Source organism: Schistocerca americana, chromosome 4, assembly GCF_021461395.2.
Source record: "Schistocerca americana isolate TAMUIC-IGC-003095 chromosome 4, iqSchAmer2.1, whole genome shotgun sequence".
Taxonomy (NCBI): domain Eukaryota; kingdom Metazoa; phylum Arthropoda; class Insecta; order Orthoptera; family Acrididae; genus Schistocerca; species Schistocerca americana.
The window spans coordinates 103,722,740-103,866,918 of NC_060122.1; the positions used below are offsets into that span (position 1 = coordinate 103,722,740).

A 144,179-nucleotide genomic window follows, 5' to 3' on the forward strand; every position below is an offset into this window, starting at 1 on the left:
CTTATATTATTAATTTGAAATGAGTGGAGATTGTTTCTCAGGAAGGCGTCAAGTGAATTTTTATCTGCTTTTTTCAATAGGTATATTTTTCGCTTATTTTTCGAGGATTCGGCGATTACAACATTGAATCTCGCTACGACAACCCTGTGTTCACTAATCCCTGAATCGGTTTCGATGCTCGTTATTAATTCAGGATTGTTTGTTGCTAAGAGGTCAAGTGTGTTTTCACAACCGTTTACTATTTGCGTGGGCTCATGAACTAACTGCTCGAAATAATTTTCAGAGAATGCGTTTAGCACAATTTCGGATGATATTTTATGCGTACCTCCAAAATTAAACATGTATTTCGCAAATATATCGAGGGTAAATTAAAGTCACTACCAACTATTATCATATGACTTGGTTACATGTTTGAAATCAAACTCAAGTTTTCTTTGAACCTTTCAGCAACTGTATCATCTGAATTGGGACGTCGGTAAAAGGATCCAGTTATTATTTTATTCCAGTCGCGAACAATGACCTCTGCCCATACTAACTCACAGTATCTACTTCAATTTCGCGACAAGTTAAACTACTTCTAACAACAAAAAACACGCCACCGCCAACCGTGTTTACCCTATCCTTTCGGACACCATTAAGTCCTTCGCAAAAATTTGGGCTGAGCTTATATCCGGCTTTAGCCAGCTTTCAGTGCCTATAATGATTTGAGCATCTGTGCTTTCTATTAGCACTTGGAACTCTGGTACTTTCCAAACACAGCTACGACAGTTTACAACTGTTATATCAATGGTTCGTGTATCTACGTTCTTCTTGTGTTCAGCCTGCACCCTTTGTGACTGAAGTCCTTCTTGTGTTTTCCTGAGACCCTCTAACGTAAAAAACCGCCCAGTCCACGCCACACAGCCCCTGCTACCCATGTAGGCGCCTCCTGCAAATAGTGGACACCTGACCTATTCAGTGGAACCCAAAACCCAATCACCCTTTGGTGCAAGTCGAGGAATCTGCAGCCTACACGGTCACAGAACCGTCTGAGCCTCTGATTCAAACCCTTCACTCGGCTCCATACCAGAGGTCTGCAATCGGTCCTGTCGACTTTGCTGCAAATGGTCAGCTGTGCTTTCATCTTGCAGGCAAGACTGGCAGCCTTTACCATATCTGTTAGCCGCTCGAAACCAGAAAGAATCTCTTCTGATCCAAGGTGACACACATCATTGGTACCGGCATCAGCAACCACCTGCAGTTGGCTGCACCCTGTCCTCTTCATGGCACACAGAGTGCACATTGATTTTCTTACCCTTCTTGTCAGCCAAGTCCTTAAGGGCCCCATACCGCGCCTAACGTTGGAGCTCCCAACTACCAATAATCCCATCCTCTGTGATTGCCCAGATCTTGCAGGCTGAGTGGTTTTCTCTGAAGGAGGACAGGCGACAGCATCTGGCTCAGTGACAGTGTCAGCCACAGACAGCACCTGGAACCTATTTGTCAGACAAACCATTGAGGCCTTATGTGCAGCCACCTGGGAAGCCTCTCACCGCCTGCTTCGCCCTGAGGCGACCTCCCACTCGACCGCAGGTGAGGGGTCAGCCTCAGTGCGAGCAGTAACTGGGCTGGCCACCGGTGAGGACCGATAGGAGGACTCTGACGTTCTTGAACGTCCATTGGATCCTCACGGCTGGCACGCAGCAGTGGTGCCCATCCACTGCAGCCTCAAGCTATGTACCCGAAGCCATCACAGTCTGAAGCTGGGAGCGAAGTGTCACCAACTTGGCTCGCATCCGCACACAACAATCGCAGTCCCTGTCCATACTCAAGACCATGGAAAAATAAACTATGCAGATAAACGGACTATCGACTCACGCTACAGAAATCCGCTGTAGACCCTGACGAAAACTGTGTCTAGTAATATGCAGATATTCAAAAACCTAACTACCGAAGCACTCAGGTGAAACTAAATAATTCGCCCCTGATTAGGAACTTGTAATATGTCACAAAATCTGTTTGCTTCCCGACGTAAACGAAAATGCGAGAACAGTGGCTATTAAATATTAAATTTACATGCAGAAATTCAAGAAACTAAACTATTAAAGCACACAGATGATATAATCAAATTCGCTCCTGGTTAGGAACTTGTAAATGTCAGGAAAGCGGTTACTTCCCCGTTGCTGCGTCTGTCTCGGTTGGCTACTACTGCCTGAATAGTTATTTCTATGACCTTTTGAGCTAGCTGAGAAAGCTAAATGAGGCTGCAAAACCATTCTCCTAGTGGGGTTTAAGGCTCATCCAGGCTTAGCCTGTGCTATAATGAAATTGTAGAACTTTGGAATGGCAGTGCATTGAGAATGTGAATCCTCTCATACAGCTGTGTTACACAGACCTTATGCACAGTAAGAACAGTTGTTTCTATCAAGAATTTCTTTATCACTGACTCCTATCATAAATAGATAATGGTACACATTAGTCTAATATCCAACATTCAGACCAACATATAACTAGTTCATATGCAAGGACCAGAATATCCATAGAGTGAGCATAGCCTAATGCACATGTTCTCCACATATAACCAGGCAAGTAACGTGATTTTGGGATGACACTGCTTGTCTACAATTTGCGGCATTAGCAAAACTTGGATATTACATGTATTCACCTTGTTTTATACACGTTTCGCATGTTTGAGTTTTAGTAACAGCTATGGTGCAGTACTGTTGTTGCTATTGATGTGGGGAAGAAGGGCCAGTTACTTTTCATGGGTATGTGCAAGAAATGTATAATCGTAAATGTCATATTTATAAGAGGCACTTAATGTGTTGGAAAAAATCAAGACATGGTATTATAAATCTTGTACTGTAGAGACAATTTCTGCGATCTTATGGCTATGTGTTTACGAGACAAGTGCTGGATAAATTTGCAAGTGTGTTTGAGTAAACTGCCAGTCAGTGCACACATATTGGTGCTATGTTCATACACCAATAAAATTTGTATATGATAGTCTGCATAATTTCTTCCTCAGGGGACACCGCCTTAATGTAGCACTGTCGATGCGGGCGAGGAGGTTTGCACCCTCTGGATCCAGAGGGCTATGCCGGCGGTAGCGTAGCTACCAGCAGGGCCACCCATGCCAGACAGACCAATGGGGAGGAGCCAGACTAAGTGTGTCCCACAACGACCTATCTCCTGTCTCCTGTCCGATCCTATCCTAAGCCTATCCCACTCCCTTATCATTCTTAACATCCTACACCATACGGCAGGGAGAGCTCTAGAGGCGTGGTGAAGCCAGTCTCCCTAAGGGAGTAAACCCAATACAAATCACCTGCTGCCTTGCAGTTGGTAGAGGGACCTACAAAGGCTAAGGATGCTCCCCAGAAGGTGGGGCCAGCTACCCTGCGAGCTGTAAGGGGCAACCCCCCAAATGGTTGGGCGGAAGATTAACAATCTCCCCCTGTAAAACATCAATTGTTGCGAATGCTAGCAAAGGAATAAGCCGGACAGTTATTTCGATGACGACTCCAGCAAGCCAAAAAAGAATAAGAGATTTGTTCACAGGAACATGGAATGTGCGGAGCCTATGCCAAGCTGGAGCCCTACGTCAGCTGCTAACACAAGTAAACAACTACAGTATAAAAATATTGGCTCTCCAAAAAATTAGGTGGAAGGGGAGTGACATAATGGATGCAGGAAATTTCACTATCTTCTATAGTAGTGGGAGGATGAATACCTTTGGAACAGGTTTTGTGGTCGCTAAAGAACTGAAACATGCGGTGATGTATTTCCAACCAATCAATGAACAGATGTCCATATTAAGATTAAGGGGAAAAATTTTCAACTTTACAATCATAAATGTACATGCACCCACAGAGGAGGCAGATAAACAACAAAAGGACGAGTTTTACAGAAAGGTAGAACAACTGTATGATCAGGCTCTCAAACGTGATGTCAAGATATTAATAGGAGAACTGAATGCAAAAATAGGAAAAGAAGCGGCCTTTCAGCCAACCATAGGAAGACATAGCTTCCATGAAATATCAAACGACAATGGACTTAGGGCTGTAGATTTTGCTATAAGCAAAAACATGACTGTCGGCAGTACATGTTTCCCACATAAAAATACACAAAGAAACATGGATTTCACCAGATGGACAAACCAGAAATCAGATAGACCATATATTGATTGATCAGAGACATGGGTCAGACATAATGGATGTTAGGAGCCAACATGGAGCTGACTGCAATTCAGACCACCATCTAGTGAGAATTAAATACAGACAGAGGATCTCACTATTGAGTAAACAAAAAGGCCACAAACAAAAGAAGTTTGACATTAAGAAACTCAAGTTAGAAGAAATATGGAGAGCATATCAGATGAAAATAGAAGAGAGGATTAAGAATGAGACCGACACATCAAATGAACATACAGAAGTAATGTGGAAACGATGTAAGACTGCAATCCTCAAGGCAGCTGGAGAGGTTTTAGGACATGAACGGGCTCAAACAAAGGAAGATTGGTTTGACGAAGAATGTATGAGAAGAATTGAGGAACGTAATATAGCACGAATGAAATTATTGAAGAGAACAACTCGAGCAAATCTGAATGAATATAATGAAAAGCGCCGTATAGCAAAGAGGGTCTGCAGTCAGAAGAAAAGAGCACTAGAAAAGAAAAAACTGAAAGAAATTGAACAGCTAGGAGAAGAGAAGCAAAGTTGTGAAATGTACCAAAAGATTAAAGAAGGAAAGACCCGGTTCCAAGCCAGAACAAATATGTGTAGGAACAAAGAAGGGGATTTGATACGGGAAAGTAATAAAATACTTGGCAGGTGGGCAGAATACTTCCAAGAGTTACTGAACCCAGAAGTGGAAGGGTTAGAACAAGAAGAACAGGTGGAACTAACTTACTATGGAGCAGAAAAAAAAGTTTTCTCCAAGATTCTAACCAGCAGGCTTACTTCATATGTGGAAGAGAGAGTTGGAGACTATCAGAGTGGCTTTAGAAGAAATAGGTCAACAACTGACCAGATATTCACATTGTGCATACTACTTGGAAAATGTTATGAACATAAAATTAACATACACCAGCTCTATATCGACTTTAAACAAGTCTATGATAGCATCTCAAGAGTGGCATTGAAGAATGTAATGGAAGAGACTGGAATACCTAAGAAGCTCATTAAACTTTCTATGATGACCCTCAGCGAAACCAACTGTAAAGTAAAAATACAGGGCGAAATCTCCAGAGAAGTGGAAGAAGGGACTTAGACAGGGTGACAATATCTCCTCTTTGCTATTCAACCTTTGCCTAGAAAAAGTCATAAGTCAGATAGAGTTAAATAAAGGAGGAATCTTCTTAAATCGTTCACTGCAGTACCTAGCCAAGCTGATGATGTGGCATTACTCGCACAAAACACTGCTGTGCTAGGCGACGCCTATCAACAACTGGAGAAAGGTGCAAGGAAACTTGGCCTCTCAGTAAACATCGAAAAGACCAAGTATATAACAATGACCAACCAACAAAACCTACCAAATCTTAGGATAGCCGACAGGGAGTTTGAAAGGGTGAGAAACTTCAAGTACCTTGGGTCGACTATCACTGAGACAAGTGACATTGGCAGTGAGGTGAAAGCCAGAATAGCAGCAGGTAACAGATGCTACTTTGCCGCATTACCCAAGCTTACGAGTTCGCTTCTGTCATGTAAATCCAAAATCCTCATTTAAAAAACAGTTATAAGACCAGTTGTTATGTATGGTGCCAAAACGTGGGCCATGACTGCAAATAAGGAAAGGATCCTTAGCATATGGGAGGTGCTATGTAAAATATATGGCCCAGTATACGAGCAACAACGTTGGCGCATCCGTACAAATGCAGAACTACTACACCTTTTTGAAGAACCTGACATTGTTACTACCATTAAAATAAGAAGACTGCGGTGGGCAGGGCACGTGGTCAGAATGGAAGAAGACAGAGCATGTAAGAGGATTTTTGATGGCAAGGCTGGAGGCAGACGAAGGAGAGGACGCCCCAGAAAGAGATGTGTGGATGGAGTTGAAGAAGACATGAAAAAGCTGGGTGTCAGAGGATGGAGACGGAAAGCCATGGATCGGATAGAATGGCAGGATATTGTGATGCCGGCCAAGGCCCTCCAAGGGCTGTAGAGCCGAGTAGTAGTAGTAGTAGTTGCGTAATTTCCTCCAATTTATGCAGGTTCTCAAACCGTTGTTTGCATCTAAGTATTTAGGCATAAGAGAGTTTCCTATACAGTGTCATTGTAACGTAAGTAATTAAAACAGATTCGGCTATATGACTCAGTGCAATAGACAATTTTTGAAAAATGTTTGTGTCACTTCTTCTATTACCCCAAAACTCGAGCACTAATCCTGTATTTTTAACTTGTTTGTTTCTTTTCTGATGTGACGGCGAAAAAACTGAAAATAATAATGGACAAGCTGGTGGTGCAAATCTCTTGCCTTAATTATTGTAACAATTTCACATTGTCATAAACGCTGTTTTATCATGACACCTCACCGCCCTCTACAGTGTCACTGTGGCATAAATTAATTAGAAGAGAGAGTCAATAATAAGGGAAATAGGAAACGTAAAAAAATATTGTTGGCTGTCACTTCTTATCAAGTTACCGAAAAGACGTCAATAAAGTGGAGTCTGAGCTATAGTACTATGGCAAAAATGTACAATACCACACATCTTTGAGCCAACTTCAGTTCCTGACATGAAATTGTAAGATGTCGGTAAAACCCGTATACAAAGTTTCACGGTACTTCTGAAGGCGATCTATTTGTATCAGCGAAGTAATAACATTCGAAATACGCTAAGCACTATACGGGCTAAAATGCGCTGTCTCAAAATCACGTGACCTGAGATGCAGAAGATGTTACGGTCAGAATACCGTTTCCGCTCATTCGAATGCTCACTGCATAGATATTTATACTCTATGGTGCGGAATGTGAAATCAAATCTAGTATCGGAGTTCCAACGATAGTCGAACATCCTTGTCGATTCTGTCCTCAGTGCGTGCTATGTTGCTATCGAAGATGGGGAGGAGGTATTCAAACAAATGCGTATTCGTGATATTGTTGATGGACGGAAATAAATAGTGACAGTCAGAAATACAACAATATTTTGCTGTTTTGAGATTATTTGATTTTTAATTTCTTTGATCTGAATACCGAAGATGATTTATTCAAGTTATATTGGCAGGAGTTTAATAACAAGTTGCAGCATAACTCGACATTGTATTCGTAGGTACGATTAATTCATATTGTAAGCATGATCAGCTAATGATATTGCGTAAATAAACGAGAGAAAACATCACATAGCATTGTGCCAGATGTAGGTGAGCATGTGTCACATTAATTTCTAACAATCAATGTTTTCGCAGATGCAGTCAGAAAACTACGACGTCACAGAAAGAAATTAATAAAATACGACGATATGCACTTTCGCGCTACATGCAATTTGTTCAAGGCTATGAGACGCTTTTGGAGAAGAAGTTCCCCGCGGCTCTACGTACGTACAGGATATTTACTGCCGGAATTAAGGATTTCTACAGAGACTTGAAGTCATTCTTTCAGATCTCAATGCAGATACATACCGCTCTGAGAGATCGCGCACTTTTAAGTCGAGGTGAACTTGAATTGTATCACAAGATGAAGAAAGACATAGTGAAAGTTGCTCCAATGCTCTTTCTATCCGTTTTGCCTTTTACAAATTATATAGTTTTGCCAATGGTGTAAGTATATCATGTCTCTTGCACTTGGTTGTCTGTCAGCATATTTTGTGTGAAGTCTTAACTCTGAACGGAAGTCCACATTAATTACTAGCTCTGAGTTATAATGAAGACTTTTGGAGTATTAATTTTGCTACAAATGAAATTTGAAGCCTCCATGTGAATCAATCATTGTGTGTGAAATTTTGATAGTGGACGTATGAATGTGGGTACTGTAGTTTGCTTGTTGCCATTAGTATAGGCCTAATATATCACATTTAGATACTTCCCTATGCACTTGATAGATACATTGTACATGCACAATCTGCAAATCACTAGAATTTTTGACAGGACATTTTCAAAGCTTATCTTGCGGGAAGTGTATTTATGTTTCACACATATATCAGAATCATCCAATACATGAAGATAGGGGAATGAAGTGTTCAGCTGGGTGGTAGTGCCATCTGGCTCAATATTTTAATACCAACATACCTTGCAATTCTTCTAAGCTGCATGTGATGTTTTTAGCTGTTCGTCCTTTTATATCTACCCTCTACTCCATTCCTTGGTCATCCAATTGCTCTGTTGGCTATGTTACATTAACCATCCACTCCATGTATCTGCTCCTGATAGTAAAGAGCAGTTCCCATAATACCTCAGTATATGAGGAGTACTTACTGAGTGCAGTGCAGTAAATTGCCAAAATATTCAGGCACTAACATGCCAGAGGGGACTCGAAATCAGTGCTGAAATAACATAGTAAGTTAACAGAGTGTAGATCTTTTTAATGGTATGCATTGTTTGGACATTTCTGCATACTTTGCAAACTGGATTTCTGTGACTTGCTTTTCAGTCCGGAAAGAATTTAGAGGTCTGCCGCAGGAGATTAAAATTAATGATGAATATTTTTCATTAATCAAAGCCACTTACCACCATCATTTCGTCTTTCACTTCAGATGTGCGGTACAGATTGACATGGTTACATAAGTACCTTCATGTTCATTTGTAACATCATTGTGTCCACTCTTTAGCTATCGGGTCACTGTGGTGGGCTTTAATTGGAGCCTCTGATAGCCCCAAAAAAATGTGCCCCCCCCCCAAAAAAAGGGGGGGTCATGAATGAGATGGTAAGTGTTACCAAAATTACCACTGGACCAGAAGCCATAAATTAGAAAAGGCGACTGATGTCCCACTTATGCTGTCAGATGAATATGAAGAGGAGTTACCTGCAACCAAATGGCATCTCCCCAAAGTTTGTTGGTTGGTTGATTTGGGAGAGGGGTCCAAATAGCGAGGTCATTGGTCCCATCAGATTAGGGAAGGAGATTAGCTGTGCCCTTTCAGGCATTTGCCTGAAGCAATTTATGAAAATCACCGGAAAACCTCTCCGTTAAGTCCTCAAGTATTTCACACATATATAATGTTGGCAGCAAGTTAAGGTGACAAGTAGAAAAAACTTGCTGCTAGATGATTTTCATATTCCAGCAGAATGTAATTTTGTTCAGGATTCATGTGGAGGACGTAGGTGAGGCCAGTGTGTTAGCATCCAGCAGAGTTTAGATCAGAGATGATTATTTTCATGGTGTCAGCACTTCTCAAAGCGTAACAGAAAAGGGGGGGGGGGGGGGTGCCAACAGCTGGTTGTAAATACGCAATAAGAATGCAGCAGTCAGACAGTATGTTTTGTGGCAGTAAGTTGTTTCAGTTGTGCCAGATATTGACTTGAACATATTTGGAAAAGCAGCAGTCGTAAGCCTAAAATTAATTGGAATGTTCTCCACAACTGTAAAAATTATTTTATGACATGTGATATACAGCTGAAATAAGTACTTTTTGAAGTATTCAGTAACTGTCATTGTTTTTCCTCATATGACAACACATGTTGATTTTGTCAGCTCACACAGTCTGTCACCTTCCCAACCTAACATAAACCATGAGTTGGACAGTTGATGTGTTTGTCACCAAAGCCTTCATTCCAAAAAGGCAGAGAAAATACCAAAGACGTAGTGATGGCAATTTTAAATCCACCCATTAAGAATATAAAGTAGTTCCATTTTTGGTGCTCAAAATATGTTGCCCCTTTTCTTATTGGTTATTTTAATCTGTATGAAAAGAATGCATTATTAATCTATGTATCTTATTGGAGGTGGAGTGCCCTGGCTAACATTGGTCCCGGTCCTGTAGCCATTAATATCTAAAGATGCTGGAATTCTTATACTCACTTCTAAGCACATTTAAAATTACTCTCCAATACTTATTGTTAGTAATAAAAGTAAGCTTCTGCTGAAATTTGATTTGTACTTTCACAGCGCAACACACTAATGTTTTTCATATTGACTTTTTTTTCCCAAAAATAAAGTTCAGAGTTGAATCATGCACTCTGGACCAATGTCATTCATCTAGCTCCTACCTTATGTAAAGCAATAAATTGGGAATTATTAAAAGGAAATTAAATGCGTGTCCCATTATATAGCCTACTCCTCCTACAAATTGTATGAATATCTTGATTCAAGAATTGAAAATTCATGTTATCCAGAAGGCAATGAACAGTAAAGCTGCATGCCAAGTGTTAGTCTCAGGTGAAGACATAAGGCCTCTGCTGTCAGAAATGTGGTAGCTATTTCCTCTGAATAATACTAGTGGCCAAGTAAACTTTTAAATACAATATGGGAAATTCTGGCAAAATGTAAAAATTTACACCAAATAGCAGAATTGCTGAGTTGCAACAGGCACACAAAGACGAATGAAGGCTTCACTAGCTTTTGGAAGAATCTTTTTCATGCCAAACTTCGTGGGTTGAGATGGTATTTGATATTATTTTATTATTTCAGTGGTTACAAAACTGAATCAGATTTACAAAGAACTTGAGCCCACTTATCAATGTGACGTTGCAACCCCTCTGGCCCGAATGCGTGCATCGGTTTGGTTGGCAAAGCTGTCATAAAGCCGTTGTATCCTATCTTAAAGTAAGCTGCCACACAGCTGCTCTAACTGGCCCTTGGTAATCTGGATACTGGCACTGGGACCAAATTGACATCTATGCTGGTCATACACATTCTGTCAGGGACGGATCTGGGGATTTTACAAGCCATGGGAATACCTCAGTATTGTGCAGACATCTCATACACACATTTGCTATGTGTGGATCAGAATTGTCACGTCATGTTGAAAACAATACTGTTGCATGAGAAGTAACTCGTGATGATTTATTATCTGATGGTGATTTGGATTCCCTGTCTAGCCTTAGTATTCACAGGGAAAACATACACTGTTTTACGGATGCAGAATAGGATAGAAAAGATGATGCAGGTTGTCTCTTATGTACCGTGTGCTGTCAGAGTTCCCTCAGTCATTACCAGCTATGATCTGAAGCCATACCCAATGGCTCCCCACATCATGATGCCAGAGTATCACTGCTGTGTCTCTCCAGTACGCTGGAAGAGTAGAACTTCTCCCAAGGCCATTGCCATACTCGTTGAGAATGGTCATCAGGGGTAATGCAGAACCACGATTCATCACTGAACAGAACGCGATGCCACTCATCAGCAGTACCACTCCAAACAGCCATTTGTGTTGTGGTGTTAATGGCAGCCTACACATGGGAACATAATTTACTAGTCCGTCTGCTGCTAGTGTCTGAGCTACGGTCCAGCACCCAGTGTTGTAGGAATCTATTACTTTTTCTCAGATGACAGGAACAAGTGTGAAGGGATTACAATGTGCTCAGTGTACAATATGGTGGTCCTCTTGTGATAGTCAGACAAGGTCGACCAGAACTGTGACAATGAATATGCCTGCCCATATGTTCCCATCTGGTCAGACATCAGGCCAATGATCCGAATGCCCCATAAATCTGGATATTGTACGATTCAACCAGCTGGCCAAGTAGAGATCCACAATGAGGTCTCTTCCAAACTTCATCAGGTGTTGATAACATCTACAAGCACGCAGTGTCTCCGTGTTCTTCACAGTGATCGCTCAACATATGACCCTGTTCATGCGCCTTGTATACCGTACTGGGCCTGGTAACAATACTAATGCTCTGTGGTAGCCATTGTACCTGTTAAAGAGAAGTGCAACTCTCATTTTCGTATCCACCCGTGACGTGTACATGTACAAAGTTATATTGCCATCTGACCATATCTTGTGGGTGCTTCAATTTTTTTGTCAGGCTTTTCATATCAAAACAAAAATTCACATGAGAAAACTGCAAAATTACGAGAGACAGAATGACTGGATAAACCAGATGGTTTGATGTTCCCTATTGGCTTTGACCAATGATGTCATATTATGCCCTAAGATGCTACACAAACATCAGTTCCATATGTCGAGCAATAATATAGCATGTAGCCATGGCATGAAAATATAAACATGAAATGCAGAATTGTACAAATTCATAAAATAAACATTGAAAATTAGGGAGAACAGCAGGAAATTGGGAGTTGGAGGGGGGGGGGGGGGAGACTACAATCAAATATCAACTACAAAAGTATTAATCCACAGTGGTTTTTTGGTATGAGTGCAAAATAGTGGATTTATTTGCATAATTGTGTGAGAGACAAGTGCAGTTGGCTTGTGGCTCATTGTCAATAACCTAGTGTCTGAATCTATTGTGGTTATTATTATTATTTTGTGTAATATAAGGATTCCAACATCCTCCATTTTCCTTTAACAATTGTACATTTTTCCTTCGCTTGGTCCAAGTAGTGAAGAATCTACTTCAAATTTCTGAAAGTCTGAAGTTGTATCTTTTTTTTCCGTTTGATCTCCTGTAGTTGTGCTCATCAACAGTTGGCAAACACGTGCCCTCCTATCCTACTTCTTAAAATTTATTAGTTTGATACGTGCTTTTTTAGTGTAAGTTATGTAATCTCAGATGTTAAATGAAACAACAATTTCACTGTTACCAGTCGCCGTCACGGTGACTGGTAACAGTGAAATTGTTGTTTCATTTAATGTCAGTAACAGTCACGGTAAAGCCTAACCTAAAAATGTTCGCATTTAAAGTTAATCTCAGATGTTTAGAATATCTAAGTGAAATATAAATTATTTCTGTCCACTTTTTTACACTTGGCTGATGGTAACTAGTGATATAAAATTCATTAAGCATTTTGATGACATTGTCATCAGCATTGTACATCCTGGGCTTTACGTACAATTTATTTCCAGTGTTAAAATGTTTACTGAATGTCTAGATACCTCTTCCCTCGACAACTGCTGTGCTCTCATTTCTGGACCATTCAGCAGCGTGTGGAATTTGATGTTCATAATCTTCGGTCACGTTTATACCACTGTCGACCAGTGTTCCGAGCTTTGCAGGCACAGTTGGACAATATAGAAGATGAATCCTTACACAAACCGTGGGCAAGGATTTTAAGTTTAATTGGAAGCGGTGTGCATCCAAAAACCGAGGATATTGTGAAGTGCATTGACTTATTTAAAGGACACCCATACCACGTCCTGTATCTCTATACTGGTCATGTTGTAAGTATGACAATTCATGGATTGTATCCTTATGTGGAATTAGGATAAGTTATGAAAGAAGTTGGTTAAAATTAGTAGCAGAACTACTGTTGGTATTGTTATTTGAGTTTATAAATTACACAATTTTACATTTAATGTAAACGGATAGATAAAAATTCTGCTCACTAAGCGGCAGCAGGGGAACACACCCACACAAAAGGATTTAGCTATTAAAAGCTTTTGGAGCCACTGGCTCATTCTTCTGGCAGAAGAGTTGAAGGGGAAGGAAGAGGGGTGAAGGAAAAGGACTGGAGGAGGGCTGTAGGAGAAGGGATACGGTTCAGAAAAGTCACCCAGAACCCCAGGTCAGGGGAGACTTACCAGATGGGATGAGAAGGAAAGACCGATTGTTGGAGACTGCACCGTATGAGGTTTGAAACCTGAGAGCTTAAAGGTGGGAAACAGGGTAATGTGCAAGACAGAGATTACTTCTAAAACATTGTGCAAGAGTTGATAAGACTGTAAAGCTAAGTACATTGTATATAAGAGAGGTGGGAGGGGGGACGGCAAAGAATAGACGAGTCAGAAAATGAAAGATGTAGGAAACTAAAATGGAGTGAAGAAAGGCGTAGTTACTATGAATAAATGCTGAGACTGAAGGAATTAACATAAATTAATGGCAGACGGGTGGCGAGAACCAAGGACATGTGCTGGTTCTCACATGCAGAGTTCTGAGAAACTGGTGCCTGGGGGAAGAATCCAGATGGCGCGTGCAGTGAGACAGGCACCATTGTAATGGCTGTCATGTACAGCATGCTCTGCAACATGATATTGTGTGTTGCCTTTATATACCCTCTGCTTATGTCCATTCATCCTGACTGATAACTGGGTGGTAGTCCTGCCAATGTAAATGGCCAAACAGTGCTTACTTAACAGCTGTTATGTAATGTGTCATTTCAAAGGTGGCTCTATGGGAGGGAACATGTTGATTTCATCCTCACTGTAGCCAGCTACACACTTTCATCCACATCAAGCCCTGAAATGAGATGCATTCTGTCTGAGATTTTGCCCACCACGTCTGGAATAGCTTTTCGTTGCTCTCCCAATCTCTGCAACATTCTTGTCAGACCCTATGTTTCTTCTGCACCCATCTCCCTACCCTATGGCTTTGTACCCCTCTGACCATCCCCACTGCAAGATTTGCCCTGTGCACCCCCCCCCCCCCCCCCCCTACCACCATCTATTCCAGCCCTGTAACTGCCATAACATATACTATGAAAGGGAGAGCCACCTGTGGAACAACACGTTACATACCAGCTGTTACGTAAACACTGTTCGGGCTTTTACATTGGCATGACTATCACCCAGTTGTCAGTCAGGATGAATGGGCGTATGCAGAAGGGGTATACAGCCAACACACAATATCTTGTTGCGGAGCATGCTGTACACAACAGCCATGACCACAGTGCTTGTTTCACCACACACGCCATCCGGATTCTTCCCCCAGACACCAGTTTCTCAGAACTCCGCATGTGGGAACTAGCACTACATGTCCTTGGTTCTCGCCACCTGCCTGGCCTTATTTTGCGTTAACTCCTTGCGTTTCAGCATTTATTCACAGTAACTACTTCTTTCTTCACTCCATTTTAGTTTCCTACATCTTTCATTTTCTGACTCGTCTATTTTCTGCCATACCCACTCTTATTAACTCATGCACGAAGTTTTAGTAGTATTCTGTTTGGCGTATTACCCTGTCTTCCACCTTTAAGCTCTCAGGTTTCAAATCCTATCCAGTGCAGTCCCCAACAATTGGTCTTTCCTTCTCATCCCGTCCAGTAAGTCTTCCCTGGTCTGAAGTTCAGACTTTTCTGAACTGTACCTCTGTCTATACAGCTCTCCAGTCCCTTTCCTTGATCCCTCTTCCTTCCCCTTTAACTCTTCTGCCAGAAGGAGGGCCCACTGGCAATGAAAGCTTGTAATAGTTAAATCCTGTTGTGTGTGTGTGTTCCCCTAACGCCACTTGGTGCGTAGATTTTTTATCTATATGTTTAAATTATATTATCAACAATTTTACATTTGTAAGATTAATTATGTTAAATTTCATGTTTGTGGGTACCGGTTAAGGATGCATTAGTAAAGCTTAAATGCAAGAAATTTTATGAGGGCCGCCCCCCCCCCCCCCCCCCCCCCCCCGCCTCCCAGCCTCCGATAGGCTATAAATAAAAGACAAGTTCATAGAAAACAATTATTTTTTTACCAAAAGTTTTGTACACTTACTGTTACTTTTCAAGCATAACCACCGAAAAGATTGTGACATTTATCATACCTGTGGACAAGCTTTGCAATACCCTCTTCAAAAATGGTGCCAGCAATGACTGCAAATGAGTATTGACGGTGTTTTGAAGATCTTCATTGGTTTGAAAGTGCTGCCTGCCCTCCCAGCCATGTCTTTAGTTCAGGGAAAAGGTGAAAGTCGCTGGGAGCCAGGTCAGGACTGTACGGCGGATGATCAATAATGTCCCATTGAAAGTGTTCAAGGAACCACTGGGTTGTGCCAGCAGTGTGTGGTCGAGCATTGTCATGGATCAACACAATTCCTGAAGTCAGCATTCCTCTTCATTTGTTTTGAATGGTTCTCCACAAACGTCGTAAAATTAAACAATAAGCAGCTGCATTGATAGTGGTTCCGGGCTGCATAAACTCTACAAGCAACACATCTTTTTGGTCCCGAAACATGTTAGCCGTAACCTTTCTGTTGTTGAATGTTTGTTTGAATTTTTTTGGTTTGTTTGGTGAATTTGGATGCATCCATTGTTGTGATTGTCGTTTTGTTTCCGGTGTGTCGTATTGGATCCAAGTTTCATCTCTCCAGTAACAGTTGATTTCAAAAAGTTCCCTCCTTCATCATGATAACAATCAAGGAAATTTAAAGCTGACACCACTCATTGACTTTTGTGGGCATCAGTCAGCATTTTTGGAACCCAATGGGCACAAAGTTTTTTGTACGCTAAATGTTCAGTAACAATAGTGTGTACAACAGGTCTTGAAACTTCCGGAATTTCCATAGACAAAGCAGTTATGGTGAACATAAAATTTTCTCTAACCATTCTGTCAACTCATTCAACAAGGTCAGCTGTAGCGACAGACTTGCGTCCTTGGCCCCCGTTCTCATGCACGTCATTTCGGCCATCTTTAAACTTTTGGCACCATTCACGCACACAACCATCAGTCATGAAGTTATCACTGTACACTTGGCTCATTCTCCGATGAATTTCTGCTGCACTGTTCCCTTCTGCATGCAGAAACTGAATTACACTTCGTAATTCACACTTGGCGGGAGCAAAAATGACGGCAGCCATGTTTATGTGGCTGTAGTGCAATGCAGACTGATGCCTTGATGTTGGCAATGGCGGAGAATGTAGTGCGAGAGTTGCGCAGTAGCCTACAGCACATGTCCACTTTCTGCCACTCATGTAGCTTCTATACTAAGCAGTTGGAGGTTGAAGGGGGGGGGGGGGGGGGACCTGCCCTAGTGTAATGCCATTTTTATATTTCACAGCTACTTTCTGATGTTTCAAATTGATTGCCATGTAGTCTGTTCGATTTGCTGTAATAGTTTCTAATCATCATCATTTAAAGATTTTGCGCGTACCAAAAAGTAAATTTGACTGGAGAACATTTCCAGGCTGTATTTTTTATGATGTTAAATTGTCACTAACTGTGAAGATTGGCTTAAAAATGTATTGACAAAAAACCTCATCTAATGCAACAATTTATAATTGGTAGTGTAATTCAAGTTGAACAACAGACATCCTAAGCCTTTTTTCAGGCAAGACTGGGCTTTGGCACAACATGAGTATAAAACATTTTATATCAACAGGTGTGAAAAAACTTTGTTGCCAATGGATTCCACATAATCTGACTCCTGAACAAAAACAACACATTGATTGGTACAGAAAAACTCTTGGTGTTTTGAGCAGAACCTAAGCCTACGAGAGTCTGATGAATTCACAGTGCGGATAAGAAGATTGTTGTTAGGTTTTTTTCTAAAATGGACCATATTGGTGTTGTAGCATTAGAGTATAAATTTCCATTACTGTCAAGTGGCACACAAACGTATATTTACTACAAATTTTTGATAAAGTTCACCCACAAGGCAAAAATTTCATGCCATGATGACAAATCGCTGCATGCAGCAAAACTAGAGACTTATTATCTGTATGCCCTAAAGGTCACCATACAAGCCGGACCTAGCAGCTTGTAGAAAAAATAATTTAAAATATTTGAAAAACTAATCTTGTTTGTTTTTGTAAAAAAACTCACCCTTGTAAACGAGTGTTTTTTTTTATTATTTTAACTGCAATACACTATTTCAAGCAGACCTTTCCAGCAAAATGGTGAAATACTTTGCTGTGTAAAGAATGGAGCAATGGCATATTGAAATGCCAGTTTGCAGCTTAACATTTTCATTTACACAGACTATAAGAACAAGACGCAAGGTTATAATTCGGGGGCCACGGCTAAATCCATATCTGCCGTTGTGATTTGAAATTTTATAGTGGTCTGATACATCAAGCATTGAAACACAACAGAAAATAGTATTCACACTAGCTTTTGAGCTCTTGCACTTTTTCTAATAAAAGTGTACACACAGGCCCAAACATACACTCCCATGCCATCAGTGATACTGATTATAGATTACTGAAGGACAAGGAAATGTATGTTCGGGTGTGTGAAAGTGCGGACTTTAGCTAATGTGAACACGTTTTCTGTTGTGTGTTTCGATACTTCACACATCAGTCCACTAGAGGTGAGTTGTTGCCTTTCCCTTATTTTACATCTTGTTCCATCCAGGAATTTCCATTATTGTTATCATTTGAAGTTTTCTTTTGCTCTCTGTCACCCAAGACAAGTGTCACTCTGGTCATAACTTAGTCAGTGCCCAGAACCTTTAAAGTGAGTCTGAGTATATATAATGTTTTACATTCTTCTCAATCACTTATGATGGAATGAAGAAGAGAGTCCATACGGTATACTAATTTGTCTTCTGTCTTACAGGTTTTGCTGATTTTTTTATTTGTCGCTGGGCTTTTGGAGAACTGAAATGGGACTTTTTAAAAACCTTGAAATTATCAAATTAGAATTCATGTTATAATGGTAGTAGAGGATGAGATAAGTTAAGTAAAAAATATAAACCAATGCAGTAAAAAATTACTAAATATAGTTGATATAAGTTTCTCTTGACCTTTACAGTCAGGCAGCTTAGATATGTTTGAAATTAGTATGGTAACTCCAGTGGTATACACAGAGAAGCCTACTGCCGAACTTAAGAGTATTATGAACGAAATGTTATTTTCTGTTGTGAAATGACGATGACAATAAAATCGGAGAAATTTAGCCCTAGACAGAGATTGTATGTTGAAGATATAAAGATGTTTTGTGTGTAACTTGGCGATGGAATCAGAGATTGATTGAATCATCTTATAGTAACAAGTCACTAAATACTTGACATTCTTTGGACATGGAGCAGCAGATTAATTTATTTGAGATTGGTTGGAAGCAACATCATCATTTCAGCACATTTTCATGACCGCGATGCAGTCATATCAGGATCGACATTAACGGACAAAAAGATTTATTGACTTTAAAAGAAATCAACACTACAAATTTGAAAATGATTGTTTCAGAAATGATAGGAAAAATTATGTTCCTCCTGCATCAATGCTGTGTTTGGTCCATCAGCGTGATCATAATTTCTAGAGATAAAATGATTAACATTCAAATAATGAGGAGATGGAGATACTTAAGGATTATTTGTGTAAATAAGCACACTTCATATATAACACATTTTTTAATGCTACATACCTTTTTATATTACAGTTACAATAGCTGGTGCATATTAACAAAAGCTTTGCACATCACAGGCAATACTTGAGATTAATGTCCTGTTGATGGTGCCTGCTTGTAATTAATTATATAAAAATATATGTTTTCTGATAGAGAAGACAATTGGCACATTTACAGACTATTTTGCACAAATTATCAAATACAGATTGTGGAATGCAGCAAGTCCGCGTCCCTTTCATGGAATAGATACAGTAACAGGTGAAGTGCTCAAGGCCTCGTTTGTCTTGAAATTCTTTTTATATCATTAATCGATATGTGTACATAGAGATTTACAGCCGCCATGCAGGAGTGGCAAAGGTAAAGAATGATAGATTCTGTTGCTGCTATGCAATGGTTCATTCCTTTTACATTACAATTGTTGATAACTTCAGGCCATCAGGCATTTACTATTGAGCATGTACTAATGTTTGTGAGGCGAAAATTACCTGTATTAAAAGATCTGCCAACAGTTGCTCATCTTGTGTACTATTTGCAAATGGAACTTGAGGAGGATGAAACAATAAGATACATAAAATATTCTGTCACTGTGTTGGGAGGTTTCAAGGAATTCTTTTCAATGGCAAGTATGGTGAGGGGAGAGATCAAAAGGAACGAAATGGTTGATGCTGTTTAATTGACCAGAAATCAGTACATTTTATTAACTATCTTTACGAATCTTCCACATAATGCACCTGTGTTTAAATATTAACAATGCCTTTGACTCATAAGACAATGCATCTAAGGCTTAAAATCAGCTTACAGTAAAAATACAGAGTACATGCTGTGTGACTGAACTCAGCAGCATTATTAGTAGTTATTTTTGTTTCTGTCGTATGCCATCTACTTGTCGGTCATGCTAGGTCCATCCATTGTTTTCCCTTGTGTAACGAGCCACCCTCACAATGTGGTTTTGGATCCAGACTGATGATCTCCCAAATATTGGTGGAATGTCCCCATCTTTTGATACTAGTATAGCCTTCCCAATTCCTTGTCTTAATATTAGCAGATGATTCGCGGATGGTTGAAACTGGTCCTCAGTTTCTTTCGCGAAAGTGGTTTTTATTTTCAGTTATAATATTTTGCATTCCTCCTGGAGCAGGGTCACGGTGGGTGTGGTTGGGGCCTCTCTCCGCGTTTTCAGTGTCTGTAACCCATGGCCACTTCCCCGGGCAAAGACCGCTCTTTTATCCCTTTGTTTTTCCAGTTTTTAGCACCTTCTGGTGCCAAAATTTGAGTAGCCATCCTATCCTCTGACAGTTTGCTCTTTTAAGAGTGTAATTGGTTATCACCACACCTAAAAAAATCTCAAAAATCAATTATCTTCACCGTGCCCAATGATGATCTGGTCTTTGCCTTTTTTGCAGTGATTAATTCGTGTCTTAAGTTTTTGTTTCGCTTCTTCATCTTGGAGTCATTGTGATACATCTAGCTCGCGTGCTTGGTGATTAGATAGCTAAAGAAGATTGGCCTGAGACAACTGAATTTCCACTGCTGCTTTGATTCAGTTGTCTGTTTTGAATCTGTGTGAACAGATTCTGGCAGGCTGTATTTAGAATGTTGTGCAAGATTTTGAAAACCAGTCCATGACAGTTTTTCCACTATCACTTCGATTGTGATACACCAGTCTTTGAGCACTGGGGTGTCCGCATCGTAACAATTCCCGGTTCTTCACAGAAATGTGGCCTGCTAGTTTGGTCTTTATCATTCAGAATTGTTCAATCTCACTGGATGCATCTGTGCCACCTGTCCACTGTGTCATAGTGATGCATTGTTGTTGTACACTTCCACTAATTCACCATGGATTATTTTAGCTTTGTTGCTCTTCAAATGAAGAAAACATTATCATGCGATACTGTACTTGATCGATGGGCTCTGCCATTATGTTTTGACTCGTCTAATGGTGTGCTGTGTTACTGTGGCCTGTGGATTTCACTGTGTACCCGGACTATGTACACACCTCTGAACAAACAAAGAAAATTATTTCATAGCTTTATTTTTTTGGTGTGATAATTAAAACTTTTGACTACCTGCCTTAATGGTCAGTATGTGCGGTGTTACCTCGCTCGATCAGGAACGTAGGATAGAGAATGGAATTAATGGAAGTTGCATACACAGGGAATTAGTGAAGCTTGGTGGCAGGAGCAGCAGGTGAGGCCAGGATTATCTATACTGAAGCAAATAGGAATAATACAGAAGTAAGTCTTAACAGTGAGTAAGAAAATAGGAATGCAAGTAAGTTACTATGAACAGCATAGTGAATGCATTCTCATAGCCAGGGTAGCTTTTTGTCTAATATCTGCCCAAGCAGTACAAGTTGATATTTCTATTTGCTCCACAAGTGATGGAACAAAATAAAAGAATGTATGATGAGATAAATTAGGCAGATGGACTGTTTACAGAAGCCCGCGCACATTCAGTTTCTAGGCACCAAGGCTATGATATGAAAGTATAGCAGTCATGTTAGGAGAAGTTTGTTTCTGTTGTTTTGGAACTATATATCTGAATCATACAATGAAGGCTTTCACGACCGGATGGTGCTGTTGTTGATAATTCTTCCGGCTTACATAGCCGTGGTCCATGGAATTCTTCTATTCCTAACGTTTTGTCCAATACTACGTTGGACATCTTCAGAGGTATGGCTGGTCCTGCTGACAGTCGGCAGGACTCAGCAGGACCAGCCATACCTCTGAAGATGTCCAACGTAGTATTGGACAAAACGTTAGGAATAGAAGAATTCCATGGACCATGGCCATATAACCCAGAAGTATATATCTGAATGATGCTTCATTGGTGTGTGTTTCAAACATAACAGTAATTACCTGCAATAACTCTATCAAATTTGTATGTTTTTTGTAGGAACAGGCTGTCTGTATGTTCCTAATTAAATGGAAAACCTGTGTGTAAAAGCAGGCCTTGACCCTTTGTGATTTGTTGTGTAGTCATGGAGATATGGGCAAACAATCTCCGTGCATATTAAAGCATCATGGTGCTCAAACCAACTATCCAGTAATTCTGTATGGGGCTACTTGAAGAGCAGCAACATGCAAGACGATTCCTGCAAACATTTGGGAGTACCAGGATTTTCCAGACTGGGAATATGCATCTTTATGTAGTCTTAGCTGATGGGTAGCAGCATCTATAAACATATACTTTGGAGTGCTGCCAGAGATCTGTTGAAATTGTGTGGTAGTATTTTAGAGATACATACCGGATTTAGAACATACTACAGTGAGTCCTCTTGTACCTTTAAATTAGTGTACTGGTTATTAATAACAAATCCTTTGATTACACATGCATGTGTACAGAACCCTCCATATTGAGTTCATATTCGTGAATGCATCATGCAGTTGACTGCCTGGCTGTTTCCTTATCTTCCTCCTTGCCGCTGAGATTATTCAGTTATCAATAGCAAAATGTGGTATAATTGCTACAGTTGAAGACCAATGGGTAGCTTCAAGAAATGAAATTAGTGAAGGTAGTGGAGGATAGGTTAAAAGACAAGGCCTTGTAGAAACCGTTGGATATCACAGGACATATTGAATTTAATCGATGACAGGAGGAAGAAGGTGAAAATAAATACAAACATTAAAAAAATGGCTAAGCATGAATGGCCATATGACATATGTAAGGAATTAGAAGCATGTATGACTTGAGAAAAGACCTATACTAGCTAGAGGAAAACTAAAGAAGAAAAGAGAAGCAGCTGCAAGAGCTCAGATGGAAAACTAGTACTAAACAATGAAGGGAGAGCTTAAAGATGGGAGTATTCAGAGCTTCTATACAAGGAGATGAACATGAGGCAGCACTATAGAAAAGCAAGAGGACATAGATGAGATGGTAGATACGATATGCAAGGACAATTTGATAGAGCAGTGAAAGACTTAAGTTAAGAAGCCTTATGGAGTAGATGACATTCTGATTACCTCGGGAGAGCCATCCATGGCAAAACTATTCCATCTGGTTTGCACGATGTATGAGCCAGGCAAAATATCCTCAGACTCCAAGAAGAATGTAAAAGAAAGCAGGTGTAGACAGGTGTGAATATTACCAGACCATCAGTTTCATAAGCCATGGTTGCAAAATACTAACACAAATTCTCTACAGAAAAATAGAAAAACTGGTAGAAGCTGGCCTCTGGGAAGATTGGTTTGGGTTCTGGGATAATGTCGGACCACACGAGGCAATACTGACCCTGTGATCTCTATAGAAGATAGGCTAAGGAAAGGCAAACCTTACACTTATAACATTTGTAGAATTAAGAGGAAGCTTTTGACGGTGTTGAGTGGAATACTCTTTCTGAAATTTTGAAGGCAGTAGGAGTAAAATGCAGGGAGTGAAAGGCTATTTACAACTTGCACAAAAACCAGATGGTAGTTAAAAGAGTCGAGGGACATGAAAAGGAAGCAGTGGTTGACAAGGGAGTGAGACAGGGTTGTAGCCAATCCCTCATGTTATTCAGTCTGCATTGAGCAAGCAGTAAAGGAAACCAAAGAAAAATATGGAGTAGGAATTAAAGTTTAGGTAGAGCAAATAAAAACTTTGAGGTTTTGTGAGGACATTGTAATTTTGTCAGGAACAGCAAAAGACTTGGAGAGTGTCTTGAAAGGAGGATATAAGATGAATATCAACAAAAGTAAAACAAAGATAATGGAATGTAGTAGAATTAAACCAGGTGATGCTGAGGGAATTAGATTAGGAAATGAAGCTCTTAAAGTAGCAGATGAGTTTTGTGACTTGGGCAACAAAGTAACACGACGGCTAAAGTAGAGAGGATATAAAATGTAGACTGGCAATGGCAAGAAAAGTATTTCTGAAGCAGAAAATTTTCTTAACGTCAAATATAGATTTGAGTGTTAGGAAGCCTTTCCTGAAGGAGTATAGCCTTATATGGAGGTGAAAAGTGGACAATAAACTGTTCAGACAAGAAGAGGATAGAAGCTTTTGAGATGTGGTGCTACAGAGGAATCCTGTAGATAGCTAGCCTGTAATTAATGAGAAAGTTCAATAAAATTGGAGAAAATTTTTTGGCACAACTTGACTAAAAGAAGGGATTTGTTGATAGGACACATTCTGAGATGTCAAGGGATCACTAATTTATTATTAGAGGAAAGTGGGAAGGGGGAGGGTGGTAAAAAATCTTTCAAGGGATACCAAGAGATGAAAACACAGTAAGCAGATTCAGAATAATGTAGGTTGCAATAGTTATTTGAAGATGAAGAGCCGTGTGCAGGATAGAACAGCATGGAGAGCTGCATCAAAATTATGTTCAGCCTGCAGACTAAAACAACAGTGTAACATTTAATATATTACAAATTTGCAATAATGTACTACCTCTACATGCTGGTCAGAAGATCTTTATTTATGGATTCATTCTCTAACAGTCTCCAATCCAACTACTACTCCACATCAGCTACACCTGTTTCTGAGTGGACTGAACCAGTGGGCAAACTAATTGCCTGTTGTTGGGTAACCTATAGTTAAATGTCAGACTCATGGTAAAAAGTTCTAAAAGTTGCCAAAAGTGAAAGTAGTAATTGTTAGGACTCACCAGGGACCCACTATAGCCTGACATTTTTTACCACACATTCCTTGAAAAGAGCAGCCAGTGCTGTTTTACAATTTTTTTTATTACACTCACTGAATCAAGCAGAAAATTAAGAAGAGGGTAGCTTCTAAACAGATTTCCATAATGTTCGAGACAAACTGATTCTTTACCACACACATCCGCTCGCGTTTTTGGGGGGAGGGTGCTTATCATAATTATTAGAATTGTTTCATTTGTTGAGTGTCTTTAAGAAAAAGGCAGAAGATAGATACAGTTCACTGTTTTGTTCCAGAGACATCTTCTTAAAATGCATGGCATGCATGTTGGATGGCGACGCAGGTACCGGTTATCTGATCGAGCTCGAATCATACACGAAATGGATATGGCAATTTTGAGGGAAGGTGGAGTGAAAGCAATGAGCCATGACCAGCTGAGATGGGTATGATACTTGTATTTAAAGGTGTAACATACTGTGTTTTGTATCAAGAATCTTACTGAGTTGACTTTCAACAGGCTTGTTTCCTCCGTGGATTAAATCCTGTTAATGTGAAAGAAGATGATCTGATAGAATGGATAAATAACTGGATTGTAGTCTCAAAGCACGTGGATGAAAACAGTTTGTCACTTTTGCTACATTGCCCTATTCTGCTGGCATACAATCAGCCCGGTAACTGGGCACTTATATATTGAGTCTCCATTTGAAATTTGGCTCTGTACCCTCTCTTAAATTTGGTATGTAAATTGACAGGCATTTCTTCAAATTTCCACCTTCTGATAAGTGAATGCTGAGACAGAGCCCAGGCAAGGTAGCTGATGCCATGTGGGATTTATTACGATCATTCTAACATTAATAATATTATGGAAAAGCTTGAACAATCTATGTTTATTTTTTCATCATACTGTATTATCGAAACTAATAAAGAATTTTGAAATTTCTACTCACTGAAATTTATTTTACTCTTCCAAAGTGGTACAAATTGCCACGATAAAATGAAAATGACATTATGAAAACAGTTAAAAAAAACTTGTTGGTATGAGATTTGAAATATATGTATACACAAACAGTGTGTATTCCATAGTCGTGGAAACCACAGCTTTAACCTTGTGAGCAGCATGTTATGTGACTTTCAAGCTTTGGTTTTGACAATATGCTGCACATAATAGTAACACATTTTTCATATTTTAATTAGGCATGTGTGTCGCTCAGTTCTATAATTTAAGTTTTTTGATGCACAGATACAGCCAGCTCTTCAAAACAGAATTACATTCAAAGAGGCAGTGTTCTTTTCTTAAAAAAGTTCTTAAGAGAAAAAAAAATGTACCCCTCTCCAAATAAAACTGTCTGAATTGCTGTATACTGATACAGTTTAATGAAAATGAAGTTTTTATTTTCCTTGTTCCTGCACTTGGCACCAAACAAAGTGATAATGTATAAAGTTATAACTACTTATAGAGTGTGTAAATGAGTTTGTCTGTATTGGAAGTATCATTAGAAGGTTGCATAGACTGGAGCTTCAAGTGACATTGTGGTCAATGAAGACTTATCACTGTCTCATGTTGAGTGCAGACAAAAAATTGACTGCAGCCTGGTTGAATGTACCATTCTGACTTTAACACTTTCGCTGCGGCATCGGTGCAGGTGCGCAAATAACACTCTGAAAAGGCAGGTACTGCCATGAAACAGATTTGAAAGCTTTGCTTCCACGCTATGATCACTCTGCAGTTCTTCTGCAACCTCTAAATGATAATCTCCGTGGTATGCCTCGTCCTCACTACACAGAAAATCACTGTCTAGTACACTAAGTAACTGTTCCTCTGTCAATTTAGCACTTTTCCTGCTTCTTTTCACATTGGAAGGTCCAGGTGTCTGTTCATTAGTCTCCATTACAAACAATATAAGTTCAATAACTGACCACACAAAGGTGTACACGGTTTTATGCTAGCTTAGACGCTGCAACTAGACTGCGTAATCTGACAGTGAGCGCGGGTGCTTATAAGTGTCAGCCGCACTGGCTCGTGGCTTCTTGTGTGCTTATAAGCGTTAGCCACAGCGAAAGTGTTAATCTGAAGTGATTTAGCACACCCTACCGCCTGCTTTCTAGTATAAGTGTAGTGCCTTAACAATCCACCAGCTTTGAAAACACACACAGTTGGGACTCAGTTGTTGCTATTGACAAGCTAATTGATTGCTGGTTTTAAAAAAAGATTTTCCGTTAAATGTAACAAAAGAAATACTGCCACATTAAATTTTGATTTCTGCTAAATAAAATGGTTATTTCTGTGACACTGTCAAACTGCAGAAAGTATTTCTTCTGATACCACAGAGTGATATTAGAAAAGATTTTCTACGGCTCCTGTTGTTGGGCAGATGTGCTGATCATCACTGCCTCCTGTCTGGTGCATATGAGACAATTTTCATTATTTTCAACCAGGTTGCTGTCATCCGGTCCCATTCAAATGTATGAATCACATTTGAATTGCTGGTACTAGATGTGCAAATATATATAATTCAGGTTAAAGATGAGAAAATAGCTAATATGGAATGTGGTGTCATTTTGAAATGGTGTTCCAGTATGGATTTAGTCTGCACATTTTGAAAATAAGGTTCAGAATTCCATAGTGTGGGTATTTCCATAAATTACAAAAGTTTACTTTACAACTTGACATTTCTTTAAGGCAGTTTCAATAACATGAAAATTTTCTCTGGAGGGGTCAGGTGCATTAAGCAGTTTTGTACTAGTTTTAAAATCAAGCTTGCCTAATATGCCCTGCTGTGTTCCTCTCGCCCTGCTATGTTCCTCTCGAGACTTCCTCTTCTCCAAATATCTTTCACATTTGTGAGTACAGCGTCTTCTCAACATCCAACAATAGTCAATTGTATACTTTCCTTGGTATATCTTTCTTGTTACTTATATCGTGATGGAAGTGCTCATTTCCTCCCATAAAATAACTGATTGTTAGAAAAATAATTTAGGTGAAGAAAGTAAACTTCTACATACATGTTGCATGAGGCAGTTTCAATAATTTCATTGAATTTTCACTCTGCAGCAGAGTGTGCACCTATTTTAAATTTCCTGGCATAATAAAACTGTGTGCCAGATCAGGAATAGACTAAGATCTTTACCTCTTGCAATCAAATGCTCCGTATGAGCCATCCAAGCATGACTTGGTAGATACCTGCCCAGGTAAGGCAAAGTCCAAGGTTCAAGCCCCATTTCAGAACCCAGTTTTGATATGCCAGGAAGTCTCATATCAGCATATATTGTTCCAGAGTGAGAACTCATTCTGGGAACAATCCTTTAGGCTGTGGCTAAGCCATTTCTCTATTATCCTTTCTTCTAGGAGTGCTAGTAAATTTGGAAGGTTGGGGAGATAAAAAGTGTGTAATTTGCAGCTAGTACATACCTAATTATTTTTTGTACCAAATTTCCTAGTTATCTTATTGTAATGCGGATTTACAGCCAAAAGCAGAAAATGACATTTAAAACATTTCATAGTTGACTCCATGCTCATAATTTCACCAGCTCGCAGTCTCTTTAAAATTATGTCCCTATTAATTATTCTATTTCTATAAAAATACCATCATTAATTCTTTTTCCAGATACATGGTCTATCCCTGCTGTATAGCTGTCACAAATTTCTTCATGAAGCCCAGTTTTATACATAGAAGTGGAACTTCTTTTGTCACTGCTTCCAAAAACACTTATCACTGTTCTAGTTTATATATGCAAGAAAGAAAATTTGATGCTACTTGCTTATTGGCTGAGTAATATTCCAGTCACCTTCATACTATACACAGGGTAAATGAGGCTTATACAATACACACAACAGAACATTGTTTTCATGTCTTATTGAAAGTCACAAAATGGATGGTTGTTACCTACAACAATTTAAACTGTATTTGGTACCTTTTCTGAAAAACCTCCACTGTCCTGAATTGGATTAATATATGTCACAACTGTCAGAATGTCCCAGTATACAGATATACCTCCAACAAAAGAAACTGATCTGTGCAGTTTCTATCTTTTGACACTTTGACATCCACTGTGCTTTCACAACTCTCTTTGTAAATTTGAACAGATTCATCAGACTGGACACAAAACGCTTCCTCAAAGTATGTGATACTATATTCTTATATTTTCTACTTTGTGTATGCACCAGGAGAAATTTGTATAAGACTACAGTACAGTCTTCTCATGAAATTTAAAGTATTCACTAGGCCTGCTATTTTTAGGCAAGTCAAAACCCCACATTTCTCTGAACAAAATTTAAACTTACAAAATATTTCTTTGGAGGTGTAATTCTCCAACCACCTGTTATCTGGAGTAGTTTTTAATTTTTCCAAATGAATGACTAGAGGTGTTTCACTTTCAGAATTCAAAGACTCCTCATTTCCTGTGATTAATTATGATTTATAAATCTATTTTCCGAAATATTGCTACCACTGACTTTTTGAATTGTTAATATTTTACCATGGTCAGTGTCAATAAAATCACTTGTATATTCAAGTAAATCATAAATCTTTGCCATTTTATTCACATAATTTTTCCCTGAAATGCCATTTTCAATGACTAATGTTTACAAAATTCGCACAAATTTATTTTAAACTTTATAGCCTAAAATACCTCTAACATCGACAAGAAACTTAACAAATTGAATAAATAAACTTCCCGGTGTATTTTAGTAACTTTAGTTATTTAATAGAAGGCACATTGATATTATAAACTCTGTTTTTCTAAAGGTTGATCATTTTGATGTTGGCAGTTGTAGGTAACTTAAAGAGTCATAAATGTAGATGCTTGGCAATTCTAGGGCTAATTCTTTGATATGTAAAACATTGAAAATCAAAAAATGTGTGTATTTCCAACAAGGAGGTTAAGTCCAGATCCATATTAAATTGATTTAACCATATAATTACTGCTTTTACCTATTTTTACCTGTTAACAGCTTTTTGAGCTATTTTGCTAATTAATCAAATTCCTACGAATTTATGGACTTTGGGAATATTACCGGCAATATTCCCTGGGAATATTTCTTCACTTTTAAATTACCGGGAATTTTACAACACTAGCATACTAAAAATTATCACTAAAAGTCCAATTATACATTGTTGAAGTCAAATTATCTGTTACAATTCAGAGTTTTAACAAGAATGCATTGGACCTAGTGTATCTCATAAAAGACATAATAAAGATCTTAATATCTCTTAGTAATTATCACTCTAGGCTCCTTAGGAAACTATTTTTAACCAGCTATGATAATATAGTTCAACAGGGGGATATCAGATACCACAATTTTCAAACCATACAGGAATAGTGCAACATTTGTTGTAGCTGCAATAATAAAACTACAGTATCTGACAATAGGTCCTATTTGGTATAGCAATCATCTGATTTCAGGTGTAGTGGATATTGCATTTTAGAAAAATCACTATTCCTATATTTTGTAGCAATATCTTCAATTCTGTAGTCTCATGACTGAACAGATTTCAAACTACCAAATTTACATGAAATTATCAAAAAAATATTTTTCTACATTTACATATGACCACTTACTAATCCTAGACCCATTCTCTATTTAAGCTAAGAAAAATATTCAGTGCTATCATTCATTTCCTCAACTATAAACTGAAATACATCATTTGTATTTAACAGCCTATAGAAAGCTAGGAGGATGATGACAAAAGTCCTAGGACAGCGATATGCACATATACAGTGTTGTGGATTGGCAAGACAGCCAACCCACTTGAGAGGAAGCCGAAAGGCACGCGTTTTAGCTCACGCAGGCTGGCGAGAGGTCTGGAACAGATCAAGGAAATGAGACTAACAAAAAAACGTACGTAGCTGCTGGAATACTTAACTTTAATCCATAATTGGTGAACATCGCTCTTGACGGTACATGTTTTACAGCATCAATAGTAACTGGTAATGGCGCCTTGCTAGGTCGTAGCAAATGACGTAGCTGAAGGCTATGCTAACTATCGTCTCGGCAAATGAGAGCGTAATTTGTCAGTGAACCATCGCTAGCAACGTCGGCCGTACAACTGGGGCGAGTGCTAGGAAGACTCTCTAGACCTGCTGTGTGGCGGCGCTCGGTCTGCAATCACTGATAGTGGCGACACGCGGGTCCGACGTATACTAACGGACCGCGGCCGATTTAAAGGCTACCACCTAGCAAGTGTGGTGTCTGGCGGTGACACCACATACAGATGATGGTAGTATCGCGTACACAAATTATAAAAGGATTGTGCATTGGCGGAGCTGTCTTTGGTACTCAGGTGATTCATGTGGAAAGGTTTCAGACGTGATTATGGAATTAACAGGCTTCTAACATGGAACGGTAGTTAGAGCTAGACACATAACATATTCCATTTTGGAAATTGTTTACTGCTCACCAAGCACAATACAGTGGCTGAGAGCCTTCACTTGACAATCAAGGGCAGCAGCATTTGCGTGGAGTTTGCTAAGAGATAAGCGACACTGCATGAAATCAATATGGGGCGTACGACAAATGTATCTGTTAGGATAATTTGGCGTTAATGGGCTATGGCAGCAGGCGACCAATACAAGTGACTTCGCTAACAAGCACGACATCGCCTGCAGTGCCTCTCGTGGCCTTGTGACCATATCGGTTGCATCCTAGGCAACTGGAAAACTGGCCTGGTCAGACAAGTCCCAATTTCAGTTGGGAAGAGTTGATGGCAGGTTTCAAGTGTGGTGCAGACCCCATGAAACCATGGACCCAAGTTGTCAAAAAGGCACTATGCAAGCTGATGGTAGCTCCATAGTGGTGTGGGCTGTGTTTACCTGGAATGGACTGGGTCCTCTGGTCCAACTGAACTGATCAGTGACTAAATGTTTCGTGTTCAGCTACTTGGAGAGAATTTGTAGTCATCCACAGGCTTCACGTTTCCAAACAACGATGGAATATTTATGGATGACAGTGTACCGTGTCAGATCATACTGGACAATTTGAGTGAATGATTACCGGTAGGTCACTCACGTCACCTGACATGAATCCCACTGGCAATTTATGGGATGTAATTGAGACGTCAATTCATGTACAAAATCAATTTTTCTGCAGGGGACTCACAACAATTTGTTGACTCCCTACTGTGTTGAGTTGGTGCACTATGTCATGTGAGAGGAGATCTCATGACTTTTGTAGGTAAATATTCTTGTTTTGTAAATATACTAGGTACTGCAAGTAACATGGTTAATGATACAAAATCTCACCTGACTATTAACTTCTGCAAGTGTAAATTCTTGTTACAATCAATTTCCTCACCAAAGCCTGTCTTCCAATCCTGCATTACAATGAAATATGTTTTACAAGTTGTGCTTTACACCACCACCACCACCAAAGTTTGTGCACTAGTCCTCCAATTAATGATTATGAGCGCAGAGATATAATCTTGCATGCTCAGTAATTGTCAGTAAATTATACCTGAGAAAATGCATATTTATAAGTGTATGCCACACTTGCTTGTTAGCCATTAAGCATCAGCAACAGCAAATGTGTTATTCATGATCACAAACCAAACCATTCAGTTCATGCTGTGAAAATGCACTGCAATTTCATACAACGTAGTATCAAGTTGGTACCTCTTGTTACAAAGCCCGCCAGCTGAATCTTTTGTCTGAGGGCCCGACATCTTGCAGTGATGGCACAGGAATGTGTTCATTATTTGAACATACGATGTTGCATTTAGCTGTTATCAGTAGGACCCCCAGATCTTCACCGGATATAATTGGTATCTGATGCAGTTGTGGTGGCCCACACCACACCAAGTTTACACCGAACCATTCCATATGCATGACATGCTTTGTGGGAAGCCCACTTATTGAACCTGATCTGCTGGTTTATTTTTGAAATATTGAAAATACGTATTTTCATTAACATCATTTTTTGCAATTTCTACCCCATATGTAACAATGTGTGCGTTGTGAAACCATTTGACTAATAAACTCTTCCTGCTCCATACATCACCATATGTGACCATTCATAGAAAGAAGGGGGTGGTGGGGAATGATGTCCACACCATATTGGTGCACCAAGGTAACTTTCACTTTTGTCAGCAGCTATGATGGGTGTTTATTCCTTGTGTTTATTTTGTCCCTCCAGAGAATATTTGCACAACAATATTGCCATATAGCAACAATTTGCAGCTAAAATCCACGTCAATTAAGAAACAAAACAGTTGCATATTGTTTTAATCCACTGTCAAAGTACACTTTAGTCTTTCTGGATAACCTTATGATCATATTTTTGACAACAGGCCATTAGGAAGACTATATTAGGATGGTAATTACAATCAAATTTAACAAGAAAGAAAAAATATAATATTCAGAAAATGTAATAAAATATTTATTGATTTATAGTAAAATATAGTAATAATACACACAGTTTTCACACAAATTTTTACGACAATCAACCATAATCATCACCGTCAAATCACTGATAGTTGATTCATGTCTGGAACCCAATGGTTCCGACAAGTCCATTCTTTGTAAGCGCTAATGGCTAAGAGCAATGAATGATGGCAGACGTCCTATTCTTGGCCTCTTCAATACTGGCTCGTCTTTGTCAGGTCCAGATCCTTTCAAATCACGGTGACTATCCTCTGCTTCTTTATGTGGACTTATCTCTGACTTTTTGAAATTTTCTTCTTCAGTTACAGATGAGTCTTTATTTTCAGTTTTTTCTTCTTGGTAATATCTCTTCCTGGCCGGGTCTCCAGGTGTGTGTTCAGCCTTCACCTGTTTAGCTTGGTTTGAAACAGTTTTCTTGTTTAACTTTGAACCGGTGTTGTGGGGGTAGGGGCAGTACTTACCTTTCTTACAGGTTCCATGCTTCTCATACTCGGGGCATACATAAGAATGCCTCTTCTTGCACTGCTTACGAAAATTGTGAAAGAAAAAAAACCCAATGGGTTATAAGAGAGAAATTTAAAGGAAAAACAATGCAAACATTCCATATCCATTACTTTACAAGAGGAACGAACTTTCAGCAGCACCTAAATAATATAATACTGCTGATGCTATTAGTACTATTACAATTCTGCAATTTACAAAAGAAATAATTGACCTCATTCCCGATAACACAACTATACACTTACAACAGGTATTGGCTGCAGTAAATTTGAAATGAATGTGCCTAAATATGACATTTATGTCAGCAACATTCCATCAGATTCTGTAATTTTACTTTCCTTTGGAAGAATATATTCAAATCAACGTAAATAATTTAGGAATAAATGGGATCACTCGTCAAACAGCAGACGCACTGAATCACCAACAAGCACGCGCACGCGCACACACCTGTCTGTCGGTTGGTTGGTTGGTTGTTTGGGGAAGGAGACCAGACAGCGTGGTCATCGGTCTCATCGGATTAGGGAAGAATGGGGAAGGAAGTCGGCCGTGCCCTTTCAGAGGAACCATCCCGGCATTTGCCTGGAGTGATTTAGGGAAATCACGGAAAACCTAAATCAGGATGGCCGGACCCGGGATTGAACCATCGTCCTCCCGAATGCGAGTCCAGTGTCTAACCACTGCGCTACCTCGCTCGGTCACACCTGTCTGTATGTTATGCTGTGTTGTGTTGTGCTGTGCTGGCTGGACACACACTTGTAAAAGGATTTTTTTTTCTGAAAGCTACCAAGTTTTCACTCTTGTATGTGCACCTGTCAATGACTCAGCACTTCTGCTATCCAGTGAGTGGTCTCCTTTGGTCCGAAATTATTTATATTCTGCCAGAACTTTCCTTACTGTATCTGTATTCAAACCAGTTACACAATTTTGAGCTGGGTGACTCACAGTGATTTCTCCACTTTGAAATTAAGCTTTGTGAGCCTTCCTGAGATTGACACCAACTCTGTTCACAGTTCTAACTTAGAACAGATGAGATGTATCAGACTGGCCAAAATACGTTCCATGTAAAGTACCTGACATTAGGATTCCTGTTATCTGCTTTGGCCTACAGTCACACTACAGTCTGATTAAAATTAATAGTGGACACTTCACGCACGAGTTGGTTTCCATCCATTGGAGCACTCAATGTCACACCCAAACCATTCCCTGTTGCCAAATTGCGACAACAATTGTTCATTTCACTACCAATTCCTTGTTCAGCTTTCTCTCTGTGTGGTTGGATCCCAAATCCTGGGTCTGGCCCTTTCATATTTCATCACACATAAGAGACAAACACACATGTATGACGTTGCATGAAGCTGAATTTTTTTAGGGCTACGACTCAACTCATCATAGCAACTCTGACACCACACCAAAATCATAAATACGGCAATCTAATACTGGGTAGTGGCGTAGTGGAGCGGTTGGCATATAAATCTGGTGTGTTGAAGGCCGTAGATTCAAATATTGTCAAATGCTGTGTAATTTTATTATTTATAAATATGATCAAAAGCCTACTTTTTATTCAATTCATTTGTTTCACTTTATTTTTTTTATTTCTAATACTTTGTCACATCTTTTTCATCGTTGTACTGACTTTTCTACTTGCTCTTATTTTTCTTCCTATTATTCTGGTTTTGTTTGGAATCTGCCTGTGTCACATATAATCTGCAGGACTACTCATCGGTTGGTAATGCAGCAGCACGTCACTAGTGTGAGGATAGTTTCAAGCAACTAGCAATAGTGAGAAATTACAATTCACTTCTAGTACTGAAACTGATTTTTTTTTTTTTGTCTCAAGAATGCTCTGGCAGGATAGCTTTAACCACAAAGTGATTGTGATTTTAGTTCTGCTGCTTATTGTTGACTGCCATTTTGTCAGATATATTGAACATCTCTGGATGTGTTACATTAGGACACACGTTTGAATTCAGGGCTACAAAACATGTAGTCAGAAGCACATCAATAATTAGCCTCTTAATATCAGCTGTCGATTGCATTTCTGTCATACCACACAGTGGCCACTTCCAACATTGCTCCATGTAACATGTTAACAGCATTTGTGAAGTGACTCACCACGTTATGTGTGTTGCTTATAAATTGAGCGGCAGCCAGCAGCTGATGTGGCAACACTAGCAGCAAATGACAGACGTCAGTCAATTTTAATCCGACTATAACATTGTCAAATGACTATCAACACAAATCATCAAAATCTCTTATCCCAGTACACTACGGTAGTGTAATTACACATTAACTTCTGTAAATGATTTTGACAACTGTGTGCTATGGGACAGCCCAATGGTACTCTAATGAAACCAGTAGCCATTTGACAAAATACTAGTCTGACTGTAGACTACAACCAAGTTTTTTCCTCATTTTTTTGCTGTTCCAATTGGACCTTAAGCAATTCCATTCGTTCAGGTGGCTGTGTAGTGGTACAGGAAAACTGGTGTCCCAACATTAAAGGGGTCATGATCCAAGTCTAAACTGTATTCTGAGGCCAATATGAAAGTGCACTATCAATTTATCTATAAATTTAATATTGTGAACCTATTCAGCAGAAAAATAATTTGTTGTGAATTAAATCATTCCAGTGAACAAGGGAGTGAGAGTTATTTCCTTTGCAGTTGCAGAACAGTTACGCAAAAGATTCTCTTATAGGTTACATGGATTAATTGTTAATGAGAATCCACAATTATTTTTAACTATTTATTGAAATGCTTTATGGAAAGTTTGAAATTGCTAACAATGTCCTATGATAATTTTACAATAATTTAAATTTTAACAAAATGACACCAAAACATTTTCTGAACTGAAGATGTTGTTTCTTGTGGCTTCAGAGTTGTTAGTTTTTGAAAGCTTGTATTAACAGCTACTACCAGAATTTCATAAAGTTAACAAGAAATGTTTTTCCAATCAGCTGAAATTAAACATTTTCGTGTATCTCCATTTTATAGTAGTTGATAAATTACTTCCAACACTGAAGATTGATTTATTTATTTTAACAGAAAATATTGCCCCAGTTTACCTCCCACGTTACTGCAAATATCAGTGATATAGATGCAGCATTGAGAAACTGCTAGTATCACTGTGACCCCTGTTAGACACTCTACAGAATCTGCAACGTAGTTCGCTCCCATTTTAAAGATACCATAAATCCAACTGTGCCCAGTGATTGAAACAAAGTACATGTCCCATCTTTCTATAAGGAAGATACCGGAAGTGATCCATAAAATACCATCCAATCTTAGTCACATCCATCAGTTGCAGAATCCTAGAACATACTCTGAGCTCAAACACAATGGAGTATCTTGAAGTAAATGACATTCATGGTAACCATTGTGGAGTCCAAAACACTGATCATGAGAAACCCAACTTGCACTCCGACATCCTGAAAGCCATGAATCAAAGATCAGGATAATGTAGAAGTCTTTGACTTGGCACCCCATCAACATTTATTAAAAAATGTACCATTATATAGGGTATCAAACAAGATTTGTGACTGGATTGCACATTACTTGGCACGGTGAGTGCAGCATGTTACCCTTTGGTGGAGTCCTGACTGAAGTAGATGCGACTTCAGATGTGCTATGGAGAAGTTTGCTAGGACCCTTCTGTTCATGTCGTATGCTAATTACCTGGCAGTCAATATTAATAGGAACTTCCAACTTCTCAGATATGTTTCAATATGTGAGGGACACAAGTATAAACCAGAATATCTTAACACAGTTTTACTTGCGATATATACCAATAATTACTGACTTATTTTCTCAACATAGTTTCCATAACAGAAATCCATATTCTGCCTCTGATAAGCAGCTTTCTCATCCTTTCACGTAGAAAACAAATTGGCTGTCCCAGTAGCCAATTGTGAGAGTTCCGTTTGACTGCATCATCATCATCATCATAAAAATGTTCTCTTCCTAGTGCCCTCTTCCGTGGACCAAACAGGGTGGTCACAAGGGAATGTGCGAACTATACGGTGCAATTTGATGAGGTTGCTAATGTAATTCTGTGAGTTTTTCACAAGCAACAACTGTTGCATAGGGCCATGCATTGCTGAGGAGGAGGATGATGATAATGTGAATTGGCTGCAGACTGTTGTGATAAGCAACCTTTCCATCATCCAGCAGTTTGCACTAGTGACTGCATTCATTATCCTTCACCCATGCAAATAGTCAAACAAAAATACATGTTTTCAGTCCCAAAACATGTTGCCTCAACTTTTCAGCTGACAGCATATGCCTTGATTGGTGTCCCCTCTCCATACTCTTCTTTTTGTTCTCTGGTGGTATAGTGATGGACCCATATTTTGTCACAGCATAGTCCAGAAATGCCTCTTTCTTCACAAAAGAAAAGTATTCTGACTACATAATTATCCAGTTATAGGACCAAGTACACCCCCCCCCCCCCCCCCCCACACACACACACAGAGACAGAGAGAGAGAGAGAGAGACACAGAGAGAGAGAGAGAGAGAGAGAGAGAGAGAGAGAGAGAGAGAGAGAGAGAGAGAGAGAGAGAGACGGACGTTGTATTTTTTATTATGTTGTTTGAGGTACTTCTTGGACAATGTACAGCAGTTGAAGTTGGTCAGCAGATGACTCAATGAGGAGTTTCCAACACTGCACGAACTACAGAAGGATTCCATATGAATAGGTAACATCAAGAATCGACATGGAAGACTATATATTCAAAAACGAATAGCTCAACTATAGCAACTGTGGCTATGGCAACTTTGGGGACCTGATACACATGCTTAAGCTCGCAGTCCGTAGTATCACACAATGTGATAGTCTGGCAGCTAGCACATGAAGTCAGAACTATAGAGTATAGCATCTGAGATGTTAATGTTTATGTGATAACACCAATAGGAACCTCTCCAGGGGACACCAGCTAGACAAAGCACTGTCCCTATGGGTGGAGAGTCTTGCATCTCTGCGTGAAGGTGAGAGCTATGCCGAAGGTAGAGGACCTACTGTCAGAACGGTCACAGCTGATGGATCAGACTAAGAGTTTCCCACAACGTCCCATCTTCCCTATCCAATCCTAGAGCCTTTACCCAATTCCCATTCCCAACCCAAAGGTGTGATGCAATCCGTGCCGAGGGCTGCGTGGCACATGGGAAGATGTGTCACAAATGGAGACTCAGGGATACCTGATGACCTCCCTGAGTAAGTAGCCTTACACCACTTGGGGTATTTGTGGTGTGGACCATGTAGATCCCCAAATCTCGTGGGACCAATATGGACACGACTAAAGAAAATAAATTAAAACAAACTGAGGGACTAACTGAGACCTCAGACACACAAACATCGGGGTCATGACTGAAGGCAGGCATTCCCACTACTGAATTAGGGTCTAGACCTGAGCCAGAGGTGGGAACAGTAACCAAGAAGTTGGATCAGATCAAGATTAAAGCCTTGTCCGGGGCCCAGAGGAGGAAACTACTCGGGCAAAAGAGAAAAAAGGAAGGGAAAGAATGGCTTCCTAAAGACAAGTGGAGTGAATTAAAGGGACTTGAACCTAAGACCCCAAGAAAAAACTGTCTCAGGTTGAAGGGGATACACAGACCCCCACAATGTCGAAGACAGGCAGCAAGAGGATAAGGGAGGAATCTAGGCTCCCTCCTCCGTGGATAAGTGAGCCCAGAAAAAACCAAGGCAAGAAATAGGGAAACAGACCAATAGTACTGCAGTCTCTGTTTTTAAGATGGCAGTTATCCAGGAAGGCTATCCACTGGTGGCCATCACCTCAGTTCTATCTAGAGTGTGGTGCCCTCATGTTTGTCTGTGAAGGACAAGGTGCCCGTGACATCCCCATGTGAAGATGCAAAGCTGCTGGTCAAGACGGCAGTGGAGCTTTTTAAGACCGCAAAGATATCAATATGGGTACCAGAGATCCTTAAGGAGGTCTCTCCTAAGACTGTTCGAGAAAATAGGTGCCCAGAACCCAAAAGTGTCGACTGAGGACTGGAGGGTGATCAACCAGAAGGTTTTATCAGAAGGACGAACCCTGGTAGTGAAGATTGGAGAGAAGTCCCTGAAGGCGATGCAAGAGCAAGAATTGAAATTGTTTTTACGGTTCTTGCAGGTGAGAGACTGGAGGTACTGCAGATTAATCTGCAGCACAGTAAAGGGGCCTCTGCTGCCCTGAGCTGCTGCCTGGAGAGGCAGGAAGTTGACGTGGCCCTGATACAAGAACCCTACTTATATAAAAAGGGCGTATTAGGCCTCGGTGGCACTGGAGGTCAGCTTAATTATACTAGAAATCTAAGAAACTCCAGAACATGCATCCATGTAAGAAATGGAATTTCTTTAATGCCAATGATCGATTTCTGTTCCAGGGACCTAGTGGCCATTAATGTGAGGATAGTATCACGAGGGAAATTTTATTGCCCTCAGCATACCTTCCTTACGAAGACAGCTCTCCTCCTCCTCCTCCTCCTCCTCCTCCTCCTCCTCCTCCGGAGGTGAGGAGACTGTTAGAGGCTTGCTGTCGGCGGGTGTGGGGACTGGAAGACATATAGGTGGGACTTTGATAAGGAATCCAGTAGTTTGAGGCAGTACCAGAGGCTGCAGGACAACTGCACAATCAAGAAGTGCACAAATAGGAGTGTGTCTTGGAATAATAACTGTTTAGCCTTGTGAGATGTAAAGGACAATGGGCAAAATATCTTGAGGCCCTTGTCAACTACAGCCTTGCAATCGGACAAGTGAAGAAGGCATCCTGGAAGGCATTCTGTGAGGAAGTGGAGAGCACGGCTGCTCAAGTCAGACTTCACAGAATCCTCACTAGAATACCAACCAATCCAGGAGGTACATTGAGGAAGGAGGATGGGGAATATACAAAGACAGCACATGAGATGGTGGGACTGCTCCTCAAAACTCACTTTCCTCAATATGCTCTGCTAGACAACACAGACCAGAATGTGATCCCAGAGAGAGAATTGTTCTCAGGCACTCAAAGAGAGGACTGTGAATTGGCCAAAGAGTGTGTGGACTTCAATAAAATCCAATGGGTGGTGGGAACATTCCAACCTTTCAAGTCACCTGGCCCCTGGCAGGAGAGAATCTCATAAGAGTCCTATGCAGGTTATCTAGGGTTAGCCTAGCAGTAGGAATCACTCCCAATGCTTGGAGGGCAGTGAAGGTTTTCTTCATTCCAAAGCCAGGGAGAATTGATCATACCAAGGCCAAAGATACAAGACCAATCAGTCTGTCTTCCTGCAGCCTCAAAAACATTAAAAAAACTAGTTAATGTATATATTGGGAGAGGAGGCTAATTAGGGCTCCTCTACTTTCAAACCAACACACATATCAACCAGGTAAATCATGTGAGACAGCTCTCCAACTCATTGGGAGGGTAGAGAAAGCACTTCACTTCCAAGAAATGGCCCTCTGCATCTTCCTGGATATCGAGAGGGGCCTTCAGTAACATGACTTTTCATCCCAGGGTAAGGGCAGCAGAGGTGCATGACCTAGGAACCACTATATGTAGGTGGACCAGGGCCATACTTAGTGGAAGGAAGGTAGAGGCTACCATGAAGAATGGAAAGATGGTAATTAACACCCATAGAGGTTGCTCACAGGGAGGAATTCTGTCCCGTTTATTGTGGAATCTAGTGGTGAACGATCTCATTGAGGCATTAAATTCCAGACAATGCTGCTGTCAAGGATACGCAGATGACATTGTCATAGTCATACTTGGTAAATTCACTGACACAGTCAGGAATATATAATATATAATACTTGGAAACAGGGAGTAGTGGGAAAAAACAGTTTGACACCTTACCAAAAACAGACCAAGGCATTGGGGCAGGGGTGTACAGGGTTCAGTCAAGACTGGAGGGCATCATCTCTCCAGGAAAACTGGCCTCTGTATTCAAAGCTGAAATTACTGCAATCATGGCATGTGTGGAGAACACGTGTACATGCTACAAGGACCGTAGCATCTACATCTATTCAGACAGCCTTGAAATCACTGGCAGCTCCTGCAATGAGATCTAAGATTGTTGCAGAATGCCACAGGGCTCTGGTGGAGCTAGGGGGAAGAAATAGGGTAAACTAGTGAGTCCCTGGCCACTCAGGGATCTGTGCAATGAACAAACCGACAGATTGGCCAGGATGGGGCAGCGACTCCATTTATTGGACCGGAACGTGTCCTGACAATCACCAAGGCTATGATCAAACTAGAACTACAGAACTGGATTGGGAAACAGCATGTATAATATTGGACCAAGGTCTATAAACAAAAACATGGGAAGGTAATGATGCCCAATGCACGTTTTAAAAAAGGTCTGTAATCCTGGGATTGAACAGGAAAGAGATCGAACAGGACTGAACTGATGACAGGCCATGGGAATTTCAAAAAACACCTACACATAATGTGTATAACAGAAGAATACCCTAAATGTAGGATCTTTGATGAGTGTGAAGAAACAGCATCACACGTAATTTTCGAATGCATGGAATTGAGAGCAAAAGTTACAGAATCTTCACGACAACTAGACCCAAAGAAATTGTGTTAAACAAAAAACTGGTACAGGGACTCCTTGCGCTATTTAAGGGCATTGGTTGGCTTTACTAGATATACAGGGAGCAATACCACACAATAAACTGTTTCTGTGCAGGCAGTGGCGGTTAGACCTAAGCTGTTTTAGCTTCTCTGTCAAAATCAAATCAATCCAATCAACACCAATAGGAATGGCACCCCTTTTTTGGCATGCTTTTGGGTTGGTTGGTTCAAAGGGGGGGGGGGGGGGGGAGAAGGGATCCAACTGCGAGGTCATCAGTCCCTTGTTCCCAGTAAAATAATTACACAATGGAAAGAAGAAAAGAAAGGAGACGTACAGCACAACAAGAGGAAGGAAGAATGGCACCAGGACAACCAATGCTACTATGAACAAAAACAGGAAAAGAAAACCACACAGAGAAGCAAGAAACATGTAGAAGGAGTAAGAACAAGAGAGCACATGATTGTGGCTGGCCGACCACGAGAATAAAAAGGAAAAGCCAGCCACTCTGTGACACATTAAAACACCCACCCTAAAAGCATTGGAGTGGAGAACACAAAGGGACAAAGGACATGCGTTAAAACTAAATTAGCCGATGAGGTGTTGTCAGCTAAAATTAATGGCAACGAGTCTGGTAACTGAAAAGTCCGTCGCAGGGCAGCCAAAGGAGGACAGCTCACCCAGATATGGGCCACTGTCAGCCTGGCACCACACCGACACTGAGGTGGGTCATCACGGCACAGGAGGTAGCCTTGTGTCACCCAAGCATGGCCAATGTGGAGCCGGCAGAGAACCAATGAGGCCCTGAGAGAGGCCGCATGGAGGACTGCCACACATTCGTAGACTCCTTAATGGCACCCAGCTTGTTGTGCATGCTGAGGTTATGCCATTTCGTCTTCCAAAGCAGCAAAACCTTATGGTGCAGTACTGAACGCAGGTCAGTTGCAGAGAAGCCGATCTCCATTAGCGGTTTCCGCATAGCGTGTTTGGCCAGACTGTCAGCAAGTTCGTTGCCTGGGATTCCAAAGACAAACAACACTGTACGACCAGACTGTTCCAGGGCATAGATGGACTCCTGGATGGTTGCTATCAAAGGATGACAAGGGTAGCACTGATCGAGAGCCTGTAGGCTGCTCAAGGAGTCAGTACACAGAAGAAACACCTCCCCAGGGCATGAACACATGTACTCAAGGGCATGAGATGTAGCCACCAGCTCGGCAGTGAAAACACTGCAGCCATCGAGCAAGGAATGCTGTTCAATATCTCCTCCATGAACATGCACGAAGCCGACATGAGCATCAGCCATCGAGCCCTCGGTGTAAACCACTTCGTGGCCTCGGTACTTGTCAAGAATCGAGAGGAAGTGGCAGCGGAGATCTGCGGGTTAACCGAGTCTTTAGGGCCATGTGAAAGGTCCTACAGCTGCTGCTAGACCATTAAAGGCCACTAAAAATAGACACACACACATACTACAGAGCCCTGCGGGACCCCATTCTCCTGGGTATGGGGCACACAAACTTTGATCGGATGGCAGACTCTAGGGACACAAGATCATCAGTGGTAGAGCAACCCTGGTGGAAGCCGCCCTGACATGGAGCCAGTAGGCCACGTGACTTCAGGACCCGACCCGACCCAACCCAACCGCTGACAAACCATAAGTTCCAGCACCTTACAAACAATATTGGTCAGGCTGATCGGCCGATAGCTATAGTGAGTTTTTACTGAATTTGAGCACTGGAATGATGGTGCTCTCCCACCATTGCGATGGAAAGACACCGTCTTACCAGATCCGGTTGAGGACGACGAGGAGATGTGTAATCATCTGACTGTGGATCCGATCTGGTCCAGGAGCTGTGTCGGGGCAATGTGCAAGGGCACTGGGAAGCTCCCACTCTGTAAATGGGGAATTATAGAATTCACTGTGGCGTGTAGTAAATGAGAGGACTTTCCCTTCCAGATGCCGTTTGAAAGTGCGAAAGGCTGGGGGTAATTCTCCGACGTAGAGACTCTAGCATAGTGCTCAGAAAAGTGCTCGGCAATCACGTTTGCGTCAGTAGATAACACGCCATTTATGTTAACACTGGGAACACCTGTTGGGGTCTGGCACCCAAAAAACACGTATGATCTTTGCACAGACTTGGAAAGGTGACTTACGGCACCCAATGGTCGAGACATATCTCTACCAACACTCCTGCTTCCATTGTTTAATAAGTTGGTGAACGCGAGCACGGAGCCGTTTTAAGGCTATGAGGTGCCCCAGGGAAGGGTGCCGCTTATGCTGCTGTAGAGCTCACTGACACTCCTTAATTGCTTCAGCAACTTCCAGCGACTGCCAAGGGACTGTCTTTTGCCGGGGCAACCCAAAGAGCGAGGGATCGTGTTTTCTGCCACAGAAATGATTGTTATAGTCACCTGCTCAACCATGACATTGATGTTCCCGTACAAGGGAGCAGCAGAGGTGAAAGTTTCTCAGTCCACCTTGTTTAAAGCCCATCTGGGCAGGTGCCCATGAGCTTGATGCTGGGCAGTGACAGGAAGATGGGGAAGTGGTCACTACCACACAGGTTGTCATGTGCTCTCCAGTGGATAGATGGGAGAAGTCCTGGGCTGCAAATTGATAAATCAATGGCTGAGTAACTACCTCGAACCACAATGAAATGTGTGGCGGCCCCGGTATTTAAGAGGCAGAGGTCGAACTGAGACAGTAAAGTTTCGACATTTCTGCCTCTGCCAGTAAGCACAGTGCCACCCCACAAGGGGCCAGGTTTCCTGGAGGGCAATGCAGAAAGCAGGTGTAAAACTTACAGTTGTTGTAGCTCAGCCAGGCAGTGGAAAAAACCGCCGGCAATTCCACTGGAGGAGACATCATGTGACTGGGAAGGCATGGAACATTCAATGAGGCGGTTTACACCTCATGGTCACCTGCTGTCACCGACGTTTTGCCTGAGCAGCCTATACCCATTTTGTCTGAGGGTCCATCGTGATCTAGGTCCTAGCAGATGCCAGAATCTGCCACCTCATCCATAGATGCAGAGCTTGGAGGTAGCGGTGGTGTGGGTGCCATTGCAATTCCCTTGGTCTTTGAGACTTTCTTTTTGGATTTCTCTCACTTTTCCTTGGGTTTCCCTGGCTGGGAGGACTTCAGTCTCCGGGACTGATGATGAGCATGAAGCCCTGTGACCAGCTAGCAGAAACCTGGGAATGTAGTGACCCAAGGGATCCCTTCCTAGCGAGAGCAGCCAAAGAAGTTGTACGCTTTTCCGGCTTAGAAGTGGGGATAGACATCCCTGATGGTTGGGGGGGGGGGGGAGAGGGGGGAGGTGTGTTGCTCCTGAAATAGGTGGTGCAGGAGTTACAGGGAGGGTAGTGTCCCCCACCATCAAGGGGGCAGGTGTAGTCTTCTGGCTCCGAGAGGTGAATGGGGTTGACAGAACTGATGGGGCTACAACTGTTGTAACGGCAGTGTAAGGGGCGTAACATGCTGTCATGCATACAGGATGTAGACTTTCAAATTTCATCTTAGCCTCAGTGTAGGTCAGTCTGTCCAGGGTCTTGTACTCCATGATTTTCCTTTCTTTCTGGAGAATCCTGCAGTCTGGCGAGCAAGGCGAATAGTGTTCTCCACAGTTGACACAGATGGGACGCAGGGCACATGGAGTATTGGGATGTGATGGGCATCTGCAATCTTGAAATGTGACACTGGAAGTACAGCAGGAAGACATATGACCAAACTTCCAACATTTAAAGCACCGCATCAGGGAAGGGATATAGGGTTTTACATCACAGCGGTAGACCATCACATTGACCTTCTCGGGTAATGTATCACCCTCTAAGGCCAAGATGAAGGCACTGGTGGCAAACTGATTATCCCTCGGACCCTGGTGGACACGCCAAATGAATTGTACACCTCGCCGTTCTAAATTGACGCACAGCTCATCGTCAGACTGCAAAAGAAGGTCCCTGTGAAATCTCATTTTGGACAAGCCCTCCAACTCCCCAAACTTATGCTACACAACTCTTCCAAAAGAAACAACATTCAGTTCTTTATTACGTGTTTTGTAGCTGTGATTCATTGACATTGAACTGTGCCTCAAAAAGACTTAATACAGAAAGTTAATAATTTCAAGGACTTCAGAAATCTAGAATAGGAGTCTTCAAAGGGAACTAATTCCTCAAGAGTGAAAAATAGCATCTATTCAAACACATACTGCAATCATGAGCATCATTCTCTCAATTTTTACTTGACTGTTGACAATGAAGTCATCAGTGGGAGCATGAAGCCCAAACTGGGAAAGGATATCAACTTAGTCCTCTCAAATTAACCACCTCAGCATTCATTTCAAATGATTTGGAGCAATAACAGAAAACTGAAATCTGGATGTTTACACAAGGGATTTGAATTTCTGTCCTTCCCTGTGCCACCTTACTCATTTCAATACAGTATGAGAATAATAATGTTCAAATAATACCAGCTAGTCCAAATACCATACTCCGAAAATTCTCAACAGCAATGAAACAGATAAGCAGTTATCCTCCTCAAACCCTTGCTAACCAGAGCACAAAATAAACTAGAGTATTTACTTCTTGTGACGTGTGAGTGCAACAAAATTTTACATCTAAAACTATGTGTTTATGCCATGACATATTTCATTAAACTATCCATTCAGTGGCAGTGACCTGAAAGGTTACTACAGATATGTCCTTGTGCGCAATGGTTATTATTATTATTAGTGGTTTAGGACCCTAAATGGTGAGGTAATGTGTGCCCTTGCATCGAATAGAGAGATTTGAAAACTCAACTGCATCAACACAAGAACTCAAAATACAATTGGGTCATTCCACACCAAGTGGTCTAAAACTGAAAAAAGTTCCCACCATCATGGTCTCCAATTTTCGTCAAATTTTAACTGTAGCTTTAGTCAAGTGTTGAAGTAAGTTTCCCAAGATTTCAGGCCTCTAGCTGCAATAGCTGCTGATCTAGACCCCCTTGTCTGAAGTGTACTTAGTCCGTGTGCATGCAACATAAAAAAAATGTCATATTTGGAGTCTAATAAAATCGAAACTAATTGATAAGAATGGTTAGTAAGATGCGACCCTGTACAGTTTTTTTTGCTGATTCCAACGAAATTATGTATAACATTACTCGTGCAAACCCCGGTCAAATAACTCGACTCAAAGTATACTTCAAAATTTGTCGTGACACAACGCGACAAATTTTGACCAATATTAAGACTGCAATGATTTCCTTGCAGTTGAAGATATGGACTTGAACTTTTGGCCAAGCTTCATGCTTGTGCTAGACATAATGCAGCCGGATTTGCAATGATCCAGGCCATATGGTCGCCCTGCAGTATCTCTTCAAATTAGGCAGTGTCAGCACAAACGGTAAAATTTACCAAAGTTTCAAGCCAATTACTAAAAAATAGTTGGCCTGAATCTGCTTGTGAATAGTATCACCTAAAAGAGAAACTCTTGCTCTACAAGACTGACATTTGTTTTTTTTGCAACGCGACCATTAAGTACTCATTAACTCACATCAAAGTTGTTATATTTTGTATGCGCGATGCACTAATTTTTCTTCATTTCTAGGAATTTGAATCTTAATAGTCGCTTAGAATTACTGATATAATTGGATATTTCATTCGTGTTTTATTCAGTGATTGGCCAGTGAGAGATGTCAGAAGTTAATGAAGAAGAAGAATCGTTGGCCCCCTGTTCAATTGGAAAAGATGCTGCTGCATCGAAGTGCCATGTTATCTTCTATGCTAAGAAGACTGGATTCAAAGCGTTTAGTGATTTCACAGAATGTGACCAGAAATTGCTTGTTTCGCGTTCAGAAGCCAAACTTGACGAAAATTCCATCATTTGCTTCCACCATGAAGCCCTCTTCCTACATGAATATCAAGCGATGCAAAAGAAATGTTGCAATCCATTCAAGAAGAGGAATCACAATGTAAAAGCTGGACTTAGACTGCTTGATAATGAAACAGCTGCCAAACTTTGCCTGTTAAAGAAAAAAGAAGTGATTGATATAAAACCTGGTCAGAAGCTTTGCCCTCGCTGCATGTCGGCACTGAACCAAAAGCTAGAAGATTCATCATCACTATCAACCCAATCTGAACAAGATTTCACAACGGATGAAACTGAACCAGCCATCAACAAAAGTTTATCATTTATTGGTGCTTCACCATTGAAAAGAAGACAACTAAGTAAAAGAGATAAGCAAAGCTATGCAAAAAGAAAGATCTTGGATGCACAAAGTTTAATTGGGAATCAAATTGCTGCTGCTGTAGGAATCAATTACGATGAACAGCCAAGTTCAAGTAAAAGTCGCCCATGCAATAATTGTGCAGATCTTGATAATCTTATAGAAGAGTTGAAAGAAAAATGTAAAGTGTCAAATCGTAGGACAAAAGTTCAAATATTGACCTTGGTTCCAAGAAGCTGGACAATTAAAGATACGACAACAGCATTTAATGTATCAGAAAGAATGGTAAAGCAAGCGAGAAAACTGAAGAATGAGCAAGGTGTTCTAGCTTTTCCAGCAAATCGGCAAGGAAGGAAGCTTTCAGATGAAGTTGTCCAGAAAGTACATGACTTTTTTCAAGATGACGAATTCAGCAGACTTTGTCCAGGGAAGAAAGACTGTGTGCCTGTGAGAATTTCAGGAACAAAGGTGTACAAGCAAAAGCGGTTGTTGCTTTGCAATTTGAAGGAAATGTACGTGTCTTATCAGAAGCAAAATGGACCAGAAATTGGCTTCTCAAAGTTTTGCGAGCTTAGACCAAAATGGTGTGTTACAGTTGGCTCTGCTGGAATGCACTCAGTTTGTGTCTGTACAATACACCAAAATGTCAAGCTTATGCTCACTGGTGCATCAATCAATGAAGACTACAAGGAAATTCTTAGCAAAGCTGTTTGCAGCTTGGAAAACAAGGATTGTATGCTTCATCGTTGTGAAAACTGCCCTGGTCCAGAAGGTGTAGAAGCAGTTATTGCAACATATTTTGAAGATAATGACCCTGAAGAACTGATTGAGTACAAACAATGGATTCATACCGACAGGGATACTTTAGAAACAAAGCAGCTTTCAACAGAAGAGTATGTTGAAGATATTGCAGCAAAAATTTGGAACCTGTCTTGTCATCACTACATTGCCAAGCATCGAAGCCAGCACCTGAAAGCTCTCAAAACTGATTTGAAAGAAGGCGAATTCATAATACTAATGGATTTTGCTGAAAACTATTCATTTATTGTTCAAGATGCAGTGCAAGGCTTTCACTGGGAAAACAGTCAAGCAACAGTTCATCCATTTGTAGTCTACTACTGTGAAAACGAAGAGGTGCAATGTGTGAATCTTTGTGTTATTAGTGACTGCCTTCGACACGATACGATTACTGTCCATGTTTACATTGGAAAAGTAATCAATTACCTGAAGATGCAATTTTCCAAAATAAGCCACATCCACTACTTCAGTGATGGTTCAGCTGCACAATATAAGAATTTCAAGAATTTTCTCAACTTATGCTATCACAAAGAAGATTTTGAAATAACAGCAGAATGGAATTTCTTTGGAACAAGCCATGGAAAGTCGCCTTGTGATGGCATTGGAGGCACAACAAAACGGTTGGCAGCAAGAGCAAGTTTGCAACGTCCATATGAAAACCAGATTCTAACACCCAAAGATCTTTTCAACTTCTGCAATGATAATATCAATGGAATCAAATTCTTTTTCATCAGCAAAGAGGAAGTTGAAGAACAAAAAGCTTCTCAAGAAGAAAGATTCCTGCAAGGGCACACTCTAGCTGGCACAAGAGAAAACCACCATTTTTTGCCCATTGATATGACGACAATTAAGGTCAGTAGAGTTTCTAATGATGCGACATCTTTTTTGGCCAAAATTAGTGCTGCTGAAGTAGTAGTTCAAGTCATGGATCTTCAGCCTGGGCAGTATGTTGCTTGCATTTATGAAAAGAAATGGTGGATTGGAAACATCGTTGAAATCTCAGTCGAACAGAAAGATGCTTTCATAAGCTTTATGCATCCTCATGGTCCTGCAAGTTCATTTTATTGGCCCTTAAGACGTGATACTTGCTGGATTCCAGAACAACTTATCATTGGTGTTATTCCAGCTCCATCAGTGACATCATCTGGTCGGCAATACAGTTTTCCTGAAAGCATTCTCTTGCAAATCAACGATGCTTCCAGAATGATGAAGTAACTGAGGAAGACAGGCTTGGGAACCTGCATAAAGAAACCCACAATCAGGCTTGGGATCCTGTGGTAAAGACACCCTGTAATCAGGCTTGGGAACCTGCAGTAAAGATACCCACCCGTGGCTGTTACTGCATGGCTATCGGGCGTGGCCCCTATGGCGATGGGGATGCTGGTTTTATTGTGATAACCAGTAATGGCTCAGCCATCATGGACCAACGCAGGGCACTGCGCACACAAAATATAAGATACTTTGACCTGAGTAAATAAGCACTTAATGGAAGCGTTGCAAAAGAAAAATATATCCATCTTGTAGAGCAAGAGTTTCTCTTTCAGATGATACTATTCACAATTAAATCCAGGCTGACTATTTTGTAGTAATGGGCTTTGAACTTTGGTAAATAAAGCCATTTGCGCTGACACTGCCAAATTTGAAGAGATTTTGCAAGGCGACTATAAAGCCTGGGTAGTTGGAAATCCAGCTGTATTATGTCCAGCACAAAGATAAGACTTGGTAAAAAGTTCAAGTCCATATCTTTATCTGCAAGGAAATTATTGCAGTCTGAATATTGGTCAAAATTTGTCGCATTAAGTCACGACAGAATTAGGGGTACACTTTGAGTCGACTTGTTTGACCGGATTTTGCATCAGTAATCTTATAATTAATTTCGTTTGAATCAGCACAAAAAACTGTACAGGGTCTCATCTTACTAACCATTCTTATGAATTGGTTTCAATTTTATGAGACCCCAAAAATGGCATTTTGTCTGATGTCGCGCGCATGCGAACTTACTACCCTTCAGACAAGGGGGTGTAGATCAGCAAGTATTGCAGCTAGAGGCTTGAAATCTTGAGAAACTTAATTTAGCACTTGACTAGTGCTACAGATAAAATTTGAAGAAAATTGGAGACATGATGGTGGGAAGGTTTAGACCACTTGGCATGGAATGACCCAATTGTGACATTGCAAGATCCATTAAAAAAAAAAAAAAAAGCCATAAAAGTCAGACAAACTAGAATAATTATATAAAATATAAGACAAAATAACTACACATACACTGTTAGGAAGCAGACAGATTACTGTGGCTGGATGACTTCGTAGAAATAATGGGTGACAAAAGCCACTGAAATCTTGTACCCAACATTTTGGAAAGCAGTCCCAAAAATCACTCCTCAGAATCTTAAAATATGAATCACCCTTGCCTCTTTATCAGTTAAAATAGAGGGTAAGCCATACAGGAGATCCAGGTCTGTTCTTAGATCATGATAAAACACACTCAATAAAAGCATGTTGTATTGACAATTGTTCCACATCTGACATCTCGACATAACAGAAAGCCATGTGTCAATGGGCAATGTCCCACTTTTAAGCCTTGTGAAGGCTACTTCTTCAGTTTATTGTGGTTGGAAGGAGGTAAGCCATAGTTGCACTCGGGGTTTCACTGACCACAGCTTATTATTTATCTACTTCCAGCCACTAAATCTCCTACCAACAGATGGTCTTCTGAGTGACATGTATGGTAACAGCCTGCAGGAGGACCAAACAGGACAAGCAGGATGTGGAAGGGAACAAACCTCCTTGGCAGCTGCATCTTGAAGTTCATTTCCCAGGATCTCTAAGTGCCCTGAAATCCAGCATAAAATTATTTCTTTTTCCTACCTTTACAAGAGAAGGAGAGCATCCTGCACTTTTTGCAATATTCAATCTGTTGGGTACATCTGACCAAAAGCAAAGAGGACACTTTGGAAATCCGAATCAATGAATTTCTTGCCACAATGGAATCTCATCTGCTCCAGTGCCCTCAGCATAGCTAACTCTTCCACACAGTAAGCTGTAAGCTGTTCTGGAAGTCTTATCCTAATGATAATGCCCGAGAACACGATACAGCTGATATAAAATCCTCCATCCATCTGTGTAAACACTAATAAAATGTGAAAAGCAATTTAACATCTCATTAAACTTAAAATTAAGAATATATCCTGGGGGTATAATTCTTATCGTATTAGGCCTCTTTAGTACCCAAGGGTTCCCTACTCTACCTCTGACTTTGGACCTGGCTGCCTTCCCACCTATACCAACTCAAGGCTCTCCCTCAGATATCCTGAGTGGTCTTGTCACCCATGTACAGTTACGGAACATTACAGCTGAGATGGATGCTGTCCATTCTGGAACAGAGCGAGTCCTACATGCCCGCGTGAGGTGGCGGCAGTTAACTGTGGAGGCCCACCAGCCTCAGCACACAAGCTATCAACTCGACTCATGTGATAAATTCCTGTTGACAGCCTAATACCCTAATGGTGAACCACATACAGCATTTTGAGATAGAAAGGCCTTCCTGGTCCATATAGTTGTCATCCATATTCAAGCCAGGGTAACTCAAAGGCTTAATAAAGTTGGAGAAGATATGCCCTATTGGCTCCAAGACCTATGACTGATGCATTTAATGATGTTTGAAACCTTGAGGCACCTCAGTTTTAGTTTCTTACGGTGAGGCAGCAATATTAGCCTCTCATTAAAAGTCAGGCACAGATATTTCACCATTTCCTTAAAAGCAGGAATGGTATCTCCCAGTTCTAAAAAGATAAAAAGAGCAGGAGTAAATAAAAACAAGACTTTCAGTGTTCTCCAAATAGAATTTAAAACCACTGGTTTTGCTTATTCCTCCAACTGTCTAATCGCCAACTACAATTGCCAAAGAGTCATTGCAAAGCTGGAGGAGACACAGAAGATGGAGAAGTCATCCACATACAAGGAACATGGTACAGGACTCATTACTGTGGACATAATACTGTCGATGCCATTACACTTTAAACACTCCCTTGAGGGATAAGATATCTTTCTAATAGGAAGGACTGTATGAATGCTCGAAGACATCCACAGAAAGCCCATGCATAAAGCTGCAACAAAATATTATGCCTGTCTTAAAATCTAGGAATACACAAACAAGGAGTTACTTATGCAGGAAAGCTTGCTGAATGACCATTTCAAGCAGTCTGGTTATCGAGTGCGGAGTGAAGCCTCCTGAACTCTCAATGGGAGGGACAGTAGTGATGTAGTTTCAAGAACCCACACTAGGTGCTAATTTACCATATTCTCCAGTCTTTCCTACACAGATTCAGAGACTGATGCAGTGTTAATTATTGGGGTTAGTCCAATTCCTTCCATAGTTTTAAAAAAATCATAATTATAGATTCTTCCCACAAGTTGGGAAAGTCTCCTTCATCCAAATATCACTAAAGAGTTGATCAACTGTTTTGACATGCTGTACAACTGGGCGCAGTATGACGAGCTACTGACAATGCAAACTAACTCCGTGAGGGAGAAAAGCTGGTTGTCCACTGTGCTCCACCACAAGAGAAGAAATGCCTAGTTTTTTAACTGTTTCATAGAAAACAATACGAATATGTTTTAAGCAGTAAAGGAATGATTTTGATGTCTCACACTAATGCACCACTTGAGTGAACAATACTATTTCTTCCTTGTATAGGTATATTTACATATGACCAGCAAGAGCATAAATTGGTCCAACTAGCCAGTAAGAGGAAGACTTATCCATATTCAAAGACAGGTTTTGATCTGATGACACATGATTGTTCCTCAATTCCCCCTTAGTTAAAAACTGACACTGAACTGTGGATTCCAAAAAGAGCTAAAAATTTGGAAGAGAGAGTTTACTGTAGTGATAATACTCATGACTATCAACTATATTACGAAATTGTTGAAAAACAAAGCATTAATATCACTGTTCAATCATAAGTAATTTTTTTCTCACACAGGAACCACAAATTTTAACGGACCTCTGTTTTATCTTCTGTAAACTTTTCAGTCTTGTTAATATTGTAAACCCAACCACTGCTGTCATAAAACTAATTTCTTTTTAACTCACCCACAAAGGAACTTTAATTTTTTTGCTAAGTTATACTGTTAACTTGGTCCTTTCTGACTATTAATGTCAGTTTCCCCAAAAGCTATTTTGAATGGGGTTGAGGGCAGCAATGATGAGAATAGCTGCTCACTACCTATCAATCCACGACACATTCTGAAACGTAACAGCAATACCTAAATGACTGGAATAAGCACCAGTCCACAAAAATTTAATCTACCACAGAAGCTCATGTAGCATCACTTTCTAAAAAAATTACTGTTATTCACAAATTCCTCTAAACCTGCTGTCCACATAGCAGTTAGTCTAATATTCAAAAGGATCGAAATGTAGGACAGAATGACATCATACAGCTTTTAACCGCCATCTGGTAGCTAATTCTGTGGAGATGGGTGGTAGTGCACATTTCTTTTTTAAATTAACAGAACTATTACCACTGTATAATGACATCAGTTACACCTAATTGCATCATAACAGGTCCCTGTGTTGTCATGACGTACTCTAGATAAAAATCTTCACAGTACCCATCCCTGTGGTAGACATCCTGCAACTAAAAGGTCGGTATATAAAAATTACAAAGAACCCAACAGCATTAATACTGAAAGTCTACACTAATAAAAACATTGGAACATGAAAGGGAGGGAGAGAGAGATATGGGCCAAAGGAAGAGCATTCTGAAATTTAAAAGGAAACCCCAAAGAAGCTGTTAATGTTTATCACATAACACAGAAGAACACCAACGTCCATAAATTAAGATAATCTTCCATTAAAAAACATGGCAACTTTATGTGGAACTAACTATGGCTGGGCAAGATGAGACCTGGGTGGACCGACAGTACAAGATCACTTAGTTTGAATGCAACAGCCTATGAGGGTAAAGTCTTAGGAAGTGCCAATGATTATTTGTTGTTTGTTTTTGGTGCACAATATTTTAGTCACAGTAAATATTTGGATATTATACATAGCCTGATCACTTGCATATTTGAGGTTGGTCACAATTAGTAGGAGGAGGGCCAAGTGTTTAAATGTTACACACAGAATCACTTCATGGCCACAGATACGGTACCACAACAGTACGGGCAATGTCAACACAGTGCCAGGCCTGATACCTTGCTTCTTAAGACAATGTTATGTTCGCTTTTACACAATATAAATGTCTGGTCTACACCAGTGGCAATCTTGCAATGGAATATGAATTTGTTTCATGTGTATTTGGAACTGGGTCACCAGAAGATGCATAATAATGACTGCAGCTGCAGACCTGGTTGAATACCTACAATATAATTGCATTGTGCGTCTGGATTGGACACCTGACTCCCTGACAAAATCAGTTTAACCCAACACACTATGTGACATAACACTATGAAATCATCCTAGCTTGTATTTTCTACTCCAATTAACAATTAACTTTTTCTTCTAATTTTTCTTCTAGTTTCAATTCAGTTACCTGTGTGGTATGTGACACACAAATATTTCAAATGATTAAGTGTACTATCTCACACAAATTTGTTATCCTTATAATTTGAATGCGTTTATTCAATAGGATACATAGTTTTTATTAGAGTATCATTAATTAAAAGACGTGGCTAACTGAAGTTACAGTAATGACATTTGGTGGATAAAACATTTTCAGATAACTGAAATCTTCTCTCTCTCTGGAAACATGTTTCGATTTCTTGAAAACTAATTAACTTTTAAGATGTTTGTAACTAAACTTCGAGAATAGATACACTATTGGCTTTCATGCCATAGCTCTATTAAATTCCAAGATTTGACACTATTTTTGCTACCCATGTATTAATGAATCCAATGACACCCCTCACTAATTAAGCCACTAATTAGATTTTCATCTACATCTACATGAATACTCTGCAAATCACATTTAAGTGTCCGGCAGAGGGTTCACCAAACCAGCTTCATAATTCTCTATTATTCCAATCTTGCATAGCGTGTGGAAAGAACAGAACACCTATATCTTTCTGTACGAGCTTTGATTTCCCCTTATTTTATCGTGGTGATCATTTCTCCCTATGCAGGTCGGCATCAACAAAATAGAAAGTTGGTGACTGGAATTTCGTGAGAAGATTGCTCTGCAATGGAAAAGCCTTTGTTTTAATGGTGTCCATCCCAAATCATGCATCATTTCAGTGACACTATCTCCCCTATTTCATGATAATACAAAACATGCTGCCCTTTTCTGAACTTTTTCGATGTACTCAGTCAATCCTATCTGGTAAGGATATCACACCAGGCAGCAGTATTCCAAACGAGGACAGACAAGCATAGTGTAGGCAGTCTCCTTGTATAGTTTATTGTAATGTATTCAAAGAGAGTCACAGGCTGTGTTATCAGACCCCAATTTGTCATTGCCACATATTCAGTGGTAATGTAATGTGAAACACACAACTTAAAAGTGTAATCTCTGCTGAGCCCATCAATCAAACACTCAATGAGAATGCTACGAGGTACATTGAGACTGCTGAGACAAAGACTGGCAAACCATGTATGAAAAAATGTTTTATCTTGAATGGTTGATGAGAGGCAGTTGCCCAGGGAGCTCCTCACAGTGGACATTTTGGCAATGTTTGATAATAGCAAGCACCACAACCTTATCAGCTTGTTTGTGGCATTCAGCCTACAAGGGTTCACTTTAATTTCAATTTTTGCTGTGTTTTGTTGAATGAAAAAGACAGCATACCTATTTTTTCAGTTTAAGAGAGATAGGATCAGCAAAATTATTTTCAGCCAATACAACAATGACATTATGTATAATTGAGATGTGTCAATTGTTGCTTGTAACATGCCCTGCTTTCAGAAATGCATTTCCGCATTTCATAATAATCGACATGCAGTCTTTCTTGTAGTATGGAAAATTACTTCCTGTACAACCCCTATGTTACATGGAAAGCGTTCTTCACAATTCACTCAAGTACGAAGAATCCTAATCAGTGGAAACAAACTATAGCAGTATTCGTACAAAAATTTACTCCTCTCCATCAAGTATGTTGAAGTTTGAATATTTATTAAATATAAAGGCCTGGCACAAACAGTCAAATTATCACAGCACAGAAATATTTTTAGAGATCAGCATGCTTTAAAGAGCTTTCACGAACCCTCACAGCAAATTATAAACAAAACAAAAAAATCTGAAATTAAGTGCAAAATCCACAGAAACTAGAGATTTAACAGTATGAATAAGTTTTAAAATATAGTGGTTATTAACACTCACCTTTGATCCTTCTGCACAATAACCTTGCAGAAAACTCTCACATATAACTGCTTTGGAATTAAGTTTTACATGTAGGTATGGGCAATTTTCACGAGTGCAACACCCTTCTAAAAAATATTTGCAAGTTGGCATTTTTTCTGGCACAATCTGATGTGACAGGGGGCAGTTGTCTATGCTACATTCTCCCTGAAGAAACCTATTAAGAAAAAGCATGAAATCCTTTCTTTTGTTCTTGCTGAAGCATCATTACTTAAATTCTGCAGAAGTAAGAATGACAATTTACCTCTTGCAAACAGCAATCTGTTTTGGATCATGGACAAGTTGACACATCCCTTTGTCTTTTCTGGGACATTTACCAAATCGACGATAAAACGCACAAGGTTGATTAATTTTTCTCAGTTTGTTAGTAAGCATTGCAATGCTTTTATTTTTGGCATGGCTGAAATCAAGATAGTGTCAATAACATTTTTGTATTTAGTTTGTTAACAAAGCTATGTTTCTTTAGATAATTGCAATAATTATGAACCAAATAACAGAGACAACACTACTCGGCATTTTACTGCCCTTTTGATACAAAGGTCTGCACAATGAAGAACAATGATTACAGTTCAAAGTTGAAACCATTCTAGCAGCAAATGTGAAATTAGACCAGAGGCTACCAAACATGGGATGTGAGCAGAAAAATTACCATTATATAATTAATCCAGATTAAAATTGGTCCAAGGTATGTGAAGAAGGGAGGAACTGTCTTCATCTTGGTTCTGAGTGACCTGCCTCTACTCTGTCCCCTCCCCCCCCCCCCCCCCGCCCCCCCCAATTCCTCGAACCCTTCTTTAACTTCTCATTTGGAAGGAAGTACGTGTAGTTCTGCAAGCTAGGAGTTATGTTTACTTTATATGTTTTTCTATTGAATGTAGCCTACTGGAAGGCACGTGGTCTGAATGTAAGAAGCCCTTCTGCCTATAAATTTCTGAATGAATTTTCCCTTTTTTCCTTTATATGTTATATAAACACTTGCTATGAAAAAAAAAAAAAAAAAAAAAATCAGAGCAAATAAAGCTTCCCATAATTTTGAAAATATCCACTCTTTGAAACAGTACAGCTGCACTAAATGATGTGTGTAGATTTTTAAGATTATTCAGCAAATTCTTCCTCCTTTCTCATAGCTAGCATGCAACAAAGAACATAAAATGAACCATATCACTATAAAACTAACGCTAATATTATTAAGAACATAAGTTATAATGTACCTATGGTGCAGTATCAATGGTGCACCAAATACTACAAAGGCTATAATTAATGCAAATAAAACTTACTTCACAATACTCCTTGCTGTATGTGTATTTGTTCTCACCAAAAGGCTGGATGATTTTTGTACAAACGTTACTCCACCAATGTAAACTCTCTTCAATGGCAAAGGTTTTCCATCTTTCGGACAATTATTATTCGTATTTTGAGGAACTTGCCTCAATGTTTTTCCCTTTGCATCCATAATAAACTTGTTTCCTCTAATGTAAATTGTTCGTGATTTATCTGTCTTATAACCTGCAGACAATTTCTCTGATGAATACAGGGGTATCACGTAACATCATGAACATACACATTAACACAATGGAAATTGGTGATATAAGGCAACTATGCAGTTATTCAAAATCCGAGGTCATTCTGTAACTTGAATACACAATTTAAAGCAGCAACAATTTTACATCTATGTCTGAAACTGTTTACTTCCTACGTGCCCATTTTTATTTATTTAAAAGGATGAGAGAGAGAGAGAGAGAGAGAGAGAGAGAGAGAGAGAGAGAGAGAGGGGGGGAGGGGGGAGGGGGGGGGGCTGCTGGCACAGGACAGGGAGATAAGTCAGCCATTAACCTTGACTTTATCTAAGTGACCACTTCAGGATCAAAAAAATGATTAAGGAAACTTTTGAAGACCTAAATTAGGAACTTTTAACACTGTTTGAATTCTACTCTTTTTCATCCTCATATCTCAGAAGCCAAAAATAGTCTGCCCAAAGAAAAACTAAACTGATGAAGCTCAAAGGTCTTCTCAGAGTGTTGCAGTTGATCTCTCTTCACTGTTGACAGGTGTACACGCACCCAAACACTATCCCTAAGGAGGGGCTCCTCTAGCTGAAATACTTCCATGTGCACAACACACACAGTCTGCTATCCTAGTAGGCACTTTCTGTGGATAGTGCATGCCAACCTACTAAGGGAGGCCCTACAATTTTCCACACAACAGCGGATGCCAAGAAACTTCGCATCCAAAATAGATGCAGAATCATCCACAACACTGGTTGAGCTCTTCCACTCATCTTCAAACCATACAACCATCATCATTTCTAGTCTTCAACTGTTTCACCAACCATCTCTAGGAATCCATGTGGCAAGCTTCATTCATGCCGACATTACTGCTACCTGCAGCTAGTTGCACCCTGTGGGTTCACTACCAGCTTGGTCTCCTCCAAATCTTGGAGAAGACCTACCGGCAAGCATACAGGCTGCTCACTGGCATTCTTTCCCAACCGGCCTCCTATTTGCCTGAGGAGCTCCATTACCAGCCTAATGGTGCTTCCAAGACCCCAGCAAACCCATGGATCCTTCTGCCGCCATCAGTCCTGATGCAGGTGGGAACTGAGGCATAGTCTCCCTGCTGGACAGGTCCATTATCTTGATTCTTAGTTCATTACTGAGAAATGTTGTGAATGTATCCTGTGTTAAAATAAGTGAATCAATCTGATGAGACAGCTAGAGCCATAGGGCCATCAGTGCCATTAATCTTTATTCTCCTGGTTGTGATTGGCTGCCCACTTCAACTGAGGCTCTCCCATGGAAGTCACACAGCCCAAGCAATGGAAACCTGGAATGGAGAGTGTGGCATGGAGTCCCCATGTCTACGTTGACATCAAACTGAGCATCCGTTGATCAGCATCCTATGCTCACCACAGAGATAATCACAAAAAGTTCCAAGATCACAAGGTTTGGAGGGGAGGGAGGGGGGGGGGGGCGAGGCTTGAGAAAGGGAATACAGGCACCTAAAAAAACTGACAAAGTGCAAAGTGGCAAATCACGAATGATTAGAGGAGAAAGGCAAAACTGTAGAAGAATGCACAACCTTAGGAAGAACAGAAGTCGCATACAAAAAAATTAAGGAAAACTTTGGAGAAAACAGAAGCAACTGTATGAATATCGAGAGCTCATGGGAAGGAGACAGTAGTAGAGAGACGGAAGATCTAATAATGTGAGAAGAATGACATAGCACTGAAAGGACAAAATCTAAACAAAACAACTGGAGAAGACAATATTCCCCCAGAATTAATGAGATTCTTTTGTGAGCCAACTATGAAAAGAACTATTCCTTCCAGTATGCAAAACAGGTACAGGCAAAGTATCCAGAGACTACAAGAAGAATGTCATTTGATTCAATTCCAAAAAATGCAAGTGCTGACAGCTGTGAACATTACTGAATCACCAGTCTAATACGTCAGGTTTGCAAAATATCAAGCCGAAGGCAGGGAATCAGGTTGGGTTCATATTTCATATGAAGGAACATGTCAAGCAATACTGATAACACTGTTTTATAAGACTGCAGAACGTCAAACCCACATTCATAGCATTTGTACAATTAGAGAGCTCCTGCCACTATTGACTGGAATACAGTCTGCCATTCTGAATGTAGCTGGTATAAAATACAAGAGTGGAAAAGTCATCTGTAACTTGCACAGAAATCCGAGGACAGATGTAAGAGTCTAACGTACGAAACAGAAGCAGCAGTTGTGAATGGAGCGTGACTGGGTTATAACCTGTACCCAAAGTCACTATCTGTACACGGAGCAAGCAGAAAAAAAACCAAGGAGAAACTTTGAAAAGAAATGTATGGTTAGAAAGAAGATACAAAAGCTTTCAGGTCTGCCAATGAGATTGTAATTGTTAGAGGCAGCAAATGCCTCCAAATTCAGTTGAATAAAATTTATAGTACCTTGGTGGGAAAAGAAGTGTTAAAAGACGAACAACAGAAGCAGGACAAGGGTAATGGACTTAAGTCCCGTTAAATAAGATGATACAGAGGGAATTAAACTAGAAAGTGACTCTGAATACAGTAGATTAATTCTGATATTTGGGCAGCAAAATGGCTGATAATGAGGAAAGGGGAGGGGGGGGGGGGGGGTGGTATCTTAATACCAAATATAAATTTAAGTGTAAGGAATTATTTTTTGAAAGTATCTGCCATCTGTGCATCCTACAGAAAGAACAAGGGTTTGCAGCTTTGAGGATGTGGTGCTACAAAAGAATGCTCAAGGTTGGATAGGTGAATCTATTTTACTAATGATCAAATATTGAATCACACTGGGTAAAAAAATTTATGGCACAACTTTACTAAAGGACAGGCTTGGCTGATAGGACATCCTGAGGCAATAAGGAACCAATTTTTTTTATATATATGGGCATATCAGCAGGATAAATAAAAGCAGGCTCACAAGACAAATCCCTGAGATAGTAAACAAGACATCTACAATAATTCTAATGTAACAATTATCTTACAAAAACAAAACTTTTTAAAGCTTACGAGTGAATTAGATTTAAAAATTGTATCACAACCTTTGCAACTACTGTAGTACATATATTAATATTGTAGTACACTTTTGAATAACTCACGTTTCACAACTAGTTGTTTTGCACTTGTTATCTGGGTTCTACTTCTTGTCAGTCTGGTGCGAGAGGTTTTATACAGAACACCCCCTATTCTTATAAGCCTGGTTGAATCTGAAGATTCACCTTTCTTTCTTGCTGACTCCTTCGACTTCATGGTAGATCCTCTAATTTATGAAAAATAAATTTGACAAGGTTAAATTTAAATAATTTATTTGCACAAGTACAAACACCAGATTTCTTAAAGTATGCTGAATGCAAACCATTACCCACAAATTTCAGGAAGTAGTTTACAGAATTTATGTAATCCGAAGAGCAATGAAAAGAAAAATGTACAAAAAGAAATGTGGCAGGAAAGGGCAGGTGGGTGGCAGCAACTTTTGACTCAATAGACTGTGTGTTCACCACATACTGCTCCAAAACATCAAAGCAGTGAGGCCTGTTCCTTTGTTATTAAAAGTGTGGGCTTAGGGGCACGTCTTCTTCTTCTTCTTCTTCAGTCCAGAGACTGGCTTGATGCAGGGCTCCATGCTACTCTATCCTGTGCAAGCATCATCATCTCCCAGTACCTACTGCAAACTACATCCTTCTGAATCTGTCTAGTGTATTCATCTCTTTGTCTCCCTCTGCGATTTTTACCCTCCACACTGCCCTCCAATACTAAATTGGTGATCCTTGATGCTTCAGAATATGCCATACCAACTGATCCCTTCTTCTAGTTAAGTTGTGCTACAAATTTCTCTTCTCCCCAATCCTATTCAATACTTCCTCATTAGTTATGTGATCTACCCATCTAATCTTCAGCATTCTTCTGTAGCACCAAATTTCGAAAGCTTCTATTCTCTTCTTGTCCAAACTATTTATTGTCCATGTTTCACTTCCATACATGGCTACACTCCATACAAATACTTTCAGAAACGACTTCCTGGCACTTAAATCTATATTTGATGTTAACAAATTTCTCTTCTTCAGTAACACTTTCCTTGCCATTGCCAGTTTACATTTTATATCCTCTCTACTTCGACCATCATCAGTTATTTTGCTCCCCAAATGGCAAAACTCCTTTACTACTTTAAGTGTCTCATTTCCTAATCTAATTCACTCAGCATCACCCAGTTTAATTTGACTACATTCCATTATCCTCATTTTGCTTTTGTTGATGTTCATCTTATATCCTCCTTTCAAGACCATGTCCATTCCGTTCAGCTGCTCTTCCAGGTCCTTTGCTGTCTGACAAAATTACAATGTCATGGGCGAACCTCAAAGTTTTTATTTCTTCTCCATGGATTTTAATTCCTACTCCAAATTTGTCTTTTGTTTCCTTTACTGCTTGCTCAATATACAGATTGAATAACATCAGGCAGAGGCTACAACCCTGTCTTACTCCCTTCCCAACCACTGCTTCCCTTTCGTGCCCCTCGACTCTTTATAACTGCCATCTGGTTTCTGTATAAATTGTAAATAGCCTTTTGCTCCCTGTATTTTACCCCTGCCACCTTCAGAATTTGAAAGAGAGTATTCCAGTCAACACTGCCAGAAGCTTTCTCTAGGTCTACAAATGCTAGAAATGTAGGTTTGCCTTTCCTTAATCTATTTTCTAAGATAAGTCGTAGTGTCAGTATTGCCTCATGTGTTCCAACATTTCTACAGAATCCAAACTGATCTTTCCCGAGGTCGGCTTCTACCAGTTTTTTCATTCATCTGTAAAGAATTTGTGCTAGTATTTTGCAGCAGTGGCTTATTAAACTTAGGGGCATATGTATGGAATTCTTGATTTTTGCAGAGCCTTCTAAACAATGAGGGAAGCAGTGACAGCAACTGAGGAAATAGCTGCCTCCTTTGTGCACGAAACATCACACTGTAGTTCCAGTCAGTACTACACATTCCTGAGAGGGTCTCCTACAGATCAAATAAGAATTACATTAAACATTTCAAGGATATAAATGGCGCTAATATCAGACTGACTGAAAGTAAATTCATATGTTATGAATCTACTATTGTGATGAATCACAGCCTCTAAATATCATCAGTAGTTGGATACACATGCCTAGATATAAGTTGCAGTAAGTTAGTGAACGCACACTCTATAGGAGGATGATACAATATGTTATAGATTCAGAAAGTGCTCAGCAGAGCAAGTACAATGGCTGCTCATTTTATGGTGGTTTAAAGAGCAACATGTCTGTTTAGTGCAGTACTAGCCAATGAACTTCATTAAATGTGTTCAGTGTGAATGTAACTTAATGAGTCTCTACAAATTTAACAATCCCTAAGTATTTACCAGTTATTAATATTTAAAAATTGTCCCTCATATGATAGGCTTTTATACTGGCAATGTCATGATTGCTGTTATGTTGGACATAGCATGTATGTCTAATTTTGTACCACAATGGTTTAAGTACTCAACTGAGTTTTTGAATTCGAATTAGTGATGAGACAAGGTAAAGCCTTACTCAACTTTTTTAAGGTTGGTTTGACCACCACGGAATGTATGCTAAGCATTGTGTGCCCAGGAAATTACATTGGGACCTACCATTTACTGTAGACTGTGAACACTGTAAAACATGGCTTTTTCACATACAATTCCACAGGTGAACGAAGTGAAAAGTGACAAAAAATATTAGTACTGAATGAGATTTGGACCCGTGTCAGCACCACTGAGCAACAGCATAAACAGCAGTAGTGGGGTGATTCTGACCCCCGGGTCAGTTTCACCCTTTTCTTTCCATTTCTGGATAAACTTTTAAATCATGTTGAAAATAAAAATTATCATGTACTATAATGGAATACGTTGATTTGAATTTACACACTTTAAAAATTTAAAAAATATTATAGTTCCAAGAAACTGTTTAAGCAAACTCTATATCTGCTTATAAAGTTGCAGGAATGTTAGCATCGCTGACTAGAGAAAACAACTCTGTCTTATCTCCGACCTTCTATGGTAGCACTTCAGTTTGTTCTCCGATTCTAGTGTGTTATGTCATGTATTCTTGTATGTATCGAGTTACTATAAAATAGTGTACCACGTACTCAGTACCACTGTGTCTTCAATCATTCACTATCACTAAGTGGCAGAGTTCCGCTTGGTGACCCCACAAATTGTGGCATCACACTGTATTTTCTCACTTTACTACTGAGCCAGTTACCACACAACAAAAATTCAGCCATTATCGCACTCTGACACTATATATTTCGTGCGAACGGACAATTTCCCTGCATCTTTTTTTACATGCCACACTACAAAACAAAACATTCATGCGCAATGCATCAAACTGTGTTCGAACCTGAAACATTGACGCACCTGTGTACTGTATGGACTGTCCAGTGCATCTACGGTGTTCTGCCTCTATCAGTGTGCAAGAGATGGGCCGTTTTAACTTTGAAAATACAATCACATGCCTGGTGCTCTGCAATATCGCATCCAGTAATCTCCAAGGGATTTCAATTGAGATACAAACCATCACTACAGTGCCCGACAGAGACAATACCCAACTAATTAGACAACATGCTCACGCCAACGTTACTGTTTTGACTGCACTGCGTTTAGGCAGTAAACATTTTCATGATTGTGCCTTTCAACTGGTTGAACAGCGCTCTGACATTGTTTTCCGCCCTACTATTTTGTCAATCAACAATGTTAACCCTGCAGTCTCCAATTGCCTCATGATGGCAGGAACCGGAACTCTCATGAATTCAAGCAACTATCACCAGGCACAACTCTCTTGTCTCCATGCAATCCCAGTTGACCGAGGTATCACAACTTTGCCCATCTGTTGCTGACGAAACCAGCGTCCCCTCCCTGCCGTAGCAGTCAGCCATTACATCACACCTCCATCCAAACGGCACCTAGACTATGTGACTCAGCCCAATCACTGCCTCGCGAGAGGACGACACTTCGCTACAGCAGCTATCAGGCACAAAACAACTTGTCGTGAGGTGGACACCAATCTTCCAACAAGCGCCACATGTATATGTTGGTTCCACCAGGTTTTCGGCTCTTCAACCCACAGGTGTTGCTTTGTGACTCGAGTGCCTTACGTGGTGTATTCTTGTATGTATAGAGTTACTATAACATCAAGTGTGTTGCGTACTCAATACCACTGTGTCATTTATCAATCGCTATCAGTATGTACCGGAGTTCTACAGATTCAACTGGGAAAAACTTTAATGGCCCAGAAGAAATGGTTAATCCTATCATCAGTTCTTACATGTTCAAATTCACACATTTTAATGAAGTTGTCTGACTGTTAACAGTGCAAACAATTTTAACAGTAAAAATTCACATTTCTGTAAGACAAGGTAACACTGCCCCCTAACCTTTTTCCCCCACAGGGGTCACATCGACCACCAAAATACCACTGAATTTCCACTAATCCACACATATTTGCCCCAATACAGTGTAAAACTGAAGTGTAATTTGTAATTAACGTTTACAAATTAAGAATGGGCAACAATGAATTTAAATTCTTCGTTTGACAGTCTGTATACTGTTAGACGTGTTCTGTTTATTGCAGAAGTTTTAGATTGAGATTGGTGTTTTGTTTTAACTGTAAAGAATGGACACAATATGCTGTACCTTCATTAGACAGTGAAGTTACAGAATATAAAGTGTTACTTTGAATAAAGTAAAGAAACAACTAAAAAATTGAACTGCAATGCCTAGAACTTAGCAAATGTCTCCGGGCACAAGATGTTATCTAGATGTGGATAAGGAAACATTAGAAGAAGTTATCTTGTTAATTAAAAATAATCAAGAGACAAAGTGTGCCACCAAGAGACTAATATAGGGAGAGGGAAACATTCCATGTGGGAAAAATTATATATAAAAACAAAGATCAGGTGACTTACCGAACGAAGGCGCTGGCAAGTCGATAGACACACAAACAAACACAAACATACAGACAAAATTCAAGCCTTCGCAACAAACTGTTGCCTCATCAGGAAAGAGGGAAGGAGAGGGAAAGACGAAAGGAAGTGGGTTTTAAGGGAGAGGGTAAGGAGTCATTCCAATCCCGGGAGCGGAAAGACTTACCTTAGGGGGAAAAAAGGACAGGTATGCGCGCGCGCGCCCACACACACACACACACACACACACACACACACACACACACACACACACACACACACACACACACACACACACACACACATCCATCCACACATACAGACACAAGCAGACTATATATATATATATATATATATATATATATATATATAAAAACACACTTTAAAAAACAGTGAAAAAGTACTTCAGGAAAAATGGACCAATTAAGGCATAAAAAGTTTACTACATCACAAGAAGAACCTATATTAGCAAATTCTATTGCCATTACTGCTGACTGGTGGTGTCCTCTGCATATTACAGATATTAAAGTTGTAACAAAAACATTCCTAGATGTAGTTGGACACAGTGATAGGCAATTCCAGAATAACTATCCAGGAAATGATTGGGCCTACACATTTACCAAATGAAATGAAGTTATCCTCAAATCAAGGCTTGCAAACAATCTTAGTTGCAGCAAGGCAAATATTTAATCAATTTGGGAAAAAAAGATAAAATGTAATGTATTCAATAATTATGAAAGTAATCTCTCAGATCATCCAGGAATGAAGAAACTGATATTTTGCCTGTTGCAAAAAAGGTGATGTACAGATGGAACACTCTACAACAGAACTCAACATGCTTGGTTTGACAGTGTAGTGTTTACAGATTGGTTAAAAAAAGTGCTGCTTCTTCATAGTAAAAACCTGCCTGAAACAAAGATAATGATAAGAGGCAACATAACTTCACATTTCACAAGTGAAGTTCTTCATGTGAAGAAAATGACAGTTTGTGTGTATCCCAATCAACACAGCTCATTTGGCACTACCTTTGGCTGTGGGTTATTTCACTCCTTTAAGACTTGCTGGACAAAACTACTAACTTGAGTTCAAAGTAAGCAATCCAAAGTTCTCAAATGTACCAAAAGCAATGCCCTTCTTGATGGACTCATATAGTCTACAGGACAAGATTAAGACAAATCTCCAAAACATGTTCAAGGCATGTGGAATGTTCCCATTCAAAAAAGAGGCTGTACACTAACTTCCAAGTTAACAGTACATAGAAGAGAAAAAGGAAGCTGAATCTTTGCTTTCTTATTCAAAACCTCTACATAAAAAAAAAAGCCCTTTCAAATACAAAAAGAAATAAAATTGATGTAAGCCCTTGTAAAGCTGTTTTAGCTGTTCATGCATTGACCACTAGTCCAAAATCATTCAAAAGACAAATGTCTGCACTATACAAAAAGTTCAAATTGTCTGCAGGTACAAATGTTACGAACAATCCTCAGCCTAGCTGTTCCAAGTCATCCACAGCTAATAACAAACTATCAAAAGCCAAGAAAAATCTCTTCAAAAAGTGTGATAATTGTTCATAAGAAGATAAGCATGGTGTAATGAAGTTACCAGATTCTGGAAAGTGATGAAAGTGGTTTTGATTCTTCAGATGAACCTGCTGTTGAAGATGTGCTGTTTACTAAGAAGGGGAAGCCACAACATTGGGATCATTGATTTACTTCAAACTTTACTATGGCAATTCTGAGAAAATCACGAGAAGTTTTAAGCGTCTATTATGTACCCATGTATCTGTGCATAAGGTGCTGGACATTAGTGTTCATGGTGGTCAAGTTGTTCATTTTTGAGCTTTTTAAGTCGAGCATGTATGAGGCAATGGTTCGACTGCCGCTCAAACCTTTATTTTTGTACAAGTATAAATTCTGTGATAGTCAAAAATTTGCATCTACACTATTAGTTCTTGTTACATTAGCAACATCTCGCCACTATGCAGGTTAACTGCCAAATGGGGCCTGCCTCTGTGTCTGCAGCTAGAGGCATTGAGGTGCAAAGTAGTTCCGGGTACCTTACCAGATTACATATATAAGGGATTTCATAAATCACGACAAGCATACATTTTCAGGAAAACCGTGTGGTTTTTCCATTTACATGTCAATAGTTATAAATGTGTCTGTTCTAATAATTAAATTTAATTAAAAATAGTATGGAGTCAAATAACATAAAATTCACTAAAACTTCAGGCAACTACATGTTTTTTTAGTTGCCTCTCAAATGTCAAATTAAATAATATGACCAGTGATGAAAAGAAAATAGATTAAAAATTTAGAGTGTGTGGGAATCTAAGTGTCGCTTCATACACGCTCGTCTTATAAATCTCAAACATTAACCATTTTACCACCATGAGCTCTTATGCCTGGGACCTATGCATAGACACACCAGATAGGAAATAGATGTGAAATCTTCGGTTGCGATTTTCTCAGAATTGCCAGAGTAGTGCACCTCACTACTTGCACATTATGTTGTTTTTATGGCCTAAAGGTGTACAAAGTTTGAAGCAAACCCGTGATACCAACATCTTAGTCTCCACTTGTTCAAGGTATTTTTCCAAATCGCTTTGTTATGGTGAAAGTAGCTGGGGGTAAAAGGGGAAAGAAAACTTTTCACTATGTTTGTATTATTCAGAATAATTGCAACAAAGAAGAAGGCAAGTGAAATAATGGGGCCTCACTCCACTTACTCAATGAAAACTACATTTGGACCAAAACAACATGATATATTCACTGCTCCATTCTGTGACGCACTTGGCAAGCTGCCTCCACCATAACTACAGGCTGATGAGCATAGAATTCTGTATAAATTTACAGGGAAGATTTTAGTAAGAGAAGTTTAATATTTTTTGTCAATAAAAATTTTGTAGCATATTTTAAATAAAGGGTTGATGATTATATTCATAGAAATGTGTGCAACACCAATACTAAGCTTACCAACATTTTACAAAACACCCAGTTTTCAATAGGGATCACTACGATTCCAGGACTATTCTGCACATTTTTATACAAAAGAAATTTGAGAGGTCAATCTAACCCCACATCAAGAGGTAACAGAGATTCTACAAAAACATAAAAAAAGGGGTCAGTCTAATCCTGGATGATAAATTTCATTCGCCTGTTGATAAATATTAATCCCAATTTTAAAAAATTAGCTAGAAGTGACCTACAAACAGGAGAAAATAGGAAAGCTGAACATTTATTCAGTACCCTTTCATGATGAAACAACTTCATGGCAGATTAAAACTGTGCGACAGGCCAGGACTCAAAATTGGGACCTCTGTCTTTCGTGCAAGTCGTGTTTGATATCTCAAGTCAGTAGAGTACTTGTCCATAACAAGCAACGATCCTGGATTTGTGTACAGTCCGGCACAGGAAGTCAGATATCAGTGCACACACTGCTGCAGAGTAAAAATTTCATTCTGGAACACTAGTAGTGATTACAACAAAAAATTTTGATGGAACTAAAAACTATGTCATCAGCTTTCTCTATGTACGAGGTTTTCCTCACAATTCTCAGTTTTGAACTTAAAACCAAAACAAGTGCTGTAGCAACATTCTCTGTGTAACACTTTGTTATTAATAATGTGGTTATATGAAAATAGAAAGCACACAATTCCACAGGCTTAAATAATAGAATACGAAAATTAAGGGCACTAACAATTTCAGTTATCATGATAGCTAATGATTCACCATGTTCATTGTAATGTGCACGTATCACTTACCTCAGAGGGTCACATTTAGTGTTTAAATATAAAAATTGAGAATAAATACTACACATATACATATTGCAGTACTTACATTCTTAACAGTTTTCTTGAAGATATGACAATCTTCTTTCCATCACTAAATTTTGAATTCCTTGTTGAAGAATTACGACCTCTGTATAACACTGGAAACACACAACCTTTTGGTGACATGTTCTTTCTCTGAAACTTATTTCCACCATTTTCATATCTGCATGAAACTTTCTTGTAATTTCTCAACAGTCTGGATTTGGCAAGCCGCCTGTCTATTTTGTATTTCGAAGCAGCACAGGAGGGGCTTGTAGGTAAATCTGGTTTACCTTTCCGCACAACAGTTTGTAAAAGTTTTTGACTAAGGTTGTATTTTTCTGGTCTATTCGAAGCTGGAGGAGAGTTCACTGGGAAATGCATCTGGGCATAGGAAGACTTCTTTTGCTTTTCTGACTTCTTTTTGATAGTTCTGCCATCTTTTATTTCTGGATTTTTCTCAAGTGTTTGATACTGTTTGTGGATTAAAGCCTTTTGCAGTGCTCTGTTTACACACCATGATTTAGTTTTGTCTGGTATTCGCACAAGTTTTGTATCACTCACTCTGACCAGTTTGTTGTGAGAAATCCTTTTCATTAGCAAACAGTTTTCCACTTGTTTTGAACTTTGTATCTTGTCAGCACCACACCTATTCCATTTTTTATTTTGTGCTGCTAAAGTGCAATGATTATTGCTGCTTATGGGGTAAGTACTACTGTGAGAATTAGATTTCATATTATGTGTGTTTGAAACAAGACTTTTCTCCCCAGACACAGACAAATTTGACTTTGAGATTTCAGTGACTTTGCTTTCTTGCTTAGTCCTGTCAGGCTGCGTGTTTACCAATAAATGATTTGAGCGTTCCACAACATGAGAAAACTTTTTTGGATTAATATGAACACTAGTAGAAGCAGTTCTCTGAAAATGTGGGTTCAGATACACACATTTTCTAGCAGCAGGAAATGATCCACTACCTTCAGAAGACTGAGTAACTTTTTGCTGAACACTCTGGATATCATAACATTTATTATGTTTGCTGGCATCAGAACTTGAGCAGTTTCCTGTGTATCCAAGTGGAACACTTGCAATATCCATTTTATGATGCATTAAAGCTCCTGATGTTTTCAAAATTCGTGGGTTAACATATATAGTGTTCTTCCAAAGCCTGTCTCTGTCGATTAGAATCTTTGAGGCACGGAAAGCTGAAAAATAATAGTAGTAGTTATAAAAAATGCCACAAAAATGCAATAAAATAAGACTTCTCAAAAGCTATTTCACAAAGTCAAGAGCTCTTCATATGGATAATCACACAAAGTGAAAGAATGATTACTGCAGTGGTAGGTAAACTGATAGATCTGAATAAAAGTAAACATTTTTAACTCATTGGCTTCAAATATTTTACACAAATTATCATCCTTCGCACTATCTGTATTTCTGGTGCTCTATATTTATCACCATTGCACATACAGGTAAATACTTTAAAACTTTCACACACCAGTGTATTTTTTGAAATGCAGACCTTTCTTTTAGTGTTGATTTGGCCATTTTAAGTGTCACCATCAATGGCTAAATTTAGTATGTATTACAGAATACTACAATTCCCACTGGCAAATTGACAATCTTGAGGGAAAGAAATGCAAAGTCTTCACTGAAATCTTAAATGGTTTTCTTCAAGCTGTCTCTCACTCAGGTCAACCAATACGGAGTGTTTATGATACAAAATTTCTGGGTACTTCTAGAGATAGTAAATGTAACTGGTTAAGCAACCTTATTCATCTTTTTAAAACTTAGCTCAGCTAATATTTGCTCAAAGGAGTTACTGCTTCAGTGTCCAAAGTAGATACCATTGAGACTCCATACTTTGGCTGCTTTCATTTATTAATGTCATTCTGGAGAACGAACCTCCTTTAAAAAACCACTGCACAAAAGAGGCCACCATAACAAGTAGCATCCATCATAAGCACTACTGCCAGTACTTATTTCAAAACTTTGCAGAAACTTTCAACTGCCTCACAGTATATCCCCCTCCTGCCAACTTGTCTGCAATAATTTTTCTCTACAAAGAAAGTAGCAAATGTGACTACAGCACAAGAATTAAAAAGAAATCTACACACAGGTCTTGATCCAGTAAAAAAAAATGAGTTTGCTACTCCAGAACTAGGATATTTAACACACTCCCATCAGTTACCAAATGTCCTCGTAAACAACTGCGTAATTTGTCACCAACCAGCTTTCAGCTTCTTAGGCCATCTTCAGGTATAAATGGAAATGTCATGTGGCTAGGGCCTCCCGTCGGGTAGACCGTTCGCCCGGTGCAGGTCTTTCGATTTGACGCCACTTCGGCGACCTGCGTGTCGATGGGGATGAAATGATGATGATTAGGACAACACAACACCCAGTCCCTGAGCGGAGAAAATTTCCGACCCAGCCGGGAATCGAACCCGGGCCCTTTGGATTGACAGTCTGTCACGCTGACCACTCAGCTACCGGGGCGGACATCTTCAGGTGACAGTTCAGTTCAGTGTGACAACTGTGACCTGAAGATGGCCTAAGTGTCCCTGTAAACCATTTGTGAAACTTTACTCGTCTTATCAAATATTTGACAATGTGTTTTGTCTGACATGTTTGTCAAACAGAGCTTGCTTCAAGTGTTTCAGAGAAATATTGACCAGTGGAAGACGTCTGTGTTGACATTTTGTGAAAAAGACTTATAATTTACCTCCTGCATCAAAACAATACTGCCAATTATCAAAATGGTGGCAGTGCTGCATCTCTACCAGTCATGTATTATGCAGGAAGATCTCAAAAAGAAAATCAATATTTTACACAAAACTTACATGCAGGAGTACAGTAAAATAGAAAAAGTCTAAGCTCTCTGGTTTTTCCACAGGTGATTTTTATGTTACCGCACTGTGGTACGTCTATGAATTTTCATTACAGAACCAAGGAGAAGAGAACACTTTCACATAACTGTCTTCTTTTACAATGTGAATGCAAAGTAACTAACAAATCATTTAAAGTCTGACTGTCCATTTGGGGAAAGTTTATGTTATCAGCAAGTTCCGAATGTAATTACCATCGCCATGTTTTCATGGGCATATTTTTTCTCTGTTCAACCATTCCCTCCCCCAGAATCTTGCTTCCATTTTCTTCTTTAACACAATGCTAGTCAATGCAAGAAATGCTTTGTTTGCACCCATTCCACTAGTGCCAATATACTTCAACACAAACAGCATCTGCTTCAAAAATAAGGTTAAATTTACAAACTTTGTTGGAAATCTGAGAGAATACACAAGTATGATTGATAACGGTGGTGCCCTTAAGGAGCTAAAAGCCAGTTTGAGACCATACAAACAATTTGCAGAACGTTAGAAAGCATTTCCTATTAATATAATGTTCTGCCAAGCACTGATGAAAAACTCAGTCTATGTTCCGCTGCAATTTAAAAGTATGTAGCCAACATCAGTTAACAAGTTTTAAGGTCACAAAGGCAGTTCACTTGCTAAAAAAAGAATGGACCCAGAAAGTCCAATTTGTTGTTTCCTTACCAAGTCCCCCCCCCCCCCCCCCCCCATGTGGAATACAGTCACAGGAGAACTACACACACTTCCACTAATTTGATTTTGTCCATTTCATGGCAATACTGTGTCCATTTCTTCAGAACAAACTTAATGAGTAAATCTATTGTGAGGCTGCTAGCATACTTAATTTTTTAAACATTTCCCTACATGAAATTCAAGGAAGGACACCAGATGATATCCTTACAGCATGCAATGGATATTCTGTGTTGAAAGAATTATCTTACATGATCCTCTGTTTTCTATCAGTTAAATATAGAGTGAACCATTTATTACACCACAAAAACCATTACTCTCAAGTTTTGCCACAAGCGTGTTTCAATTTGCTTAGTCAAAGGTCTTAGATCATATAACATGAGAGTAGGTGAAATTTCATCATTCAGATATTTTGATACAGTCAGAAAAATGGTAGAGGACGCACTCAGTGGCCAGGACCTTCTGGACTCAAAGTGTGGCTGACTCAGTTAATAGTAAAGTGGATTAATATTTATCTGTCCTCCTACCTTCTTACAAGGGTTCTAACAATCCATGTCTTATTAAACTGAAGCATGAAATAGGTTGTAAGACTGAACACAGTAATTATCAGAACAAGTTTATACATTAAAAGTTGGAATGTTACAAATTCAATGAAAATTTGTTTTTCAGAGAACCAATTACTCTCCAGATGACACAGGAAGAAGCTGGAATAATCTATGTACTGCTATGCTTTATGCTTTTAGCTAATTGTATGGTGTTTCTCAGATCGAGACATTTACTTTTGCTAACTACACTTTTTGCTTTTTGATAAGTCTTTCCATTAGTGTTTCTATGTAGCCTTTTACATAATCCATTTTATACTGTCTATCCCTTTTTAGTAATTAAAGAGGGGTGGGAGTGAAAACTGAGTTCCCACATCCATATGTGCACATTCACACCAAGTATGCATATAAATAAAATCAGCACAAACAGTGATCACAGAAGCAACATGTGAAACACTAAAGTTAACTGTCAAACATGTCATATTCCACATGTTAAAGTAAACATATTAAATAAGACATGTAAACAACAAAATTAACAGATGTGTGAAAATTATAAAATATTTAAATGCATCAAAATCTGATGTGTTCAATCTCGTAAAATACAGGGTGCATCAAAAAGAATCATTTGATTTAGGATGTCTACATTTCTGAAACTAATAAACATGTACAACAAATTTTATTTTTGTTTTGATGAATGGGATACTCAAATAACATTGGTTGTAGACCACTGTAATATCGTTCTTGTTGAAGTAAAATATTACGTTACAATGCACTGTAATAACCCACAGTGAAGAAATAACAGTGATATACATATATCACTGTTTAATCATACTGACTAATGTTAATATATCTGTAAAATACGGCATAATTATGTAAATTACTTTTTGAGCATGTGGTGTAATAGTATATGTTAAAATATGTTTGAAGTTTACATGCAAAATGCAAATTTGAAACTAAATTGAAGTGTATGGTTCTAATAACACTTAGTTGCCTGTCACTAAATAAAAAATGGTGACAGCCTTATTTGGTTTTTGACATATTACATCTTAGCAACAAATCCAAATCCTTGCAGAGTAGGCACATGGTGCTGCACTTACCAGTAAAACAAAGTAATTTGACACACATTAACAACTAATGTACAAGTAACAATTTTTTCAAAATAAAACAAAATTCCAATCTTGAAAGATTCAAAATTCAAAAATTATTAACTCTGGAGATATTCAGCATTGTTATGAATATCATCAATTAGCACATACATCTGAAGCCTTTAAGAAACTTAATAAAATGGTAGAAATTTTAGGTCTGCAAGTAAAATAGTTTGAGATGTAGTGGTTTTTAAGGTTTCAAAATTTAACAAACTGCATAATTTTGGAAGTTTTAAAAATTAATAACTCAAAACTGAAAGGTTTAAAAACTTTTAATTTGGGATTATTTCTGCATCAACCATTACTACAAGTGTACAAAAAATTTTCAAAATCTGAGATGTAAAGAACCAGACTATTCATTAATCTCACATGGACTGGTCCATTACCAAAAATTAGCAGACAGAAGCAGAAGTCCAGTTGGAAAAGTTAATAAAACAAACCCATCTACACCCTGTACATCATTTTACAACAAACCACAGAAAATACTGACACAAATTCCTGCTTTTGCAAGTAACATACTATTAAGGGTATGAAGTGCTAAAATTGTAGCACAGAATATCACTTCAACTGTTTTAACGTAAATCCTAAATGGAAAGTGTGGCATTGCACTAAATGTGACAAGCAATGCCAAAACCCAAAGAAAAATACCAACAAGGACATAATTATTACAGTACTTTTAAAAGACTTACGTACCTAAAAATATAAATATTATGAGTACAAGCAACCTAACAGAAATCACAACGGCTTATCACACAGTGATAAGATAAAAAATGTGGAAAGTATTTTAGTTTCACACCTGAACACAATCCAAGTTCACAGTGATAATTTTTGTCAGTTGACCAACTAGGAAAAACTTCAGACCAGCACTGGACAAAAACTGCAAGTAACATATAAAATATTAGTATTATCAGACAATCATGGATCTTGACTAGTTGCAACTATCAGTCAGCACAGTTCAAAGCAACCACGGCTGTGAACCAATACCTCATTATCAGAAATGGTGGTGGTGGTGGTGGTGGTGGTGGTGGCGGCGGTGGTGGTGATTTTGGCTTACGGGTACTAAACATCATGGTCATCAGCACCCTGACAAAAATTCAGCATGCAAACCTCATGGATGGTGATGAAGGCTGTCCCCCACGTGCAGAGCAGTTTATGATGCCTTCCTTCCCCGACAGTTTAGGGATGAGGCCTGATAGTTCACAAAATGTCACCACTCTCGTAACACTGGAATCAGTATTGGTGAGTACGGTGGGCAGATCTCTATCGACACTGAGGGTTATTTGTGATATTAATATATAAGACATGGTCTAAATATGCTGAATTGAAAGTGACATACCACAAACCCCACCGAGTGATGGATCCTCCCACCAGAGGAGGAAGCCATGCGTTAAACGGCTATGTCGATGCACAGCCTGGTAAGCAGGACCCCCTTCCAGCAGTGTGGCTTACACAAAGTCCGCCATGCCTGTGTGGTCGATTTGAGCAACCAAAGCTTTTTTTCTGTCACCTTCAACCACACAGTCTCCTACTGATGCATCTGTCAGAATGAGATGACTGTGTGCAATGGGATGGGACATTGACAGGCAACACCATCCCGAGATGTTTGATTGGCTGCTTTGTTGGCCATGTTTCCCTGTATCCTGCTGTGGCCAGGTACAAAGCAAAAGATCACCTCTTTGCCACTGCGTTGGAGCCACTGTAAGAAATCATGAACCAACTGGTCTACTGGATACATTTGGTGAAGTGCTTGTAGCACAGTGAGTCAGAACAGACAAGGAACCTTGTATGGTGATGACTGAATGCTACCCAGTGCCATCATAATCCAATACAACTCTGCATCATAATTTGTAAATTATTATGGAAGACGCACATTGAAAACCCTATCAAGAAAATCAGCATAACAACCAAAGACATTCTCTTGGTGGGATCCATATGTATAAACAACAATGAAACTGTGGTATGTACTTAACATGGAAGAAAAAGTTGTAAAAAACGTAACCTGGAGTACTGTGTCAAGCTTAAAATTACTTTGGGGCTTCGAAGATACCTAGGCAGCAACGCGTTCTATCCATGTATTCAGAGGTCTGAGATCTATATACTAGAGACAGTCAGCAGCACGTATCCCAAATGGCTTGGTCGCATGGGGACCATCATTTTTAATGCCTGTCAAAACAAAAAAACACTGCATCAAATCCAAAGTGGTGGCCATCAGTCTCTGCATACAGACTCTGAACTGGACTAATCTGAAAAGCGCCAGTCGATATCTTAAATGCCCTCACGGTGGGCAGCATCTAACATCTTCAGGTAGAAAACACAGACTGATCCACAGACCACACTGCCTCAATCTAAATGTGATGGAACAAATGCACTATAAAACTGCAGGAGGCAGGACCCATCAGCTCTCCACACTTTTCTGCTAAGGCATTTCAAAATATTCAATGATTGGAAGCCCTTTGTTCATATGTCTTTCATGTGTGGGATCCAAGTTAATTTTGAGTCAAATAATAAACTACAAAAGCGCTGTGTTTCCTTAAAACGTAAAATATCACCCCCCCCCCCCCCCCGTGAGCACTGGTTGGTTATAACTTCCAACAAGCATGGCTACAACTGACACATGTAGTCTTCTCCGATGAGAACCGGAAACCAGTTGTCTTGGCTCAGGTTTTCAGCCTCCTGATCAGATGTAGCTACCTCTATTATTGTACAAATGGAGGAAGAATAGAAGGTTGCAAAGTCATCCACAAACAAAGAGCATTTGACAGGGCTCCTGACTGCAGAGGAATGCCATTAATGGCAATGGCAAATAATGTGACACTGAATACACTGCCTTGATTCTCTCAGTAGGTGGGATTATACTAGACATGGCCTACACCTCAACAGGAAGGGCAAGGGTAAACTAGCTGGGCTAATAGCAAGAAATGTAATGGGGGAGGCACTGCCACGAGTGGGAATATACCAGTGGTCATAGGTGTTGGAGCAGTACCTTTTTTTAGGACAGAACCAAGTCAAGTTCTGAGAAAAGTAACGATTGAAACAAACCTTCAGTTTGATAAAGAAATCAAACAGCATAATCATGGCACATTGGATAAGTGAACACAGCTGTTGATTAAAAATTTATAGCAATCAGCAGAAATTTTATTTCCACCTGATTTCATCTCAGTAAATGTGAAATGCCAACTATCTTTAGTGCATCAAAATATTTGAGGGCTTAGAAGTAAAATTAATGAACTACTTCTGTGCACTGATGAATTAGAGTCATCAAACTCTGTTGATATAATCTGCCTCTCTGAACATGATGTGATCACTGGTATAGATACGTTAAACCTTACAGAATTCAAGTTAGCCTCCTACTTCTGTAGACAAAAGATGGAGAAAGGAGTTGCCACATTTGTTAAAAACAGTTTTAAATTTAATAATATTTACATTAATCAATTTTGCTTAGAGCAGCACTTAGAAGCATGTGCAACAGAGACAGAATTTCATAATACGTCCTTTATAATACTAGCCATATACAGAGCACCTTCAGGAAATTTCAACCTGTTTATAAGCAGCCTTGAAGATTTATTATCTCGTCTAAAATTTAAGAAAAACAAAGAACTAGTGGTTGCTGGTGATTTTAATATACACTCCTGGAAATGGAAAAAAGAACACATTGACACCGGTGTGTCAGACCCACCATACTTGCTCCGGACACTGCGAGAGGGCTGTACAAGCAATGATCACACGCACGGCACAGCGGACACACCAGGAACCGCGGTGTTGGCCGTCGAATGGCGCTAGCTGCGCAGCATTTGTGCACCGCCGCCGTCAGTGTCAGCCAGTTTGCCGTGGCATACGGAGCTCCATCGCAGTCTTTAACACTGGTAGCATGCCGCGACAGCGTGGACGTGAACCGTATGCGCAGTTGACGGACTTTGAGCGAGGGCGTATAGTGGGCATGCGGGAGGCTGGGTGGACGTACCGCCGAATTGCTCAACACGTGGGGCGTGAGGTCTCCACAGTACATCGATGTTGTCGCCAGTGGTCGGCGGAAGGTGCACGTGCCCGTCGACCTGGGACCGGACCGCAGCGACGCACGGATGCACGCCAAGACCGTAGGATCCTACGCAGTGCCGTAGGGGACCGCACCGCCACTTCCCAGCAAATTAGGGACACTGTTGCTCCTGGGGTATCGGCGAGGACCATTCGCAACCGTCTCCATGAAGCTGGGCTACGGTCCCGCACACCGTTAGGCCGTCTTCCGCTCACACCCCAACATCGTGCAGCCCGCCTCCAGTGGTGTCGCGACAGGCGTGAATGGAGGGACGAATGGAGACGTGTCGTCTTCAGCGATGAGAGTCGCTTCTGCCTTGGTGCCAATGATGGTCGTATGCGTGTTTGGCGCCGTGCAGGTGAGCGCCACAATCAGGACTGCATACGACCAAGGCACACAGGGCCAACACCCGGCATCATGGTGTGGGGAGCGATCTCCTACACTGGCCGTACACCACTGGTGATCGTCGAGGGGACACTGAATAGTGCACGGTACATCCAAACCGTCATCGAACCCATCGTTCTACCATTCCTAGACCGGCAAGGGAACTTGCTGTTCGAACAGGACAATGCACGTCCGCATGTATCCCGTGCCACCCAACGTGCTCTAGAAGGTGTAAGTCAACTACCCTGGCCAGCAAGATCTCCGGATCTGTCCCCCATTGAGCATGTTTGGGACTGGATGAAGCGTCGTCTCACGCGGTCTGCACGTCCAGCACGAACGCTGGTCCAACTGAGGCGCCAGGTGGAAATGGCATGGCAAGCCGTTCCACAGGACTACATCCAGCATCTCTACGATCGTCTCCATGGGAGAATAGCAGCCTGCACTGCTGCGAAAGGTGGATATACACTGTACTAGTGCCGACATTGTGCATGCTCTGTTGCCTGTGTCTATGTGCCTGTGGTTCTGTCAGTGTGATCATGTGATGTATCTGACCGCAGGAATGTGTCAATAAAGTTTCCCCTTCCTGGGACAATGAATTCACGGTGTTCTTATTTCAATTTCCAGGAGTGTAGATGTCCTGAAAAACACTGTCAGTAAACAGTTACTGAAATCAGTTACATTGTCATTCAATTTAATTTCTACTGTAAACTTCCCAACTAGGGTATACAAATGTTCTAAGACTGCCATCGATAACATATTTATAGACAATTCTAGGCAACTAATCCACATTACAAAAACAGTAGTAAATGGGCTATCTGACCATAACATGCAACACCTAACATTAAATTTTGAAAATTGTCAGGGTAAAAGATCTACCAGAACTGAGTACAGAAGGCCAATAAAACAGTCAAAAACTGAGAAATTTAGGAGATTGCTCAAAGAAATTAATTGGATGGATGTTTACAGCATCCAAGACACAAATGGAAAACACAAAACATTCATTAAAAAAGTTAGCACCTTATTTGAAAATTGCTTTCCCCTGAAGGTAACTCAAATTAAGCGAAAGTCTAATAAGAAACCATGGATCACACAAGGGATAAAGATATCATGTGAGACAAAAAGGAAACTATCTGGTACATAGCGACACCTTTGATACTAGCATTATAACTCATTACAAAAATTACTGCAAAATATTGAAGAGTGTCCAGAAATCTAAACACCTGCATTATGATAAGAACATAAATACATCCAGCAATAAAATAAAAATAATATGGGATATAGTTAAGTCAGAGACAGGTAGGACCAGAAATGAGGAGGAATAAATAACTCTAAAAATAAATGAAACCCTGGTAACAAACACATGTTTTGCAAACCATTTAAACAAGTATTTTGTCTCTCTTGCGGATAGCATTGGGCTGTCAAGTTCAGTAAATAATGCAATGGAATATCTGAGACCAGTGCACACAAGCAATCTCAGTAAAATGGAATTGGCACTTACTTCACCCAAAGAAATAGAATCCATCATAAAGTCCTTGAAATCAAAGCATTCTAGTGGTTATGACAACATATCAACAAAGTTAATAAAAGAGTGTTCATGTGAGCTTAGTCATATCTTAAGTTATTTCTGTAATCACTTGTCACAGGAACATTCCCGGACTGGCTTAAATATGCTGAAGTTGTACCTCTCCACAAGAAAGGGGACAAAGAAATGCCGTCAAATTACCGACCGCTCTCACTTTTGCCAGCTTTTTCAAAAATCTTTGAAAAGGTTATGTTCAAGTGTCTACTTAAGCAGCTTAATGAAAATAACATACTGTCAAAGTCACAGTTTGGGTTTCTTAAGGGTTCTGATATTGAGAAAGCTATTTACACTTACAGCGAAAATGTCTTTAATTCATTGGACAACAAATTAGAGGCAACTGGCATATTCTGTGACCTGTCAAAAGCGTTTGTGTGAATCACGGCATTCTTTTAAGAATATTAAAATATTATGGTGTCACTGGTAGTGCTGCAAAGTGGTTTCAGTCATATCTTACTAATAGAAAACAAAGGGTGTCATTACGTAACACTTCAGCAGTAAGCGAATCAGACATCATCTGACTGGGAAGAAATTACATGTGGTGTTCCCCAAGGTCCCATACTAGGCCCACTACTGTTTGTGTATATTAATGACCTGTCATCTGTTACATTACCAGATGCCAAGTTTGTCTTATTTGCAGATGATACAAACATTGCAATAAATAGTAAATCAAATATAAATTTAGAAAGGGCAGCTAATCAAATTTTTACTGACATTAATAAGTGGTTCATAGCCAATTCACTGCCATTAAACTTTGAAAAGGCCCACTATATGCAGTTCAGAACGTACAACAGATTTCCTTCTGGTGTGTGTATAAAATATGACGACATGGAAATAGGAGAAGTTGAGAGTGTAAAATTCTTGGGATTACAACTTTATGATAAATTCAGTTGGGAGAAACATACTAACAAACTGATAAAGCACCTAAACAAGTCTGTGTTTGCAATGCGAATGATGTCAAGCATAGGGGATATAAGTATAAAAAAACTGGCATATTTTGCTTATTTTCACTCCATCATGTCATATTGTATCATATTTTGGGGTAACTCCACAAACTGAGAAAAACATTTTAGAGTACAGAAGCGTATAATAAGAGTTATGAGTAGTGTAAATCCAAGACCATCATGTCGAAACCTATTCAAAGAACTGGGCATGTTAACCACAGCTTCTCAGTATATTTATATCTTAATGAAGTTTGTTGTAAATAATACATCTTTTTCCAACTAACTGCTTAGTACACAGTATCAATACTAGGAATAAGAACAATATACATTATGATTTAAAATCACTTACTCTTGCCCAGAAAGGAGTCCAGTATTCAGCAACACATATTTTTAATAAGTTACCAGCAACCCTTAAGAGTTTAGTTTCAGACAAGGCACAATTTAACATAATTTAAAAGAATTTTGGTGGTCAACTCCTCCTATTCTATCCATCAGTTTCTCAACAAGTGCAGTAGACCATTTTAATGAAAATTTATCATACTTTAATTTTTGACAATACTTGGTTGTAACAGCCAAGTAACTACCTACTGTGTGAATGATGGATGTATGGAAAGCAGATTTAAGTCTGTAAATAGTGGAAGTTTAATTTTAAATCTTGTATATAATCTGACTGTTCTTAACTGAGGATCACTGAAATGAACAATTTACTTTAATTTTTGACAATACTTGGTTGTAGTAGCCAAGAAACTAGCAAATGTCTGAATGATGGATTTAATGAAAGCAGATGTGAGTATTAAACCTGTAAATATTAGAAGTTTAAATTTAATTCATGTACATAATTTTACTGTTTATTGACTGAGGATCATTAAAATTAATGAAACAAGTTTTTCTACTTACATTTTTGTAATGTGTTTATCTAACATGTTCCACACCCAGGAGGATTCCCTCTTTTATGGGTCTATGGAATGAATAATTAATCTTTCTCTTGAAAATAGCAATCAGACAAGGCATCACCAACATGATACTGAAAGCACCGGTCCTCAAGGATTATTCATGAAGTTGGTAAAAGATGATATGCCACCAAGTAATGTTGTATGCTTTTTCGAGATCAAAAAACACACAAACCAAATGGTTTCGGTGTAACGAGGATTCCTGTATTGCCACCACCAGTAGGATTGGAACAGCAGCACCTGAAACTCCACTGTGGGCAGCTCAGGTGACCTCGGGATCAGGCAGCCAGACAAAGTGGTGGTTGACCATGTGTTCAAGAGTCTTATCCATACAGCTCGTAAGGGGTAGGCTACATGCTGGTAACTGTTAGGGATGCTACTGTTGTGCCTGGTTTCATTAATGGAATTAATATTTCCCCCTTCCAAGTCATGGGGTACTGTCCATCACATCAGATCAACTGAAACCATAAAGGAGCTGTCCTTTCACTTCACAACACAAATGATGGAGCACGGCATAATGGATCTCATCAGGTCTTGGAGCGGTCTCTCTGGCCACAGACAGAGCTGATTCTAGTTCCCACAAGGAGAATGGAAGGTTGTAGACTACTTTATTACACAAGAAGAAATGGAGCTTCCTCATCTATGCAGTCCTATGAAACACCTGAAATGCAGGAGCTTGTCTGGATGACACAGGGACTGTAAGTGTTCAGCTAAAACATGAGCCATGCCATGTCTAGGTGAGTTCACCAAGACCACTTTTCAACAAGGCCATAAGGGGTTGTGTACTGCCCTTGCATGAAATCCACCTTACTGATTCCTGAATTTTTGCAGTGGAATTGGACCAATTAATGGACACTGTGAACTCCTTCCAGGAATCTCTCTTCTGTTCTTTTATCAGTCGGGTCCCATGTGCTCTTGCATAAAGGTTTTCTGTAGATGGATGATGTTTGAAATTCCGTAGAGCTGTTCGTCTGGCTCTGAATGCCAACCAACACTAGTGAATAAAAGATTCTTGGTTTTACAGCTGCATCAATTTGAATAAAATCCTCAAGCTTTCGATGGCCATCTCCGCTATCGTCTTCAGAAATTCACTGACTGCCAGGGCTGCTACGGCTTCTCACTTACATAGGCATGATAACATCATCATCAGCCAGGGGCAGGTGCCACCTGACATCACCAGTGCTGCCGCGGGCAATAGCTCCGCTAGCTGCCCGGGTTGACTTATGTGCGTGTGCCACATTGGGTCAATCTGATTGGTTGCTGATGCTGTCATCATGCCTATACAAGCAAGAAACTGTAGCAGCCCCAGCAGTCAGTGAATTCCCGATGACTATGGCTATCGAAAGCTCGAGGATTTTATTCAAATTGACACAGCTGGAAAACTGAGAACGTTTTATTCACGTATGCCGTCGTGACAGACTCCAAGGACATGAACCAACAGTAGTCATTACACCAAGATACAGGTTGTCATCTGAGGTGATTGCTATACTGGGGGTGATATGGGCTACTGTACCCTGTGCACACCCTTTTGTTCAAAAATAGCCTTTCGATAGTACAGCAACCAATTTGCCCTCTGAATCATCCATCTTTGTGGTCTCGTGTCTACCACCACCAGAGTCGGCAGACGGATTCACACTGGGAAATGGTCATTAGAATATAAATCTGTAGACTCTTTACACTGAACTGAGTGCTGGGGAGCAAAACCAAAGGTCAACGGCTGAAAAAGAGCCTCAGCTGTGGGAAAGTGTCATCTGACCCGAGTTCAAAAGACAGACAGTCTCAGAATGGACAAGTTGCTCGATAATTTGAATCCTGCACCAAGAGATACTGAGCCCCACAGCATATTGTGTGCACTGAAGTCCCCCCACAGGGAGGAATGGGTATGGGACAGCCCACAAGAGTTCCATCAGTGCATCTGCAAGGAATGTAGATGCACTGACTACAGATAACACAGTGTGATGTTAAATGGTGCTAGGACTTTCATGGCAACTTCTTGTATGGCCATATTAATAGGGACATCAGAGGTGTGGCATCTGTCATCAATGGGAACAGACACTCCACCTTTAGCCCTGTCTCTGGTAATATTGTCCTTCCTGTAGAGAGTAACCCCTTAATGCAGGTGTGCGTATGACTTTGAAATGGGTTTCTTGCAATCAGATGTAGTTCAGTTTCTCCTGGCCAGGAGGTGTAATTCTGCCAAATGTGATCTGTATCCATTTTAATTCCATTGCAACACAGGTGTCCCTGTGGGAGCCATTGATTAGCGATGGTTAGTCTTGCCTTTCTCCCTCAGATGCAGTATTTTATCCAGGTCAGGGGTAACGTTAGTTGGTGCCCAGCTATCCGGTTCCTCCAATTGGAAATCCATATCCTCAGGAGTAAAACTCCCATCTGAGAGGGAGAGAGCTCACCGGGCCGAAGGTTTAACTGCCAGTTTGAACTACTTCGTGACAGACTTTTTCCTTACTTATGGGGGGAGTTGTTTGCTTGGGTTGAGGAGACAGCTTGGTAGGCTTATGACGGTTGGCAGCAGTATGTGGCTTAGCCATCACCGATGGCTTTTGAATGATTTCTGGTTCAACTGTAGAGTTTTCCCATAGATACACAAAAAAAACGTGTTCGTACTTGAATCTGTGGTCAGTTTGTGTGAAGGTGTCACACTTTGTGACTGGGTACTTAACAGCCAATGCAAAAGTAGCAACAAAAACTGGAGGTTGCTTAGCTTTGAAAGCTTTTTTAGCTTTACCACACATTATGTGTATCATGACTTTCAACTGCTGCCTTTTCCTTTCTTCATTGTAAACCTCACACTTGCTGCTCCATATGGGGTGATCCCAAGAGCAGTTTTTACATTTCCGAGAAAGTGTACAAGAATTGCCCAATTCATGAGCTGAGCCTCCATAATTTCCACATGCAGTCCTCCCATTACATCCCGTAGTGGTATGGCCAAATCTTTGACATCCGAAGCGTCACACCGGATTAGGAACAAATGAACGAACCTTAAGACAGAGATAGCCTGCAAGGATGTGTTCACGTAATTCTGTACTACTAAACGTTAGAATAAATGTTCCAGATCTTTCCAATGCACCAGAGGTTCTTCTCATACATTTCTGCACCTCAATAATGCCCATACTTTTCCATTCTCCACAAAACTCTGCAAGATCCATCTCGATTACATCAGAACAGGTAACCACGCCTTTCCAAAAGTTAAGGGTGTCATTCAAAACAGCCGTGACTGGATAGTCACCTAAGGCCTTACATATCCCAGAAGCTTAGATACTTGGTTTGAAATAGCAGTTTCAACTAGAAGAGTTCCATTATGAAGTCATTTAAACACTTTTTAGGGACCCAGCAATACCTTCCAATGTCTTGTGAAGGCATTCTCAAACATTTCCCCTATTCTCTTTATTGCAATGACAGTGTTATCGCAACTAATGGCCTGTTAAAGTTGTTCTGAGACTACTACTCCAGGGGACTGACCAACCCAGCTCTCTGACGAGTGGGTGTAGGTACTACCTCACAGTACACCTGTCCCGTCAGTAGTAGTTGTTTGATGAGACCGTTCCATAGTGATACCAAGAGACACTAGGGATACCAACATCGACCCAGACCGAGCTCTGCATGCCTGAGCAAGCCTTACACGACCAGGGGTGGCAGGTACCTCAGGGGTTGCTTGCCAGACTATTTTATCTCCACAGCCATTCACTTCACCGGCACCTAACATACTTTGAGGGTTTTTTCTTAATAGGTGTGTGTGCATTCCTCGCAGTCCAGGCAGTGAAGCCAAGGCCCCCATTCTCCGAAACATACAAAATCCCATTGCCGCACCTCATGGTGGTCACTGAAGCGAGCTGGAGCTTACGGTAAAGGACCAGCGACACTTACCAGTTCCCAGCTCAGGAAACCAGGGTCTCCTAGCCTGTACCCACCAAACGAATGCTGAGCCCCTAAGGAGCCATTATTAAAAATATGGAAGCTAGTAAAATCTGCTGACCGCAACTGTTTAAACCAAAATGATTTTTGGTTTTAATAGGGATCAAATAATACGTATAAAAATGAATCTCAAATGAACACACCATACCTGGAAAGATACCTGAACAAATTCATGTACACAAATGGCACACACTGCAATATGCCCACAAGTACAACTTATCACAATGGTCCTTGCACTCATTTCAGAAATCTCCAAACTATAGACAGCTGTATTGGTCGCAGGTTTGATACTATGCATGGCTTACATCTTAACAGATTTGAGTCAGCAACTGACAGCCAAACAAATTTCCAACTTTGTTACAACAACAGTAAAAGCAGCTATAGCAATACTGACAGCATTCATTCTGGAAACATCCCCCAGGCTGTGGCTAAGCCATGTCTCCGCTATATCCTTTCTTTCAGGAGTGCTAGTTCTGCAAGGTCCGCAGGAGAGCTTCTGTAAAGTTTGGAAGGTAGGAGACGAGATACTGGCAGAAGTAAAGCTGTGAGTACCGGGCGTGAGTCGTGCTTCGGTAGCTCAGATGGTAGAGCACTTGCCCGCGAAAGGCAAAGGTCCCGAGTTCAAGTCTCGGTCGGGCACACAGTTTTAATCTGCCAGGAAGTTTCATATCAGCGCACACTCTGCTGCAGAGTGAAAATCTCATTCTGTTCTTCTTCTTCTTCTTCTTCAGTCCAAAGACTGGTCTGGTGCAGCTCTCAATGCTACTCTTATCATGTGCAAGCCTCTATCTCCGAAGAACTATTGCAACCTACATCCTTCTGAATCTGCTTACTGCATTCATCGTTTGGTCTTCCTCTGATTTTTAGCCTCCACACTTCCCTCCTGTACTAAATTGGTGATCCCTTGATGCCTCAGAACGTGTCCTATCAACCAATCCTGTCTTCTAGTCAAGTTGTGCCACAAATTCCTCCTCTCCTCATTTCTTTTCAGTACCTCCTCATTATTTATGTGGTCTATCCATCTAATCTTCAGCATTCTTCTGTAGCATCAAATTTATTGTCCATGTTTCACATCCATACGTAGCTGCTTGTAAACAGCTGAGGATACACTAGAGATTACAATGGCTAAAGCATCACTATCACCATCAGTATCAACAACAAAACTTGCAGCATCTGCACCAACTCCAGCAAAAACGCCAACATCTCCAGCACAAACAACTGTAGCAGAAGTAGTGCCAACAACAGCAGCTGTAGCAGTACCATCACAAACTTATGCATTTCATAACAGCAGCATCAACAGTAACAACTGTACCATCAAAGGGAGGGAAGGGAGCTACAGAAGAAGAAGAAGAAGAAGAAGAAGCAGTGTCACATGTCATGGGTAGGTGGAAAGCAGACCCTCAAGCCTCTCTGCCTAAATGATTTTTTGGTCTAAAGCAGCAAGAGGAAGAAGCCCACAAGATTAGTAGTGTAAAAGATTCTATAGACACACTCCAAAATGTCCAATCTGAAAGGAATAAAAGTGTTTATCTTAAAATTTACTGCTAATTTGAATATGAAAGTGGTAAAAGATAAAGAATTTACTGTAAGGAAATGATAGATTGGTATTTGCCATCACAAAGTAAGAAAGATCACTGGAGTTTTAATTTTTAGAATTTATTGTAAATAAAGGATAGGTTTTATATTTTTTTGCTTAAGTGAATATTTGGCTACTGAACATTAGTCTGTGGTGGTACTGCTACAGCTGCTGCTGTTAGTACTGCTTCTGCTTCGGTTCTTTGTGGTGGAGATGACGACAGAGGTGCTGTGGCAATCTGTTAACTAGTCACTCAGTTGCTCTATTATGAGACTGGATTTAGATGTTTTTCTTTGAACAGAACTTTGAAACTGCTGATATATTTAGTGAAAATTTTAAGTCAGTAATAATATCCTTCTATAAATCAACTAACGTTATCACAAATACATTTTTAGATAAACTAGACACGACATTAGATGTATTAGAAGACTACATGGACACACTATGTTATAGTACATGGAGATCTGAATACAGATTTTGTTACAACACAAATCTACTAAGACAGTGCAATTTACCCTCTCAATCCACCCACAGAGACCACACCTGTCTGGGCAATATTTTGGATTTAAAATTACAGAAGAATTGTGATGACAGTGTTCCCATTTGCAGATCAAAATCCTATACCCTTACATTATAGTAGTAGGTCCCATCTTGATATCAAGAATATAACTACACCAGTCACAAAAGTTATCAGATGTGTCACTGAGGATAAAATTATCAGCTTTTGTCATTCTCTTACTGAAAATTGGTTTGGCTAATGCTATGGTGACATTTCACTTTATGTTATGATATGTCATTTATATAAATGATATGCCCTCTAATTCTACAATATTTCTGTTTGCTGATGACATTCGCTTGGTAGTGAAGGACATTATGGGCAACATTGGCTCTGTTTCTGATAGGCTACTGTAGTTTGTGATGTAAGTTCATGGCTTGTAGAAAATTAACTAAGGCTAAATCACAGTAAGACTAAGTTTTTACAGTTTCTAACACACAATTCAACAAAATCTGATGTTTTAATTTCACAGAATGGGCATATGATTGGTGAAACTGAACAGTTCAAATTTCCAGGTGTTCAGATAGATAGTAATCTGACATAGAATGTTCAGGATCTTGTTCAAAGACTTAATTATGCTATTTTTATTATTTGAACGGTATCTGAAGTAACTGAACAACACGAAAATTACTCTACTTTGCTTATTTTCATTCACTTATGTCATATGGTATTATATTTTGGGGTAACTCTTCCCAGTCTAAAAGGATATTTTTGGCTCAGAAACTGGCAGTTCACGCAGTATGTTGTGCAAGTTCGCAAACCTCTTGTTGACCCCTGTTCTCTAGTCTGGGCATTTTGACATTGCCCTCTCAATATATCTATTCTTTATTGTCGTTTCTTGTTAACAATATCAGCTTATTCCCAAGAATAAGCAGTTATCACTCAGTTCATACTAGGTGGAAATCCAACCTGCATTTGGACCGCACTTCCTTAACTCTTGTGCAAAAACGTGTGCAATATACTGGTGCATCCAGTTTCAATAAGCTACCACAAGAATTCAAAAACCTTAGCAGTAATCCACGCACTTTCCAATCTAAAATGAAGAATTTCCTCATGAGCCACTCCTATTCTGTTGAGGAGTTTCTAGAAAAATTAAGCTGATTCTTATGTTTGCCGATTACATTTACTTAAACATATGACTTTCTTGGGTTTATGAACATTTTATTTTATCTATTATTAGTTTTATGTTGTAATTTCATATGCTGACACGTTCCATGACCTTTGAGATTTGCTCCTCAATTTGGTCCTACAGAAATAGACGTGTAAATAAATTAATATTTGACAGGTTTTTTGAGGCATTTTTTAAAGAATTTACTGAGAGTTTTTCCATATAGATATGCAAAGTAACTGACAAAGTCTTCAAAAACCAAAGTTTCAAGCAGACAATATCCATGTTCTACCACAGAGCCAGGCAATTTTAAAAATCAAGTTATATTGTTTTGCAACGTATACAATAGCTCTACAGACTGGCCATGACAGATTAGACCATGTTAAATCTAGGAATAAGAATAAAGGCCACTGTGGAATCCAAAAAAGCACAGTTTTGCGACTGGAGTCAGCACAGGTTGTTACCATCATCTGGATGGTGCATTATCTGAAGGAGGCCTACTACTAGAGGATAGAACCAGTTATACTTTTACTCAATGACTGTGCAATCAAGACTTTCTTACTAATTTTAAATATGATCAAGATCCAATAGTAACTCAGTTTTTGGGCAAAGTGTAGTTGAATAATACCGAAAACAGCCACCAGCTTGAGAAAATTACTTTATTCAGTAACATCATCTCTAAGACCTTCTGACTACTCTATGACAATTGGTTCAAAAATTAACATAGGTGATCAAATGACCAATTCAATATTCAGCTTCATAATATATGAACTCTTATTGCACACTATTTGCATGCCACAAACAGATGCAGGTAACTAGTGTATCTGTTTGCTCATTTGTTACCTCACAAATAACACTGCCTAGCCTGCCCATTGTTAACTGTGACAGGAAATGTGTGACAAACATTCAAAACAACATACAACGCAATCCTACCAGAAAATTATCTACCCATATCATTGTGTGGTTGATGATTTTAGAACACACACAAGTAACAGAACTAGGTGAATCTATATCATCCTCATCTCTTGCCCAAAGGCACTCTTTCAGTGAGGAATATACTTTTATACAAATGGTTTCAAAACATCAGAAAACAAGTACTTAGTGCACTGTTTAGAGACTTACATGTGATGAACCCATTAGGCCTACTGAATAATTTCTGTACAGTATCTAAATCCCAAAAACTAACACAGCAAAAAAAAAAAAAAATTCTTCAGGCACTTGAATAAACCAAAATGTTTGTCTTATTATTACATGGTGAGAAAATGTAACTACTCTGTTTAGCAACCATCTATGTATTACAATGATTGATTGCAAAATTCACAGCTATCGAATAAAGCCCATTTCATCCACTAACAACAAAAGAAATAGAAACTTAAGTGACGGGTCAATTCGGTTACAACCAACATGAATTTTATGGGAGAGTTGGATTCAACCTAGTTCAACTACTAGCTTGACTATGCTCTAAATTGCAATATCAATGGCATGAAATGTTAGTTAATAAATTACACATTGATAATTGCTATCGGATTTACATCCCAACCCCAACTATAACTGAAAATAATAGTAACTCACTAATTCCAACGGATTTTCAAAACCATAGGCACTACCTCTCTAAATAATACACCAAATTAACTGCTGTATTTGAACAGGTGAAAATTAATGTGACATTTCTGTTTGTATGCGACCAGGAAGCTACATATCTTGAAACACCGAAGATCTACCTCAATGAAAAACGCGTAATTACTCAACTTAAATACGACAAAATGAGAAAAAATAAAATCATTGAAAAATTATCCAATAACACAAAAAATTACTCAGTAGAAACAAGCAATATAATTTACAAATACTTACAATTGCCTACACAGTGTGTGTTCTCCATTTTTAATTTCGATATACTTTGGTTCGACATTCGCTATGCAGTTCCCTCAGCTTGACACAGCAACAGTTGTATTACAAACGCAGGCACTAGTGAATGAACTCAAATCTTATTTTTTGCGTCACAATACCGCAGGGTTTTCAATTAATCCCATTAATTAGCATTTGTTCAAACAGGCCATACGCTCGATGCACTCCATATTGTATACCATGAAGTTGCCCAACACACCTCCTACAAAGAACACAATCTGTCAAAGATCAAAATGACATGAGGGGAAAAAGTTATTCTTGGTTCCGACCAAAGTTATTCACCATCTAAAAAAACCCAGAGCCGATCAAATCATATTTTACAATCTGAGGAGATAGCATAAATCTTTATTATACGTGTATATCCGAGAGCTGTCAAAAGTCAAACAAAAATTAATAACTACCATATTGTGAAAGATATTTAAACTGAGAAAAATTGTCCATTTCGTTTATCATTATTACGACAGAAGTTACATATCAGAAACATAACGCTATGAACTCTTGGGATTATTTTTGATATGGTTAGCAAGACTACGTTAAGACATGAAATCATTCACACAGTGACACTTCTTCCTGACATCTCTATGACGTATGCATACCCAGTTTCGACCACCGGGGATGTTTATCGACTTTCACGGTCGAATCAACACGGAGCGCGGTTAGCACGAAGCTACGTGGTATACTTTCTCTCATAACTTAATAACTATTAGGAATAATACCACTGGTCGCTGTTTCCAATACTCATTAATTTCAAGTAATAAACTGCGGCTAATCAGGATATGCATTTCAGATGTGCTGTCTGCAATTTGCACAGTAAGAGTGTATGCCTCATAAGGATCAATAAATGGAAACTTATTTAAAGATCACACACCAGTGGATAAAGCACATCTTGCCTCATCTTATGCAATTTGACCTCTTTATTGACTTCTTTTTAACTGCGCTGTTCATTCTTTTGAGAACCATATGCATAACATTATGACGACTAGTCACGTACACAAAATTAAACGTACTTTGCATAACACAACAGTAAATGTAGTATTATATATATATATAATAGGCAAATGTTGTCATCAAAAATCTGAAACAGTTTTTGATCGATTTGGTTGACTTTTTGCACAATACTCTAACAAATATTCAGAAACACAGACAGGGCCCATACATTTTTTAAACCATAATGTACTAGTTTTTAGTTAAATTCCTCTATGAAAAGGAAAATGCTGTGCTGTGAAGATATGTGGTTTAGTTTTCTTCCTCACAGCATGTTTTAACTGTGATGTCAGGACATTTAAATTATCATAACAACTGTTTCTCTTATTTATGATCTTTTCCTTACATATAATTTTAAATAAAATGTATATACACAACATTGCACTGCTTTGTTTTATTCCATGCAGTCAGTTTTAACAGCAGAGTTGTATTTATGACTTATCAGATTGTGATTTGTTTATTATTTAGCCTATATGGGTCAGATTGTGATTAGAATACTACTATGGAACTTGAAACATCTGAAACTTTGCAATACCAACCATTAGCGGATTAAAACAATATGAAATACTGTCATTGGAGACACTATTCTCACAATTCCAGCAGTTGGAGATGTCTCTCTCTGTGCAATAACTAATCAACTAGCTCCCAGAATCAAATATTTTTTATTTTTCCTTTTCTCTAATTATTAATTATATGAATTTTTTCTTTTCCTTGTTAGTAATAATAAATTTGTACATTGCCACAGATGATGGCAAAGATAGGCTTTTAAATTTACGTTTATAACACAAGAGCAACAGCCAGAGAATACTCAATTTTTTAACAACTTTGTTTCAGTTTTGCTTGAGAGTTATGTTTTACATCCCACACAAAAAGGACATGTAATTTTTACTTGTGCACCAACAATGTGTGTAGGAAATTCTGTGTGTGTATAAAAGAAAATATACATGTTACAAGTTATCAAAGCCACAAAATATTCTTATTTATTACACTAATATTCGTTCACAAGCATGACCTTCGCCTGCAATCATAAGAACAGGCAGTAATTTCTTCCATCCTGGAAGACATCTTGAAATATATATGTGCCAATAAACAGGATTTAGTGGATGGACTGTATGATCGGAAACCACAGAAAATTAGAAGAGGTAAATTAATGATATCATAGTAACGTAATTGTGATTTCTTTTACATATATATATATATATATATATATATATATATATATATATGTGTGTGTGTGTGTGTGTGTGTGTGTGTGTGTGTGTGTGTGTAACAATTGAACAATTGCCTTTTTGTTAAGCCCCAAGTTTGCTGCAACTTTCAGTCATTCTAAAAATCTATATCGATAGAGTAAGAGAAATTATTATGATACATTATTCATTTTTGTGGCTTTAGTATTTGTGCATTGCATTATATTTTTCTTACACTCTGAGGAAGACTGTTCATGGAACCAATATAGTTTCAACAAGAATCCGTGCTTTAATCCCAGTACTGCAAGTAGTAATCGTCACTCATTATGTAAATGTCATGCCAATTCATATTCTTTGTGTTAGGTGTTGGGCTGCCTCATAGTATGTTTATTCCAAATCGATCAGCACAATTAGCGACCAATTTCCCAGGACGAAGTCAGAGCTAAACATGAAAAGACTTTTTCTAACGAATGTTACATGAACATAACCAAAAATTTTGTCATTATTGTGTAAAAGAAAAATTAATTTTTGTCTATTTTCTTATTGTTTGAATATGAGTGCAACAGAAGCCATATTATATTAACATGAGGAGCAGAGAATTAAAAAGACCACTTTATCTACCAATGGGAGATGTAAGTGAGCTGCTTAACTACGCAGAGAAGGTAAGAAATTTGCACAATAGCTTGCATGATGACGCTAAGTAACGCCTCTCTTATCGTAGCTTGCTTTCTTTCCTTTTTTCTCACGATTTCGCTTGTAGTAAATTTATTAATCGAAAACACTCTAAAATCATAACAAACTTTTACTAAATAGTGCAGCATAAATTATTATGAAAATTTAAATCATTTGTGTCGTAATATTTTTCAACAAATTAACAAGTATTTATCGAAACGTGATTTCATAGGAAATTGCAGGTTTCAGGTGCAAGACATATTTACATAAAAATATTTCTACTGATTTCATTAAGTTTTTGATAACTGCTAGTACAATCAAATTGGCTGACCAAAAATTACCCATTGTTGATCAGAATTCAGAAGGTGACATACAGCTAGCAGGAAGCTGACAAAAATCAGATATAGGTGTCACAGGTGTAACAAATGGCAGCATGATGACTATCGATAAGACTGTTTAACGCATCTCCAAAAGCGATAAATCGATGCTGAACGAAATAGAAGAACGTGAAACAGCAATGTATTTTAGAATGAGATTTTCACTCTGCAGCACAGTGTGCGCTGATATGAAACTATGCCCGCAAAAGGCAAAGGTCCCGAGTTCCAGACTCAGTACAGCACACAGTTTTAATCTGCCAGGAAGTTTCAGCAACGTATTTTGACAACATAGGACAGACTCCAATTATCAGTAATCTGAATATTAATATGCAAAGTACAACTGATAGCAATGATAATAGTACACCAATGAGCTGTTACCGCAATTACTGACAACTGTGAACACTAAATCCCATGATATGAACAAGAAATTCAATACAGTTGCACAGCAGCTTAGTAGATTGAACACAAAATGTAACGGTTTTTCACATTTCAAAACAGAAAAAAAACAGGTTTTGGAAGACTCCAAAATAGTGTCACACACAGATTCAATGATCTGACAGAAACTCTACACACAGAGATATCTGAAAATTTAAAAGAAATGACGAAACAATTAAAGCAGCACGTTATTTCTGAGGTTAAAGGGAGTCTTGATGTTTTGAATGAAAAGGTAGGTTCAATTAGTGACGCTGAAGAACGTGTAGAAGGTGAACTAAAGAAAATCATGGACACAAATAACAGTATAAGAGCAAATCAAAAAGAAATATGTAATACTATAAAGAAAGTGACCACTACTGTCCACAAGCTACACAAGGACTATGATGGTTTACCACTGCCAGTAGAAGAGTTAACATTAATAGTAGAAACCTTGGAATTAGAGTCTGAATGTGCCGAAAGAGAACCAACTCAGATAAGCAAAAATTATAATATAATCATAAAAGCAGAAGCAGATATCTTAGATCAAAGTAGTATATTAGTGCAGAAGGTAATATCTGAATGCAAAGTATATGTAGATGTTGTAAAAGAGGCCATGAAGAAAAGGGAAACCGAATCATCAAATGAAGTAGGTCAGGTTGCTAGTATTCAACTACCTGTGCCTAGTTATCCACATCTGGTCACAAGCCCGATAGCGAGCACAAGTGAAGATTGCAAAATCCATAATTTACCTACAGCAGTAACTACAACACATGCGCAATTACCACACAGTGCTCTGCATACTAGTAACAACACACCGATGTCAGATAATGCCACATGTGTAAAATCCATCTTCGCTGATGGAGGGTTGTTTAGACATAGGCAGGTTTCCCATGTTTTCAACAGACGGAGAGCAGATGAATCAGGTAGTTTTTATTAGTGCATTCCACAACGTACTTCTGCATAACTGGACAGAGGCTTAGAAGATAAGATTTGTTGTTGGTAACACCCAAGGTGACGTTCTTTTGTGGGACACTGAAATGGCTGAACGTGGTCACAGCTACGAGCAAGGTAAGTCTTTCTTAGACAAGTACTGGTCGGAAGCCATTCAAGAGAGATTAAGACATTAAGTCTTTAAACCTGCTCCATTTAATAGCAAGCATGGAAGCGTGTGGGGCTATTTTGAAAAATATTTAAATAAAACCAAATTTTGGACCAATCCCAAATCACAGGCAGATGTATTGGAGATATTAGGGAGCCGACTTCCGCCTCAAATAAGGGAAAAACCACACCAGAACACGACACTGAGTACTTTTTGTCAGTTTTGGATTGCATTGACCTAATTTATGAAGAGGCACCATGGCAACATAAAACAGCAGATAAATGAACACCTGAATCCATCTTTGGAAACCAACAAGTGAATAATATTGTTACTATACAACAGGCATGGCAACCATATCTGACACAATACATACAAAAAGGGAATATATATGGTAATGGGAATCGGAAAAACCAGAATTAAGCGAGGTTATCAGAACAACAAGAACAATTACAACGGACAAGCAAACTGCAGTACTCCAGCGCAAGGGTATCCACCGTCCATAAGTGATAATGGCCACCCGATGCAGTGGCAAGTGGTCGGCAACAATCAAATGCCACACATTGTGCTGTAGTCAACCTTGGACAACATAATAGCACGAACTATAATTTCGCAATTCGGGAAAGGATTGGTCACATGCAACAAATGACCGAATTGACGTAACACAACACACGCCGTACAGCTCACTGAAATTGCTCTGGTCACCAAAGTCAATGCTCCTGCACCAGTGGAAAACACCAACCGGTCGCAGTGAGACCCCACACTGCCGACCAGGTATGGAGTGGGGCAATACACTAATAAACACATGTTTTGTGAGATACAATGAACAAAGTGGCATGAATAATGATTTATATCAAAATGAGGAAGAAGTTCACGAAAAGTTGTACAAAGAACAGGTACAGGCAGTTATAAAGACAACGATATTTGACATGGATGTAAACTTAGTTCTAGACACAAGTGCAATGACTAAATGTCAACTGAATTTTTCCAAGAGTTAATGCAAATAGGAAAAAATGCAAAATTCTCATGTTCCCAGTGCAGAATTGTAGAATATAGATGGTAGAAAAAAATCAAAAGTAGTGAAGTTACAAGCACTTATTCCATTGAAAATAGTATGCTTTATTGTCAAATGGAATTTCCTCATCACTGAAAAATTAATAGTAAATTGCTTGATTGGAATGGACACATTTAGAACCTATAAGATGGAAACTGATATAGGAACGGGTAAATGCTACATCAGGGTAAACTAACAGGTATTTTCCATCGATTTAGTAAAAACATCAGACAAGAAGGTCAAGCAGAAGGAGGAGTCTGATGTAACAGTTCAATTTGTATTTCCTACTGTATTATTTTTAAACACTCACTATAATGAACAAGTGTCAGAATCAGATATAAACTAAGAAATTGTAGAGCAAAAGGTAAGTGAGTCAAGCATCTTAAATAAATAGGAGCAACACGAACTTACAGGTCTGTTATTTAATTATGCACATGTATTTGGAAAACAACCCAGAGTTATCAAGGATTATCAGTACAAAATGGATGTTAATCCAAATGAAACTTTTTGTGTATCATCATATCCCATTCCTTGGACAAAAAGAGAGGCAGTCCGAGAAGAAATCAATCGAATGATTAACTAGGTAATCATTTAACCTTCGTTTTCATCTTTTTATAGCCCCATATTGCCTGTAAGTACACCGGATGGATCGGTAAGATTGGTTCTGGATGCTTGAGATATTAATAAGATCCTAGTACCAGTTTGAATCAGGCTTGACAACCTGGACACACAACTGTGGAAGCTCCATAATACCCAGTATTTTACCACACTGGACCTCCGAAATCTACTGGCAAATAAAACTCCATCCAGAAAGTATAAAGTGCACAGTTTTTGTATGTGGTGGTAGAAGCTTTGAATTCTGATTCTGCATCCTGCCATTTGGCCTGAATATAAGTGGAGGTGTATCCATCACAGTATTAGATAAAGTATTAGGACCAGAGCTTCTTAGCAAGGTTATGGTCTATGTTGATGACTTGTTAATCGCCACCCCCACATTGTCAGAACACATTCGGCTGATTGAGCGAAATTTTACAACGTTTTTCAGACTACAGGGTAACAGCTAACATAAAAAAGTCTGACATTGCTAGGGAGAAGCTAAAATTTCTTGGTTCCATTATCTCCAAACAAGGTATCCTCCCTGGTCCTAAGAAACTCGATGCCATATTAGCTGCCATGCACCTAGGAACAAGAAACAATGTAAAGCTTATTTGCGATTAGCGTCATTCTTTCATACCCAAACAACTGACGAACAGTGACGCCCTGCTTAATTTATTACACAAAAGCAAACCATGGCTGTGGGATGACAAGTGCAAAGAGGATTTCAATAATATTAAGGTGGCATTAGTGAATGCAAATACGCTTAGTCACCTGATATGGAGAAGGACTTCTGTCTGTGCACAGATGCCTCCTCGCAGGGTCTGGGGGCATGTCTGTTCCAGATGAGAGAGAAAGACGGTAAGATATTGCCAAAGGTAAATAGTTTTGCTGGCCACACATTAACTGAAGCAGAAAGATCATACTCTGTATGGAAATTAGAAAGTATGGCAGTTGCCTGGGCAATAAAAAATTTGAGTACTTTTTATGGGGTAAGATTACAAAAGTGTATTGTGATCACCAATACATTTCGTTTTTGTTGACATGCAGATTACTGCACAGGAGATTGGCAATGTGGTGTCTATATCTGCAAGAATTCAACTTCGAAATTAATTATATCAAGGGCAGTCAGAACATCATTGCCGATGCTCTATCAAGGTTACCCCAAGGTATAGATGAATTTAGCGAATTTTTGGAACTGGATTCTGAGATAAGAACTTTTCTTATGCAAAGTAAAATACTGCAATCTGATTTCAGTAAGTTATGTAAACAAAAAAAAAAAACATGCAACAATCGGACGTAAAGAAAAACTAGTATACGAAGGCCACAAACAGGTAAAAACATGGTACAGAGACAATGAGTACTTCAAGTACTACGAAAATGCATAATGTGTCAGAAAGCAAAACATTCTAACTTTTCTAAACACATTGAGCTTCATCCAGTTTTAACTAAGACTCCTCGAGATTTAGTATCTATGGATATAGGTGGCCTCTATCCAAGAGGTAAGGGTGGAGTAAAATATGTAGTAGCACTATATGATGTTTCAACAACTCATATTAAGACGTACATTGTACATAGGGCAACAGCGACCTCAATGAGGATAAGGATCAAAGAAGTTTACTTGAGGAGTTATACTAACTGATAATGCCTCATATATCACAGGACAGAAATGGAAGGAATATATGAAATCACAGGGTATAAAACACATCTTAGTATCAAGACTCCACCCTGAGACATAGCCAGTAGAAAGAGTATTCAACGAATTTAATCGGTTCATAAGAACATACACACCACACACACACACACACACACACACACACACACACACACACACACACACATACAAAATGGGTAGAATATGTCACACCTTTCATGCAGGTCATTAACAATCTGACAAATTCTTCCACTGGTTTCACACCAAATAAATTAATGTTTTAAACCAGACAAAAGGACGAATGGGAGTCACCCCTACCAAAAATACAGCCATGAGAATGACATTGGAGGAGAAAATTAAACAAGCAGTAATCACACTGGAAAAGGGGGGAGGTGAATATAGGAAGAAACTGAAGCATTTTACACAGTTTAGTGAAGGCCAACGAGTTCTGTTACAAACCTATCTTAAGTCAATAAAAATAGGAAAGTTACACAGGAAGTGCCAATTACGTTAACAGAACCGTATATAATTTCCAAAATCCCATATCCTAGAGTTTATAGATGATTTTTGAGAGGGTGGGTCAAGACAAATGTCTCTACCCCCACAAAAACTTAAAGGCATTTGTAGAATAATCATTTTTGACACAAGTATTTTTACTGAAAATAACTGTACACAGTTTTTGAATGTGGCGGTAGAAGCTGTGAATTCTGCATCCTGCTATTTGCCCTGAATATAAGTGGAGGTGTATTCATCACAGTATAGGATAAAGTATTGGTACCAGAGCTTCTTAGCAATGTTATGGCCTATGTTGACATAGTGTACATAACAGTAATTTAATTTCTGTTTTCTTTTGAATACCAGTGTAAAGGAAACCTGTTTAGATGTGAGATTTTACTTGTATTTTGATATATAATGTAGCATGAAGTAGCGTGTAAGTGAAATTGACAGAGATATTAAACAATACAGCACTTTGCTTGACACAAGGAGTGGTGAAGCACAGAAGAGCTTGATACACACACTGTGGTGTAATCACAACAGTGAGCTATGTCAGCAAACGAGGTGAAACCAATGACTCCTTGACCTTCTTGCCTGACGTTTTTATTAAATCGATAGAAAATACGTGTTCGTTTAGCCTGAAGTAGCATGCGCATGTAAACGCGGCTGCAGGAGGCTTAATTGTGAGGCAACTAACATGATAAATAACCGCCAACTAACGCAATTAAACGTAACTCGCCCACACACATATTTATAAGAATTATATACATGTAGGACGAAAGAAGGAATTACTATACCATAAGTATAAACTTAAGGTGGACTACATCATATATATATATATATATATATATATATATATATATATATATATATATATATATATATATATGTTGAACTAAGGAAATGTTTGTGAGACTACGATTAATATCTACCTAAAATAATAATGTTAACCTACTACATACAGATATGTACAGGTGTTTACAGAAAGTGAACTGCAGGGCATGTAACACACATTTAAGGATATGAACGACGACAGCTAAGATGACAGCAGGATACAGAGACGAGGAGCATAAATATCTCATGCTTTATAGAACTTTGTAGATACTTTTCTTCACACCATAAAGGACTTGTACTGGGCAGAACAGGTGGATAAAACGGCTGCATACTGACGTGAAAGAATGACTGAATCAGTGGCCACTGAGCTATTGCACATTTAGTTTTAAATTGATTTTAAGTTTTTTCTTTTCAGTGACCAGTGCATCAACATAGTGTGAAAGAAGAAATGATAAGCTTCAAGAGTGGCAAGGTAACATACAAGTTTAATGGGCAGCACCTCAAGTGAATAAAATTCAGTTGTAAGAAATATTATATATGATATTGTACCATTTCTCTGGCGCGTTGTGTATCCGGCACTATCGATAGCGACTTGTATTTCTGTTTCCGTCTGGTTCGGCCTGCGCAGGCGCTGAGGCAACTGCTGTCCTCTGGAGCGTTTTTCGCGGGGCGCCGCGCGCGCTTGGCTCAGTAGTTGGATTCGCACCGAGCTGCTGGTATTTTGCCTTCCGCCCCGGCACGGAGGTGTGGTCTCGTTGTTATCGGGCCTCGTTGATTTGGCCGTTGGGCGGTGTGGCGTGTTGGTGACGTACTGTAGAGGACAACTGATGGATCCCCGCACGAGATCGCTCGAGGTTCTCTGCCTCTGAAAAGGAGGCACGGAGGTGTGGTCTCGTTGTTGGCGGGCCTCGTTGATTTGGCCGTTGGGCGGTGTGGCGTGCTGGTGACGTACTGTAGTGGACAACTGATGGAGCCCCGCACGCGATCGCTCGAGGTTCTCCACCTCTGAAAAGGGTGCCACGATATCGCTTGTGTTTCCACACATAGGAGTTGTAAGGACTGCAGGGCAGGCTTTCTGTGTGTTTGCTCTGTCCCGTCTGCTTGGCGGGGTTCGTTTCACCTTACTTCAGCTGTTGTTTATACTTTCTGCGTGATTCCGTTTTGGCCGGAGTCTACGTGTCGAGTTTTCTGCTGGTGTTTACCCGGTCGTCCCCGCCGTTTTCCCACCTGGGGGGCAGCTGTATCTGTTGGTGGGAATTATTTGGCAGTGTGTGTTTTGCGTGGACCCGGTGTGCTCACGCGCCCTGATTCTGAGTTGAAATTACTGTGGTCAGGCTGGCTCGGTTGGTGGAGTGTGTGTTATTGGTTTTCTGGCTTGCTGGGGACTGCGTGCGCGCCTGTTCCGTTTTGTGATGTGGCAGCAGTCTGACATTTTTATGTGTGCTTTTTAAGTTGCTAGCAATTGCTTTTAGCCTTGTGCTTACTTATTTTATTTAAATTGCTGGGCATTGCCATTTGCTTGTTTTTTTACTCTTATTTATTTATTACTCTTATTTATATTGTGAGCAGCAGAGGCCACTTTATATTGCTTTCATTGACCTTGTGAAAGCGTTTGATTTAGTGAGCAGAAATGGGCTTTTCAAACTGTTGCAGAAGATTGGATGCCCACCTGAACTACTACAGATAATTGTCTCTTTCCACGAGAAAACACAAACAACAATTTGCTTCAACAGTAAAACATCAGAAGCATTCCCTGTTAATAGCAGTGTGAAACAGGGGTGTGTGTTAGCTTCTACATTATTTGGGATTTTCTTTTCCCTTCTGCTCAGATTTGCCTTTGAAGACTGTGAGGAGGGAGTGTATCTACATACAAGGTCCGATGGAAATCTTTTCAACATTGCTCGCCTCAAGGCCAAGACCAAAGTAAATACAGTTGTGATCCATGAGTTGTTATATGCGGACGATGCAGCTCTAGTAGCGAACACAGAAGATGAGCTGCAGTATATAATCAACAAATTATCAAATGCCTGTGAAAAGTTTGGTCTACTCATCAGCCTTCAAAAGACTAAGATCATGGCGCAGAGCACTACCAACCTTCCGTCCATTAGCATTGATGACAATCCTCTCCAGATAGTTGATGACTTTACCTACTTGGGATCCACAATATGTAGCAACTTGTCCATGGACACTGAACTTACTAACAGAATCGCAAAGGCATCATCTGTCATGGCTAGATTGAAAAACAGAGTATGGAACAACGGACTGCTTACCACGAAAACTAAATTAAAAGTCTACAACGCTTGTGTTGTAAGCACCTTTTTCTATAGCTGTGAGACATGGACATCTCTTTCTAGGCATGAATCTCGACTCAACAGCTTCCATCTCCGCTGTCTCCGGAAGATCCTTCAGATCTCTTGGAGAGATAGAGTACCCAACACCGAAGTCTTTCATCGTGCAAGCACAACCAGCATCTTTGCACTCCTGAGTCATCGACGTCTAAGATGGTTGGGACATGTCAGGCGCATGGATCCTGAATGGATACCGAAACAGCTGCTGTACGACGAACTTCAGGAAGGTGTGAGGCCAATGGGACGACCGCATCTTCGTTTCAAGGACGTCTGCAAGAGAGACCTGGCCAAGACCAGAATCAATTCAAGTCGCTGGGAAAGCATTGCAGATGACCGTGTCAAGTGGTGAGTAACTGTGTGCAACGGCGTCAAGCTCTCAGAGGACGAACGCACACAGGAAAAAATCAGGAAGAGGACAAAGCGAAGAGACAGAGCGGTTTCCGTTCGAAGTCCCTCAAATTTCACATGTCCAAACTGCAGTAGGGACTGCCACTCTCGAGTGGGACTTTTTAGCCACAGCAGACGCTGCAGACTCTAAACCCAGCATGCTACACCATCATCCCTCAGGGATGGACAGATGTCATTATTATTTGTTGTGCCAGTTAGCCCTAAGATGATGTCAGACATTGATATTTGTCAACCTTATTTTGGCTACTAGCGCTCAGGTCCAATATTGCTGGGCCTATCCCAGATTTTGTCATTAAGTGAGATCCTTTTATACTGTATTTTTAGTAGTAGGTTTGGCAAGTGCACTTGCTTATGGTATTTATTATGTTCCCCCCCCCCCTCTTCCTCCTTCGTGTAAACTGATTTTGGTAAGATTGCTAGGTGGCCTGTCTTCTTTTATTACCTATGTAAGTTTGTCCACTGCCACAGTCATAACATGTTTTGTCCGGCAAGCGACCCATGTTGGCTAGAGTTTGAATGTGGTCTGCGCTGTTGAAATCAGCAAACTTTAGTCATGTATGTGTTGTTGTGTTAAGGGTTTTAGGGCATTTTTAAATGAGATACCTTTTGGAAATTTTATCACTCTTTTAAAGAATGTATAGGAAGGAGTAACTTCGACTGAAAATTTAATTGTAAATTATACATTTGTGCTTCACATTATAAAATTTAACTGTATTAGGTGAAAGTATGTAGTTTAATGCACAATGATTATTTGTTAATGTATCAAATTGTAAACAGTTTGTTTGGCCATGATTCAAATGACACAAATAAGTTTCTCTGTTTACCTGTGGCATATAACATTTTTATTACCTCGTATTGTAAGCAGCTTGATTTGTTTGTGTCACTGTAATTTGTAAACCACAGTGTAATTTATTACAATTAATTAATTGTTTGGGGAAATAAACCTTGAATTGTTTGTCCCCTTTTCATTAACCGAATCCCATCCAAATCGTCCAAACAGATATGAATGAATGATTCAAACGATATGCAGTAGCAGTCCAGTAAGTGACGTCATAATGATGTAGATTTGATGCTACCGAACAAGTAAGGGGCTGACCTACATGTAGCATACAGTCACTGCTTCAGAAAATGCCAACACCCATTTTTCTCTTTACAATATCTATACGACAACATTTATGGTAATTAAACTCGTCATGAGTACTTAAATTTCACATCATGTGAAGTAAACAATGTATGTTTCATGTAGTGGGAACACAACAAGAATCTGCCATGAACAATGCTTCTTGTAACATGATATATGAGTTATGCATCGTTTCCTTAGTAATCTGATAGGCCTGTAGTCAAATAGATTCCTTCCTTCATTCCTAGAGGCAATGCTAAGTGTAATTTGGCAAGCAACTGAAGGTGTAGATGCTGATGCTTTACCACCTGCTCCAGAAATAAATAACAAGCACATATGAATAATGTGATAGAAATTATGTATAATGTTTCTTATGGAAAGATTTGTGATACCCTAATGTACAGATATATATATATATATATATATATATATATATATATATATATATATATATATGTAAGGACGATCGATGTAACTGAGGTTATGCATGTTTATTCTATATTATGAAATTAAATGAATCCATTATTTGCAAACTAAAATGATACGACTGTTCTTGAAAATAATCAAAGCTAATGTAGCGTTTTAAATATTCCTAAAATGAAACTCAGTATCAAGTAAGTGTGAGTGGAATCTCAGCAGTAACATGTAATATATGACTGTATTGAAATTGTAGCTGTGTAAATAACTATTTGTTTAAAGAGTAACAGCATACGAAAGCTGACACTTTATACAAAATAAGTGATTAATAAAGTTGAATGACAATTAGGCAAGGAACTGTGGTAAAAGTGATTTTTTTTCAATATTGTAGAGTGTTGATGCTAGGTATGCGTGTGCAAACTTACAAAATTTTTTACTAAACTACACTCAACTCTGAATAAATAGAGTGTTTTATAAGGAACTTACATTATTGGTGGGCGCTGATCGACTGATTTCCTCTCTGTTGTATAAGCCTTTTATGATGTGTAAGCAATAGGCCCTGGGCTGTAACATTGGAGGCCTTCTGTCACAGCATCGAAATTACCACAAGCACACACACCGTTTCCAAGAAATGAACAAATGTCTGTGGAGGAATCCACAGAGCAAGACACGATCACTTTGCAGTTCCACCCTGTTTGAAATGGACACACATGAGTTAACAGGATTCAGCGAGGATGCAACCATTTAAGTCCCAGTGCCAGGCTGCCACACATGTGGGTACAATAATGAAAGAGACTAAACCAAGTGTTGTTGAATATGCAAAGTATCTGATATTTGTGCCCCTTTTTTTTAAACTTGTTTTCCTTTCAATTATTTGTATTAGTATATGTAGATACAATAAGGGAAAGCTGACATCTCCACCTGACATGACATAAGTCTGTTTAAAAGACAGAGAAATAAAGGGCTTTGACCCCCCTCAGTAATAGATAGCAACTGATTAATCATGTATCTGCCTAGAACTGTACACCTCCATACAATATCAGTGTAAATTAAGGGGGGTGGGGCAATTGTGTAATACGTAAATAAATAGCTCCCAATATCATACCTTCCTTTATTTTTTCTTTTCTCTCATTATTAATTTACATGAACGTTTCTTTTCCTCATTAGTAATAAGAAATTTGTACATTGCCTCAGAAGATGGCAAAGATAGGCCTTTAATATTATCTTCATAACAGAAGAGCAATGTACAGAGAATATTCAATTTTTTTACAACTTTTTTTCAGTTTCACTTGAGAGTACTCACGTTTTAGATCGCACACAAGGAGGATGTGTAATTTTTACTTTAGCATTGACAATGTATGTAGTAAATGCTATGTGTACAAAAATGCAAGAAAATATACATATTAAAAGTTATCACAGCCACAACAATATTTTTATTTATTACTCCAATATTCGTTCAGAAGCATGACTTTTGCCTGCAATCAGAAGAAGAGGCAGTAATTTCTCCCATCCTTCAAGACATCTTAAAATATATGTGTGCTAATCACCAAAATTTAGTGGATCGGCTGTATGATTGGCAACCACAGAAAATTAGAGGTAAATTAATCATGTCAGTGTAACATGATAGTGACTTGTATTAAGCATATATATACATACATACATATATATATACATATATATATATATATATATATATATATATATATATATATATATATATGTGTGTGTGTGTGTGTGTGTGTGTGTGTGTGTAATAATTGAACAATTGCCATTTTGTTAAGCACCAAGTTTGCTGCAACATTCAGACATTCTAAAAATCTACATTGATAGAGTAAGAGAAATTATCCTGGATACATTATTCATTTTCGCGCCTTCAATATTTGTAAGTTGCACTGTATTTTTCTTATGCTGTGAGGAAGACTGTTCATGGCTCCAATTTAGTGTTTTAACAAGAATCCATATTTTAATTCCAGTAATGCAAGTAGTAACTATCTCTCATTATGTAAATTTCATGCCTATTCATACTCTTTGTGTTGGCTGTTGGGCTGCCTCCTACAACGATTATTCAAAAATCGACCAACAGACTAACATGTCTTATACCCCAAACACCAGCGATCCCAAACAATTTACCCATTCATTTCAAGCAACTTCAATTCCCAATCAGTTTCCTTTGCAATCCAATAAACTAGGTTGAGATTCAGAGAAAGTGGGAAGAGGCAGTGAACAGAGAGGAGGAGGAAATGAACATAGAGAGGGAGAAGCAGTAGACAGAGAGAGAGAGAGGGGGGGAGGATGATAGCGATAGAGAGGGGGTGAGAAGGTGATGGATAGAGAAAGGGGGAAGAGGAGGAGGAGGTGGACAAAGAGAGGAGGAAGGAAGAGATGGACAGAGGCAAGGAGGAGATGGAGATTCGGATGCACATCCAATTCCCATTCATATTTACAAAATGCGAATAATGGCCAGGTTCACTAGTATGTACATAACATTGTTTATTACACAACATATTTTTCTTAAATTAATGAGGTCACACACTCCCTAAGAAATGCGAAGGTAAAAGAAAAATATTAGAATGAGCAGGGCTCTAACTAGTGAAGAAACTACATTCTACTTCTTTACGCAACATTTCCACCCAGTATTATGGACCATAGTAATACATCTCTGTTTCTGTTTCAGACTTCCAGAAGATTTTAACTGTTAATGTTTTTACTCTACATTTAATTATAACAAATCATACCAGTAACAATGCATTTTTGAGAGTCAAGAGAACCTTAACATTTGAAGCAGCATATGCTCATAGAACATACATCTTAATTTAAAACCTATCAAGTATGAGATTCATTGAAGTGACAGAATTCGGTATGGCTTCCCAACTTTTCAAAACTCGATGTGACCTTGAAAGTCAATAGACATCCCCAATACTCGAAGCTGGGTACGTACACACCATAGTGACATCATAGAGAAGTGTGACCAAGATGAATTAAACAACTGCCTCAAAGGCGATTTCTATCGACTTTTGGGGTCATATGGAGTCTGAGAGCAGTGTGCACAAAGTGCACATCTGGAATACTTGCTGCCATAAGTTACTGATTTTTAGAAATGAAGTGACTTTTTGCTGTTTTGAAAACCTATTACTCCTGAGCATGGAAGTGTAGCTAACCAGGATATGTTCATTTCAGAAATGCTGTCTGAAAATGCACAATCATTGTGTTTGCCTTGTAAGAATGGTATAACACAGTAGATGGAATGTCAAGCCAATGCCATTTCGCCCTCTGTACAGTGAACACAAGTGAATGTGCATTCACAGGCAGTGCACGTGGGATTGTCTTGTAACTGCAAATAAGCACTTATGCTGGAAAAAACAGAAGAGAACACGTACGAGGTGTTTCGTTTTTCAGCACTAAAATGTTGTCACAATTAAGTTACTTAACTTATACTCAATACCTGATCATTGAGAACAGGAACACACAACTTCGTTTTTTCCATATGGTGAGCACACTGTTAGAAAACAAAACGGCTTGGACACAGAAAAATCTGGATGTCTGAAGTTTTGTGCAGATGTAAAAAAAAGTGGTGGGTTAGCAGTGATTAGCGATTTGCAGCAGCACAAATCTCTTGGTTTATTGTAAAACTTTTCGTCCTCTTATAGCTGCAATTGAACCGAACATTTCAAAACAAGATGCAAATTATCAGCTTGCCATGTCAGCAGAAGAATGGCTAATACTAATGCTGCGATTCTTTGCAACAGGCGACAGTTGTGCTAGCCAAAAATAATTATTTCGTATGTCAACTGCAACTTGTTCCAAAATAATACTTGAAGCATGTACTGCCATACGCGAAATTCACATGGATTTTACTACGTGTAAGGCGTCTAATCGAAAAAGCAACGATGAGCTGCGTTTTAAGAACCTTTTACTATTCTCAGTGATGTATTTTGTTTAAATACGAGGGCATTTCGAAAAGTAAAAATACAATGGCTTGCAGTCCTTAAATAGAACATTTATTTAAAAAACGTCAGTTACATCTTATTAACTGGATTATTTGTTATTTTTCGACATAATCACCCCTGCTATCCATACATTTTTTAAGTCGGTGCACAAGCTTTTGTATCTCAAAGTCATAGAAGTCAGAACCATATTTCAACTTCATCTTTGATCTCTTCATCGTCGTGGAATGATTTTCCACCAAGATGTGCCTTCAGGTAACAGAAGACATGGAAGTCGGTGGTCGCAAGGTCCGAGCTGTATGGCGGATGGTCCAATGTGTCCCATTTGAATTGTTCGAGTAGTGCTTTGGTTACGAGCGCTGTGTGAGGCCGAGCGTTGTCATGAAGCAAGCGGACTCCGCTTGTCAGAGTTCCCCTGCGTTTGTTTTGAATTGCCCTTCGAAGACGTTTCGAAGTCTGGCAATATGCAGCAGCATTAATTGTCGTTCCAGGAGGCATAAATTCCAACAGAAGAATGCCTTGTTTGTCCGAAAAAACAGAAGCCATGGATTTCTTCGCTGAAATCGACGTTTTGAATGTTTTGGCTTTTTGTGAATTCGACTGGCGCCATTGAATTGATTGTTGCTTGGATTCAGGTGTATGATGAGAAACCCACGTCTCGTCACCTGTCACAACGTGATCAAGGAACTCATCACCTGCTTCAGCAGGAAGTCGAGTGCAAAGCCCATCCTTTTCTTTTTGTGTTCTACTGTTAACAATTTTGGAACGCAGAACGCACACAATTTCCTGTACCCTAACTTTACAGTCACAACGTCATAAAGAATTGTCATTGACAAGTCCGGAATGATCTGACGCAATTCTTTCAATGAGTGACAGATATTCGCACGAATTGTTTCCTCGGTTCTCCGAAGAAGGGCATCAGAGATGACAGATGGCCGACCTGTTCTTTGTTCGTCAGGAACATCATCCTACCTTCAGAGAAATGACGACACCATTTCATTACATTTTGTCGATTCATAATGTTTCCATAAACAGAAATTGTGAATATCCGCTTCTCGCTGACCTTTTGCATGAAGAAATCGTATGACGGAGCGCACTTAGCATTTGGCGGGATTCTGAATCGGCGCAGCTATTTTAAACACGACCTACTCCAACCAGAAGCAACGTTCAATTGCCGAACGACCGCGAGGAGAAAGCTAACGGTTCAAGGTTAACACCAGCGCTGCCAACTTGCTCGCCAAAACTCTTCTGTTGTACGGTGTATTTTTACTTTGCGAAATACCCTCGAATATAAATGACCATTTTACATCTCCCTTGCTGCCAAGAGGGAGACACACTTCTATTTTACCTATAGATATGACTATTCCTTTATGGGAGTAGTAGTCATTTTCTAACGTGTAGCTTTATGTGAATATCACGCACTATCTTTAAGTTACTTCAATCAGTTGTCCTAATAATTTAATTAACCTTAATCACACTGTATTAAATAATTATCCATGTTTCTCATTACAGTTTTGGATTGTCTGTGGGACTGTCGCTGTATGCCAATAACAAAGAGAAGCATTTGGCCAGCAGGCATTGTCAATGGTTTTAGTGCAAATTGCGCAGCCAAAATGTCTAAGAACCTCATCTTCTCGAACGTTAAGTTCAGGGATTTCAAAGTCCGGTGCCTTCAGATTATTCTGCCATTATTTCAGCTTCCAATAACGAGATCGTGGCATCCCTTTGCAAACAGGCAATGGCACAACTGCTAATATCTTCTCAATAAGTTACTTTCAGCCAGTACCACGTACGTATGCCATTGAACATGCAAGATGCTTCATTATATCTAATTCTTCCAGTTCAAATAAAGTAAATTGTAGTAGTTGTGGTCTTCAGTCCAGAAACTGGTTTGATTCAGCTTCCATGCTACTCTATCCTTCGCAAGGTTCTTCACCCCCAAGTAACTACTACAACCTACATCCTTCTGAATCTGCTTAATGTATTCATCTCTTGGTCTCCCTCTATGGATTTTACCCTCCACACTGCCCTCCAATACTAAATTGATGATCCCTTGATGGCTCAGAACATGTCCTACCAATTGATCCCTTCTCCTAGTCAAGTTGTGCCAAAAACACCTCTTCTCCCCAATTCTCTTCAGTACCTCCTCATTAGTTACGTGACCTACCTATCTAGTCTTCAGCAGTCTTCTGTAGCACCACATTTCGAAAGCTTCTATTCTCTTCTTGTCTAAACTAGTTATCATCCATGTTTCACTTTCATACATCGCTACACTCCATACAAATACTTTCAGAAACACTTTTCTCTCTACTTCGACCATCATCAGTTATTTTGCTCCCCAAATAGCAAAACTTATCTACTTCTTTAAGTGTCTCATTTCCTAATCTAATTCCCTCAGCATTTAATTCAACTACATTTTGTTTTTATTGATGTACATCTTATATCCTCCTTTCAAGACACTGTCTGCTCTGTTCAACTGCTCTTCCAGGTCCTTTGCTTTCTGTGATAGAATCACAATGTCACTGGCAAACTGCAAAGTTTTTATTTCTTCTCCATGGATTTTAATTCCTACTCCAAATTTTTCTTTTGTTTCCTTTACTGCTTGCTCAATATACAGATGAATAACATCAGGGATAGGCTACAACCATTGCAATCACTAATTCCAAAATCCAATATCCAACCACTAAACCCTTCATGGGATGGTATGGTAAAAATCATTGCCCTATTTTCATCTCATCCCTTCTTAGTACAACAACAGATATAAACTGACAAAATACGTAAGGGAGAAAGATGCAGATACAAATTGACGATTCTGTGACAGGATTCGTTTTGAATGATTGCCATATAAATCCTCTTTCTGTTTCATGAACAACACGTTTTCAGAATTTCTAAGCCACTTCTGATGATTCAGAGTACAAAACAAAAATCTAAAGGATGAAGCAGAAACATGGGAAAGTAAGAGCTTCAGCCGGGTCCAGGAAATTTGTCGACTTCACTTCCACAGTTCTCCATAGTCAAAGCAAGACAGCAAAACTTCACATGAGAAAAAATCTTTCATGGTTGCACGTTTTATATCATTTATTCCAAATTCATGTCCAGAAGTTAATTATTCAGTATTATAAAATAGAACTTCAATTATATTCAGTTTAATTGTTGTATTGTGAATTTCAGAATGGCTGCGTTTTGGTAGTTGTAACACATAATATCGAAGAAGCCAGCCTCAATTGTTACTGGATGTAAATGTAATTATTAACGAAGATACTTAACCTGAAATATATTTCAAATCACTCATAGATATTTTTCTAGATCCATAGCTACAAAATATTCTCTGTCGAATTTTATTTCGATTCTCATGTGTGATGAAGTTAGGCAAATTTAATACAATGTCTGTGGAAGACAATGCCGATTTGTTGGCAGGCGATGAAATCGAGTCAGATAATTTGGTTGAACAAAATGTTGAATAATTGTACTTTCTGAATCTGAATCAATGTCAAGTTAGAAGAAACAGAAATTTTGAATAGGAATATCGTGCATGCACAAATCGATACTGGAAGTGAGCAGCATGGAGACAATGTCTTGGTAGACACATCTCTTTGCACCCAAAGTGCACATATTACCCAGCCCCCAAAAGCTGATATTATGGCATACTTTCAAAAGATGTTTTTAGAAATCATAAGCAGATAATATCACTTTAAAAACCAATTTAAATGCTAGGCACAACAAACCAGACAATGACAAAATCTCTGCAAACCAGTTTAGATATGAAAATCAATCAATTAAAATCTCAATTGAAAACAGAACTAATTAACCTGGTTGAATTTAGATGAAAGAAGAAAAGATCTTGTCACAAAGCAACAATTAGATGATATCTGTGCACAGTTATAGACACACTCAGATAACATAGATACACAAAATAAAAATTTTGATAATCTGTGTGGTGTCACCGCCGGACACCACACTTGCTAGGTGGTAGCCTTCAAATCGGCCGTGGTCCATTAGTATACGCCGGACCCGCGTGTCGCCACTGTCAGTGATAGCAGACCGAGCGCCACCACACGGCAGGTCTAGAGAGACTTACTAGCACTCGCCCCAGTTGTACAGCCGACGTTCATAGCAATGGTTCACTGACAAATACGCTCTCATTTGCCGAGACGATAGTTAGCATAGCCTTCAGCTACATTTGCTACGACCTAGCAAGGCACCGTATTCAATTGATAATTAATGTTATGAAGCATGTACCGTAACGAGAGATATTCTACAATTGTGGATTAAAGTTAAGTATTACATCATCTAGGTACTTTATTTGCAATTCTCAAGATATTGTCCTGTTCCAGACCTCACGCCAATCAGCGTGTAATTAAACGCGTGCATTTCGGCCTCCTCTAGAAACACAGTGTTGGCTCTTCTGCCAACACTACAATCTGTCTATGCAATGTACCACTGTAGATAAAGAAATCAGACAATTTGAAAATGTACATAACGACCTCCCATCAACAGTGCATAAACTTATAAAAATCAGGATTAGCTAAGAAATGCTATGAAAAATATTGAAACGTGTATGAAAAATGGGGCTAGCAAACAGTATAGCCACCTAAAATAACTGATTAGTGCACAATGTCAAACTGTCACAGACAGTTATTACTATTGGCGAGAAAGAAAACACGCGAAACTAGTGGAAGAGGTGAACCAAGATTTGAATAAAATAGTGACAGAAAGCATCGCATAAAAAAACAGGAAAACCTGATAGCACCAGTGAAAATTTGCAAAATGAATTGTCTCAGATCAGAGATGTATTACAAAAAGATTTACCTAAATGTCGCGATGAAGTACACACTCCTGATGAGTCACTAAAATTCTCCAAACATTTGACAATAGTCCAAATCATGAGGAGTATCCGTCAGATTCTAGTGACGAGGCAGACATAAATAAAGCTTCTGTGCCATGCAGATATTACAAAACGGACACAAACCACACAGTTTCTGCATTATAACTCGAGGAAAGTGTGATAAGGAGCTAACAATTCCAAAGCATCTATCCAGAAAAATGAGCTCCTCATCCTCTGGTTTTAATTAAATCTTTTCGCGGTGTATTATCCCCCACCTGGACAGAGCATCAAAAGATTCAGTTCGTGGTAGGATATTTCCAGGGTGGTAGAGCCATATGGGCAACTGAAACGACTGGAACATGCGAATCATATGTGCTATTTGGAAACGACTTTTTTAAAGAATAACTGGTACACATGTATACAGGAGTGCCTGAGGAAATAGGTTTTCAGTCCAGAACCCTTTAATGACAAACAAGACAGCCTCAGTGCGATATTTCGAAAAATACCTGAACAAAACGCGATACTGGGATGAGCCGGTTTCGCACTAAGACGTGATAAGAATCCTTAAAGGGAAGCTAACTGCAAGCATACACAAACATTTGGTGTATACTTTCGAAGACAATGTGGATCAGTTAATGGCCACCCTTGATACAATTTAGCTGGTACTCGAGTATGTGAGAGTCAGTTATAATCAAAATACCATGAATAATAAGAATGAGTCCTAGCAGCCAGGTCAGCTATGATATAGCAACAATAACAGCCGGCCAGGAAGTGCACCAGGGGTACAGTCCATGACGTCAAAGCCCATGTCATGAAGCTATGACAGTCAGCCTACCAATCAACGACTGCGGAATAACTTTAAAAACAGAAAGATCTAACAACAGATACCACCCTGGATATCTGGGCAGTGCCAACAGTCAGTACACTGCCAACCAGAGCTCACAGTACTGGAACAGGTCTAACCAGAACATTAATAATTTTCTGCAAAACAATACTATTAACAGTCCACAAAATAGTAATATGCTCGGAACATCAGAGGCTATGTTACCTGGGTACTGCTTGGACAACTATGGCATTCTGCAAATAGAGTGGAGTTTACAAATGAGCAGGTGCCCGACGATGTACACACTGTGTCGACAAACGAGAACCGATCACATTAAGACCTCGAATGCCAGTCTGGGGCAGAGAACAAGTAAAACCAAACCTTATATACAGTGATCGTATTGACATCAAGGACGAACTCACACAGGAATGACACAAGTGCAACATAAGGCACAAATGGCAATACAGACTAAAATAAAAGGAATTGTAGGCAGAATACCTACCACTATAGTTGTCGACACAGGCCTGACGACAAATTGTGTATCAAAAATAAGGGAAGCCACGAAAATTCTTATACTCCCAATACAAGGCTGCAAAGTCTCAGGTGCTATTAGAGCAAACGCTGTGTTAGTGAACACGAAGATTCTCACATCTTTATTTACCAATTGACAGAAAAATCTGACAAAATTCTTACAGACAATGCTACAAATTTCTCTTGTAAAACGTGGAAAGATTTTCTAAAGGAAAAAGGCATTAAACATATTCTTAACTTGAAATTCCGCCCAGAAAGTAATTCTGCAACGAAGATGCAGTGAAACTTTAACAAATTTATATGTACTTATGCTAGTTCATACTGTTCTAAATTAAAAGTTTTGAAGAAATAGTATACAATTTGCCCATATACAACACTCCATAGACACCTGCTGAACTAATGTTTAACAGAAGAGAGACGAATGAATGGCTGCAGCCTCTGCCTCAACTGCCAAAAAAAGAATCATTGCTTCACCACAAGGGACAAGATACATTGATTGTGCTTACAAACTAAGTCCCTACAAAAAAAGGTCATATGACAAAAGACTAGGTCAAACCCAGCATACTCTGCAATTCTTCAGCTCTATGTAAAAAAAAAAACTGTACATGGCAGCTACTCTACACAGGTCCATACAGGATAGTAAACATACCACATCAAAGGAGTTATCTTTCGGCATCACATAAATCGCTAAATATCAAAGGACTTTACTGTCACCACGATCTAAAAAGATATCTATGGGCATAGATTTGCACATCAGAAAAGGAAAAGTTATATGTCAAGTATACTAGTGCATGAACAATGTCACACTATTAGAAACCAGCTGATGAACATTTTGCTATTAAATGTCAATGTATTTATGTTAATGTGATTAATTTCTTTAATGTTTAATTTTTGTGATTTCTGTGTTAAATTTTTCTGAATGAAGTTATTTATAAGAATATTTTACATGCAAAATGTGTCGTGAATTTATCTATATTTTTCTTCAAATAGAACTGATCTATAAAGCTAAAATGTTAATCTATTATGTAGATTAGTTTAGTAGCTTAAAGAGAAGGTAATACATCTGCGCTATGACCAAAATGGTACTGTAATTTCGAATTATTTGAAGATGTTTTCTGAATGATGTGAGACTATGATTTTTAGTGTATATTGACTTGTAAGAGGCAGTATTCACACGAAGTAGATCACTTCGCAAACTTTTAATAAGTACAGCTTGATGGAATGACTAGCACGGAAACTAGAATTTTCATTTGAAGCAATAATTTGTGCCCTCATATGTAGAAAGCTTTGTGTAAATTTTGTATATATGAACACTATTTTAATGTAGCCCAATGTCAGGCAATGTTTTGTCTGCTAGTTAAGTTTGAATAGTTATTAATGTCTTAATGATGGACATAAACGTGGAAAACAAAATATTATGTGTATCCCTCAAATAGAAACACGCTCTTTGTGAGTACATTTCTCCAAATGCTAAAATAGAGGTTGTGTATTTGGCTCATGTACGTAGCCATTAAATAACCTAGCATAAAGTTTGTTGTCTTATCGTTAAATAGTTAAATGCGCGAATGACCTGTAACACTGCTACATATGTGAAGCTGAGCGACAAAGTGGAACACAATTTGGTTACGGATAATACTGTGGTATATGTTAAGCACGATGACAAGCTAAAGGACGAATTAATGAAGAAAAATTCGAAGTTGACTCATTTAATTGGTGATTCTGAAGAGAGGTTCAGAAACTTGGCGATTTAAATTAAAAATGAGGTCGCTGCAGAGCTTGGAACAAAATTTGAACAGGTAGAAATCCATTTAAATTCGATAGAGGAGGAATGAGCGAAGTAATTAAATCATGAGATTAGAATTTAGAAATGGAACTTCACATGTTAAGTGAAAAGTATGGTTTAAACATAAGGAATTTTTATTGCATTTAGAAGCAGATAAGGTTGAAGAGAATAACAATGCCATCCTCAATTAGAGGACAAATACAGAACATTAAAGCTAATGGGCACAGAGGAGGATTTAAAGTACAAAGAGCAGCTGAATGGGCTCAAGAGAGCATACAGGGGTTAATGGTTTCTGGAAAGAGTAATAGGATGGAATCCGTAACGATTTAGGAAAGTAAAGAGATAAGGTCCTTTCTGAAGTTCCAACAATGTCGGTATGAAATAAACTGAAAGCATTGTGGTACCGCGAATGAACTGAGTGAGTGCATGTTGCAAGTACAATACATTGTATGACATGATGTTGAGGTTAGGGCACACACAAAGAAAAATCCCCGTGATGACTATGACGAGAGTGATTCAGATCACGAGGATGACTGCAAATTAAGGTCAGGTCATAACAGTGTCAGTAGTAGGCAGGAGAGGCACAGATACCTTTAAGAAAGATTGGCCCCACAGGAAATGCAGGGCTTTGATTACAAGTATTTCCCCTCAGGACAGAAATTCAAAGTATTTCGAAATTCATCTAATACAATATGTCCACTGCTTTATCAAGCTGTTATAAAATAAAATTTATGTGTGGATACCTGGAAAGTGAGCCTGTAACAAGAATGAACTCAGTAGCACGAATGTGTGCCGTGGTGCATGGCTTCTGCAATGCTTTTCATTTGGAGTTCTGGGCTAATTTCCCTCAGGATGGAATCAAGCATGGAATTTTGATTGAAAAGTAATTCCTCCACCTTCGTATCTCTTCAACAGTTGGCAGCATTGGTATGTGACAGGTACTGGCTTGTTCCCTAGTCTCTTCTGTACAGCTCCAGTTGGCAGGAAGCCTTAGTATTGAATGGTTGTGCTGTTATGGAACCCTGCACAGACGGTCTGTCAATGCTATTTAAGCAATGTGCAGTCATCCAATTTTTAACAGCAGATGATGTCACCCCAAAGGAGATTCATCAGAGGAGCAAAGTAGTTTATGGTGATTGTGTTGATGTGAGTACTGTGTGTCGTTGAGGGAGTAAGTTTAAAGACTCGTCCCAGAAAAAGAAATCCAAGACTGCCCTCAGCTGGAAAAATCATGGCCACAGAGCTCTGGGACGCAGATGGTGTTATCCATGTTGATTTCCTTGATCGTGGAACAACAATAAATTCACAGCATTACATCACAATGCTGCGAACTCTGAAACGACGGCTAACAATGGTGTGAGAGGAAAAGGGAAATGTTTTCCTGCAGTATGACAATGCCAAACCTAACACTTCATGTGCTGTCACAACAGAACTTCAGAGACTGAATCTCACCATCGTACAGCATCCTCCATACAGTCCAGATTTAGCACCATCTGACTTCCATCTGTTCCCAATAATGAAAGACGATCTGCGGGGACATCATTATGCTTCTCATGAAGATGTTGGGAGAACTGTCAGATTGCAGTTGCCGAAACAGAGTGTCAACATCTTCCGTGACAGCTTCAGAAAACTTGTTCATCATTGGCAGAAATGTATCAAATTGGCTGGTGATTATGTGGATAAGTGAATCTTGGTAATTAAAGGTCACATTCTAAGGATTATTTCTGCATTTGATTTATTAAACAATTAACGAAAGTGGAGGCATTACTTTTCATTCAGCTGTTGGCGAGTACCAGTCAATCTAGGTTCATGAGTCCTGCACAGCTCTTTGAGCATATGATGGAGTCCAACCAATACCTATACAACACATACAGTCTGGCCGAGCTGATATGAACTTATACAATGAACATACCCATGCATCTTTGCCACATCATTCTGGCTGGAAAATGTGGGAATGATGTGGAGTAGTGTAAGTCGCTACTCCAGAAGCAATAGAATGACGCCAATAGGCCTACACAGAAATACATGGAAACAACGAAATCGGAAGGGATAGGTGTGAATAAAAAGAGATGAGAAGAATTTGGCTTGGTAAGATAATAATACAGGCGAAAGATATGGATAAATGGAAATAACTGGAGAGACTATGGAAGACAGGCGAATGTTAAAGTATATTCTAATAGAAGTGTGTGCCATCAGTATCAATGACAGCTTTAAGATAAATTATTTTTCTTTAGTATTGGTTAAATTGAAGTAATTTTATGATTGAAATATTGTGTACATTCTAACGGAGTATTTGATGATTTTCAAGAATGTATTTCATTTCATTGATGTGTCTTGTAATCTAATGTCACTGAAAGATGAAATGTGAAATTATTATCTTTTAGATGTGGGACCAATTTTTTATTATAGGTGTGGGGTCACGAGAAGGGGCTGCATAAAACCTGAGGAAGCCATGGAGTAGTGTGAGGAAGATTTTTTTTTTTTGGTCATCAGTCTACTGACTGGTTTGATGCGGCGCACCACGAATTCCTTTCCTGTGCTAACCTCTTCATCTCAGAGTAGCACTTGCAACCTACGTCCTCAATTACTTGCTTGACGTATTCCAATTTCTGTCTTCCTCTACAGTTTTTGCCCTCTGCAGCTCCCTCTAGTACCATGGAAGTCATTCCCTCATGTCTTAGCAGATGTCCTATCATCCTGTCCCTTCTCCTTATCGGTGTTTTCCACATATTCCTTTCCTCTCCGATTCTGCGTAGAACCTCCTCATTCCTTACCAGATAACCAGAGAAAAAGGAGTAACCCAAACATTTCGTTTATTACTATTAAAATTGTTTGCGTTATTGCATGAGTAGCTATGTGTGTTTAGGTAATAAGCATTAATAGATGGCAGTAGTAGTGTGATAGTAGGAAGTGTAATAAAGTAATGTGTTTGTTTTTTGATGTACAGAACTGAAAATAGTGACTATGTGTATACTTTGTTCATCATAAGAATAAACACGATGATTGGTCAACAGTTGTAGCATACATACACTAATGGTGTTATGCTCGTGGAAGTAGGTCCTAATTAATATTAGATATCTTATTACTGAGCAACGGTAAATGACCTATGTTTAAGACATTATAATGTATTAACAGCCATTAAAGTTTTTCTAAACATGGTTCAGCTATGTATTTTTTTGACTCAAAAATCGTGTACAGTTGCAGTCACTGTAATGTTGTGTTGTGATTGTCGTATTATTAGGCATTGTGGAAATAGCTGACGAAGCTTCCTGCTCTGTAATGAAAAGTGCGGTTGGAACCAACACAATCTGATGAAACGCCGTTAAAAGCTGGCTATAAACCGATTGCTCCTAATGCTTTTCACACATTTACAGAAAAAATCGAATCCTGTTTGAAGTTTTCCAAAGGAACTGTATTTACCACAGGGAAGGGTTTGCTTTTTCCTTCTTTTTTTTTTTTTGACTGTATGCATAATTGAATCGGTAGCATTGTGATGTACATTCCATGGATCGATGGTTCCAATCTCACTATAGTCTTCTCTTTTCTTTGTTTTAATAAGGAATACCTACATCTTTTAAATGTAACAGTCATCAAATTTATGTTAATCAAAACAATGTAAACATCATTATTTTATGAAAAACGCAGATCCTCTTGTTTTTAATTACATACTGCATCCAAAATTCCAGTTTTCATTGCAAATATAAATTTTTAATTACTGACATTTTATAAAAGACTTTTAATAAAGGTTGTTTAAATTCAGAAAACATAACAAATTAAATTTTTAGGGTAACAATAAAAAATCAAATATTCTTTATTTGGACTATTTCCATTGACGTAGTCTGTTTCCACTGGTGTGGTCTCATATCAGCCAGAGAGATAAGTGATAAAGAAAAGTGGAAAACAATCATTTTCACAGAATCGGGCACACCACACAGATGCTTCATTTTTACATTTGCCACTGTACCACTTCAGTATGAACTCAACTGATCTGGAGCATAGCTAAGGGATTTGTCACAATAAATAACAAGACATGAAACTATGTCCTATTTCACTGCCAAATGCTGATGGCATATAGAACAGCATGTCGAAAGAAGAGCAGAAAATGTGGCACTTGGATGGTTTCATGGATTCCATTGTTGATTGTGTTGTTATCAGCATAGCAGGTGACAGTTCCAATACTGAAATTTATTTCTCACATTTGGATATGGAGGAACTTCAGTGATTACTAGATGATTGACTGCAAGCAATATTTTCAGTGTCTTCATTGTTTGACTGTACAGTGAAATCCCTGCAATATTTTTTTGCGACACACATAGCTCTCTCGGAAAAACTACCCTGTGTTTAACTTAGCAAACGCTCTTGCTTTTAAATACAATATATGTTAGTTAAGAAGCAGATAATGTTATGCTTTCCGTCTGGTCCCCTGAGAAGCATGTGGTATTGTTGTAATTTTGCCACATATTATTTCATTCTCTTTAAAAATGAAATGACATTCGAATCTATACTACAGAGTTGGTGAGGAGATCTACCTCACGAGCTGGTATGAACTTTTGAATTATATGCACAGACAGTAAAACTTAAATAAATGTCTAAATCAGAATGCTGTGAACTCATATAATGGCTTCACATTTTGGATAACTATGGTGGACACATTCTGTCTGTTCATTCATTTAAGGATGGAATGGGTTGATAAGTTACTTCTTAATTTTTAATAAGCCACATAGCTGTTTCATTAGATCTGATACAAAATTACTGCCTTGGTTCGTAATAATGGTTTCTGGTACACCAAATTTTAATAACCAGTTGTTTACCATTGCCTGTGCTGCCATACTCACGTTCTGATAAGGAATGGCTACTGTAACTAAATGTCTTGAAAAATGATCTTACGTCTTCAGAACATATTTATTACCTGCTTGTATTCTATTGAAAGGTCCCAGGATGACTAATCCTAACAAAGAGAATGTTCTGTCAGCTTCTGGTAGTCGTTGTAACTGAATTTTCTGATGACTCAAATCTGCTCTGCTTGTTGTGCACATGGGATGCAGTTCCTTACATTTTGTTCTACATCACTATGATGCGTTTTCCACCAAAATCTTTCAGCTACACGTCTATCAGTTGTCCAGTTTCCTTCACAACCCAATAATATGTGGTTGTGCACTTGACATAATGCTTCCACTCTCAGTGCTACAGGAACTACAATGTGAGGTCCGCACTTTGTAGATCTGCATAGCAAACCTTCTTTGTGTCTCAAACTGAAGCTGTGTTCGAAAGAATTGGCATCCAATGTCAATGCTTGTGCCTTTACCCAATCTGTCTGACTTCCACCTACTATTTGCAAAACAAAGCTGCTGTCTTTCTGCTTAGAACGTCAGCAACATGGCATTTCTCCACACTTAGTGTAAGGTGTGATGCCCTCAGTCTATTAAACACTTCATCCAGACACTTAACAAGATCTTCTATAGTTTTTGAATAAAAGACTATATTGTCAATATATACTATACAGACTGTAGGTTTTAATCCATGAAGTACACCATCTAATAGTCGTTGGTACGTAGCTGAGTATTTTTCAATCCAAATGGCATTCTTCAATTTTGGTATTGCCCTGAATTTGCTGTGTCAGCAGTTTTGTGTCTGTCTTCAGGAAAGATTGATAACCACCTCTAATAAGATCAATCGTTGAGAAATATTTGCATTTTCTTACGTTGTCTAATGCATCCGTTATATTCGGTATTGGATATGCATCCATTGTGATTCGTGCGTTTAAGTAACGATAGATATTTTCTGGTATCGTCGCTTGTTTTTTTGGGTGCAAGGACAATGTTTGCCGACCAAAGGCTATCGATACGCTCGATAATAGCCTCACACAATTGCTGATCTATAAATTCGACTACTAGTGGCTATAGGTATTTTATTGCCTTGTATGGTTTCCTATAAACTTGAGGATTATCGCCTGTTGGCATGTGGTGTTGTGTGTTAGGTGCTACCTTATCACGTAGTATAGACGCATTGATGGTTTGTTTGATGCTGTGATCACAGCATGACACTTCGATGTCTTCATCTTCAAGTAACTTTAAATTCGCTATAAGTAATCCTTTCGAAAGATTCATTTCATCTGTCCTGAAGTTATTCAAGCGTACCAGAATGTTCCCCATTAACGATGGTTACGGGTGCAACGCTTCTTCGTATAAAAAAAATGCATTTCATCTAATGCTTCATTGTTCCGCAATGTCTCAACCACACATAATCTCTGCTGTGGCACATCGGCAGCTACAGGTACCCAAACCACTTCCCTGTACCAGTACACACATGATCATCTTTAATATACATGTACAAAGTAAAGTTGGTGACATTTTAGCAATCAATGTACCTTGCGACACTGAAACATTTGCAGCTTTTGGACTCATTGGAAACGCGTTCCTTCCAAGTTCAGCTGTGCACTGTGAGAGATTAATTTTTACTCTATGCCTATCCAGGAAGTTAAATCCAAGAATCGCAGAATACCCTAATCTGTTTGCAACAATTCCATATGCTCACGAAACTCTATAGTTCCAATCCTAAAAACAAGCTGTGTTGCCTCCAATGACACAAAGTCGCTGTTTCCCATTCCATATAGCTCATACGTTGGAGTCTGTAGTCTTTTCCTACTTACAAGTTCTAGACTAATAATACACTTCTGGAAATGGAAAAAAGAACACATTGACACCGGAGTGTCAGACCCACCATACTTGCTCCGGACACTGTGAGAGGGCTGTACAAGCAATGGTCACACGCACGGCACAGCGGACACACCAGGAACCGCGGTGTTGGCCGTCGAATGGCGCTAGCTGCGCAGCATTTGTGCACCGCCGCCGTCAGTGTCAGCCAGTTTGCCGTGGCATACGGAGCTCCATCGCAGTCTTTAACACTGGTAGCATGCCGCGACAGCGTGGACGTGAACCGTATGTGCAGTTGACGGACTTTGAGCGAGGGCGTATAGTGGGCATGCGGGAGGCCGGGTGGACGTACCGCCGAATTGCTCAACCCGTGGGGCGTGAGGTCTCCACAGTACATCGATGTTGTCGCCAGTGGTCGGCGGAAGGTACACGTGCCCGTCGACCTGGGACCGGACCGCAGCGGCGCACGGATGCACGCCAAGACCGTAGGATCCTACGCAGTGCCGTAGGGGACTGCACCGCCACTTCCCAGCAAATTAGGGACGCTGTTGCTCCTGGGGTATCGGCGAGGACCATTCGCAACCGTCTCCATGAAGCTGGGCTACGGTCCCGCACACCGTTAGGCCGTCTTCCGCTCACGCCCCAACATCGTGCAGCCCGCCTCCAGTGGTGTCGCGACAGGCGTGAATGGAGGGACGAATGGAGACGTGTCGTCTTCAGCGATGAGAGTCGCTTCTGCCTTGGTGCCCATGATGGTCGTATGCGTGTTTGGCGCCGTGCAGGTGAGCGCCACAATCAGGACTGCATACGACCAAGGCACACAGGGCCAACACCCGGCGTCATGGTGTGGGGAGCGATCTCCTACACTGGCCGTACACCACTGGTGATCGTCGAGGGGACACTGAATAGTGCACGGTACATCCAAACCGTCATCGAATCCATCGTTCTACCATTCCTAGACCGGCAAGGGAACTTGCTGTTCCAACAGGACAATGCACGTCCGCATGTATCCCGTGCCACCCAACGTGCTCTAGAAGGTGTAAGTCAACTACCCTGGCCAGCAAGATCTCCGGATCTGTCCCCCATTGAGCATGTTTGGGACTGGATGAAGCGTCGTCTCACGCGGTCTGCACGTCCAGCACGAACGCTGGTCCAACTGAGGCGCCAGGTGGAAATGGCATGGCAAGCCGTTCCACAGGACTACATCCAGCATCTCTACGATCGTCTCCATGGGAGAATAGCAGCCTGCATTGCTGCGAAAGGTGGATATACACTGTACTAGTGCCGACATTGTGCATGCTCTGTTGCCTGTGTCTATGTGCCTGTGGTTCTGTCAGTGTGATCATGTGATGTATCTGACCCCAGGAATGTGTCAATAAAGTTTCCCCTTCCTGGGACAATGAATTCACGGTGTTCTTATTTCAATTTCCAGGAGTGTAGATAAATGTGCACCATTATCGATTAGAAATTTACATTCTTTAGCATTTACAAAGTCCCTCAAACAACAATCCGACTCTGCCTTAGTGTCTGCAGTACTCCAACCTCCGGGAATGTTTTCCGACAGACAAAATACCACCGTTTATATTTAACGTTTCCGTTGATTATTTCCTTTACTTTGCTTCTTATTTCCAGATTCGTTTGCCTTGTGACCAAAATGCCAACATATGCAACATTGTGACTGGTTGCATTACGCCTTCTAACGCCCTTTCTTCCCACAACGACAACAATTCTTTCCAGAAGCAAAAAGTCGCTTATCAGTGGGTACCCGTGTAGCAATATCTCTCTCTTGCAGATGCGTGGCAAAACAAAGTGCTACATCCAAATCCAAAGGATTTTCCGTTCGGACACTTCGTGAAAATTCCGCAGGAATTCCTCACAAAAACACATTGAGTGATCTGTTTCCTGGCACCCTGAGTATGACACAATCTGCGGCAGGATTTTCCGTCAACTCATAAGTTTGGGCATTTATTTTACGGATTCTGTCTGAAAAAGTCTCTACAGTCTCATTTGTCTTCTGTGTCAACCCACTCAATTTTTCTCTAAAAAACCTGGCACTATTTCGCTTACGGTATCTCAGACGCAAACCTTCCATTAACTCCTCAAATGTGCTTGTCTTGCTCAGTGTGTTATGATACATCACGAATGTCTTAGCTTCATCCATAATGCGTAAATTGGCCATCCGCAGAGTAATTTCATCTGAGCAATTATACATTCTGGCTGTAGCCAGTACATCATTAATGAATACCTTGTCGTCCTCTGTTGTTTTGCCGGAGAAAGGTGTGATGAGGTTGGCTATTGAAGAATCTACTGAAAAGTGGGGCATTGCTGCTGATGACTCAAACCCGGCTACGGATCCCACGTGACGTGCAAAGATTCTAGCTGTGCCACCAACTCCTCATGTGGTAACTTCTATTTAGCATTATTCTCTAACAACTGTGACACTTGACATATTTGTGCAATTTGCCACTATCTTATATAGGGTGACAATTATTGAACTATATGAAGAAAAACACAAATTAGTGACAAACTACGGCGTGCACACACTTTATTCAACATGTAATCGTCAATGCAGATATTCAGATTTTGGTCATGACATGTTCGATATGCCTGCAATCATTGACGATGATGGGGCGCAGATGAATAGAGAAATTCTGCATGACCAGCTGAAGTGTAGGAACATCGATGCTGTCGATGACCTCCTGAATGGCTGGTTTCAGCTCAACAATGGTTTGGGGTTATTATTGTACACCGTGTCTTTAACACAGCCCCACAAAAAGGAGTCGCGTGTGTTCAGATCCGGAGAAATGGCGGTCAACCTAGGTTCATGTCAGTGGCCTCTAGGTACCTCAGAGCCAGAACAGTCCCCAAAGTGCTCCTCCAGGGAATCAAACATTCTCCTGCTTCGATTGGGTCGAGATCCGTCTTGCATGAACCACATCTTGTCGAAATTAGGGTCACTTTGGATAATGAGAATGAATTCATTTTCCAAAACCTCCATGTACCATTCGGTAGTCATCATGCCACCAAGGAATATCGCACCGATTATTTTGTGACTGGACAGTGCACACCACACAGTCACCCACCAAGGGTGAAGAGACTTCTTGATTGCGAAACGCAGATTCTCAGGCCCCCAAAATGCGCCAGGTTTGCTTATTGACGCTAAACACAAACATGCATATGCATCCTATCATCATTCCGATCATGCCCCGTGGCCAGCTGTGCAGTTTGAACGTCCTAACGCAAAATGTTCAGAAATTATGACGATTTTATTTCATATAGTTCAATAATTGTCACCCTGTATGTGTACCAAAGATATTTGCGTCAACATATACCAGACAGGCAAAATGTGACTTACACTGTACGAAACGGGACTCAGTTACTTCTTTTGGCTGATCATCGTACCACAACACTCAGTACAGTCCTGTGCTGCATGAGCATAATGTCTACAAGGAGAACAATTTGCCGCTACAAACGTAGTGCATAGTTTACTTATAGCATATCTCACTGGTACCAAAAAAATTTTTTTTCAATTGCCTCTGAAGTCTGATAAATCAACAGTCTATGATGGTTTTACTTTTTACACAGCAAATCCGTCAGTACACCTAAATTCTGCCATGTCATAAAGAAAGAAAAACGTTTTTTGTGTGCACCGTGTTGCGGTTTCTGGTGCAAAGTATCAACACTGTAAGGGTAGACCACTGTGTCCGTATTCCAGGCGCTGGATTTGAACACCTCCGATGCCAAATCCTCTGATGACGGCGTCGGAGTGCACAGTTCTGACACCAGTTTACAGAGGTGCCAAGTGGAGACACCTCTGCATGAAGTCCGGATAGCAGCTGGATACTTGTGAGGCGTGTCTGACACTAGTAAAACAATGCCGAAGTTCAATTATTTATTAACGTTGTTTACAGTCATCTTGTTCCACACTCGCCATACAGCCAACGCGTCAGTCAGCAGCCTGTTGGATTCCCGCTGAAGCCTGCCGAGTCAGCTGCTCGTCTGCAGGCCAAAATGACGAGTGAGTGACCTCTCGCCATGATGCACTGCCAGCACTGGTATTGACCAGCACGAAAGGTCTCATATTAGCTACTCGAGTGTGCTTGATCCACTCCAAATTCTGTTTTGATTCTTGATGACCCATACGCGATGTGGTGTTGCCGGAAGTCGTTTGGTCGGTCAATCACCTTCCTACCAGTCAGGTAGGTTTCAGCACTCAGAGGTGCCTAAGTGTTGACTGATAGATCCAAAGAAGCGCTGCTGCTGGTCTCCACGCTGAAGTTCGGTGCTGTCAGCACTCCACAACGTATTGTTGTTGGAAGACAGTCAGCTTCTCCATTAGCAAGGGTAGGTGGCGAACAAGATAACGTTCACCAGGTGAATACGGTCATCCCAGGTACATCTTTGGCAGGTTCATAGATTTTTCTGGACTATCTAGGACACGATGCTCGGTTCGTAATGACTGCATTTGTCCTTACTCTGATATATTCGCTTAGCAAGCTCTTAACTGCTGTGAAGATTGTCTGATACTGGTTCTTATGAAGTAAGTGCAGTTTCTTTCGAAATCTCTTACGACCTAAAGAACATGTGTATCACGTTTCCGTTGGTTCTCTATGCAATGCTATTTTCTGTTTGGCTCATCTTCTAGTCTCTCGGTGTGGCGTTGTAATGTGGTGAGACCTGACCTACTTGCAACATACCGTTTATTTCGTAGTTCTGTCTCTGCCTCTGACATGACCACAATTTGCTTGTAGCAAGTTGAATGAGGTTTAATAGAAGTTAATAATTCTCAAGCTCTTACTATTCTACGCAATAACAATATCGTTTTTCTACTCTTCTCTTCTTACCTCGTAACTGCACCTGCTCACATCACTACTGGTTAGTTGGACCAGCTGTTTGGCCTGTGCTGTCCAAGTTAAATGCACCGTTACAGCCATTGTCCTGCATTATCACTCAGTTAATGTGCATGTAATGTACACCATACAATGTATGCTTATCATACTTGGCGGTACTGGAGATAAGTTGGGTTCTTGAATCTTACACCACCTATTCCCTGTGAGAGTGTGTGCCGTGATGGTAAATTTTTGTAGTGGGGCAGCCTTGTGTTTGCACTTGCTGAACATTGTGAGGTTAATTGTTTGATTGTTTATTTGAGCATCCATGCTGACCCATGTGCAATATAGTCATGTCCCAATGGTCTTGACTGAAAAAGCAGGGAACTTTCTTCTGAAGCAACCATGGCACAACGATACGGGACTGATCATTGTGTGTATGTAAGAGGATTAAGAGAATGACGCCTTGCTGTACTGATAAGCTGTGCCCAACCACAAAGTAACAGCATATTGCAGGATCGCTAATCTGCCTAATTGTAAGTGGCCAACCATAGTCAAAGTACTGCAATTTTTAGATTGGGATCCATAGCCATCACCTGAGCAGTCTGTCAGAGGTTGATGAGGAAACCATCAAGTATTTTATTGTCCTTGAAATCAACAAAAGCGAGAATCTTCTAAGGTGTCGAAAGCCACATCACTGCCGACAGGTACGGGAGAATGTGTGTCTGTATTAGAATGCTTACCCATTGCCCTGTACGCAATTTTATACTGCTAGTTGGTGAGGACCCCCACCCAACCCCTGATGCTATCATGAATCTTCCCCATCTGGCACATGGGTCCCCCTCAGGGGCTCATGCCCCAGTCCCCGCCCCTCCCATCTCCTCCCCACCCAATCTGGACGAAAGTCTTTATTATTTTGTATGCAGTGCCGATATATTGTTTATTTAAGCATTGTGAGTTGCCATTGATCGCTCACTAGACAGTAGCTCCGTCCAGTTTCGTCAAAAACTGCTGCATGTGTAGTGGATATTTTCGTTATCAGTCCAGCACTGGAGAGTTGCTCGAGCGAGTCTAGCCAATGGCCCTATATGGGAAATTATTATAGGACAGCAAGCTATTACTAGAGTGCAGAGGAATAGCCTCTTGTCGATCTACAAGTGAACACCTGCTGTTGGGAGGAACATAAGGCTGTGTAATAAGAATATTAGAACAGTGGCCTGCTGTCCAACTGAATCTGTTTTTTTTTTCTTTTATTGGGTTTCGATTCCCCCCAGAGGGGGAGGGCTGGCAGCAGTTTAGCACGTCCCTCTTCAGCTGACAGAATATTTAAAAACATAATAAGAAGATAATAAACAATAATAACAGGCGATAAAAACGGTGACTTTTTAAGCTGTAAAATGATGGAAAGTTGTGGAAGTTAAAACAAAAACATAGGGTTGGTAATGCTAATTAAGACACACAGCAAGCAGACAGATACAATAGGAGACAGACACTTAAAAAAACATGGCGACAATCTGGTATCTGTCTGCAAGAGATAAAAAATGACACCTAATGATTGTATGGTTTCTGTTCGCAACACTTTAAAAACGATACACAACACCTGTCACTCACTTAAATACAAGGGAATGACACACCACAGCCTAAGGCAGATGGGCAAGGGGGAAGAGGACCCGGACAGATGAGATGAAAAAAAGGGGGCAGGAGAGGAATAAGCAAAGGGGGGGCGAGAAGGAGCTGATGGAGGGAGAAGACTCATAAAAAGAGGGGGGCAGGGCAGATGCGAGAGGAAGTGGTGAAGGCAGAGGAGGGGAATGCAAATGGACTTGGGGGAGAGAAGGGAGTCAAAGATAGGATATGTGGGGTAAAACAGGATGGTAGGGGGGGAGAGGGAGCCTAGGAAAAGGACAGAGGTAGGTTGATAGGAGTGATAAATGGAGGGAGAGAGGTCATCATCGGGGAGGGGGTTGACGAAAGCCACCTAGGGAAAGGAGACGAAGGGTGTAGAGGTGTAGGTGGGACATAACGGTGAAGGTGAGGCAGTGGGCGGGCGTTGGAGAGAAGAGGAGCAACCAGGGAATGTGAGGATCAAGTCTGTGCGAGGTGCAAACGACTCAGATATGTTCGAGGGAAAGGAGCAGATGGGGGAAAGGAATCTGGTCATAGAGAATCTGCATGGATGACAGGATGCATACATGGAAGGTTAGATGGAGTGCATGGCGATGGAGGATCTTGAGGGAATATAGAACTTTGGGGTGGGGGGGGGGGGGGTAGTCCAGGTAGGACTGGCATACAAGAGGATGGAATGGATCAACGATTTGAAGGTGTGGAGGATGGTTATTGGGTTCTATTCCTATTATGTCCAGCCAGGAGATGGAGGCGTTTATGGGCTTTTGATTGGACAGAGCAGAGATGAGGGGTCCAGGTAAGGTGACATTCAATGGTGAGTCTAAGGTAGGTGACGGTGGCAGAGAAGTGAACAGGATGGGCGCAGACGGTAAGGGAAAAATCAAGGAGCCAGAAGGAAGGTGTAGTATGACTGATGATGTTTGCCTCGGTCTTGGAAGGATTGATTTTTAAGAGCCACTGGTTTCACCCCTCGTGGCGAAAAGGTCAAGGTGATTGTAGAGAAGGCAATGGGACTGTTGAAGTATGGGAGTGAGGGCAAGGAAGGCCGTGTCATCGACTTCCTGCAGGAGGTGGACTGGAGGGGGGACTGCACCTGCATCAGCCTGCCCTATATACAGGATTCCTGTAGCAACATCATCTGTGAATGAAACACTCTTATACCTCTTTAGGAGTAGTGCTCATTATCTTACCTGAACAAGGCATCTCAAGATGAAAAAAGAGAAAACCTGACCCATCACGTCCATTCTAGTCCACCGTCATCCACCGAGTGTTCTGTGTACCTGAAGAGCCAGCCAGCCGAGAAACCGCCGGTCTCCAGAGGCCACACTAATTCGCCACTTCCCGTCACTGCACGACCCCCTCGTGTTTCCCACCGCCAGGTGCGGTGGTATGCGAGTCGACTCGGACTATCTGCAGCCCCATCCCTGACATAGATCCCCCAGTTTAAAAAATCCGAGACGAGGATGTTGTTGACCATACACATCGAATTTTCCACACGAAACGTAGATTTCTCCCCTTTATAGGAGTTATTTTCGAATACAGAAGAAATCCGACGAGTCACAATTTTTTACATGGCTAAAGTATCGTTACTTGTTGTGAAAACCCTGAATGGCTCTATGGCATAGGCTATATTTCCTCTAAGTATTCTCTCATCAGGTAGAAAAATATCTTTCCTGGTCTGTTACGTCCTGCATCACAGGACTAGAATATTAAACTCATTTTTGGCTCATGACGGAGTGCTAAGAGCATGCTTTACCTCTTTCACATGATGCTCACTTTCGAACTCTCTCTTAAAGTAAACAAATGTCTCCTTGGATACGAAGTCTCTTAAGGTAACAGTACAGAGAAGTTGTAACTATCAAGTTCATACTATGTTTCACCTTGTAAACTCGATAATATAGCTAAATTACAATGATCATCTCTCGCTGTGCAGGTGGGAGATTGAAATTCCGTTAAAAGATCTTGCTGCAATGCAAATAATCCTGACTACCGCTACAACTCCCGAATCATATCCACAGTTCTAATGGCTCTCAGCACTATGGGACTTAACATCTGAGGTCATCGGTCCCCTAGAACTTAGAACTACTTAATCCTAACTAACCTAAGGACATCACAGACGTCCATGCCCGAGGAAGGATTCGAACCTGCGACCGTAGCGGTCACGCGGTTCCAGACTGAAGCGCCTAGAACCGCTCGGCCACAGCGGCCGGCTCAGCAGTTCTCTGACTTTCCAATCCACCGACCCAGTGGCACATAATTTATATGAAATTGTCGACTAATTAATTGACCATGAGATCCCCTTTTCATGGAAAGTAATTGTTTTCCTTGCAGTCGGACTACGCCCGCCATGTAACCGTTACAGACGCTTTCAGAGACATCTCTGGAGGCTTCCCACAAGCTAAGTAGTCACTTCCACCGATATCAAAATGAGTTGTCAGATAGCTTAAGACATTCAACGTTAACTGCGTTATGTCTCTCAGTTATCTTGTCGTGCTCGTGGAAGTAAGTCACTTAGAATTCAGGTATACTACTCCCGAGTTAATTATGTTGAAAACTGTCGCTCTATGGGGGGCAGTAGAATGTTTACCTCTCTTCTCCGCTGTCACCGGGTCGCGAACCTCCGCCAAAGCGTCAGGACTTTACCGCTCCCTGTGCCAGACAGTTGTTAATGATTCCAGACTCGCAAAAGTTGTCTTAGCCTTCTCAGAGGACTGGCTGCTTAAATGTCGCTGGGGTAAATACCAGGGTATTGAGCTTCCCCTCATCCCTCCTACAAAACCAAAGAGTTCTGAGACGTGTTTTCGATGTATCCCAGAAAGGCTGACGCAGTGAGCAATAACAAAATACCTGTATACTGACCGCCACTTCCCGAAAGTGAACGAGTCTGCAGACCTAGGTTTCCCTCAGAATACAGCCCTGTCGAGGCGTTCCTATCGAGCCAAGTTAGTGGGTGGATGCTTCGAGAACTCAAGTGAGAATCCCTGGATGGGAACGCTATTTAGAACTGGCATTCGAAGCTGACCGCAGGAGGATTCTACTACCTCCAACATTCATTTCGCATAAGGACCACGAAGGTATACGAGAAACTAGCGCTCGTAGGGAGGGATGTAATTAGTCTCTCTCCCTCGCACTATCTGCGAGTAGAATAGAAAAGGGAATGATTAGTAGTGGTGCAACACACCGTATGATGGCTTGCAGTGTAAGCGCATAGATTAAATGTAAATTTAGTCTACCTATCAAGATGTCAGTCCGTCCATTTATAGGTACATAAAACTCACAGTAGAATGTTGTCTTTTATTTATCGAGAAAACAAACAATTGAACTTCTGCTGCTATTTCTCTCTCTTGGTATATGCCTTCGTATTAGCCCCTAACTTTCTCATTGCAATCACTTCGTAAGAAATACGTGAGAAGTTCTAATACGTTTGCGCACAATACAGAAGAAACTCACCTCTCATCCCCCCTTCCATCAGACTATCGCTTACCTCTCGTATTCTCCGAATCATTCAGTCTTCGACATTGAATTTGAATCCACCTCATTTCGGAGAGCAACAGATCTCCCCCGCCAAATTACAGACCCCTGATAATTCTCTCGAAATCCCATCACGTTCGGGCAGCATTATTCCATTATTTAGAAGACCATCTAGTACACCTCCCGCCACTTACTAGTTACAGAGCTATCACAAAGAGAAAAATAGCACACTAACGTACAGGAGGAAATTCATAACCAACTAGAGTACACACTGACTACACAAAGAAAATCTGAAACATAACACCTACAGTTTATCGCTTTCGAATGACTGACTGTAAATGATCTAATCTCCTTTTTCATATTCCTATGATTACCACGCTATAAATACGACAATGTAATGGTCTCCAAGTCTACATTGACAGCATACTGTCTCTCTCTCTCCTCATTAATTTTGTAACATACAACTGAATAAAACTACAAACTGTACAAACTTCGGTAACATCACCTGATAGAGAAATTAATAACATTTTATCGCGTCTCTCTCTTCTGATATATCAGGAAACGAATACCGTTTGCGTGTTGACACCCACCGTATGTCGTGATCCCATTCAATATACATGTACTAGCGTACTGCAGCAAGCGACCAGTGATCGAAGTCGCTTCCACGGACCCGTGTAAGGCATTGTCGCATGTACTGGAAGAAGACCATATCAACTATCAGTCACAAGGAAAGGATTCTTGTGTTGTTGTTCTATAAGCAGTTTGATACATCATTTTTTTATGTAACATAGCGAAGCAGTGAGTGACTATAGCTGTATATACAGACATGCAATTTGTTTTTCTACCATGATTTCAGGGTCTGTGTCAGGTGCTAAAATGACATTAACACATTTCGATCCATTGGTTCTTATGGAACGTTGGACATCACATGTTGTAAACTATGCTGCTCCCACAACACACAGAGTGGCTGAAATAAAAGACAGAGGAGATGTTTCTTATTGACAAAAGAGTGTATCTCGAAACGAGCCACCTTTCTCGAACGTATCTGCTAAGGACCTCGTACAGAAAAGCTCCAGCATGGTTTTACATAGTGTCTCTGCATCTTGTAACTGTTTCTCAGTCACTGCCCCACCCTACATGCAGCTTTTTCCATTAGGTCGTTTCAATTTAAGTCGGAAACGAACGGAGTTCAGAGAGTGCTATGTCTACCACCTTGTGCATCCCGTGCAGAAACAGGGTGAGTTGAGTGTCATAGCTTTGACAATCGTGTACTATGTGTAAAGCCAAGGCCAAACGAAGCTTTTCCCTGCAACACCAGGTAGTACAAAAGACAGTACGAGCAGTTTCAGTGGTGTTTATTATTGTGAGAATTAAGAAGACTTCATGTCATACAGGAACTGGCAGAACCTACTGCAATGGGGTGCATCTCCAAATGACACACAGATACTGCAGTCTGAAGGAGCCTATCATCTATCTACATTCGAAATCTAGTATATAGTACTCAAAGTAGTGGAGAGGTGTTTTAGCGATGATAATAAATTGGGAAACATGCTGCTGTGTCATTGATCGAAGTTGATATTACGAAAAACTGGTAAAATTCCTAGAATTGATCGCACAGTTAACTGTGGTGCTTGTTACAGTACGTTGTCTCATATCGTCGGTGTCTTTTGCATCCCATCTGTCCACTGGGACGTCGCTGATTACCACTTAATGATTACTTAATGCATCTATTTTATATTTCCTTAAATTGGTAGAAGAATTTTATGGTGCTAGAAATATTGGCATTGCAAACTTCAGGCACTATCAGTGGCGTCACTTAAGTGGATGTTTAAGAAGGAAACATGGGCATTTCTAACATAATTGTGCTTTTGATACGCTCTGTTACTGAATGTAGTTTTAAAAGTGGTCGTTACTTTAACATAGTCATTTAAGGACTTACATATTGCTTTGCAAGCTTTGGGCTCTATCAGTAATATCACTTGAGTGGATATTTTAAAAAGGAAATGTAGGCTTTTGAAACTGTATCCTGCAGCAAGAAATTGAAGTGTCACTGCCAAATGAACTTCAGTAAATACAGCTTCTCTCCAAAATGTACCTTTCTTTTTTATTTTGGGTTTAATCATTTGAAGAAGCAGTTAGAAAACAAGTGATGAAATATGACAAAAGTTATCAAATTTTCCTTAGGGTTCATGTATCGAGTGGCCTAATAATTTACAGCCATCATACCTGCGAGAATAATTATGAATAAAATCAAGTTGGTGAAGGTTTAATAATGCTAATTAATAACTTTTATTTATTTATTTATTTATTGTTCTGTGGGACCAAATTAAGGAGAAGTCTCCATGGTCATGGAACGAGTCAATACATGAGATTATAACATGATATTAGAAACAGATAAAATGAAATATAAAAAAACATATTCAGGTGACAAGTCATAAGTTTAAATGAAGAAAATCAACAATGTAACACTGGAATTTGCTTAATTTTTTATTTCTTCCAGGGGCTGCTCGACAGAATAGAAGGAGTGAGCCATGAGGAAACTCTTCAGTTTAGACTTAAAAGAGTTTGGGCTACTGCTAAGATTTTTGAGTTCTTGTGGTAGCTTATTGCAAATGGATGCAGCAGAATACTGCACTCCTTTCTGCACAAGAGTCAAGGAAGTGCATTCTACATGCAGATTTGATTTCTGCCTAGTATTAACTGAGTGAAAGCTGCTAACTCTTGGGAATAGGCTAATATTGCTAACAACAAACGACATTAAAGAAAATATATACTGTGAGGGCAATGTCAGAATTCCCAGATTTTTGAATAGGGGTCGACAAGAGGTTCTCGAACTTACACCACATATAGCTCGAACAGCCCGTTTTTGAGCCAAAAATACCCTTTTTGAATCAGAAGAATTACCCCTAAAAATAATACCATACAACATAAGCGTATGAAAATATGCGAAGTAGACTACTTTTCGTGTTGAAGTGTCACTTATTTCAGATACTGTTCTAATGGTAAATAAAGCAGCATTTAGCTTCTGAACAAGATCCTGGACATGGGCTTTCCACAACAGCTTACTATCTATCCGAACACCTAGGAACTTGAACTGTTCCATCTCGCTTATAATATGCCTATTCTGTCTGATCAAAATATCGGTTCTTGTTGAATTGTGAGTTAGAAACTGTAAAAACTGAGTCTTACTGTGATTTAGCATCAAATTATTTTCCACAAGCCATGAACTTATTTCATGAACTACATTATTTGTTACTGTTTCAATATTACACACAAGATCCTTCACTATCAAGCTGGTGTCATCAGCAAACAGAAATATTTTTGAATCACCTGTAATACTAGAAGGCATATCATTTATATAAATAAGAAACAGCAGTGGCCCCAGCACCGACCCTTGGGGAATGCCCCACTTAACAGTGCCCCATTGGGACTGAACATCACTACCACTCTCAATATTGCGGAGAATTACCCTCTGCTTTCTGTTCTTAAAGTAAGAGGCGAACCAACTGTAAGCTACTCCCCTTACTCCATAATGGTCCAACTTCTGCAGTAATATTTTGTGGTCAACAGAGTCAAAAGCCTTCTTTAAATCAAAGAAAACACCTAGCGTTCGCAACCTTTTATTTAATCCGTCCAAAACCTCACAGAGAAAAGAGAATATAGCATTTTCAGTTGTTAAACCATTTCTAAAACTAAACTGAACATTTGACAGCAAATTATGTGAATTTAAATGCTCCAGTAACCTTGTATATACAACCTTCTCGATAACTTTAGCAAACACCGATGGCATAGAAATAGGTCTAAATTGTCAACATTACCAATGTCTCCCTTTTTATAAAGTGGCTTCACTACCGAGTACTTTAATCGGTCAGAAAACCGAACACTCCTAAAGGAAAAGTTACAGATATGGCTGAGAACTGGGCTAACATACATAGAACAATACTTCAGTATTCTGCTAGATACCCCGTCATATCCATGAGAGTTCTTGGTCTTTAGTGATTTAATTATTAACTCAATCTCCCTCTTGTCAGTATCATGGAGGAACATTTCAGGTAACAGTCTCGGAACACTTTTTTCTAAGAGCGCTATATGATTCCCTGTTGGGACTAGGTTTCTATTTAGTTCACCTGCTATATTCAGAAAGTGATTATTAAATACTCTACTTATATGCGACTTATCAGTAACATGGACATTCCCATTACGCACTGATTCTATATCCTCGACCTGTCTCTGCAGACCAGCAACTTCCTTTACGACTGACCATATGGTTTTAATTTTATCCTGAGATTTAGCTATTCTATCTGCATACCACATACTTTATGCCTTCCTAATAACATTTTTAAGCACCTTACAATACTGTCTGTAATGGGCTGCTGCATTTAGATTTTGACTGTTTCTAACGTTTTGACATAATTGCCACTTTGTTCTACAAGATATTCTTATCCCTCTAGTCAGCCACCCAGGCTGCCTGTTTGTGCTAGTATCCTGTTTTAAACGTTCTAATGGAAAGCAATTTTCAAAGAGCATGAGAAAAGTCTTGAGAAAAGCATTATATTTATTGTCTACTGTATCAGCGCTATAAACATCTTGCCACTCTTGTTCCTTTATAAGGTTTACAAAGGTCTCTACAGCAACTGGATCAGCTTTCTTGAACAGCTGATGACTATATTTAACACGTGTTGCAGCACAAAAATCTTTTAAAGTTAAAATTTGTGCATCATGGTCTGAAAGGCCATTCACCTTTTTGCTAACAGAATGCCCTTCTAGTAATGAGGAATGAATAAAAAGTTGTCTATGGTTGTTCTACTGTTCCCTTGCACTCTCGTTGGAAAGAATACGGTTTGCATAAGATTATATGAATTAAAGAGGTCTACCAGCATCCTCTTCCTTGCACAATCACTTATACAATTAATATTGAAGTCACCACATATAACTAACTTTTTGTATTTCCTATAAAGTGAACCAAGAACCTCCTATAGCTTTAGCAAAAATTTTGTGAAATCGGAGTCTGGGGATCTATAAATAACAACAGTTAAAAATTTTAGCTCCGTTAAATTTAACCGCATCTGCACAACATTCAAACACCTTTTCAGTGCAGTACTTTGAAACATCAATTGACTCAAATGGGATGCCGTTTTTCACATACATGGCTACTCCCCCACATCGCAAAGAGCTCCTCGAAAAGCTGCCAGCCAACCTGTATCCTGGTAAAGGAAGCCTCTGAATTATCTCCTTATTTAAGAAGTGTTCAGATATACCAATAATTTCAGAGTCAACATCTATAAGCAGTCACTAACTTTATATCTAATACCTTGTATATTTTTATGAAATATACTAATTCCCTCATTACTCGGATACCTAAGCTTTGTCAAAAGTGATTCCCTTGTTAGAGAGACTTCCCTTAAGCAGGAATACCTATCAGCTGACTTCAATCTAGAAAAGGTGCAGCTCTAACACCCACTACTGCAGGAATTTTCCAATGAGTGATCCCACCAACCCCACCTATGCTGTCACCTATAAGATTTGCCAACCTCCCCTTCCCATACCTGTTGAGGTGCAGGCCATGTCTAGTGAAACCCGTCCTGCTGGTAGACTCCACCGACACCACTGAAATGTGACCCATGCTTTCTGTCATCAGCGCACCCCCAAGTCTCATGTTATTACGCCTGACGGCTGTATTAAGATGAGGCCGATCGTGACGCTGAAACAGTTCCACGAAATGTACATTCGTGTTGCCAGTCTGAGTGGCTATCTTTTCCAGGTCACTATCTATGTTATACTCCCCATCCCTATCAATACTATTACCAGCCTCACCCACAATCACTACCTGATCCTCTTTAGTAAAATCCCTACATAACCCCCCTATGTTAAGAGTCACCTGAGCCAACCCTGCATTAGGCTTCACAATGCTGGTGACCTGGTACTCACTCCCCAGCACTTCCTGCAACTGCTGGCCTACACCTCTGCCATGAGAACTACCTAACAGCAGAACCTTCTTCTTCTTCTTCGACTTTGCAACTGTTCTAGGCACAGTATGTTGTGACTTGGCAAGACAGCCAAGCCACTAGGAGGTGAAGCCGAAAGGCACGCGGTTAAGCTTACACAGGCTGGCGTGAGGTCTGGAACAGGTAAAGTAATTGAGACTAGCAAGTAAAGTACGTAGCTTCTTGACACCACACAGTAACTACTGAGGTCTGCTGCATACTTCCTACATCTACAGCTACTAGAGATTCCTCTCCACTAGACTCTGACAGTTGGTCATATCTATTGAAAACACCAATAGTAAAACTATCTGAAAATCTTCTTCTCCTAGCAGATCTCTTGCCAACAGCCAGCTCCCATTCCCCAACCCCCTTCTCCCTCCTCATCCTATCTAGCTCCTCCTGTGCGTTTTTCAACTGCACCTGAAGGGCACAGATCTTACGCTCCTGCTCCTCTATCAACTTACTCTTGCTACATAACCTGCAGTTCCAGGAGAGGATCTCACCAGAATGCCCACTGGCTTCCCCACTGCATTCCCCCCCAGTGAAAATACTTCGAACAAGTCTCACACCGCAATCCACTACTCTCGAACCTACAGCAAATCCCACACTTCTCACTCATGGTAAAATTTTACTTTTTCTAAGTTCCGTTACTACAATAAGAAGATGTTAAAAACCTGACTACAATAATCACAAACTTACTCTACAAGGGAAGTAACTACTATTATTAACAGTATTAATAAACAACAAATGTGAATATAACAAAAGACTAATACAGAAAGCGAATCAAACGTCTAATGACACAGTAACGAAGCTGAAAACAGTTCCCAAAAGGTTCTTCTGAAATTATTTCACCAGAAAACACCAAGAACACCGGTTGAAGACTACTAAAGTTCCTAAATAAACCACTGTACACAAACAATTAATTAGTACTTAGCTTTCGATGCGCCGCTACAGCTGCAACTGGTCAGTGCGAAATGTAAACACAGGCAAAGGGTTAAGTTGCTCGATACGAAACACACTTACAACTTACAACATTTTTAAAACTCACTGATTTCTAGATGCATGAAGTGATGTAGCCCACCATTTTCTTTTAAGTGTTTTCCTCTTTTCGTTTTGCATTGACAAAATATAATTATTCGCACTCAAAACTGCAAATGCAGCAGCTGTGATCTGTGCATCAGACACATTGCGCGTGCCACCACAGATAATGCTACAGTGGAAGTGTTTTTATTCTTTGCCTTTCTTTCATTCTCTTTGTAATTGTGCGTAGGTACTACTTTAGCTCGATGTTTATTCTCCATTAGTCTTCCCCATTTGTTAAGGACGATATTGCGCCCATGTAAGACATCTTTTCCCTAACTTAACAGATTGGATACGATTGTTTTCTCTTTGATAAATAAAGCTATTGTTCGAAGTTAATCGAGAGTGGATCACTTTTATATGCTCTGACAATTTAAAGCAGCTTGCTTAACAAAATCGAGCAGCCCTAATCTCAGCTACACCTGACAACTGGTGACCCTGACGTGATTCAAGACTGATGACAAACAAGAAAGTCATTTACAAGATGTCAGAAGAAGCCAGAGCATCCAGATTATCCGTATGCTGGCCACCTTTTTGGCTGTGTAATACCACGCTATGGTTTGCACAAGTGGAGACAAGTTTTTATTATGCAGAACTTACTGCTGATTCAATGGTGTTTTCCTTGGCAGCGAGCCAGTTCGATCATCAATTTGCTGCTGAAGTACAGGATATCATAACTGTGCCACTGGTGAAAGAATTATAAAAGAAACTAAAAACCGAGCTCGTCCAAAGAACAGCCGCTTCACAAGAAGATTGTAGCCTACAGGTGATCAAACAAGAACACATCAGGGATTGTAAGCTGTCCCACTACCTCTGGCACTTGCAGAACAAAGTGGACATCGATACTGTTTCTCTGCGTTCAATATGGAGCAATCGCCTACCACCACAAGTTAAGGTGATCATAGTGCCTCAAACGTAGCTGTCACTGGACGCCATTGAGGAACTTGCAGGCCATATACAAGAGGCTATCGCTGCTACATGAATTAACGTTGTGACACAGCCAAGCAGTAATACAGTGACAAAAGTAGATCACATGATATGTTAGTGGCGAAGAAAGATGCCCTATGCGAGCAGCTTGGTAAACTACTATCTCGACATGGCACCAGCGCAGAAAAAAGACATTATCGTAGTAGATCCAGGAGATGATTCTCAAATAATCTTTCGTCCCCTAATACAGGTCAGTCAGTATGCTAGCATCATCGGAGGTTGGCGAACAGGTGCACAAGTGCATCAGTGCATGCTCACGTCCAACCACTAGCTGCGTACAGACACAGCTGGGCGAGATTACGGAGCTTGCTTGTTAGTGACAGAAGATCATACCTAAGCATCTAACAGGTTCAGATTCTGATTTGAGCATATTGCCACTGATGTCAGTGCATCATTGTGGGCCACCGACCATATTCTGCTTGTCGGCTGCCAATAATTCGTCAGTATCAACATACAGTACTCCGTGTATGGAACTGGAATTGGAACTATGCCTTTCTTTGATCTGAGACGTTACCACCGCCGACATGTTGGAGCCAATCATCGGCATGGATTTCCTACCATTGTATCAACCAATGCTGGACATGACGAATTCTCGACTGGTGGACAACAAGAATGGCCTCAGTCAGGGTTCACCTCAGCACAACGTCAAATCATTGGAAACCGATGATTGTAAATACTCTTTCATATTATGCCAATTTTTTGCTTTGACAAGGCCCCCTGGAGCTCCAAAACAGGTGCAGCATAATTCCAAACATTTTATTAAAACCATAGCAACCTCTCAGTGTCATGTAGGCCTAGATGTTTGGCGCTGGATCACCTGGCAGTAGTTCAAGCCGAGTTTCCCAATATGTTGAAAAGGAAGACATTATCCCACCCTCAAGTGGCCCATGGTCATCTCCACTGCGCGTGGTCCCTAAGACGGGTGGAGTGTGGTGTCAATGTGGTGAACCATTCCAGATTGTACCCAGTCCCAGTGTTGCAAGATTACAATCATGTCTTGCATGATACCATGAACTGTAGTGTGCTAGATTGTGCCAAGGCTTCCATCCCAATAAAAGTGGCAAAGTATGAAATACCGGAAGCAGCAATCATTATACCATTTGGATTGTCTGAGAGCATG

At 39.8% G+C, this 144,179-nt stretch overlaps 2 protein-coding genes across 2 annotated transcripts; one reads left to right on the forward strand and one right to left on the reverse strand.

Annotated features, from left to right (window-relative positions):
- Window positions 1–6,997: 6,997 nt before the first annotated feature.
- On the forward strand, window positions 6,998–25,544 carry LOC124612361 (LETM1 domain-containing protein 1). The gene is made up of 5 exons (XM_047140518.1): window positions 6,998–7,249; window positions 7,386–7,736; window positions 12,908–13,196; window positions 24,899–25,045; window positions 25,120–25,544. Exons 1-5 carry the CDS (start codon window positions 7,179–7,181, stop codon window positions 25,294–25,296), a joined length of 1,035 nt encoding a protein of 344 aa, XP_046996474.1. The 5' UTR covers window positions 6,998–7,178; the 3' UTR covers window positions 25,297–25,544.
- A 7,407-nt stretch (window positions 25,545–32,951) lies between these two features.
- Window positions 32,952–93,101, reverse strand: LOC124612504. The gene is made up of 7 exons (XM_047140745.1): window positions 92,816–93,101; window positions 70,689–71,862; window positions 62,014–62,174; window positions 58,672–58,900; window positions 57,639–57,794; window positions 57,356–57,551; window positions 32,952–33,500 (listed from the first exon to the last, which is right to left on the reverse strand). The coding sequence occupies exons 1-7, from the start codon at window positions 92,871–92,873 to the stop codon at window positions 33,123–33,125; spliced, it is 2,352 nt and encodes a 783-aa protein (XP_046996701.1). The 5' UTR covers window positions 92,874–93,101; the 3' UTR covers window positions 32,952–33,122.
- Between the last annotated feature and the right edge of the window lie 51,078 nt (window positions 93,102–144,179).

Coding starts and splice junctions, on each gene's coding strand:
- LOC124612361 (XM_047140518.1), top strand. CDS start 7,179: ATGATTTATTCAAGTTATATTGGCAGGAGTTTAATAACAAGTTGCAGC. Junction 7,737..12,907: donor TATATAGTTTTGCCAATGGT/GTAAGTATATCA, acceptor CTGAATGTCTAG/ATACCTCTTCCCTCGACAAC. Junction 13,197..24,898: donor ATCTCTATACTGGTCATGTT/GTAAGTATGACA, acceptor GTTTTGTTCCAG/AGACATCTTCTTAAAATGCA.
- LOC124612504 (XM_047140745.1), bottom strand. CDS start 92,873: ATGTCGAACCAAAGTATATCGAAATTAAAAATGGAGAACACACACTGT. Junction 57,552..57,638: donor CAGATTGCTGTTTGCAAGAG/GTAAATTGTCAT, acceptor TTTTCTTAATAG/GTTTCTTCAGGGAGAATGTA. Junction 33,501..57,355: donor ATTGTGCAGAAGGATCAAAG/GTGAGTGTTAAT, acceptor TTTCGTAAGCAG/TGCAAGAAGAGGCATTCTTA.